General features: G+C 46.0%; 1 protein-coding gene across 1 annotated transcript; it reads left to right on the top strand.

Moving 5' to 3' along the window:
* Nucleotides 1–52,779: 52,779 nt before the first annotated feature.
* LOC138756804 (microtubule-associated serine/threonine-protein kinase 1-like) lies at nt 52,780–132,941 on the top strand. The gene is made up of 27 exons (XM_069923193.1): nt 52,780–52,881; nt 54,293–54,343; nt 54,444–54,591; nt 57,597–57,672; nt 65,375–65,453; nt 66,344–66,504; nt 67,293–67,368; nt 72,252–72,461; nt 77,086–77,187; nt 81,705–81,837; nt 82,942–83,009; nt 86,946–87,031; nt 87,737–87,945; nt 90,800–90,938; nt 96,386–96,518; nt 102,351–102,516; nt 103,102–103,203; nt 109,582–109,704; nt 110,476–110,585; nt 116,419–116,573; nt 118,493–118,755; nt 120,583–120,792; nt 123,283–123,509; nt 125,173–125,295; nt 127,392–127,528; nt 128,823–129,013; nt 130,579–132,941. Exons 1-27 carry the CDS (start codon nt 52,780–52,782, stop codon nt 132,426–132,428), a joined length of 5,430 nt encoding a protein of 1,809 aa, XP_069779294.1. The 3' UTR covers nt 132,429–132,941.
* Nucleotides 132,942–144,179: the final 11,238 nt, after the last annotated feature.

Genomic DNA, 144,179 nt, shown 5'->3' with positions numbered 1-144,179 from the left:
TTCTACCATGTGGTCGCCGCCCTGGACCAGGCCACCACCAAATGTGTGCTGCACCTCGTTCAGCACCCGCCCGCTGAAGACAAATATGGGGCCATCAAGCGAGTGCTCACCGGATCCCTCGGACTATCCCAATGTCAGCGTGCCGCTCAGATGCTGCACCTCGACGCCTTGGGGACAAGTCCCTGGTGGAGCTGATGGACGAGATGCTCGCACTCATGGGTGATCACACCAACTGCCCATTCTTTGAGCAAATTTTCCTTGACCATCTGCCCAACGACATCTGGCCTCTACTGGCCCAAGAGAGCTTTACCGACCCGAGGAAGGTTGCTCAGAAGGCCCGAGTGCTATGGCTCGAGCGATTCCCGGAGGGCTCGGCGGTCCAGCAAGTCACGAGGCACATGCATGACCACGCCAAGCCTCCCCCTAGCACTGCAGTAGAACACCTGGCCCCTGTAGGGGCCACCAAGTGCATAACCAAAGGCACTGTATCCGCTCCGGGCCTCTGCTTCTACCACCAGCGCTGGGGAGCCAAGACTCGGAAGTGTCGTCAGCCCTGCTCGTTCCAGGGAAATGAGCAGGCCGGCCGCTGTTAATGGCTGCAGCAGCTGGCCAAGGACACAGCCTCCTATAACTGAGGACTTACCCAAGATGGCCATCATCACCCCCTTTGGCATGTTCGAATTCCTTCACATGCCTTTCGGGCTAAAGAATGCCGCTCAGACCATCCAGCGCCTCATGGACTCAGTGGGCAGGGACCTGGATTTTGTCTTCATTTATCCTCGTTGCCAGCAAGGATCGGGCGCAACATAAGGCCCACCTGCACGCCCTCTTCTCCCAGCTGGCTGACTTCGCCCTAACCTTCAGCTCAGTCAAGTGCCAGTTCGGGAAAGAGTCCATGCAGTCCATACCATCATGGCCGAAGGAGCCACGCCCACCACTACAAATGTTGCCACTATCAAGGAGTTTCCACACCCAGACAACCTCAAGGGGCTGCAGGAGTTCACGGGTATGGTCAACTTCTATAACCGATTCATCCCAGGGGCTGCACGCATCATGCAGCCGTTATTCACCCTCATCACAGCCAAGCACAAAACACTCACCTGGACCCCAAAGGCCTGCAGTGCATTCGAGGCCACCAAGGACGCCCTTGCGAAGGCTACCATGCTCGCCCACCCGCTCTCCACTGATGTCTCTGTCACAGCCGTCAGCGCTGTCCTGGAGCAGCAGGTGAATGGACAATGGAAGCCGCTGACATTCTTCAGCCGGCCTCTCCGCCCACCAGAGCGCGTGTAGTGCCTTCGACCGTGAGTTACTGGGCATGTAACTGGCAGTGCGGCATTTCTACTATTTCTTGGAGGGGAGGACTTTTACCATCTTCACTGACCATAAACCCCTCACTCAGGCGCTTGCAATGGCAAAGAATCCATTGTCGGCCCACCAGCAGTGTCACCTCTCCTTTGTGTCGGAGTTAACCACTGACATTTGGCACAAGGTGGGGAAGGACAACATGGTTGCCGATGCCCTCTCACGACCGGCCATCTGAGCGCTGACACCCGGCCTCGACTTCGACCAGCTTGCCCAGGACCAGAAGTCTGATGAGGAGATGCGAGCGTTCAGGATTGCCATCACCGACCTGCAGTTCCAAGACCTCCCGACTTCTTGCGGTGAAGGCACCATCCTGTGTGATGTCTCCATGGGCACCCCATGGCCAGTGGTTCCCCAGCAGTGGTGCAGGCGTCTTCCATCACATCCGTGACCTGTCCATCAGGTCCACAGTCCGGATGGTGGCAGAGCGGTTTGTCTGGCATGGGCTGTGGAAGCAGATCGCAAGCTGGGCCAGAACATGCACCCATTGCCAGATGTCCAAGGGGCACAGGCATACCAGGGTGCCCGTGCAAGAGTTCGAACACGTCTGGGAACGGTTTAGCCACATCACGTGGTCATAGTTGGACCCTTACCCATTTCCCGGGGCAACCGTTACCTGTTCACAGTGGTAGACTGCACCACGCATTGGCCCAAGGTGATCCCGATGCCGGTCGCCTCCACGGACTCCTGGTCCCGAGCACTGTTGCACGGTTGGGGCACCCAGTTTGGTGTTCCGAATCACCTCACCAGCGATCGGGGCGCCCAGTTTACCTCTGCTCTCTGGGCACAGCTCGCCAACAGGTTGGAGATAGAGCTACACCGCACCACAGCCTATCACCCGCAGGCCAATGGGCTGGTCGAACGTCTGCATTGCCACCTTAAGTCGGCACGTGGCCCGACTCACTGGTCCCAACTGGGTGGACGAACTGCCTTGGGTCCTCCTGGGCATCCGCTCCACCCCCAAGGAGGATCTGCAGGTGTCATCAGCTGAGCTGGTCTACGGAGCACTGCTGGCACTGCCTGGTGAGTTCATTAACGCGCCTCACAACCCCCAGCAGTTGCCGCACAAGCTACTTCCCACCTCCAGGCCCACTTGGACTCCTTCGCACCCCCACCGCCACCCAGGCACGGCACACGGGCATCTTGCGTCCCCAGCAGGCTGCACTCTACAGAGTACGTTTTTATTTGGCGGGGCCCGCCCGCGGCACCTCTGCAGAGACCTTACGAGGGGCTGCACAGGTTTGCCCAGCATTCAGGGTCTACATTCACGCTGGACTTCGGCAGCAGGCGGGAACAGTATACTGTGGACAGGCTGAAGCCAGCTCACCTTGACCCCACTGAACCAGTGATTGTGGCCCAGCCCAAGAAGTGAGGCCGCCCAGCTTAAAAGGACATTGGTGCCAGTTCTGGGGGGGGGGGGAGGGGGCTGTGTGGCGGTGCACCACTAGGCAGGTGAACCGGCCCCACTTGTAATCCACGCAGCGGGGCAGCCGACCAAATTGGCGCCGTTGGGGGGTTTCCCCTTCTCAGCACTGGGCTCAGAAGCCCGCGCTGGGGGACCACGTGACGCCCGAGTGACGTCAACTCTTCCCCCCCCCAGCGCGGTTCTCAGCCAGGTCCAGGCTGGGAGTATGTCCAGCCCGGCAGCCTGCAATAAACCAGTCTGCTCACTGAGCTCAACCCATCTGGTTGTGTGTTCTTTCAGTAGCAGTGGAGCTGCTACTATACCTAGATCATAAATATAAAAGCAACGCTCAATAATTATTCACCTTGCATGATCTGAAATAAGCACGGAAAATTCTGAAAATGTTCAGAGGTCAGATGCAACTACGGAATTAGATAGCGTTAACATTTCAGACGTGAGACACTATCAAAACTGGAGGAGAGAGATTGTGGTTTAAATGGTAGAGAAGGGGCAAGTGGGTGGCTGAGATAAAGGGAATGTATCTGTGATGGAGGAGATGGGTCAAAGGGGTTCATGAGGACACTCACAGGATAATTAGATTAATTTTGCCTGTGTTGGGTGTTGCACTTTCCCAAAAGACCAGACTGCAATGGACATACATCATTAGCCATGTTATTGCAACACTTCACAAAAAGTTCCCTGTGGCAAAAGTTCACATTTATTTACAATGAGAACTGAACCATATAATTAAATTCAAATATTTTTAAATTTAGATACGCAGCACAGTAACAGGCCTTTCTGGCCCATGAACCCATGCTGCCCAAATACCCCACACATTTAAAATTTAAAATTTAAATTTAGGTAACAGACCACTTCGGCCCACGTATCCATGTGGCTCAATTAACCTACACCCCCAACCCCCCCCTCCCGGTACGTTTTGAACAGCGGGAGGAAACCGGAGACCCCTGGATAAAACCCATGCAGACAACGGGAGAACATGCAAACTCCTGACAGACAGCGTTGGATTCGAACCCCGGTCGCTGGAGGTTCTGCTAATCACCTTGCTGACTGTGACACCTAATTAATTAGGATATCTAATTTATGTAAAAAAAAGGCTTGGTCAAAGAGATTTGGTTTCTCAGGATGTTTTAAACAGTAAAGGATCTTTCAGAGTTCAGAGAATTTTCGACTTGTTGTGTGCAACAGGGCAAAAGCAGAGTTCTCAGCCCGTGTGTCGGCCTGGAGGAGGTTGGGGAGATGGAAAGATTTGAGGCCACGATTTGGGAATTCAATTCATGGCATTTGTAAACTTGGATGAGGGCACGCAGAGGGGTTACTGAGTAAATTCCCCATTAAATCCGCACCTCTCTCTTTCCAACAGCACCACGGAAATCACAACAATTATAGAGCATGGAAAGAGGCCAACTCAGCAAACTAAATTGGACCCATATTCTTATCTCTGTACTTGTCCAAATGTCTTTTACACTCTGTCTAATGTAAAACACAAAAATCTGCAGACACTGTGGCTGAAGTAAAAACACAATGCTGGAGAAACTCAGCAGTTCAAACGGTGTCCTTTATATACCAAAGGTGTATAACTGACATTTCGGGCAAGGTATGGAAATATGTCAGCAGATTTTCGAACAAAAGAGTAGAGGGAGAAGAATGGTCGCAAAGGTGGAAGTGGTGGGAAAAAAAAAAAGTCCCCTCCCTCCCTTCTCCAAAAAAAACCTCGAACTCACCTGGTCCATTTCTGGCAACACTCTCCCTTCCTGGATCTCTCTGTCTCCATCTTGGAAGGCAAGCTCTCCACTGACATATATTACAAACCCACCAACTCCCACGATTACCTTGACTCCACTTACTCGCACCTTGTCCCCCTCAAGGATTCCATCCCTTTCTCTCAATTTCTTCGTCTCCGCTGCTTCTGTTCCCAAGATGAGGTCTTCCAGTCCAGATCTTCTGAAATGCCTGCCTTCTTCAAATGTGGCTTCCTCGCCTCAGCCCTCACCTGAATCTCCTCCATTTCCCACTCATCTGCTCGGGGGCCCCCCCTCTGCCCCCAAATACAAGAAAAATCCCCCCCCCTTATCTTCACCTACTACCCTACCAGCCTCTGCTTCCCATACATTGTGCTCTGGAATTTCTGGCACTTACAGCAGGATCCCACTGCCAGGCACATCTTTCCCTCTCTGCCTTCCATAGATTCCTCCATGTCTCCCTCATGCACTCATCCCTCCCCTCCAATCATCTCCCTCCCCTCCAATCATCTCCCTCCCCTCCAATCATCTCCCCCCCCCCACCCCCCCATGCAACTTCCCCTGTGGCCACAGCCTATGGTCCCAAGCAGGCCTTTCAAGTGAAGCAACACTTGTGTATTCTCAGGGTTGATTTACTGCGACTGGTGGCCTTCTCTACATCAGAGAGACTGGGCACAGACTGCAAGATCGCTTCGCTGAACACCTTTGCTCTGTCTGCACCAGTGACAGAGTCCTCTCGGTGGCCAACATTTCAGTTCTGTGCTGCACTCCCACAACCACATGTCTGACCATGGCCTTGTGTATTATCCTACCAAAACCACATGTAAATTGGAGGAACAACACCTGATTTTCCGTCTGGGCACTCTCCAGCTGGATGACATTAACGTCAACTTCTCCAGTTTCTGCTAACCTACTCTCCATCCCCGAACTCCCCCCTTCCCTTCCCTCTTCCAGCTCTCCTCCCCCTTCCCCCTCTATTCACCCAGCCATCCCTTCTCCCCTTGATCGCTGCTGTCCCCTCCCTCCCTCCTCCACCTTTGCGACCACCCCTACCCCTGCTCTTTTGTTCGGATGCCTGCCGACATTTTTCTATACCTTGATGAAAGGCTCTAGCCCGAAATATCGCTTATGTATTTTTACCTTGGTATATAAAGGACACCGTTGACCTGCCGAGTTTCTCCAGTATTGTGTTTTTACTTGTATTCCAGCTTATGATGAAATAAATGAATATAAAACTGGCAGGTGCACTGGCTAGAGACAGGGTATGTCCTGGCATTGCCCACTCCATTAACAAACACCCAACTCTCTCTGCTTCAGCCAGCAACCTGTTCCTAAACAGGCACGTCTGCTGACACTGTGATTACTGGGCAGCACAGGTGCTGGACAAACTCAGCAGGTTAGAAGGCTGCTGCGTTTCCCTAATCTTTGGCTCAGTTTCACCATACCGAGGCACCAGACAGGACACTCCCAATTGTACTCCTGTTCATTGTTGTCAATTATGGGACCGGGAGTCTCGTGAAACGTGCCAGGCAACATTTGCTTAGCAAACTCCCACAGTGTGATGGTGTCATTCCATTTTATCCGGACTCCAGAGATACATCATCTGCCCTTCAAAATTGCGTAGTGTAAAGAGAATTTAGAGTATTGTCTGCAGTTTTGGTCATCTAACTACAGGAAAGGTATCAAGATTGAAAGAGTCCAGTGAAGGTTTAATAGGACTGAGCAAGGTTTAATTGCCCTGACTTCAGGAACTGAGTTACAGGGCAAGGTTAAACAAGTGAGGACTTTATGCCCTGGAGTGCAGAAGAATGAGGGGAGACTTGATGGAGGTATTTAAAATTATGAGGGGGAAGACAGAGTAAATGCAAGTAGGCAATTTCCACTGAGATATAAACCAGAGGACATGGGTTAATGGTGAAAGGGGAATATTTGGGGGGGGGGGGGTGTGGAAGTGGGGAATGAGCTGAAGTAATGAATACAGGCTCAATTATAACATAAAAGAAAAATTTGGACAGGTACATAGATGGGAAAGATATAAATGGGTGCAGGTAAGTGGGACAAGGCAGAATAATGGTTCAGCACGGTCGAGAAGAGCCGAAGGGCCTGTTTCTGTCCTGTGATCTTCTACAGTTCCACTGAAGTGAAGGAGATTTTGACCAGACTCGTTTAAGGAGAGAGCCTCGCTGATATTTTTTTGTATTTGAGATGGAAACTGAAGTCAGATTGAGGGTAACTTGTTATAACTATCCACAAGGATTTGTAACTGGAATTATTCACTGTGGTCACAGAGGTTTGTTTGAAGCTCTGAGGGAAATGGAGGCTTAAGTAGATTCTACCCTGAAACACGGGCTGTGTGATTAATATTCCAGAGTCCCAGATATGGACTGGAGTCTATTCATTGATCTTGGAGGGCTGGTAGATAGCATCATAATCCATGGGTGAAAAGAGCAGTTTGGATGGTTTGCACGCGGTCTTTATGCAAATTGACGGATATCTGAAAATGAGTTACCAGCAGGAACAAAATTAAAGGGTTTGGTTTTTCTTTGAACTGATGGTAGTTATCTGGAAGGGAATCTAATCAAGGGTCTCAGATGTGGGGTGGATCTTCATGGCTACAAGTATCACTGGGTTTGGGTGATACACTCCAAAAGGCTTGAAATGCAGGATTAAATTACAGCTAGGAGACCACACCTGGAGTCTGTTAGTTTGCAGTGATTTAATGCTACTAGGGAGCTCGTGTTCTGTGCCTGACTGCATCCTGCATTGCCAACAGCTGTCAGTCCAATCAGTGCTCTCTGTGTCCCTGATACAAACTAACACTCACATGTGCAGATTATCCACTGCAGTGCCATTACTGCAGCAATTGGTGTAATTGACACCCTGGGGTCTGGGAAAGGGGTCATGGGGGAGGGGGGGGAAAGAGAGGGTTGGAGGAGGAAGTAGCTGAACGCAGTAATCTTTCGTGAACGCTCGGATGCAGTCATTAAGTGCAAGAGTGGATCGTGGCAGGAGTGCAGTCAGCACCTGAGGTCCCAGCTGTGAAAACACTGAGGTCTGGACTTTTATAGTGTGGTAGGAAATCAGAAACGCATGGCAGTCACGGAGAAAATACACAAAGCCAGCAAACTTCCAGTGGCGCAGTAAGTCGGCAGCACTAATTGCTGCACCACTGGGCCACCCAGAATCCTTGCTTTTGCTCAATTCTTCACCAATATTTTGGTCACTCATTGGAATTTAGGAAATGAGTGGGGGGGGGGGGGGTGGATAGAGGAATTTCATTGAAACTTTTCGAATGTTGAAAGACATGGAAGGAGTAGATCAGTGGTTCTTATCCTTTTTCTTTCCACTCACATCCCACTTAAAGTAATCCCAATGCCATCTCTGATTAATAAGGGATTGTTGAAGGTGGGATGTGGGTGGAATGAAAAAGTTTGAAAACCATTGTTTTAATCATTTCTAATTGACTCGATATGTGCATGGTTTCAGAACTCCAAAAGAAATGATAATTTATCTCAAGCAAAATATTTCAGTCTCAATTGGGTCTGGAGCAGTGATTCTCAACCACTCACTTCTCACTCACATCCCACCTTAAGCAATCCCTGACTAATCACAGAGCACCAATAGCATAGGGATTACTTAAAGGGGATGTGAGTGGAAAAAAAAAAGGTGGAGAACCACGGGTCTATTGGCTTCTGCGGATGTTGCCTGACCTGCTGGGTTCCTTCAGCACCTTTGGGTGGGGCTTCAGTTTTGCAGCACCTTTAGGTGGGGCTTCAGTTTTCCAGCCCTGCAGTCTCTCTTGTTTAAAAGGTTTGGGTTGAGGCCTTGAAGGGGTTTGGCTTATGGATGGAAGGGTTAAAGTTTGAAGGGTTTTGGGTTGGAAGACTTTGGGGATAGGGTTGAAGAGTTTTGGGTTGGAAGGGTTTCACTTAAGGTTTGAAGGGCTAAGGTTTAAAGGGCTTTGGTTAAGAGAGTTTGGGTTAGGGTTTGAAGGGTTTGGGGTTAGAAGGGTTCGGGTTCAACGTTCTTGAAGAGTCTGGGGTGTGAATCAAGGCACTGGGAAGTGTAGAGGTTGGTTCTCAAGATGGTCTGAGGTGCGCCTGTGACTTTTGTTTGCTAACTTCACTGCAATGCAAGTTGGGACATTGGCAACCTGTGCAGATCTGTGTTGAGGGCAGTAAGAGATGCAGAGCATGAGGTGGTGATGAATCAAGTGTAAGAGAAATGGTGGACCTCCAGTCTCCCAAGGACAAACGCTAGGCCAGGAGTCAACCAACCACCCTGCCCACTGTCAGGAGGGTTTTGCCTACAAATTAGTCGATGCAGGGCTCTGGGGAATTTAGAGTTGGAGGGCGACAGAGGACTGCCACGTTTACGCACTCAGGAACTTTTCAGGAATAAATTTGAACGTCATGGATAATGTAGCAATTAGTGCAACACGATTACAGCGCCAGCGACCTGAAGGGTTCAAATCTGGCGCTGCCTATAAGGAATTTGTACGTACTTCCCACGACTTACAGGGCCCTCCATAATGTTTGGGACAAGACCCTTTTTTTCTTTATTTGCCCCTGTGCTCTGCAGTTTTAAATTTGTAACTGAATAATTCAGGTGACTAAAGTGCACAATCCACATTTTATTCAAGGTTATTCGAGCACATTTTGGTTTGACCATGTAGAAATGACAATGCTTTTGTTTCGGGCTTGCGTGCTTTTTATAATCCCTCTGTGGTCTCTTCCCTTCCTAATCCCCTGCCCTACAACCCTCAACACTCCTCCTCTTCCTCTCCCCATTCACCTTTTCTGTTGCTGAAGCACTGTGGCCTAGCCTTCAGCTGTGTTTAAGATGCCTTTTGGAATCCCTTCTCCTTCACCAAACGATTAAGTAAAAACCTTGTTTTCTTTTCACCTCGCGCAGCATAAATATTTTTTATGTTTGGTCAGTGGGAGAGAAGTACGGAAGAAACCAAAACTTGACTGCTTCACAGGGAAGGGGGCCCATAAACTTTGAGCACGGTCCTAAGGGGGCTGGGTGGGGGCAGGGTTGAGAATGGCTGTTCCAGAGAGTGTGGTGACTGTGGCTTCTCTAGGTTAAGAGCTCACACATTTCTGTACATAATCATTTTAGAATCAGATCTTAAATTTTTCATTATTTCTTTCTTATCGTTCTATTTCACTTACATTTTCCTGACTCCATCATGCATGTATATCTGCTCCTGTCTCTCTCTCTCTCTCTCCCTCTCCCTCTTCTCCCTGCCTTCAATTCCTATCTCAGTATCTAACACAATATGTCATTAGCTCCAGATTCTACCGTCACCTCCAGCTCTGCCCCTGACGAGCTTTGAGAAGCTAAACCGTCCCCATTTTGTCTTCCTTTCACAATTTCTGGTTCTCATCTTGGCTTCAAAGCAGCAATAACTACAGATTCTAAAAATCCTCAGGCGACTAAACATTTCAGCTCACTGACTCCGAAAGGTCACAGACCTGACATGTCAGTTGTGCTTTCCCCAGCACAGAGGCTTCTGGATCTGCGGAGTGTTTCAACATTTTCAACCTCTCTCATTCACACACACCTCTTCCACTTCATCTTTTCCTTATCTTTGCCTCTCTTTGGTCCACCCCATACCTTTAATTGGATGTTTTAATTCATCTCAGGAAGCTGACTTTGCCCCATCCCCCACCAATAGGATACCTGAGCACACAGCTGACCACTTGCACTGAATGTTAGCGTCTCCCCATTGGATTGTATGGTTTCTGAACAGTCTGGCGGAGAGTCTTGAAGCAGAAAGACAGGAGAGAAAGAGAGGAAGGGAAGGAGTGAGAGAGGGGGAGAAAGACAGAAAGGAGAGGGAAGAGAGAGAAAGGGGAGCGAGTCAGAGAAAGAGAGAGACGGAGGGAAGGAAGGAGAGAGAAAAAGAGAAGGCAGATAGGGGAGAGAGAGTAAGTGAGTGGGGGGGGGAAGAGAGAGAAAGCAGATAGGGGAGAGAGTAAATGAGTGGGGGGGAGAGAGACAGAGGGGAGAGAGAAAGAGAGGTCAGATAGGGGAGAGAGAAAGAGAGGTCAGATAGGGGAGAGAGAAAGAGAGGTCAGATAGGGGAGAGAGAAAGAGAGGTCAGATAGGGGAGAGAGAAAGAGAGGTCAGATAGGGGAGAGAGAAAGAGAGGTCAGATAGGGGAGAGAGAAAGAGAGGTCAGATAGGGGAGAGAGAAAGAGAGGTCAGATAGGGGAGAGAGAAAGAGAGGTCAGATAGGGGAGAGAGAAAGAGAGGTCAGATAGGGGAGAGAGAAAGAGAGGTCAGATAGGGGAGAGAGAAAGAGAGGTCAGATAGGGGAGAGAGAAAGAGAGGTCAGATAGGGGAGAGAGAAAGAGAGGTCAGATAGGGGAGAGAGAAAGAGAGGTCAGATAGGGGAGAGAGAAAGAGAGGTCAGATAGGGGAGAGAGAAAGAGAGGTCAGATAGGGGAGAGAGAAAGAGAGGTCAGATAGGGGAGAGAGAAAGAGAGGTCAGATAGGGGAGAGAGAAAGAGAGGTCAGATAGGGGAGAGAGAAAGAGAGGTCAGATAGGGGAGAGAGAAAGAGAGGTCAGATAGGGGAGAGAGAAAGAGAGGTCAGATAGGGGAGAGAGAAAGAGAGGTCAGATAGGGGAGAGAGAGAGTGTGAGTGGGGGGAGAGATAGGGGAGAGAGAGAGAGTGTGAGTGGGGGGAGAGATAGGGGAGAGAGAGAGAGTGTGAGTGGGGGGAGAGATAGGGGAGAGAGAGTAAGTGGGGGGGAGAGAGAGAGACAGAAAGGAAGGAGAGAGAGAGAAGGCAGATAGGGGAGAGAGAGGAAGTGAGTGGGGGGGGAAGAGAGAGAAAGCAGATAGGGGAGAGAGTAAATGAGTGGGGGGGAGAGAGTAAATGAGTGGGGGGGAGAGAGACAGAGGGGAGAGAGAAAGAGAGGTCAGATAGGGGAGAGAGAAAGAGAGGTCAGATAGGGGAGAGAGAAAGAGAGGTCAGATAGGGGAGAGAGAAAGAGAGGTCAGATAGGGGAGAGAGAAAGAGAGGTCAGATAGGGGAGAGAGAAAGAGAGGTCAGATAGGGGAGAGAGAAAGAGAGGTCAGATAGGGGAGAGAGAAAGAGAGGTCAGATAGGGGAGAGAGAAAGAGAGGTCAGATAGGGGAGAGAGAAAGAGAGGTCAGATAGGGGAGAGAGAAAGAGAGGTCAGATAGGGGAGAGAGAAAGAGAGGTCAGATAGGGGAGAGAGAAAGAGAGGTCAGATAGGGGAGAGAGAAAGAGAGGTCAGATAGGGGAGAGAGAAAGAGAGGTCAGATAGGGGAGAGAGAAAGAGAGGTCAGATAGGGGAGAGAGAAAGAGAGGTCAGATAGGGGAGAGAGAAAGAGAGGTCAGATAGGGGAGAGAGAAAGAGAGGTCAGATAGGGGAGAGAGAAAGAGAGGTCAGATAGGGGAGAGAGAAAGAGAGGTCAGATAGGGGAGAGAGAAAGAGAGGTCAGATAGGGGAGAGAGAGAGAGTGTGAGTGGGGGGGAGAGATAGGGGAGAGAGAGAGAGACAGAAAGGAAGGAGAGAGAGAGAAGGCAGATAGGGGAGAGAGAGAGAAGGCAGATAGGGGAGAGAGAGGAAGTGAGTGGGGGGCGGGGGCACAGAGAGAGAGAGAGAGATAGAGAGGCTCTTCCAACACCGGACCAGTTGGTGGCAATAGATTCACACACGAGTCGACCCACACTCAGCCCCCCTCACTCACTCCTGGAGCATCCTCCCCTCCCAGGTTGTTGGAATAATCGACCAACCCCGGCCAGGGAATGAACACAGCTTCGCCTGTAGCCGAGACTCCATGTAACGGCCCCATCACAATGTCAGCTCCACCGGACCATGTCGGAGACGCTCTGGACGGTGCTGTCTAATTTTTCCATGCCCTATTTTCTGGAAAGCAACATGTTTCGGCGGTCCAAAAGGTAACGAGCAGCCTTGTGCCATTGAACAAAGCAACGAGCCCGGGCTGGGTGGAGGACGCCGGCTCCCCTTTTGGGGCGGTGGTGCCGGGGTGAGCGCACGGAGAGGGGAGGGGGTCGGGGCCGCTGCAGAGGCTGGGGGAGGGGGGGTGGGTCCGGCCACGGGGTGCTCATTGCGGGGTTCACCTTGGCGAGGCGAAGGAGCGAGGCGAAGGTGCGGGGCGATCGCTGGTTGGGGAGGGAGGTGGCGAGCGCCGCGGGGTCTGAGCACAGGCGCCTGCATCGGTAGTCGCTGGAGGGGGTGACTTACTGTCGGGATGGAGACCGGCTCAGGGTCAGCTGGATGCATTCTATTGTTTCCACTGCCTTCCCCCCTCTCCTGCCCTTGGCCGGTCCCTTCTGTCACTGCAAAACACACACAGGTAGACTCATTCAGTGGGGATATCCACACCCAGACACACACACACTCATACAGTGGGGATATCCAGACCCAGACACACACACATACAGTGGGGATATACACACCCAGACACACACACACTCATAAAGTGGGAATATACACACCCAGACACATACCCATACAGTGGGGATATGCACACCCAGACACACGCTGATACAGTGGGGATATACACACCCAGACACACACACCCATACAGTGGGGATATACACACCCAGACACACACTGATTCAGTGGGGATATACACACACACCCAGACACATACTCATACAGTGGGGATATACAGACCCAGACACACACACCCATACAGTGGGGATATACACACCCAGACACACACACCCAAACAGTGGAGATATACACACCCAGACACACAATGATACATTGGGAATATACACAACCTGACACACACCCATACAGTGGGGATATACACACCCAGACACACACTGATGCAATGGTGATATACACACCCAGACACACACACCCATACAGTGGGGATATACACACCCAGACACACACTGATACAGTGGGGCTATACACATACAGACACACACACCCATACAGTGGGGCTATACACATCCAGACATACACTGGTTCATTGCGGATATACACACCCAGACACACACACACAATCATCCAGTGGGAATATACACACACTGATATAGTGGGGATTACACACCCAGACACACACACACCCATACAGTGGGGATATACACACCCAGAACACACTGATACAGTGGCGATATACACACCCAGACACACACCCATACAGTGGGGATATACACACACAGACACACACTGATACAGTGGGGATATACACACCCAGACACACCCACATACAGTGGGAATATACACTCCCAGACACACACTGATACAGTGGGGATATACACACCCAGACACACACTGATACAGTGGGGATACACAAGCCCAGACACACACACCCATACAGTGGGGATATACACACACTGACACACACTGATACACTGGGGATATACACACCCAGACACACACACCCATACAGAGGGGATATACACACCCAGACACACACCCATACAGTGGGGATATACACACCCAGACACACACACCCATTCATTGGGGCAATACACACCAAGACACGCACACTCATACAGGGGGATATACACTCCCAGACACACACATCCAGACCCACACACTCATACGGTGGGGATATACACACCCAGACACACACCCATACAGTGGGGATATACACACCCAGACACACCCATACAGTGGGGATATCCACACCCAGACACACACCCATACAGTGGGGATATACATACACACCCATACAGTGGGGATATACACACACACCCATACAATGGGTATATACACACCCAGGCACACACTGATACATTGGGGATATACACACCCAGACACACACACACACACCCATTCAGTGGGGATATACACATCCAGACACACAGTGATACAATGGGGATATACATACACACCCATACAGTGGGTATATACACACCCAGACACACACTGATGCAATGGTGATATACACACCCAGACACACACACCCATACAGTGGGGATATACATACCCTGACACACACCCAAACAGTGGGGATATACACACCCAGACACATACCCATACAGTGGGGATATGCACACCCAGACACACGCTGATACAGTGGGGATATACACACCCAGACACACACACACCCATACAGTGGGGATATTCACACCCAGACACACACTGATTCAGTGGGGATATACACACACACACCCAGACACACACTCATACAGTGGGGATATACAGACCCAGACACACACACCCATACAGTGGGGATATACACACCCAGACACACACACCCAAACAGTGGAGATATACACACCCAGACACACAATGATACATTGGGAATATACACAACCTGACACACACCCATACAGTGGGGATATACACACCCATACAGTGGGGATATACACACCCAGACACACACTGATGCAATGGTGATATACACACCCAGACACATACACCCATACAGTGGGGATATACACACCCAGACACACACCCAGACACACACTGATACAGTGGGGATATACACACACACCCATACAGTGGGGATATACACACCCAGACACACACCCATACAGTGTGGGTATACACACCCAGACACACGCTGATACAGTGGGGATACACACACCCAGACACACACACCCATACAGTGGGGATATACACACCCAAACACACACCCATACAGTGGGGATATACACACCCAGACACACACACCCATACAGTGGGTATATACACACCCAGAAACACGCTTATACAGTGGGGATATACACACCCAGTCACACACCCATACAGTGGCGATATACACACCCAGACACACTGATACATTGGGGATATACACACCCAGACACACACCGATACAGTGGGGATATACACACCCAGACACACACTGATACATTGGGGATATACACACCCAGACACACACCGATACAGTGGGGATATACACAGCCAGACACACACTGATACCGTGGGGCTTTACACACACAGACACACACACTCATACAGTGGTGCTATACACACCCAGACATACACTGATACAGTAGGGATATACACTCCCAGACACACACACACACACACTCGTACAGTGGGCATATACACACACAGACACACACTGATACAGTGGGGATATACACACCCAGACACACACACACCCATACAGTGGGGATATACACACCCAGACACACACTGATACAGTGGGGATATACACACACCCTGACACACACACTCATACAGTGGGGTTATACACTCCCAGACACACACTGATACAGTGGGGCTATGCACACACCCTGACACACACACTGATACAGTGGGGATATACACACACCCTGACACACAAACTCATACAGTGGGGTTATACACTCCCAGACACACACACACATACAGGGGGATATACAAACACACACTCATACAAGTGGGTATACACAGTCAGACATGCACACTCATACAGGGGGAGATATACACACAGACACACACTCATACAGTGGGGATATACACACCCAAACACAAAATGTGGGTGATATACACACCCAGACACACACTCATAATGGATGATATACACACCCAGACACACACTCATGCAGTGGGATATAAAAACCCAGACACACCCTCATAAAGGGGGATATACACATCCAGACACACACTGATACAGTGGGGATATACACACCCAGACACATACCGATACAGTTGGGATATACACACCCAGACACACACCGATACAGTTGGGATATACACACCCAGACACACACTGATTAAATGGGGTTATACACACTCACCCATACAGAGGGGATGTACACACCCATACAGTGTAGATATACACACCCAGACACGCACTGATACAGTGGGGATATACACACCCAGACACACACCGATACAGTTGAGATATACACACCTAGACACACACTGATAAAGTGGGGTTATACACACAAAACCATACAGTGGGGATATACACACCCAGACACACACCCATACAGTGGGGATATACACACCCAGACACACCCGGACATACACTGATACAGAGGGGATATACACACCCAGACACACACTGATACAGTGGGGCTATACACATACAGACACACACACCCATACAGTGGGGCTATACACATCCAGACATACACTGGTTCATTGCGGATATACACACCCAGACACACACACACAATCATCCAGTGGGAATATACACACACTGATATAGTGGGGATATACACACCCAGACACACACACACCCATACAGTGGGGATATACACACCCAGAACACACTGATACAGTGGCGATATACACACCCAGACACACACCCATACAGTGGGGATATACACTCCCAGACACACACTGATACAGTGGGGATATACACACCCAGACACACACTGATACAGTGGGGATACACACGCCCAGACACACACACCCATACAGTGGGGATATACACACACTGACACACACTGATACAGTGGGGATATACACACCCAGACACACACACCCATGCAGAGGGGATATACACACCCAGACACACACCCATACAGTGGGGATATACACACCCAGACACACACACCCATTCATTGGGTCAATACACACCAAGACACGCACACTCATACAGGGGGATATACACTCCCAGACACACACATCCAGACCCACACACTCATACGGTGGGGATATACACACCCAGACACACACACTCATACAGTGGGGATATACACACGCAGACACACACTGATACAGTGGGGATGTACACACCCAGACACACACACTCATACAATGGGGATATACACACCAAGACACACACTGATACAGTGGAGATATACACACACAGACACACCCATACAGTGGGGATATACACACCAAGGCACATACTGATACAGTGGGGATATACACACCCAGACACACATTGATACAGTGGGGATATACACACACAGACACACCCATACAGTGGGAATATACACACCCAGACACAAACACTTAAACAGTGGAATATGCACACCCAGACCCACACTCATACAGGGGGATACACATTACCAGACACCCACTCATACAGGTAGCTATACACACCCAGACATGCACACTCATACAGGGAGATATACACTCCCAGACACACACACACTCATACGGTGGGGATATACACTCACTGATACAATGGGGATATACACACCCAAACCCTCACACTCATACAGGGGTATATATACACCCAGACACACACTCATACAGTGGGGATATACAAATCCAGACACACACACACTCATTCTGGGGTATGTACACACACACTCATACAGCGGGGATACACACACACACACACACACACTCATATTGTGGGATATACACACATAGACACACACACACTCATACAAGGGGTTATGCACACCCAGACACAAACACTCATATAGGGGGATATATGGAACCAGATACTTATAAACACTCATATCGTTGAGTACACACACACACACACAGATATACAGCCGAGGTATACACACCCAGACACACACACACTCGTATATTCGGGATTTACACACCCAGACACACATACACACACTCATACAGTGGGGATATACACACACGCAAACTCATACAGTGGGATATACACCCCAGACACACTCTCACTCTCATACAGCGGGGATATACACACCCGGACACACACTCATGCAGGCTTATATACACACACACTCATACAGTGTGGATATACACACCCAGACACAGACACACTCATACAGTGTGATTTACACATCCACACACACATTCATACAGGGGGATATACACACCCAGACACACACACACTCATACAGGGGGATATTCACATCCAGACACACACTCATACAGTGGGGATATTCACATACACTCATACTGGGGGATATACACACTCAGACAAACACATACATGCTTATTTAATGGGAATATACACACCCAGACCCAGCCAAGCACACTTATACAAGGGGATATACACATCCAAACACCCATAAACACTCATTCAGCGGGGGTATACACACCCAGACACACTAACACTCATACAGGGGGATTATACACACTTAGACACACACATACACTCTTATTCAATGGTGATATACACACCCAGACCCACCCAAACACACTTATACAAGGGGATATACACAACCAGACACCAATAAAGACTCATACAGCGTGGGTATACACAACCAGACACACACACACTCATAGAGGGTGATATGTACACACCCAGACACCCATAAACACTCATACAGTGGGGATATACACACAGTCACACATTCATTCCGTGGGGATATACACACCCAGACACACACACTCATACAGGGGGATATACACACCAAGACACACACTCATACAGGGGGATACACACACCCAGACACACACACATACAGGGGGATATACACACCCAGACACACGCACCCAGACACATACACAGGGATGTACACACCCAGACACACACTGATACAGTGGGGATATACACACCCAGACACACACACTCATACAGTGGGGTTATACACTCCCAGACACACACACACATACAGGGGGATATACAAACACACACTCATACAAGGGGGTATACACAGTTAGACATGCACACTCATACAGGGGGATATATACACACAGACACACACTCATACAGTGGGGATATACACACCCAAACACAAAATGTGGGTGATATACATACCCAGACACACACTCATAGTAGGTGATATACACACCCAGTCACACACTCATAGGGGGTGATATACACACCCAGACACACACTCATACAGGGGGATATACACACCCAGACACACACTCATACAGGGGAATATACATACCTAGACACACACTGATACAGTGGGGATATACACACCCAGACACACACTCATACAGAGGGGATATACACACGCATGCACACACACACACACACACACACACACACACACACCTGGGGGATATACACACGTAGACACACACGCTCATACAGGGGGATATACACACACACTCATACAGGGGGATATACACACACACACACACACACACACACACATGGGGATATACACACACACTCATACAGGGGGATATACACACACACACACACTCATACAGGGGGATATACACACCCAGACACACACACTCATACATGGGGATACACACACACACTCACACACACACACACACACACACACACACACACACATACACACACACACTCATACAGGGGGATATACACACCCAGACACACACACCCATACAGAGGGATATACACACCCAGGCACACACACTCATACAGAGGGGATACACACACACACACACACACACTCATACAGGGGGATATTCACACCCAGATACACGGACACACTCATACAGTGGGGATGTTCACACCCAGACACATGCACACACTCATACAGTGGAGATATACATGCCCAGACACACACACATACACACACACACAGAACATTGTCCCACAGAATGCTCAGAGGTAAACACAATGTGTGTATGAATACGCACACATACACACAGAACATAGATGCACAGAGTTAAACTCAATATGTGTATGAATATATACACACACACACACACACACACACACACACACACACACACACACACACACACAATGCACAGAGGTAAACACAATGTGTGTATGAATACATATACACACACCACCCAACACACCTCACTCCCCTCCCCCCCACCATCCAAATAAGCTGGACATAGGTGCACATAAAATTGAGATCGATAAGTTATTCTCATGGTTGGGGGAGACTAGAACAAGGGGACATAGCCTCAAGATCCAGGGGAGTAGATTCAGGATGGAGATGAGGAGGAACTGCTTTTCCCAGCGGGTGGTGAATCTGTGGAATTTGCTGCCCGTTGAAGCAGTACCTCAGTAAATGTATTTAAGGCAAGATTAGATAGATTTTTACATAGCAGGGGAATTAAGGGATATGGGGAAAAGGCAGGTAGGTGGAGATGAGCCCACATCAGATCGGGCATGATCTCACTGAATAACAGAGCGGGTTCGACGGGCTGAATGGCCAACTCCTGCTCCGATTTCTTGTGTCTTGTATGAGAACATTGCACACATTTATAGTCAGATTGAGAGAGAGCACAAGAAAGAAACCATGAGACAAAAGAGCAGATAGAGGCTGTTCAGACCATCTACTCTGCCCCTCCCCCCCCACACATCGCATGTATAGTACACACCAACACACAGATGCATCCATAACAAATCTCAGATCAAACATGAAATTGCAGCATATACTGGTATATATATTTAAATGTGGACACGCACACAGTACGTTACGGTAACAGGCCCTCCTTAAATGAACCATGTATGGATTACATGCACAACAAAAGCAATATTTAGATATACCACTGAACATAAACAGATATAGTACACACACACATGTTGACATACAGCACCTACATGTGTAAATTCATTCACCTCCCAAAAACAAGAATTTCAGACCTGACCTCCTGCTTTCCATTCAGTGATTGCAAGGTGTAACATCACAATGTGATAATATGCCTTTAAGAGTTCAGAAGACAAACTAACTCCAGATTTTACATCACGCTTTGTGATTTGCCACATGACTGGAAATCAAGGTGGAAGTGGAGACTTTGGAAGTGGATCAGCACTTGATTCCAAAGTGAAATTGGATGAGCACTTTAAGTTGGTGGGAAGTGGGGGTTAAAAAAAACAGGAGAGGGCTGACTGGATGTAGAACATGCCCAGTGACAAAATGACGCAAGGGCATCTTCTCAATTCAATGCTTTGTTCGGAGAGGAGATTTCCCTGAAATTAATAATGAGGTGGAGGTTGAGAAAAGGGAGATCAAGGGGGATAAATGTACCAGAGACAAAAGATTACTTAGGTGAGAGTGATCGCAGAGCAAAATATGTATATCGTGGATTCATGCTGAATGCATGGAACAATTAGGGCAGTGTTGAATGGATAATTTAGTCCAGGTGCACTGAGAGCGGGAAGAGAAGTTGAGGCCGAACTCCAGGCAAGTTGGCAAGTACACCACATCCAGTTTGCAGGTGGCGTCCTCGTGAATCTGCAGCGGTCACTTACTGCATCCGGTTCTCTCAATGTGGCCTCCTCTCCATCGGGGAGGCTGGACGCAGACTGGGAGATCTTTTCGCCCTGTCCAACAAAGGACCTCCCAGACATTGATCATTTTGTTTCCACTCGCTATTGCCACACCGATGTGTCTGTTGGAAGTCACCTGCAAATTGGAGGAACAACACCTCATATTCCTTCTCGCCTATCTGCAACCAGATGGCATTAACATTGACTTCCAATTTCCATGAACCCTCCACCATATCTCACTTTTTCTCTATCTCCTTTCCTTCAGCTCTCCTTTCCCTCAATCAGAGAGCTACCCCCATTTTTTTTGTCGTCTGCCTTATCACTTTTCAACTTTCTCTCTTCACCTATATCCCACTGGCATCACTAGGGAGGTGTGGGGGATGTGGTCTGCACCCGGTGACACCATCAGAGGGGGTGACACCAAAATGTCTATATATAAAATTTTTGTGCAGTTTTAGCAGAAATATATTTTTAAATAAAAATCTCCCTGTAGTTAGTTATAACAATAAAAATGTGTTTTCTAAGTCCAGCGTACATGTACTCTAAGCTAATTTACTTTTTAAATCTTTCAATAAGCTCCAGACAGAGCCCCCTCTGCCCCCCCCCCCCCCCGCCAACTCTGCGATAAGTAAGGAATTAATTAAAATGGTATGTGAATGGAAAGAAAAAAGGTTAAAAAACCCTGTTTTAATTGTACCTAATTGACTCGTTATGTGCACGGTTTCATAACTCCAAGGGAAATGGGCCATTGACAATTTTTCTCAAGCAAAATATTTCAGTAACAATTGGGTTTAGAGCAGTGATTCTCAACCTTCCCTTCCCACCCACAAACTACCTTAAGGGAGACATGGTTGGCGTGGTGGTTAGCGCAATACCTTTACAGCGCCAGCCATCGTGACTGAATCTGGGTTATAAACCTGGGTTAGGGTTAGGAGTTTGTATGTTCTCCCTAAGTCTGCGTGGGTTTTTATCTGGGGGCACTGGTTTCCTCACATCCTTCAAAAACGTACCGGGGTGTAGGTTAGTGGGGTGTAATTTGGGCATGGACTCAGGGCTGAACCGTGCTGTACATCTAAATTAATTTTTTTTAAAATAAAATTCAATCCCTTACTAATCACAGATCAGCGATGGCATAGTGATTACTTAAAGTGGTAGATGAGTGGAAAGAAAAATTTTGAAAATCACTGCTCCAAGCAAACCGCATAGAAATATACTTGAATATTTCTAGATTTGGATTGAACGAGTAAATAGACAAGGAAATAAGTGTCTGAATGGACTAACAAAGACATGAGGAGCAAATAAAAACCTTTCTGCTGGGGGAACTCACTGGGTCGAGCCGTATCAATCAGTGGGAGAAAAAGAATGGTCAATATTCTGGGTCAGAACCCTTCATGAGGACGATTCTTTTTCTTCCGCGGATGCTGCTTGACCTATTGGGGTCTCGTGTATCTCCAAAGCTAGAAGGAGATGAGCCTACCCAATTCCACAAGTCAAAGGTGTAAGCGAACGTTCACACACATCCTCGGGAACTGAGGGAATAAAATGAGATTAGCGTAGGGTTTGTGCAAACAGCTGGTTGTTAGTCACACTGTGGCTTGAAAGACCTGTTTTCATGCTTTATAGACCTACCTCACTGTGGATATCCTTATGGTAACCCATCTCAATAAGTGAATCGTACGCCATAAGCATTAAATTATTAAATACACTTACTTGGAGTAGACAGACTTAGATATTTGGAGTTCTTGGTATCCAGTGAACCAGAACGGTCTGCAGCTCCTTTTTTTGTTGGTTAATTTATTTTTTGAGATTTAACGGTTGCTAGACTGACGAGCTCAAGGCAGTGAGACACCTTGAACTACTGCAGTCCTCTTGGTGATGGTTCTTCCATCGCACTACACGGGAGGCAGTTGCAGGGCTTAGACCCAAGTCTGCACCCTCAGGTTATGATTAATCCTGTGACTGAACCTGATTTTCTCAAATGACCCTATATCCCCTTATTCTCTCAGCCTAACTCGCGAAGAAGCATTTTTATTCTAACCTCTGTGAGATAGAATAATAGAGCATGTCGAATAATATTTCATTGTAACATGAAATTTTCTGCAGGCAAGACATTATAACACTTGACATGCAAAATACGAAAAAGCTATCTTCCTATTAATGACCGACACATAAATTACACATTAATATCATGTCATGTACATTCAAGTTCAATTTTATCAATCTGATTGCACAAGTGCAACCCGATAAAACAGTGTTCTCTGGTCCTCAGTGCAAAGCATCCAGACACACAACCAGACATAACACACGTAGAGACAAACAATGCATACACTGGACAAATATTCATTATTAGTAGTGACTAATTCCTTTAGTCACTTGGAATTCTCATCGCCTGTGGGAAGAAGCTGTTCCTCAGCCTGGTGGTATTGGCTCTGGTACTCCCGTATCTCTTTCCCGATGAGAGCCGCTGAAGGATGGTGTGTGCGCGTTGGAATGGATCTGCATTCCAGTAGATCACTTTGAAGGGGGGGGGGGGGAGGGAGAGAGACCCCAGTGATCCTCTCTGCCACTCTAATGGTCCTATGGATCGACGTCTGATCCAATTCTCTACACCAACCGTACCACACTTAAGATCTTTCATTTCTGTAATTTAAGTGTATATACAGTTACACCCCGCTTTAGGAAGACTCGTTTTGCAAAAATTCGCTTTTACGAAGAAACCTGCTTTCACTATCTGAAAGAAATTTGGATGGGTTTTCGCTTTTTTGAAAATAGCCTTCAATAGTAGTGAATGGGTCTTCGCTTTATGCCATTTTGGTTTACGAAAGGTTTCATTGGAACACTAGTTTTGTAAAGTGGGGTATACCTAAATATATAAAACTGATTATACCAGGTGTTAATGTCTTAGCTGTTTTATTCAGAGGACTTTTAATGGGCATGAGATATTAATTCAATGTTTATTACCATTGATAAAAGAAACTTCAATAATGTTAACGTCCGATATATGTGATCTTTTCACACCATGGCTAATACCTTTGTGATGGAGTTCAATTCTGTGATTCTCGCATGTGTGAAATAACCCTGACTGTAAGGTGCGAGTGATTTTAATGCTATGAACGTTTGGCGAATGAGAGACTAAGGCCAAGACTGTCACCTTTTTACACAATCTCTGCACACATGCTGTGACCTATAACGCAGGTGACCTTTAATGCCACTGCCGGTTTGCATTAAATATTTCTTGCAGGTTTAGTCTGCTGTTTCGAAAATCCTATTAATGGGTTAAAGTTGTATATTCCCAGGATCCTTCTTCCACCTGTTCGCCTGCTGTTCCCTGGGCCCTCCAGAGCCTTGCTGCTTTCCCGCATCACACGTTTCTGACATTGTGACTTGTTTTCTTGGCGTGTCCGCAAGCTGAATAACCTGGGGGCTGTGGATCACGGTCAGGAGAGGCACAGGGAATAGACGTGTAATTTATTTTTCCCACCAGATGGTGGAACAGTGGGACGGGCTGGCTGGAGATTCTGGAGACCAGCCCCAAAGAGAGATGACATGACGAGTTCAGGAAATACAATTGTCACTTTGTGGTGACTCCCACCAGGCCACATGTAGGAACCCTGATGGGAGGCAGTGATCTTGCAGGTGGACCAGTGTGGTACCAAGCCCAGCATCTGAGAGTCATAGACCAGCCTGAAAAATTTATTGAAAACATTGTAAATGCTGAAAGAACTCAGTCATTCTTGCAGCATCCATAGGAGGTAAAGATATATTACTGACGTTTCAGGCCAGAGCCCTTCTTCAAGGTATATGCAAAAAAACAGATAAGTGTCTGAATAAAGAGAAAAGAGGGAAACAATGGGAGGGAGAGGGGTCCAGACCAATGTTAATTGGATTTAATAAGAATTGATTTTGACTCTGTGATAGGAAACAGAGATGTGTGTGAGAGAGTGTCAGAACTAGAGGGAAGGAGTCAGGAAACAAAGATGGTGGGTGGAGTGTTTAAACAGAAACCAGAGAAGTCTGTGTCAATGTCATCCGGTTGGTGGGTGATGGAGATAAGGGTGTTCCTCCAATTTGCGGGTGGTCTCATTCTGGCAATGCATGAGACCATGGACAGTCACATCAGCAAGGGAATGGGACGGGGAATTGAAATGGGTGGCCACTGGGAGATCCCTGTATTGTGGTGGACAGAGCCAAGGTGCTCAGTGGTCATATATCTTTGGTCCGGCTGAGTTCCTCCAGCATTTACTATATGTTTTTACAGCATTCATGGTGTCTGCAGACAACCCAGGGAAGCAGTTGAGGCTACTTCATTAAACATATTTAAAGTTCAGTTGGGTAGATTTTTACATAAAAAAAAAAGAAATTAAGGGATATGGGGGAAAAGGTGGGTTGGTGCAGTTGAGTCAATGATCAGATCATCCACAGAGCAGGTTCGACGGGCCGGATGCCCCTATTTCTTATTCTTTGAGCTCCCCCCCACCACCTCCGGCTCTCCGTGACATGCCTTTGCTCACTCAGGGAAATGCTCTCTTTGTCTCCTACCCTGGAACCCTGAGCACAAAGCCCTGGGTTAAATATTCCAGCATCAGTAGACTCAAATGGAATTTGGATTAAGCTCAATAGCGGAAAAGTAAGGGGCGTCAAAAAAAAAAATCAGGGAGTGGCTGGTTGGATATCGGTTGCTTCGCTTATATTGCACATCAAGTGACACATTGATTTAATTTCAAAAGAAGCAATAAATTTATTTTGATTATTTTTAGTAAAATTTATAATACCTGTTAAAAATTGGTATCTTGCATTGTACAGCAAGAGGGAGAGAGAGGCTGTAAATAGAGCTAGCCCTTGGCTATATGCAATTTATAAATTATGTTAACTTTGAAGAAAAGACAGTGTAATTTATCCAGGTTTGGAGGCAATACAAAACCAGACTGGATAGTGAGCTGCACGAAGGACACAAAGGAGCTGGAATTTGTTCCCACAATTGCAACAAGAACATTGGTGGCTTGTTTTTGCAACTCTGATTAACTTGGACAGCATTTCTGGATGCTGTTTTGAAAACCAATCGCCTCAGTCCTCTACAGGACCTTTATTTTCCCCACCAGGATTTTCCCTGAAGTAAAGCTCCCCCAGATCACCTCTAACAGTGGCCCAGCATTTGTCTGCAGAGTCAGAATTTACCGGCAGGAACGCGCGTCACAAAATTTGTTGCTTTGCAGCAATAACACAGGTGCAAAAATGGCCACAAATTGCATTTAAACAGAAATAAATTAGTGCAAAAATAAGTGGAAGCAAGGCAGGGTCTGGGGTCCATTCAGGAATCTGATAGCGAAGGGGAAGACGTTTATTCTGCTGCTGGGTACTCATTTTCAGGCTCCTGTACCTCGTTCCTGATGGTAGCGGTGAGAAGAGGGCATGGCCTCAGTGATGAAGGTCCTTGAGGATAGAAGCTGCCTTCTTAAGACATCCCCACTTGTAAATGTCCTCAAGGGAGCAATGACTGATGCCCGTGATGTCGCAGGCAGAGTTAACAACCCAATTAACATACACCCCCTGGTACATTTTGAACTGGAGGAAACCCACGCAGACATGGGGGTTTCTTTACAGACAGCCCAGGATTTGAACCCCAGTCCTGATCGCTGGCGGTGTAAAGGCATTGCGCTAACTGGTACTCCTACCGAGCCACCCAAATACAGTAAACAATAAATACAGTAAACAATAAAGACCTGGGACATTGGAGTATAAAAAATGAGGAAGGCCATTGAAATGGGAATGTTTGCAAAGCCTTTCACTTCCCCATTCGAGGTCAGGCATGGACCCCGCCTCATTCGTGTGTCACCGGGATATGGGAGCAAGGTCGGTGGGATATTTCTTATTGAACCACCCTTTCAATCCCAGGCACAACAGATTGGAGCAGGTTTGGAACAAAACTCTGGAGGTGCGCACAGGAAATTTATAAGGATGTTGCCTGGATGATGAAGAAAGATGGAAGATTCTGGTTCATTTGAACTAGAACTGGATAGGCTAAGATGGACTTAAAGATAATAAAATGATGCATGGATTGAGTAAATAGGAAGGGCTTATTTTCTATGACAGGTCAGAAACAAAAGGACGTATACTTGTGATAAGAGACAGAAAGAATGTGCAGATCTACTGTCATTAAAATTGAGATAGAAGTTGTGGACTCTAACCCCATGGCTGTTAACTGCCTTCTCCAGTAGGGAGTGGTCTACCTGCTCTCAGCTCTAAACAACCACTAACCTTGTAGTTATGACCGATTCCCGTATATGCACTTACTCCAAGGCATGTAACATGAGTGCGTTCCAATGGGACACTTTTAAAGATCATCCTGAAGTGAGGTGAGTCAAACCTCTGGAGCTTTCTGTGTCCAAGGTCAAAGCAAAATAGCGACAGGAGTAATTACAGGGGGCAGGGTACAGAGCACTAATGGGAAACACTGGAGCTAAAATGTGTTTTCCAGAAGAATTTTCTATGGATTAGATGCTTTAATCATCTTTCACTGCCTCACAATCTCTTCATATGCAGTTTCATTGCTGTTGAGACCCCAAATGATTTTGATAGCCCCCAATGACCATGTAAAACCTACATATCCCTGTGCTCGACATTAGCGAACAGCTTCTAACATATTACTTGGAAATTGCTCAGATTTAATGCCATTTAAAATGGATGGTAACACATTTATGTATTTAAAAGGGGTCGTGCCCTGTATCATGAGAGACTCTGTAGTGACGTCTTGTGCTCTGAACTTTAGCTTCTGCATTGAGACATGTTGATTGATGGTTGCCAGCCCTGTTGAAGGTTAATCTCCAGGAGGCAGCTGCAACTCGCAAGAGGAAAAGGTGTTTTATTTTGTTCTTCGCATTTTCTTTGAGGAAAAATTGGGAATGGGGTGGAAAGTGGCTGCAGGCAAAGAGAGCACAATGGCCCAGGAGGGAGGGGAACAGATTGTTGCCAGACAGTCGCGGCACGTTCCCACCGGGACACGCTGTCGGTTTTTGATTCAGGATCTGCCTAATAGTTACCGACAATTTGTCGCCATTGCTGAAATGGATTTTGTTGCCGCTTTCCGCGATCTTTTCTCGCAGATCCAAAATGGCATCGGAGCAGGGGGAGCTTTCAAGAAGAATTAGTTAAGCACTTAGAGTCAGAGAGCAGTGCAACAAGGCCCTTTGGCTCAACTTGACCATCAGAGCTAGTCCTGTGTACCTACAACTGGTCCGTATCTCCTCCTCTCCAAGTAGGTGCCAAAGTTTCTATCATCATATTTGATGGCTAATAAGACCCACAGGCATATAAGGGCCCCTCCCCATTTCAGTGGGGAACAGTAAGAAAAAATGTTTTAGTTTATTTACGGGTAAACATTTAAAAATGACAAAATATGCAAATCGGACAACAGGAAAAATATTTTTTACAATAATACTGCTGTAATTAACAAATTAACAAAGAGGTACAAGGACTGCCTAAAGAAATCTCTTGGTGCCTGCCACATTGACCACCGCCAGTGGGCTGATCTCGCCTCAAACCGTGCATCTTGGCGCCTCACAGTTCGGCGGGCAGCAACCTCCTTTGAAGAAGACCGCAGAGCCCACCTCACTGACAAAAGACAAAGGAGGAAAAACCCAACACCCAACCCCAACCCACCAATTTTCCCTTGCAACCGCTGCAACCGTGTCTGCCTGTCCCGCCTCGGACTTGTCAGCCACAAACGAGCCTGCAGCTGACGTGGACATTACCCCTCCATAAATCTTCGTCCGCGAAACCAAGCCAAAGAAGAAGAAGAATTAACAACAGAAAACAAAAGCACCTTCACCATTATAAGAGTACAAGCTACCAGTATGGTTATCATAAACAAAAGCACACGAACTGCTAACGCTAACCTTCTGTTCCTGCAAAACCCTGATTCTTTTGCTCTTCTCCTAATGTCCTGGCCTCATTAATTATCATTTTGGTAGGAACGCCATTTCCCTGAATTTCTCTCATTTATCACCCAGTTTTTTAAAAACTCCTCCTCAGGTTCTGGCCAACGTTTACCATTTTTAGCAGTCCGTAGCTGTTGTTCTCGCTTTCTACATTTCTCGTACCATTTTTGCTGTAGGCGGTGCCCCCCAAAAACTCTCGCTGCGGCCTATTACCATGCTTCTTTGCGTGATCCACAACTTTTAGTTTTTAAGCTAATGGTATAGCCTGAGCACTTTCCTCCAAAACCTTCCACTGCTGTCATCATGCGTTTATATTTCGGTGCACAACTGATGGTGGCCATGCTAGGGAACCACACAGCAACAGTGATTACTGACACCGTTACTCTCCATGATCACCCTACTCTCAACTTTGAATGCAAAACCTGGGGGATAGTTTTGAGCCATTTTTTTGGGGGGAAAATATAGTGGGCCTTGCATTCCATCAAATACAGTAAACGTTATAATTTTAATTGTCACTAACGCTTGTTTATAGCCGCATTTCCCCACCTGTTTGAAAAATTTATGCCTCGGGTCCCTTTTAAATCTTTCCCCTCTCACCTTAAACCTGTGCCCTCTAGTTTTGGATTCCTTGCCCCGGTGAATTTATTTTAATGATTAAAACAAAGCATACATGTCTCGTGCAAATCCAATTTGCATAGTAGATCCTTGAGCTTGGGTTCAAAGTTCAGATTTATTGTCAGAGTACATACATGATATCACGTGCATCTCTGAGATTCATTAACTCTACTCAAATGCAGGCATACCCCGCTTTACGAATACTTGTTTTACGCACATTCGCTTACACGAGGAAACCTGTGTTCGGTCTCCAAAATAAATTTGAATGGGTTTTCGCTTTCACAAAAATAGCCTTCAATAGTATTGAATGGATCTTCACTTTACACCATTTTGGTTTACAAAAGATTTCATAGGAACGCTCTAGTTTCGTCAATAGAATGAAATTGAAACCCTGAAAGAAATGTAAACAAACTGACCGTGCAATACAGAAGAAAAAAATATTCAGTAATAAAACATGTGCCAAGTAAGAGTTCTTCAATGAATCTCTGATTGAGCCAGTTGTTACGGTGTCTGACGGTGGAGGGGTAGCAACTGTTACTGAACCTGGTGGTGTGAGTCTTGTGGCACCTCGACCCGTTTCCTTATGGCAGCAGTGAGAATAGAGCATGTGCTGGGTGGTGTGGATCCTTGATGATTGCTGCTGCTCTCTGACGGCAAAGTTCCCTGTAGATTTTCTTGATGGTGGGGAGAGTGTTGCCTGAGATGTACTGGGCTGTATCCAGAGCTTTACGCTCAGAGGTTTTGGTGCCCTCCTGTGAGGCAGTCAGTCATCACACTTTCCATTACATATCTGTCGAAATTTGCGAATGTTTCTGATTTCATACCAAACCCCCCACAAACACCTGAAGAAGTAAAGGCTCTGACGTGCTTTCTTCACTATGGCATCACTATGTTGATTCCAGAGAAGGTCCAGGTTCAAAATTCATTAATTGAACCTGTGTGTTTTTTTTAAATTTATTTTTCACACTATGAACCATATTAATCAAAATACACACAAACATTTCCCTCTTGAATATACACAGAGTCATTTTCTCCCCTTCCCCCCCCCCCCCTTCCCTCCCTCCTTCCCACCCCATTCCCTACGCATTAAATGTTCAACATATACAATACAATAAACCCATTAAACAATGTCATCGCACAATGAAAATAAACAGGAAAATTGTATCATCTACTTTTACACACTGGGTCAGTTCATTTTGTTTTATTCTCATTCTATCTTTTTAGGGGGTGCTCTCTGTTGTGTTCCATGTACGGTTCCCAAATTTGGTCAAATAATGTGACTTTATTTTTTAAATTAGATGTTATTTTTTCCAATGGAATACATTTATTCATTTCTGGGTACCATTGCTGTTCTCTCAGGCTCTCATCTGATTTCCAAGTTGACCTTATACATTTTTTTGCTACAGCTAAGGCTATCATAATAAATCTTTTTTGCGCTTCATCCAATTTGAGGCCTAATTTTTTACTTCTTATATTACTTAGAAGAAAGATCTCTGGATTTTTTGGTATGTTTCTTTTTGTGATTTTATTTAATACCTGATTTAGATCTTCCCAAAACTTTTCCATTTTCTCACATGCCCAAATTGCATGTACTGTTGTTCCCGTTTCCTCCTTACAGCGAAAACATCTATCTGATACGGTTGGGTCCCATTTATTTAACTTTTGGGCCTGTGTAACCAATTATATTGTATCATGCGTAACCTTGTGTTTATTGTATTTCTCATAGTTCCAAAGCATAGTTTTTCCCATATTTCATTTTTTATCTTTATGTTTAGATCTTGTTCCCACTTTTGTTTGGGTTTACAGCTTATTTCATCATTTTCTTTCTCTTGCAGCTTGATGTACATGTTTGTTATAAATCTTTTAATTATCATTGTGTCTGTAATCACATATTCAAAGCTGCTTCCTTCTGGTAATCTCAGTCTGCTTCCCAATTTGTCCTTTAAATAGGTTTTCAGTTGGTGGTATGCAAACATTGTACCATGAGTTATTCCATATTTGTACTTCATTTGTTCAAATTATAATAAATTATTTCCCAAAAAACAATTTCTATTCTTTTAATCCCTTTTCTCTCCCATTCTCTAAAGGAAAAGTTATCTATTGTGAAAGGAATTAGTTGATTTTGTGTGAATAATAATTTTGGTAGTTGGTAATTTGTTTTTTTCCTTTCTACGTGAATCTTCTTCCAAATGTTGAGCAGATGGTGCAGTACTGGTGAACTTCTATGTTGCACCAGTTTTTCATCCCACTTATAAAGTATATGTTCTGGTACCTTCTCCCCTATTTTATCTAGCTCTATCTTGGTCCAATCTGGTTTTTCCCTTGTTTGATAAAAATCTGATAAATATCTTAATTGTGCTGCTCTATAATAATTCTTAAAGTTTGGTAGCTGCAAACCACCTTGTTTGTACCATTCTGTTAATTTATCCAGTGCTATCCTCGGTTTCCCCCCTTTCAATAAGAATTTTCTTTTTATTTTCTTTAGCTCATTGAAGAATTTCTCTGTTAAGAGAATTGGTAAGGATTGAAATAAGTATTGTATCCTTGGGAAGATATTCATTTTAATGCAATTTACCCTTCCTATCAGTGTTAGTGGTAAATCTTTCCAATGTTCTAAGTCATCTTGTAATCTCTTCATTAATGGCTGATAATTTAATTTGTATAGATGGCCTAGATTATTATCTAATCTAATACCTAGGTATCGGATTGCTTGTGTTTGCCATTTTAAATGGTGATTCTTTTTTAAACTTTGTGAAATCCACATTATTCATTGGCATCACTTCACTTTTATTTCCGTTGATCTTGTACCCCGATATTTCTCCATATCCCTTTAATTTCTTATGTAATTCTTTTATTGATAATTCTGGTTCTGTTAAGTATACTATGATGTCATCTGCAAATAGACTTATTTTATATTCCCTCTCTTTTATTTTTACCCCTTTTATTTTATTTTCTGTTCTTATCAGTTTGCTAAAGTGAACAGTGAGGGAGATAGTGGACATCCCTGCCTCGTTGACCTGCTTAATTTAAATTGGTTCGATATATATCCATTTACTGTCACCTTCGCCAATGGACCCTTATATCATGCTTTAATTCAATTTATATATTTCTCTGGTAGGTTGAACTTCTGTAATACTTTGAATAAATAATTCCATTCTACCCTGTCAAAGGCTTTCTCTGCATCTAAAGCGTCTTACTTCCTTGTACTGCATGGATTAAGTTAATGAACTTACAAACATTGTCTGTTGTTCGTCTTTTCTTAATAAATCCAATTTGATTTAGTTTTACTATTTTTCTACACAGTCGGCCAATCTGTTTGCTAATAGTTTTGCTATTATCTTATAATCTGAGTTAAGTAGAGATATTGGTCTATACGATGCTGGCATTAGTGGATCTTTCCCTGTCTTTGGTATTACTGTAATTATTGCTGTTTTACATGTATCTGGCAAGTTTTGTGTTTCTTCTATCTGGTTCATTACTTCCAGGAGAGGAGGAATTAGTAACTCTTTAAATGTTGCATAGAATTCTATTGGGAGTCCGTCCTCCCCATTGAACCTGGGTGTTGAATGCAGTTCCTGGCTTCCTGTGCCTAGAAATAGTCCATTGACACAAGGTTTGACCATCCTTGTGCTGATTCCTGGGATGGAAGAGCTGTCTGGATGGACCAGAGTTATGCACATTAGACTGAGAACAAGGAGAAGGTATCTCATCTAAATATTTAAAATTCTGACAGGACTGGACAAGTGAGATACAGAAAGAATGTTCCAGATATTGGGCAAATTACAAATAAGGGAGAAGCTATTCAGGACTAAGACGAGGAGGGACCTCCTCGTTCAGAGAGTTGTAAACTTGGGCAATACCCTAGCACAGAAAGATGAAGCCAATTTGTTTGATAAAGGGAGCTGGATGTGACCCTCTTGGCTGAATGTGGGGGGCAGGATGGTTAATGTAACGCTATTACAGCGCCAGCAATTGGAACCAGGGTTCAAATCCCGTGCTGTCTGGAAGGAGTTTGCACGTTCTCCTTGCGTCTGCATTGGCTTTTCTGGGGGTGGCTCCAGTTTCCTCCCATCATTTAATGACGTCCAGGGGGGGGGGGGTGGTGGGGTACAGATAAATCGGGTGTAAATGCTGCCATTACATTCACATTTCTTGCAAGATTTCCTTAAAAATCAGATGAACTGGTTGATAATTATTCTGAGATCTTGCTTTGAGCATCTTGGTTTTTGCATGTGATATTATATCTTAAGTTTCCAACGTAATGCCACTGGGAATGAAACATGATGACACTTGCTGTTGGTGCAGACCAGAGATAGTGGGGAACGGAGACCCAGCACTGCACCGAAAGTTTCGACCGCCCAGTCCCTAATGTTGATTGCTCTGCACAGGCGTTAAAGGCCTGGTGAATACCTGCCACTGCAGAGGTCTGTGCCCAAGATGGCAGCGCCTGTGCTCAACGGCGGACTGGAAGGGTGCAGACTCCAGGGGAGCAGCGGATCGGCGCATGGCATCAGAAACGGGAAGAACACCCAACTCCCATTGAGAAGCAGAGGAGACACCCCTACTGGATGGTGACCACCGAGGCGACCTAGTGAGGGGCACAGAGGCTGAGGGCTATGGGCAACGCACGATCAGGGTGGACCCACATGGGGCGTGGGGCTCCTGAGACAGGTTCATGGGAAGCAGGGTCAGAGCCGGGATTCGAGAAGGGCTCACGAAAGGTCTCGAGTGGAGGTCTGGACTTGGAGCTTGAGTTGCCCGGGAGTCTGTGCGGCTGGAGAGGCTGCGGGAGAGCTGGAGACAAATCAACTGACACTCAGTAACTCTTTGGCTTCTCTTTCTCTCAAACTGTAAGGGGCACCGGGCAACCTAATGATGACTCTGTCTGCCTTACTGGAGACAGAAGGCAATTTTGTGTAATTCCACATGTTCAGTACTATTACATGACAATAGAGGAGTCTTGAATCTTGAATTAATGGTTCGTTTCTCAGTACTATGAATTTAATTAAACTATCCTCTCTTTAATTATTAAATTATTCAGGGTAGAAAACCTTTAAAGTATTTTCCAAATGTCATTATAGATTGACACCTTATCTGTCACCTTAAATACCCACTGTCTCTACCACCAGCACGCTGTATTTGCAGCGTGAACTATCCAAAGGTCACATTGCAGTAACTTCATCAAGGCACCTCCAAGGTGGCACGGTCAACATAGCAGTTAGTGTGATGCTATTTTAGCGCCAGCAACAGGGGGGTGTAATTGGGCACCAAAGGTTTTGTGGATCAGATCGTACTGTTAAAATAAAATTCATTTTAATAGGGGGAGGTACGGTTGGCGTAGCCGTTGGTGCAACGCCTTTACAGCGCTAGCAATCGGGACAGGGGTTCAAATCCCGTGCTGTCTTTAAGTTTGTACGTTCTCCCCATGTCTTTGTGGGTTTTCCTCAGGGCCTCCAGTTTCCTCCCACCGTTCGAAACGTACTGAGGGTTGTAGGTTAATGGGGTGTAAATTGGGCGGCGCGAACTCGTGGACCGAAATGGCCTGTAACTGTGCTGTATGTCTACATTTTTTTTTAAATTAGATCCCACAAATTCCTTCACCACTGGGCTTAAATCTTGGAAATTCCTACATTTTGCTCTTTAGAATCCTTAGGTAGGCCCTCTAAAATGGATAATTTGGTCCTGGCTGCACAACAATAGACCCTTCAGCCCATCTCATCCAAGTTGCCAATCCAAGCTCATCCAATGAGGGCCATATTCCATATACCTATCCAAATGCCTTTGAAGTGTTGTGTCTGACCCTACAACCTCAGGCAGCTTAATCCATTTACCCACCACACTTTGGGTGGATAAAGTTTTCCTTCAGGCCCCTTTCATAACATAGGAACATAAAATAGGAGCAGGAGTCGGCCATCTGGCCCATTGAGCCTGCTCCGCCATTCACTGAGATCAGGGCTGATCTGATGATCGGCTCATCTCCACCCACCTGCCTTTTCCTTAATTTCACGACGATGTAAAAAAATATATATCCAACCTTGTCTTAATAAATTTATTGAGGTCGCCTTCAATGGGCAGCGAAATCCCTGGATTCACTCTCTGGGAAAAGCAGTTCCTCCTCAACTCCATCCTAAATCTACTTCCCTGAATCTTGAGGCTAATGTCCCCTTGTTCTAGTCTCCCCCACCAACTTGCCTACCTCTATCTTATCTCTGCCTTTCATAACTTTTATACGTTTCTATCAGAGCCCCTCTCATTCTTCTAAATTCCAGTGAGTACAATCCCAGAAGACTCAATCTCTCCCTCATGCACTAACCCCTCTCAACCTCACCTGGTGGACCTCCTCCAAACTTGGTACACACTCCCTCAAGATCGGCCTCACCAGCGCTTTGCAAAGTTGCGCGATAACCTCCCTGCTCCCAAATTCAATCCCTCTAACAATGAAGGGCAACAATCCATTTGACTTATATATAACCTTTTCAAGCCTCTCTCTTCTCCAAAGTGCTCAGGGTTTTAAATATTTTCTATCATATATGTTCCACTCTTCAAGACTACAGTAGATGCAACTTCTCCAACCATTCCTCCTTTAACGATGAACCCATCAATCAATTTTGATGCAGCTCAGGCAAGAACAGATGATAGCATCGCAATATTACCAAGTGAAATATATTTGACGTTGATTTCAGTGAAGCTGGAATTAAATAGGAGAATGAAACAGGGAGTATGAGATATGAAAGCATCTTTGACAGATTGTATCCAGAGGCAGCTGACATGCGGTGTCCTTTAATTTCCTGTGAGATCAAGATCATTTTATACTCTTCCTTTCATGGTGCAATGTTTTAATATCTTGCTTTGGGGTGAAAAGCAAATGATACTCATGGAAAGCACTTATAGTCACAGCATCTCAACTCCACGTCAAAGGTCTGTAGACCTCCTCCGCCTCCTGTTCTTCATTCACCTGTTCCAAGAGGGCCTGGTTCAAGTTCCAGTTGATTAACTCTTGCACCAAAATGGAATGAAATTAGAAAGTCTGCAGACATTGATTAGTACGCAACAGTAGCAGGCTATTCCGGCCCACAGGCCCATGTTGTCCAATTTCACCCAATTTGGAGGGAGGGAGGAAACTGAAGGTCCCGGAGGAAAACTCATGAGCATTCAAACTCCTTACATACGGTGCCAAAGGATAGAGATATAGCAACATAATTTTGCTCTTTTATTCAGGAATGCGATAGCAGCAGGAGAGGAGCTGTCCTTGAATCTGGCGATCTTATGCTCGTGAATTTTCTCCTTAACGGAAGAGGAGGGGGGGGGTTTGAAAATAGTAGGTAGGGTGAGTCTTTTAACATTTGGGCTGCTCTTCTGAGCCAGCGGTGGTGGGGGGGGGCAGGGGGGTGTGATGGCCACGTGGTCGTGCAATGCCGATCTGTCAGAGATTCAGATATTTTGTCAGAGAACGTACATGACATGACATACGACCCTGAGATTCCTTTTCGTGGGGTTGTGTTTTTCAGTAGTACTGAAAAAAAACTGTGTGCACATGTAAACAAGTAAAGAAATGCAAAAGATAATAAATATCAGCAAACTCTGCAATGCAGAGAGAATTTTTTTTAAATCACAAAGAGTCCTTAAATGAGTCCCTGATGGAGTTTGATGGTGGAGGGGTAGCAGCTGCTCTTGAACTTGGTGGTGTGAGTCTTGTGGAATGATTGAGAAGTTCAGAATCAGGTTCCTTGTCATGAATATGCGTCATGAAATTTGTTGTTTTGCAACAGCAGTGTGGTGCAGAACAGGGTGTAAAAAAAATTTTTTTAATAATTACGTAAATATAATGCAAAAAGAGGATCAAGTGAGGCAGTGTCTGTGGGTTATTGTCCGTTCAGAACTCTGAGGGTAAGACACTGTTTTTTGTACCGTTCAGGGTGTGTCTTCAGATGGTAGCAGAATGAAGAGGGTGGTGAGGGTCCCTGAGGATAGAGCCTGCTTTCTTGAGACACCCCCGCCTGTTCAAGATGTCATTTATGGAGTGGAGACGGGTGCCCATGATGTCGCTGGCCGAGTTTACAACCCTCCGAGTTTACAGCCTTTTTCTGTTCTGTGCATTGGCACCTCCAGCCAGGCAATGGTGCCATATCCACCCACTGGTGTATCACTGACAACATTTATCCTTTACTTGGCACCATTCAGATAGGTGAACTGACTTGGTGTGTGTGTGTTCTCTCCAATGTGTTAATTGATTGGTGACATTTCCAACAAAAGTGGGGGAAATGTAAGTTTTTTTCTTCTATTTAAATATAGATCTTCATCAACAGGAAACAGTGGGGAGGGAGGTGGAGGTGGTGAAGAATGAGAGAAGCACATAAGATGCACACATACCCATGGAAATGCACTCACACAGATATATGCACCTGCACACCCACACACACATACACTCTCTCTATCTTTCTTTCTCTCTCTCTCTCTCTCTCATAAACACACACACAAACAGATCCATATGCATAAACAGCCAACACACATTTGCTCCTACAGTCAATTTGACAGGGGTTCTCGTTTGCTTCATAGTGACTCTGCCTTACAGCAAACAAAAAAATCAAAGTGCATGACATATATTAAATTTTTATGTATTATTGCGTGACAATAAAAGGAAACTTTGATACACACACACACACACTGACAAACACGCACACACTCACAGCATACAGACACCAACACACAGCATGTACATACTCACACACACACACACACACACACACACACACACACACACACACACACACACACACACAGAGGTAAATTAGTTCGGGTATCGATGGAGAATGACATGGGAGTATGATTTGGGAGGCCTTCAATTGCCACGTTTTCAGAATTACTATCAGGCAGCACAGTTGAAATTTATTAGTAGGTTGTTTGATATTGATCAACCTCCGATGTGGGCTTATGTGGAAATGGATCAGCTGCAGGAGAGAGCAATACATCACTTTAGATATAAATGGAATTCTTTGTTGTTACAAACATATAAATTACCTGTATTGAATCATTTGTTGAAAGTTTGGAGTAAATGGAATCAATCTATAGGTTCAAAAGATATATGTCCAATTAAAACTCTATTATATCAGAATCAATTAATTCCTTTTTCTATGTATAATCCCTATCTGAAAGATTGGGACTCTAAAGGTTTGGTATTAGTAGAAGACGGTTTTGAATCAGTTTCATTTCTTTCGTTTGACAGACTTAAGGAGAAGTTTGGTATATCACAGAATACTATATTTGTATATTATCAAGAACATGATTTGTTGAGGGAGTCGTACAGTAGGAAAATAATATTACCAAGCCAATCAAAGTTTGAATTATTACTTATGGATAAGGGAAAGAAGGGGTTTGTTTCAGAAATGTATTTGTTGTTGCAGGCAAAAATGAAGAAGACAGGTGTGTTGAGATTGAGAGATAAATGGGGACAGGAGATATCTACCTCAATTTCTGAGGAAGAAAGGTCAGATTTATGTTTGGAGAATGTGACAAAATTAGTTAACGTGTGTTATAGTCGAGTTAATTATAATTTTTTACATCAGTTATATTTAACTCCTGAAAAATTAGAGATATGGTTTTAGTGATTCAGATAGGTGTTTTAGATGTGGTGATCAGATAGGTACTTTTGTTCATTCAGTGTGGGATTGTGTTAAAGTTAAACCTTTTTGGGAAAAGATCATTAAATTTTTGCGAGATTTATTTCAAATAGAAATATATGTGGATCCATGGTTGTGTTTATTGGGTCATATGAATCCTTTAACAGCACGTTTAGATAAATCTCAAATTGCATTTATTCGATTAAGTTTGGCTGTCGCTAGAAAATGTATAGCAGTAACATGGAAAAATGATGTGGAGTTAAATATACAAAGATGGCATAATGAAATTCAATTAAGTTTGCGCTTAGAGAAAATTACATATAATTTACGAAATAATTACTCTTTCTTTGAGAAAATGTGGACTCAGTATTTGGAATGTATGAATTTAGATGTTAGATAACTTTTGTTAGATTTTGGGGAAGTGGTATATTGTAATTCAACCCACATTGATTTTGTATTTTTTTATATGTAATTTAAGCTCCAAGGAAGGGGAGGGTTGTTAGGGGAGGGATGGGGGGTTATATGGGGGCTGTTAAATTTTGTTTACTTTATGTTTGATACTTGTAGTTTGTAAAATTTTAAATTTCCTTTTAAAGTTTACAAAAAAAAATACATATACTGCACACGCACACATATACCACATAAACCCACACATAAACTTGTTCACCTCACAATCACACACAGATGGGCATGTCCATCATTGCACATACACTCAAGTACATTAGGTCACGCATCCTTTTCCATATGCTTGGAATCTAACGTTCATGCACACGCACGCACACACATGCATCACATGCACACACTGCATACATACACATGCATCCCACACACACGCGCATCATGCACACACACTGACTGGGTCTCTCTCTTGCATGCTGGCATGCGCATATTTAAGTAACTGTGCAGTGTGCCTTCGCCCTAATCTCTTCAGGACTAGAAAGCCCCTGGATTTATCCATTGTGAGCATGAAGTTGACAATGTGCTCAGCAGAAGGAAAGCTAGTCCATGATCCAATGTGTGATTATCATGCAAGAATGCTGCAAACTTACACTTATTTAGTGTCTTTTATGGAAAGAAATTTCCCTCGGAGCTTAAGAAGGGCGATTATCAAATGAAGTTCAACTGAGCCATGTCTGGCTGGATTAGGCAAGTAAAAGCTTGGCCAAAGCCGTAGGTTTTATTAAGCATCTTAAAGGAGGAGAGAGTGGCAGAGATATCAGGGAGAATTCCAGACCTCACAGCATCAGCTGCTGAAGGCATGGCAAGCATTGGAGAAATAATTAAAATTGAGGCACGCAAGAGGCCAGAGTGGGAAGGAGACAAGAGGATTCAGTAACAAGAGATTGAAGCAGCAAAGTGATAGGGTCGAACATTGAATGAGGGCTAAAATGGGCACAGCTGTGAAAGCCTCAGTTGCCATCTGTCTGGCTGAACATCACAGAGCTTCAGACTGTTGATACTCTCCATGGACAGCTGAAAGGCACAGACGCCTTCTTCAGTTCGCACCCTCAGATCACCTCAAACCCTACCAGCACATGCCAACAGGGCAGGGAGATTGAAGACTATGAATAAGAGCATAAGGCTTGGGATCAGAATTGGGCCATTCAGCCCATCATGTCTGCACCACCATTCAAGTCATGGCAGAGCAGGTTCCGGTTTCCTCCCACCATTCGAAATGTACCTGGGATGTAATTGGGTAGCACAGCCTCATGGGCTGAAAGGGCCTGTTACTGTTCAGTATGTCTAAATTAAAAAATAAAAGTATAGAGGTGGAGAGTGGGAAGGCTTCAAGATCTGTCAGCCAAAGATGGACGTGAGACGATGGAAATTAATCAAATTTCCTTTCGACCCCATTTTCCTGCCATCTCCCCATAACCTTTGAGCCCCCTCCTTTTTAATCAAGAGTGAAAACACAATATTATAGAAAATTAACAGATCAAAGTGAATTTTATACAGCAAAGATAAAGATGCAGAGCCGATGTTTCCGGCTCGAGCCTTTCATCGAGGTATTAAAATATTGTCGGCAGGCGTCCGAACAAATGGGCAAGGGATCACAAAGGCAGGAGGCAATAGGTGGAGAAGGGAGGGAGGACACAACAGCGAGCAAGGGAAGGCTGGGTGAATAGAGAGGGATGGGGGTGGAAAGGTGATGAGTGAAGGGAGAACAGGTTAGCAGAAACCGGAAATTACTAATCAAGAACATCAACTTCTAAAAGACTTGGCCTCCACAGCCCCTCCACCACCCCCCCCCCAACCCTGTGGCAACAAATTCCACAGGTTCACAACCCTCTCACTGAAGAAACTTTTCCTCATTTCTGTTCCTTTTATTCTGAGGCTGTGCTGTCTCGTCCTAGATTTTCCCACTTCTGGAAACATGATCTAAGCATCCACCTTGTCAAGCCTTTCAATATTTGCAATGTTTTGATAAGATCTGCCCTCATCCTTCTTAACACCAGTGAGTGCAGGCCTAGGGGCCATCAAACGCACCTATATGTTAACTCTCTCATTGCTTGGATCATTCATGGAAACCCTCTCCAATTGCAACACATCCTTTTCTTAAATAAGGGGCTGAAAACTGCTCACAATACCCCAAATGTGCTCTCCCCGATGCCTTGTAAAGCCTCACCTATCACACCTATGTCTTAAATGAATACAAACATTGCATTTGCCTTCGTTACCACTAACTCAACCTTATCCTCAGGGAATCCTGCACTTGGACTTCAAACTCACTTTGGAGCTCTGCTTTCAAAATTATTACCCCACTTAGAAAATAGTCTTCTTTTTTCTTTCTGCCAAAGTTCACAACACCCTACCCTCCCTTCCATCTGCAACTTATTTACCCTTTCTCTCAACCTCTCCCAAGTCCCTGGCTTTCTCAAAACTACCCTCCACCTACCTTCATTATCATCTGCAAACCTGGCCAAAAGGCCATCCATTTTTCCCCTAAAATCATTTACGCGAAAGGTTAATGGGCCCAACATGGACCCCTGCAGAGCACTTCTGGTCCCCGGCAGCCAGAAGACAGGGTGGACCACATTCCTCTGGCTGACCCCCAGTGCTGACAGAATCCTCACCCTGTCCAGCCTGCTCCGTGTCATCCATCTGAGCGGGCAATGTGCCACGGGGGAGGGAGCTGCGGGTGTGGAGATTGAGAGGTGCAGCTATGGTGGCAGAGGCTGCTGTGGGCAGGGAGTAAACCTCCTCTGGACCCTCTCCAGTGTCAGCACATCCTTCCTTAGATAAGGGGCCCAGAACTGCTGCAATTTGTTAAATATTACATTACATCTTAGCCTTTATCTTCTCGTCCTCTCGAAATGACTATTAATGTTGCATTTGCCTTCCTGACCACTGACTCAACCTGCAAGTTAACCCTTAGGCAATCCTGCACTAAGACTTATCTCTCGTTGGACATCTGCTTTCTAAATAATTACTCAATTTAGAAAATGGTCTTCTTATTTTTCTCGAATCCACGGCAGTTCTGGGTCTGTGACGGGAGCGACAGATGAGCCAGATTTCTAAAGGGAAGTTGCTGCGCTTGTGAATTTAAAACTTAAACTCGATTTGCCTCTTAACGCTAATTATCATGATTCATCTTTGCTACTGCTCTGCAAACTCTTGTGGATCCAAAATGCCACTTTTGGCAAACTGTGCATGTGCCATGAAAACTAAATGTTTTCTCTATACACCTGACAATAAGCATCTCTGTTTCATTCAATTCTAATTTCAGATTATTGAAGGATGACGCTGCTGATATCTGAAGCAGTTCCTCCGTCTGAATCAGAATTTATTGACATGAACGTGTCACAAAATTCATTTGGCAGCACCGCACTGCAAAGATTTATATAAACCACCTGACAAAATAAATAAAAATTAATGCAAGAAAAGGTGAAAGTGACTCTATGGTAGCAGAGTGAAGAGGGCATGGCCTGGGTGGTGGGGGACCTTGAGGATAGAGGCTGCTTTCTTAAGACCACTCCTCATGTAGATGACCTCGAAGGAGTGAAGACTGGTGCCCATGATGTCGCAGGCCAAGTTAATGACTCTCTGAAGTTTTTTCTTGCCTGAGCATTGGCGTCTCTGATGCAACCAGCCAGAATGCGGTCCACCCGTAGAAGTGTTCAAGAGTGGCGAACCAAATCTCCATCACTATTGATAACCGCTGGCAAGCCTTCTTTGTGAGTGAGTCAACATGGAGGCTCCAGAACAAATCCTTGGAGACATTGACATCCAGGAATTTGACGCTCTCGACGACTCACCCCTTCATGATGACATGGTTTGTATTCTCCTGATTTCCTGATTACCTATCAAACCCTTTATGATCTTAAAGGCACCATTAACTCGCCCTCGAGCTGCTCTGTGGAATTAAGGAGCTCCCATTTATTTATCCTTTCCTAAGGAAGATTTCAGTTCTGCTTCAGAATCGTAGATCTTTTCCACTCCTGCCTCCCTGCCCCTTCCCAATTTAAAAATGAACGGGAAGTACTGGAAACATTCAGCGGGTCTGGCGGTACCTGCGGTGAGAGAAACAGTTTAACAGTTCAGGTCGATGGCACTGCATCAGAATTTATTAGGTACTCGGAAGCAGAAACTGCTCACAGCCTCAAGTGGTCCCTTTTCATGTGGACGAACCTATTTGGAATCATGGGCCTTCGATGAGATTAATTTTACTTTTAAAGTGAGGGTGCTGGCCTTCCGCTGAATGCATTCAGCTCTACATTAGTAATCTAATTGTTAGCTTTTGAAATGCGTTGAGGGCGATAATTGTCTCTCCATCCCTCACTGACCCTCCGAATTAACCATATAACCACTTACAGCACAGAACAGGCCAGTTCGGCCCTACTAGTCCATGCCGTAACAAATCCCCACCCTCCTAGTCCCACTGACCAGCACCCGGTCCATACCCCTCCAGTCCTCTCCTCTCCATGTAACTATCCAGTCTATCCTAAATGTAACCAATGATCCCGCCTCAACCACGTCTGCCGGAAGCTCATTCCACATCCCTACCACCCTTTGCGTAAAGAAATTTCCCCTCATGTTCCCCTTATAATTTTCCCCCTTCAATCTTAAACTATGCCCTCTAGTTTGAATCTCCCCTACTCTTAATTGAATTGTAGATGTGGCCTCCCCTGTTCTCCTTCGGTGAAGGCTCCGTCTTTGAGCTGAGTCCGTAGTCGATGTTGAGTTCATGATTACACAAGGGGAAAATACTGACGAGCTTTCCCGTCGCCTTCTTCAGTTGCAGTATCCTTAGTGGACGGGTAAACCCTGGCCATTGATCCGCAGATTCATCTGCCCGGCATTTTTAGTTTTACAACCATAAATTCCAATTTGGAGAATCTGCCTGTAAAAACCATTCACCGTCTGCAATCACGTGACCCTGATTGGGAGGCTAAAGGTACTACACCTTGCCCAAGGTTATCGGACGGAAGGAGCAGCACTGATTCCGATGTCCTATATATAAAAAGGCTGCTGATAGCAATACTGATTGTCGCACTGGCTGTTCTGCTCACATGATTTGGAGTGTCCTGGGTAAACTTGTACCTCTCACTTTGTTCATTGTAGATTGGTCACAGTGTTTGAGCTACCGAAAGAAAACAGAGACACACCCCGAGAGCACTTCAGTTTATACAAATCTTTGTTACTAAATCTAAAGCTGATTTCAAACTACAATATGCAAGCCCTTCCTAATTATACTCATCAACGCCTGGAATGGTCCCGACTGCCGAAGCGAGGCAACAACCGCACACTTGTAGTAGGTGGCCGGGGCGCCGGTAGCAGCTTCTCCACCTCCCCCGACCGGGATGTTGGTTGGACTCTAGAAGTTCTTCTTCTTGCTGAGAGACGTTGCCACCCCTCAGAGAGTCTGACACTTCAGCGGCAGGACCATGGCTTATATTACTCAAAAATTGCTTATTCAAGCACCTATTCCTTGCACACAAAAAAAGGTAACCAAGCACGCCTAGGCTTCTATCACGTTGAATACAATGGTTTACTTAGCTTCAAGGTCTCGCCTGACAGTGTGCGACCAACAATCCCATCAATCTCAAACAGCAACTGGCTAACAAGCAGGAAGATTAAACGTTCTTGGTACCAGATGTCTTTTTGTCAGATAACTGCATTTCTGGGCCCCATGGTGGAATTTAGCTTATGCCTGCTGATTCCTATATTATTCTCAAAGTAGGTTACTGATACTCAGCCTTGCATAAGCAAAAACATGGTCTAAATCCTCCATTACAGGGAGGGAGGGGACTGAGTGGGCTGTTTGAGGGAGGGGTGTGGATTAACTGAGGAAATTGCCCGAGTGCTGACGGAGAGTATTGGCTCGAAGCGTCAACCATCCTGTTTCTCCCAGCGATGCCCGCTGCGTTCCTCCAGCGCACTCCCAGAGTACTTTCCAAAGGGATCGGTAGTTCAAGCCAATCATTGGATAAGGGGTAAGTCCAGGGGAATGAAGCTGTCTGCCAGAGCTATGTAGGAATTTGAATACTTTATAGTTTAAAGAAACTTCCTTTTACAATATGGTCTAAACTGTTTCCGGCTATTTAAACCCGTGCCACCCAATTGACCTACAACCCCCATACGTTTTTGGAGGGTAGGAAGAAATCATTGTGTCTGGAGGAAACCCAGACAGGCATGGGGAAAACAAACAAACTCCTTACAGACCCATGCCAGTTTCGAACCCACGTCACTGGTGCTGTAATAGAGCTGCACTAACCGTGCTGGCCTTTGTTTTGCCAATCTCTTGGGAGCACTAGTTGCGAAGAGCAGAGTGGATCCAATTTCCTCGGGGGATAATAGTTGAACGGAGGGACACATGGACTGAAGGTGGTGTGTTTGTGGCATTGCACACATTTCCTGGTGATTCCTCTGTCCGTCTTTGATATCGGCTCAGTTTCTACCCTCCGGGAGTGAAGGATGTTCCTAGCTGGATCTGCCAGGCGTTTTTCTAACTCCACATCTTGAAAGATCAAGAGTCAAGATTCCTTTATTATCAAGTAATATTGCACATTGCCTTCTGCCTCCATATGGCAGAGTCGCCGTTAGTGTCACCTGGTGCCCCTTACAGTGCGTGAGAAGGAGAGTTCCTTCTGAGTCACCGAGTGTCCGTGGATTCGCTTCCAGCGCACAAACAGCCTCTGCAGCTGCATGGACTCCAGTTTAAAGAATCGACAACCCGAACTCCAGGTCCAAACCTCCAATACGACCAGGAAGCCTTGGGAGCCCTTCTTGCCCTCAGCACCCTCTCAAATCCAGGTTCTGATTCCTGATTGATATGAGCCGGACTCCTACCAGCTCGCAGCCCGAGCAGGTCATCCTCAGCCCATGTGGGTCCCTCAGCCACTGAGCTCCACCCCCCCCCCGCCAGCTGGTCAGCCGCTGTGATCACTGACCTGTTGGGTCATCTCCTCAACAGGGGGCGGTTCTTCCTGTTTCTGGTGCCCTGCTCCCCTGGAGTCTGATTTGGGTAAACTTTCGATAGAGGCACATGGCCTTGTGCATTGCTTTCTATGTTCTCAACTTCGAGCTGCTTCCATTGACCAGATAACCTTGTTTACAGATTATCCCCATGGTCACCCCATTTCTACCCAATTAGACTCATCGCCTCCCCTTGTCCCGCTTAACCTCTTTTTCCCTCGTCTTCAACCTGGAATGTACCTTCTGTTTCTTATCCCAGTGGTATTGCCTGATCTGCTGAGTATTTCCTGAATTTCTGGGGTTTTTAAAAAAAAAATTGAATTTCCAGCCCATATTTAGCCAAGCAGCCTTCCCCCATCGTTAACCTGAATCCAGCATCATTTTGCACATTTAATGTCAGCATCCTCAATGTCTGTCATGGACTTAATCCGAGAAGTTGGATTAAAAGTTGCTGAATGATCACCTGTGTCACTTACATTTAGTTTGACACGGAGTGCATCACTGCGAAAGCAGAACAATCTGTGCGAATTAAAGTGTTGCATTTCCCCATCATCCTCCAATCTCTGCCCACATAACTTTGAGGTGGACATTAAAAAAATACCGTGCAGATGTGTTAGATATTAAAAAATACTGTAAAAAGTTCAGAATGTCAGGCAGCATCTGTGGAGAGTGGAAAATAGGGTGACATGCTGGGTTTACAACCCTGCTGTAAGGTCTCAGATCTGAAATCTTGATTGTTTCTCTTTTTAAATTTTTAAAAAAAATTTAGACATACAGCGCGGTAACAGGTCGTTTCAGCCCACGAGTCCGTGCCGCCCAATTGACCTACACCCAAATGGTGGGACGAAACTTGAGCCCCCAGAGAAACCCACGCAGACACAGGGAAAACATTTGTACATCCTCCTTACAGACAGGGCAGGATTGGAACCCCAGTCCTGATCGCTGGCGCTGTAAAGACGTTGCACTAACCACTATGCCAACTGACAGAGAATGCTGGGACTGCTGTCTTTTCCCACCATTTCTTATTTTAATTTCATCATTATTTTACATGATAAAAATCATCCACTATAATTTTAAATTGGCAAATTCTGTGGTCCTTGAAGCTACTTAAACTAGGTTAAATCTTTCTAGAAAGTCCTGATTCTGCAATGCTTCTGGTGATTTCCAATTTGATGTGAGACTAGACGTCGAAAATGGGTCAGGCTGGGTCTATCTCCCCTTCACTGACCAATGACCCTGTGTTTAGAGAGGTTATTTTTTTAAATTAGCACGGCAACATTAGTGTAGCAGTTGGGGCAATGCTGCCACTGCTCCAGCGACCTGGGTTCAAATCCGGTGCTGTCTGGAAAGAGTTTGAACATTCTCCCTGTGTCTACATGGGCTCCGGTTTCCTTCAAAACATACCAGGGGTTGTAGGTCAATTGGATGTAATTGGGCAGCATGGGCTTGTAGACTGAAAGGCCTGTTACTGTGCTATATGTATATCTAATAGTAGAACACAGGAACTGGCCCTTCAGCCCTCAGTATCTATACCAAAAATGATGTCAATTTACATTGAGATTCTGTCTACACATGATTCATTATCTTCCATTCATGTCTCTATCTAGAAGCCTCTTAAATGCCACCATTAAATTTGCTTCCACCAATATCCCTGTTAGCCCATTCCAAGCACGCACCACTCTCTGTAAAAAAAAGCTTGCCCCACACATCTTCTTTAAACTTGCCTCACCCCACCTTAAATGCCTGTCCTCCAGTATCTGACATCTTTACACTGTTCGTCCTATTGAGTTCAAGTCTGCAGACGCTGTGGTGGTAGTTTACGCAAAAATGCTGGAGAAACTCAGCAGGTCACGCAACAAAGATACAGATGCGTGACCTGAGTCCACATCAAAGTATGAGGAGATGGTAGACAGGTGTCTGTATAAAATGGTGGGGGGGGGGGGGGTGAGTGGCAAGGGCCCACTGGTCTGAGGTGGCTATGGGACAGCAGAAGAAGTGATGGGGGAGGGGGTTTAGCTCTCTGAATGGAGAGGGAAGGGGGTGGAGAGCTGAAGGAAAGGAGACAAGGGAAAGGGAAGCGGGGGAGACAGAGGAGTGGCCTAACTGTCTATCCTATTTATGCTTTACATAACTTTATAACCTTACATCTAGTCTCCCCTCAGCTTACATCTTTCTGGAGAAAACAACCCAAATTTGTCCAACGTTTCCTCATAGGGCAGCACGGTTGGCGTAACGGTTAATGCAGCGCCAGCGATCGGGAGGGGGGTTCGAATCCTGCACTGTCTGTAAGGAGTTTGTACATTCTCCCCGTGTCTGTGTGGGTTTTCTCTGGGGGGGGGGCTCCGGTTTCCTCCCCCCTTTTGAAACAGTTGTAGGTTAGTTGGGTGCTCATTGGGCGGCACGGATTCATGGGCCAAACTGGCCTGTTACCATGCTGTACGTCTAAATCTAAAAAAAAAATTCAAATATCCTCTGATCCAGGCCTACCTAATGTCTTCTGTACCTTTTCCAAACCCTCCACATCCTCCTTCCTGTGATATGGGCTGACCAGAATTATGCACAGATGTCACAGCTGTTCCTCCAAGGGCCTTAGTTCTGAATTCTTTACCTGGGAGATGGACTGAGCAACAAACTAGGCTCTGGAGGCCGCTCAGTCCATCCAAGTCGTTCCCCACATCACCTCCATGGCTTGATCACCAACCTGCTTTCAGATTTATTGTCTGAGTGCATACATGACATCACATACAATCCTGAGATTCTTTTTCCTGCAGGCCATTTATTGATACTGCACACAAAAAACTGTACTCAATGTACACATGTAAGCAAATAAAGAACTCTAAACTGTGAAACACAGAGAGAAGAAAATCAATAAAGTGCAAAAGTAAGAGGCCTTAAATGAGTCCCTGATTGAGTTTGTCGTTGAGGAGTCTGATGGTGGAGGGGGAGCAGCTGTTCCTGAACCTGGTGGTGTGAGTCTTGTGGCGCCGATTCCTCTTTCCTGATGGCAGCAGTGAGAACGGAGCGTGCACTGGGTGGTGTGGATCCTTGATGATTGCTGCTACCCTCCATCCTATAGATGATCTCGATGGTGGGGAAGGTTTTGCCTGTGATGTCCCAGGCTGCCTTTTGCAGGGCTTTACGCTCAGGGGTATTAGTGTCCCTGTGCCAGGCCATGATGCAGCTAGACAGCACACTTCCCACCACACATCTGTAGAAATTTGCCAGGGTTTCTGATGTCATACCAAACCTCCTGAGGAAGTAGAGGTGCTGACATGGTTTCTTTACAATGCCATTAGTGGGTCCAGGAAAGATCCTCTGAGAGAGTGACTCCCAAGAACTTAAATTTTCTCACCCTCTCCACCTCTGATTCTTCCAATGACTTCTGGATTGTATAACCCCTGGCTTTCTTTTCCTGAAGTCAACAGTCAGCTCCTTGATTTTGGTGATATTGAGTGCAAGGTTTTGTTGTTGCACTATTGTTCAGTCCGCCCGGCTGGTGGTCCCACTTTTCCTATAACAGCCAAAACGCACCGACTCCGTAGTTTGATCACCAACCTGCCCAGTGTGCAATGAGTTGCCCTGTATAGACAGGCCCCATGAAATCTCGCCAATTGCTGGGACTAGCTTGCCAAGCTCCCTTCCCAGAAGTTAACGCCCCTCTCCGTTGAAGCGATGAATTGGACTTCTCGAGGTTAGCAACCAACATTTGCCAATAAACACAAGCTTGGGAGGCCAAATTAAATAAACTCTCCTGAGGGCAGCAGTGGATTGGTGGGCTCGTAGCTGACATCAGATGGAGGAGGATTACATCCGAAGTTTAATGAGCTGCTTTCTGAGTTAATTCTCTTTTATAAACACATCCAGCTCAAAGGTGTTCATGACACAGCACTGAGATAATCATTATCCGCTAGGTATTAATTTGTCTCCTTGAAGAAAGAGACTGGCAGAGGTTATTATTTGTTCCGTGCGGGGGAGGCTTGTTTGCCTTCTTGCATGGTCTTCAGTCTTGCTTGGGTAGTTGGCAGTGTTCGCCGAGATTATAATTATCTGAGGCGAGATGAAAGAAGAAAAGCTAAGGGTTAGGTGATATATGATTAAGATGACAGCTATGTCTGGCCAAAGAGGCAATCCTAATTACTCTGTTTTTTATCCCTATTCCAGGACTGCAGTGTGATTGTACAGCATAGACACACTGGATTGATTCCTGGGATGAGAGGGTTGTCCTGCGAGGAAAGATTGAGTAGGATGAGCTAATGGAGTTTAGCGTGTTGAAAGGTCTCATTGTGACATCAGCTTTTCTGAGAGGAGTTTGGCAGCGTAGATGCTGAAAGGTTGTTTTTTCAAGCAGGAGGGACTACAACCCCATGACATTGGCTCAGGATGAGAGATTGACCATTTAGAAGCGGAGGCATTTCAAGGCAAGTTTGTTAACATCTGATTGGACAAGTGCAACCTGACGAAAGACCATCCTCTGGTCCTCGGTGCAAAAACATGCAGACGCACCGCCAGACATAACACTTTTACAGACAAGCATTACATATGCAGGACAAGTATTTTATCTATACACATAAATTAAATATTGTTTTGTACCAATGAGGGTTGGTTAGAGTGAGCAGTTCCTTTGGTTGTTCAACCCGTGAGAAGAAGTTGTTCCTCAGACTGGTGGTACTAGCTCTGATGGTCACAGTTCGAATTTTCAAAAGCAAGTGAATGCTCAGTTGTTGAATATATTGAACAATGGGATTGTTCGACTTTAGATTAGTGGTTCTCCACCTTTTTTCCCCCCCACTCACATGCCACCTTAGAGAGCCCATATGGCATGAGTATGGCTTGGTAAGGGACTACTTAAGGTGGTATGTGAGTGGGAAAAAAGGTGGGGAGCCACTGCTTTAGACATTGTAGAGACTCATCAGTGACTTCAACACAAAAAATTCACAGGTAAAGTAGAATGGGCTGATACTATGATAGAGTGACCTAGATGAGTTTTGTAACCAGGTAACAAAGAGAGTTCATCAGTTATAGTGCAAAAAGTTTGAGGAACTTTTTTTCTTGTTCCCGTTCCTTTTGGTCAGCAATGGGGAATTTATAATGGGGAATGAGAAATTGGCAGAACATTTAAATGAATGCTTTGGTTCTGCCACACTAATAATCTTCCAGAAATATTGGGAAACCAACGGTCTATTGAAGAGGAGAATCAAATTTAGTTGAAAATAGTGTTTGGGAAATCATCAGGAGCGAAGCATGTTAACTCCCCAGGGTTAAACAATCTACATTCCAGAGCACTTTAGAAAGTGGACAGAGAAATAATTAGATGCGTTGCTGGTTATCTAAAATGCCATAAATCCAGGGGGTTGGAGTGTTACTAATATCAGCCCTCAATTTAATATAAGGAGGGAATTAATGAACAGAAAATTTTGTTAGCTTAATGGAGAAAATGCTGGAGTCCATTAAAGATGTAATAGCAGGGAACTTGGTAAATGGACAGGATTGGACCTTGGAAATGCTGATCATCTATTTGCCTGCAGAACTTCTCTTTGACCCACTGAGTGTCTCCCCCACCCCTGCACTTTTTCACTTGAGGCAAATTACATTTATGTTTCATTTTAAATTTATTTGTCACGTTTCACCTCGTGTAGCGAGAAGGGCTCTTCTGCAATCAGCTTAATGGGTCGACTCTTAACATTCACCTGATGAGGGGTTCCAGGCCTGACGATGACGATTCCTTTTCCTCCCGCTGATGCTGCTCGACCTTCTCAGTTCCCCGATCAGACGGCGCGGTGTTCCGTATTCCAGCATCTCTCGTGTTACTCTAACGTACGACCAGATACAGTAAAAAAAAATCCCTATTATCCGGAATTCAAGCAACCAGCAACCCCCAAACAACTGGCCAAAAAAAAAGGAAGAGGAGAAATTGACTAAATGTTTCAATAGAGTGAACTTCACAAAATTAAGGATGACAATTCTGATTGGATTTTTTAAAATTACATTTTGCAGACTCTTTTGTCTTTCTTTCATTTGATTTTTAATTGAAAGTGAAATTCCACATTGAAATTAGAGTACATAATAATACTAATTAAAAGCCAAAAAAAAGTACATTGCACTTAGATCATACTAGTTCATCCATGGTACCCCGCATTCTCAATTAAACAAATTAAATTACAGTAACATTTTACTATATAGGTAATTCTTGACTTCCGACCTATGCGTCCACCCACACATATGGCCGAAATTTTTTTTAAAGTATTTATTAAAATGACTGTACAAGTACATATTTTGTATTTAAACCTCTGTATACAGTGGTCCCCGCTACCCGCAGCAGCCCAAGATCCCTGCTCCCTGCTGCAGCCCAATGCCCAAGTCCAATGACTTTACTAGAAGTTCATAGGTTGAGTACGTTTACTATGTACATATTTTGAGATTCTTCATTAAAGGTTCATTTGTTGAAAATATTTTTTTAAAAATTGATTTAGGTCTTCGTTAAGCCATGCGCAGTGGAGTGAATCCGACTTGTGTCCAATCCAAGATACGATCAATCCTTCAGTCCCAATTACGGTCGTAAGTTGGGGTCTACTTGTAAAAAGAAAATCTAAGCCCTTAACCAAAAACGAAGCTGTTTGGCAAAGAGAAGAGAAAAAAAATTCCTTATCAGAGTAATAAATTAAACCTTATTAGTCAACACCTCTGCATTAATACCAAGTCTTTTGTCTTTTAAACTTTATTCTTAATGCAGGTGAATTAGTGAGGCATTGTAAGAATGAGTCTCAGGCAACTGGAAAATTTGTATATTCGGCATCCGCATTTCCCGTAGGTGAGGGATAGCAGGGTGTTTTACTGTATCTGAGAAGACAAGGGGCATAGTTAAATTGAAAAAATAGTTTGCAAAGGGCAGTATGATAGCACTGTTGTGGGGTTCATTCAAGATCCCGATGGTTGCAGGGAAGTTCAAGCACCCCTCGACGAAACAGTGTTCCCCAGTCCTCGGTGCGAAAGATGTGACACACAGCCGGACATAACCCATGTACAGACAAACAATACATGCCCCGGACAAATATACATATACAGAAATAAATAAATAAACAGATTTTGTTCCTTGAATATTAACGTCTCGGAGGGTGAGTGCGAGCCGTGCCTCTGGTCGTTCAGCGTCTTCACTGCCCTGTGGGAAGAAGCTGTTCCTCAGCCCAGTGGGCCTGGCTCTGGAACTCCTGGATCTCTTCCCCGACAGGAGCAGCTGAAAGATGCCGTATGCGGGGTGGAAGGGGCCCTCAACGATTTTGTACTCCCTCTTCAGACATTGATGCCAGTAGATCACATCAATTGGAGGGGTGGGGGGGAAACGACTCCTATTTTCAAGAATTCTGCTCTAATATATTCAGCCAACATTGTCTGCATGCTATTATCAATGCTCTGATTCCTCTGTGTTTATTCTTTGCAGTTGCCGAACTAGTAACAGAAAAAGCTTGATTCTGACCAGCACGTCACCAACGCTTCCTCGACCCCATTCACCTCTCCCAGGTCACCTAGGTAAGGCACCAGGTTCCTTGGCTCTTATGCAGTGATATCCAGGATTTGTCATGGAAAGCTGTAGTCACACAAGACCTTCTGTGTCCCCGGTTCCCGATAGAGTTGCCATTCATTAAAAATTAATCTCTTGTCTGGTCAAGTTTCTAAACTGTCAGCCAGAGGCATGTTTGAGTTCCATCATGGCAACTAGCTATTTCATATTACAGGTATACCCCATTTTACGAATATTCAAATTACGAAAATTTGCTTTTAACAAAGAAGGCCGTGTTTGCTTTCAGGAAAGGATTTGAATAGGCTTTCACTTTTATGAAAATAGCCTCCAATAGTAGCAAATGGTTCTTCACTTTATGCCCATTTTGGCTTACGAAAAGTTTCATAGGAATGCTCTAGTTTCCTGTAATTAAATATTTGCAGAGAAATAACCCGCTCTCTGCAATAGTAACTGCAAAAATGCTAGGTTATCATAAAACCCATTTGGTTCACTGAGCAGAAAAGAAAATAATCCACTCCCACCAAGTCTTGCTTCTACGTCACTCCTAATCGTCCAGTGTAGTCAATTCAACTGCAGGTTTAAGGACCGTGGAGTCACAGAGCCGTACAGCACGAGAACAAGCCACTCGGCCCAACCTGGTTTTGCTGTCCAAGGTCCCTTTGAGCTAGACCCATTTACCTGCATGGCACCTAAGCCATGTACCTGTCCAAATTTCTTTTAAGTGTCATTTAAGCTTCTTCCGACTGTTCGTTCCATATTCCCACCATCCTCTGTTTGAGTAAATTACCTCTCAGTCTCTGTTCAAGGTTCTTTTCGTTGCCATGTAATAAAACAGGTGTAATATTACACATTACATTTTGTAGAGCAGACGAGTCGCCGTCAGCAGAGATTTCCCGACGCCCCTTACAATCAGAGATAGAGAAGCAAAAGGGAGTCCTTTCAGAATCTATACCTGACATCGAGAGAGATTTTTTAAAAAACTACAGGATATGGGGAAGAGTTTAAAGGGAACATTAGTGGGAACTTCTTCACACAGAGAGTGGTGGGAGTGTGGAACGAGCTGCCGGCTGAATTGCTTAATTTTGAGATTTAAGAATAATTTGAACAGGTACATGTTTGGGATGGGTATGGAGGGATATGGTCTGGGTGCTGGTTGATGGGACGAGGCAGAAATAATAGTTCAGCACAGACTAGAAGGGCCGATGGGCCTGTTTCTGTGCCATTATGTTCCTCTTCAAATCTTTCCCCTCTCACCTTAAACCGCTGAGTTTTAGACTCCCCTACCACGGGGAAGGTCTATGACTCTGACCTTAGTCATTGAGCATGAAGTACAAGCTTTTCCCACAGAGAAGTAAAACACCCAGCAGCAAATTCATCACATTAGGAGAAAAAATAAATTGTATGTCAGCCAGAGTGGGAACTGAAGCTTTGACTTTCTTGCCTGCTGTGCAGAAGAGCATCATCACAGCTCTGCAGATAAAAGATTTGAGGTGCGAAGCCCACGCCGGTGTAAATGAAATAAATTAATTATCATCCATATTTAGAAAGTGTGAAAAAAGAGCCCTGTTTCAAACCTGTACCATGCGGCAGCCAGTTGATTCATCAGTGCTCATTGATGTATTCTCATTGTAATAAGGAGACAGTGCTTGGGTTGGGATGCTGATTGAACCCATCCCCTGCTGATTGAACCCATCCCCTGCCGATTGAACCCATCCCCTGCAGTTGCCTGTGTAATTTTCACATTCTTGCTGCTAATCAGACTCCCGACTCCAGCAGAAGCCACCCTACGTGACGTGAACTCTGGCCTTCCATCATTGTCCTCCCTGACCCTGCAAAGCAAAACGTGTCAATATGCCGAAGTGAGATGTTCGAGACAAATCCTCTTGTATCATCATGATACATTTGGATAAAACACGAAAGTATACAGACACCATGAATGCACTAAAAACACCATGCTGGAGAAACCCAGCAGGTCAAACAGCGCACTTTTATTAATTTTAAATTTAGATCTATATCCCGGTAACAGGCCCTTACGGCCCATGAGCCTGTGACGCCCAGTTACACCCAATTGACTTATAATCCACGGTACATTTTTTTAAATGGTTGGAGCAATCCAGAGCACCTGGAGGAAACCCACACAGACATGGAGAGAACATACAGACTCTCTACAGGCAGCACGGCATTCGATACAGTGTCAGCCGGTTGCTGACGCCGTAACAGTGTCGTGCTAACCGCCTCAACACTAACCGTATAGCAAAGATAAAGATTACATGGGCAACATTTCGGGCTTGAGCCCTTCATCAAAGTATGAGCAAAATATAGGCAGGGGTCTGAAGAAAATGATGGTGGGGGAGGAGCACCACAGGCAGGAGGTAATTGGTGGATAAGGAGTTGCTCAGCAAAGCAATCTCTCAGACTGCGTCCAATGTACTCCCATTGTGGCTTTCTCTACATCATCTCTAAGAAATATATTCTGGCAATTAATGATTTGTAAAACAAAGAACAACAACAGTTGCTGGATATCTGAATCTGTCAAGGAAGAACCAGAGACAACCTTGCTTTGATATTAAGTACTATATGTGTGTAATAGTTGATATCATGTAAAAGTTGACACCCTATTTTCACTCCAGCCACCCACCCATCCAAGTTCCCGATGCCCCGACTGCTGACTCTCACCTAGGCCCCTGCTGCCCACTCATCCGAGCTACCGGCTCCCTGACCGCAGGCTTACCACCCAGTCACTGCTGCCCACCCATCTGAGCTCCCCACACCCCAGCCACGGACCCTTGCCTAAACCACCCGCTTCCCTGAGCTCCCAATGCCTCGACTGCAGACTTACCTGGTCCGTCTGTGCTTGGAATGACGCAAGTATTTACTGCGGTCAAAAGTATCCTAAAAATTGATCCACAAAATTCAACTATTACACACGTATATACAGTAATATTTGATTGGTTGGATGTTTAACTTATAGAAGCCCCAGCTGACTTGCCCTCTGCTTTATTCCCTTGTTCAGGCAGCAGTCCCTTGGACAGTCCTCGAAACTTCTCTCCCAATGCCCCAGCGCACTTCTCCTTTGTGACCTCTCGAAGGTAAGGCTGCTTTACACCACAAAAATCAAAAGTTCACGTAGAGTCGCAAGGACACAGCAATAACCAAGAGACTGCAGGAGCAGATAAAGAGCAGGTTAGGCAGCATCCGTGGCAGCAGAAGGATGGCTTATGTTTCACTCTGCAATAGTCTCACCCAAAGTGTTAACAAGGTTGATTCCAGGGATGAGGGAGTTTAGTCCATGAGGAGAGATTGTCTGGGACTGTACTCGCTGGAATTTAGAAGAATGAGAGGAGATCTTATAGAAACATATAAAATTATGAAAGGCATAGATAAGATCGAGATAGGTAAGTTGTTCTCATGGGTGGGGGGAGACCAGAACAAGGGCACATAGCCTCAAGATTCAGGGTATTACATTTAAGATGGAGATGAGGAGGAGGGTGGTGAATTTTTGGAATTTGCTGCCCTCCAGTCGTGGCATGACCTCAGTAAATATATTTAAAGTGGGATAGATTTTTACAAAATGGGGGATTAAGGGGAGAAAAAGGCATGTTAGTGGAGATGAGTCGATCATCAGATCAGCCATAATCTTACTGGATGGCAGAGCAGGCTCGACGGACCAGATGGTTAATTCCTTCTCCTATTTCTTATGTTCTTATCCACACAGATGCTGCCTGGCCAGCAATAAACACGCTTTTTCATAGTGTGTTTAGTGTCGTAAAATCCCTAAAGCTCCTCTCAGGAACATTATCAAACAAAGCAAGAGCAAATAAAAAGCTGTTCCTGGAAAAACTCAGGAGGTCAGGCAGTATCTATGGAGAGAGATAACATTTCAGGCCAAGAAACCCTTGTCAGGACAAAATTGGAAACCAAGCCACGAGAGATGAGATTAGGACAGCAGAGAGTGTCGGGTTGCAGATATGGGGGTTTTTGCATCTCTTAAAGGACACTTGCACCTCAGTATATGTGACAATAAATTAGAACTTGGAAAAAGAGGTAAGGGAAACATAAAGGAGGTGATTCCAGTCTCATCAGTATGGCAGCTGAAGGGCTGACCACCAACTTGGAACTGCTCCATTCATAGATGAGCAAGAGCCTTGGCAGATATCTGAGAGAGTATCAGGGCCAGAGATGGTTACAGAGCAAGTTAGAAGCCCAAAATTCAGGACTGCCCTCGGGTCGAACTGGAATTATAGATTTTCCGGACTCTCGGGCAGAACATTTAAAAGTCAAATTTAAGGAGGAATAAAGAAGAGATGAACAGGTAAATTTTGATTCATGCTTCACGTATCAAAACGAGGAGTTTTAAAGAAAAATAAAGTGGCCGCTTGTTGCTGCTGTGCATCTGTCGCGCTAACACACGCACACCAAAACCCGCTAAATTTCAAACGTTTGAGAGTTTTCAAAAAGTCTGAATTCTTGGGTGGTCCAGATCCCTGGCAAGCGGATTTTTGAATTTTTAAAGATCAGCTCAAAACCTCAGCTTGGTTTTCTCTTTCCGCTGATACTGCCTGATTTGTTGCACTTTCTGCTTCATTTCAGATTTCCAGCGTCTGCTGTGTTTATCTGAACCTGTTGTCCTCTGTTGTTTTCAGTCTAACCACAGGGTTGGAGTTGGAGGGGTTGGCAAAGAGGGAAGGGACAGAACCCGGCTTCTGTTAGCTTTTTCGGAGATTAGCAAGAGGACAGCTTGCCCACTGATCCTCGATGACTACAGAGATTAGTTACATCCTTCTGCAGGGATTCAGGGTGTCACAACGGCTATTGCCTCATGATGACAGTATCCCCAGTACAATTGGGTTCAATGCCAGATTCATTCCTAGCCTCCAGTGCTGCCTGTGTAAAGTTTGCACATTGCCCTGGCATAAATTTCCTCCAGTTTTCTCCCCTATCCATCTAGGACATCTACAAGAGGTGATGTCTTAAGAAAGCAGCCTCTGTCCTCAGGACCGCTCACCACCTAGGACATGTCTGTTACCATCAGGCAGGAGGTATATGAGCCTGAAGACTAGCTCTCAGCGGCACAAGGACAGCTTCTTCCCCGCTGCCATCAGATTCCTGAATGAACCACAGACACTGCCTCACTTTCTCCTATTTCCTTGCAATGAAATGTAATTTAAAGAAATGTTCACACTGTACTGCTGCCACAAATCATTAATCCCATCCATTGTGTAGCTGAGTGGTAAAATCTGGAGACGATGGGAACATGGGGGAGAATAAAGGAAATGGGATTGGCATAGCATTAGTGCTAATGGTTGCTGGAAATGGTCGGAATGGACACAGTGAAGCATAGGGGCTTCTACCCATACTGTTCAACTGACTCTGATATCAATCAGAATTTATTGTCATGAACAAATCACAAAATTACTTGCTTTGCAGCAGCTATAAATTACATTTCCAAAATAAATAAATAATGCAAGAAAGTAGGAGAGAGCGAGGGAGTGTCTGTGGTTCATTGTCCGCTAAGAAATCAGATGGCGGAGGGGAAGAAGCTGAGTGCATGTTTTCAGGCTCCTCCTGTCCCTCCTTCCAGTGTGAAGAGGGCATGGCCTGGGTGGTGAGGGTCCTTGAGGTGGGAGGCAGTGCCTCTTGTAGATCTCCTCGCTGGTGGCCCTGGCCGAGTTAACAACCCACTGCAGATCACTTCCTGTGCATTGTCTCTGTAGTTTTCAAGTGTTTTTGGTGACATATCAAACCTCCTCTGTATGTTCATGTACATATCTGTAGGTACTTAGAAAGTCACTGTGAGATGCAGCATAGTATCACTGGGATGGGTTGGAAGAGGTTGGAGGAACCAGACAATGTGGCTACCGTTTCATTACTGTGCAGACTCACTTATCCAGAGATGCAGGTACCAAATGAAGCTTCAGTCCACACTGATCCTCGACCACCCATTTACCCTAATCACACATGAATTTTTTAAAAATTCTCTTCAACGGGTTAGCATCACGCAGGAGCCTTTACAAAGCTAGTGATCAGGACTGGACCTGAGTTCGAGTCCCACGCTGTGTGTAAGGAATTTGTACGTTCTCCCCGTGTCTGCATGGGTTTTTTCCAGGGACTCCAGTTTCCTCCCACCCTTCAAAAATGTACCAGGGGTAAGGGTTAATGGGCTGTAGTTTTGGCAGCACCGACTTGTAGGGCCGAATCGGCCTGTTACAGTGCAATCTGTCTAATTTTAAATTTAAAAACTCTTCCCAAATCCCACCATCTAGGGGCAATTTCCAACAACCTGTATGTGTTTGGATTTAGGGAAGAGGCCATATCTCCTGGAGGAAAACCCATGCCATCGTAGGCAAACTCCACAAAGCTAGCTCCTGAAGTCAGGATCATGCTTGGGTCTCGCTGTACCACTGTGCCTACTCCGAGACAGTTACGTAGAAATGAGGCACTTGAATTCCATTAGTGTGTGATTGGAAAGTGTCTGTGGAGCAAGGGGCTTGCAGTTAAAATTGCTAACTTAAATTTTAGAGCCTCATAGCAGTGAACAGATTGATCCCCATGGGATAAGAGGTGTACTGTGAACAGGTTTTTCTGTGCTCGTGTGGGGAGAGTAAGTGGGAATAGGTGATGGAAATGTGTTTATGTGCAATTGTGAGGGTGGTGTGGTTGAGATTGAACTGCATGGTTTAATCATTCAGCTAAATTTGGCGTTTAACTCTTCGATGATAATCAAGAAACGTAGAATGAGGCTTTGCGTTTACCTCTAAGGTTTGGGGGTCATCTATTATACTATTTTTGAGGTGTAGCCTTTATTTTAATGTCATGGCAACCCATCTGTGTATATCAAAGCCCCAGGAACAGCAACATGTGATATTGCCCCTGTGAGCTATTTGATTATTGAAGGATAAATAGTTTTAAATTAAATTTAGACAGACAGCACTGTAACATGCCAATTTGGCCCTACGAGTCCGTGCCACCCAAATTATAACCCATTAACTCTTACCCCGGTATGTTTTGGAACAGTGGGAGAAAACTCGAGGCCCCGGAGAAAACCCACGCAGACACGGGGAGAACATACAACCTCCTTACATACAGCCCATGCAACCCAAATACCCCAATGAACCTATAACCCCTGTATGTTTTAAAAGGTGGGAGCAGTCCAGAGGACATGCATGTAGACACGGGAAGAAGGTGAAAACGCCTTACAGACAGCGCTGGAACCGAACGCGGGTCGCCGGTGCTGTAATAGCATGGCACCCTGCCCAATGTCTCGGACACTGCCTTTGTAATTATCACAGGGGCTGTTTCTGGGAGCTTCTTCCATTCCGCTGCATTTCAACAGTGGCCCTTCCTGAAAGAAGGCACCACTTTCTGCCACGCCATTCAGGATTTTCAGCCACAAGCACTCAAAATGCAAGCTCCACGTTGGAGGTGAAAGAGGCCACTGTCCAAAAAAAAACCAAACTGCCGGAGGAACTCAGCAGGACTGGCAGAGGAATGGTTGACTTTTGGGCTCAAGACCACCTGAAAGATGAAGTCTAATTACTAAAACACAGAGTTTCTGATGATCAAAGAGCCCCTTCAATACTGCCGGCCTCAGTACATAAATGTCTTTACAGGTTTACCTGCCTGGATTTTGGTCAAAGTTCAGATTTATTGTCAGAGAACATCACCTATATCCCTGAGGTTGTAGGACAGGCAAAATTTCTACTTATTCTTACTGTACTCAAGAAAAGATAGGAGAGAAATGTAAACAAACTGACTGCAATACAGAAAAAAAATCAGTAATAAATAATGTACAAAATAAGAATCCTTAAATGAGTCTGTGGTGCTCAATTCTGCACAATCTTGTTCTGCGGGATTGTAGCAGCTTTCATTTAAATTTGCATTACGGGGAGGTACTCCTAGCGAGCTGTTTCCTCTGCACTCTGTCAACAGCTTCTTAGTCCTCTCTGCTGCCGCACTTGTGAGTAAAGCTACTTATCACTGCAGACGACATCCTCCCTCCTATCTCGACGCAAGCCACCCGGGTTGGAATCCCGCACTGCCTGGGAAGGAGCTTGTACTTTCTGCCCGTGTCTGCGTGGTCTCCCCTCCCCGAGGGTGGGGGGGGGGGGGGCTCTGGTTTCCTCCTACCCTCCAAAACGACTGGGGGGGGTGGTTGTGGGTTAATTTGGGCAACCCGGGTTTGAATGGCCAAAATCGGTTTCTACTGTGCTGTAGATATATTTTTTTACTTAAAAATTTAATTTAACATGCTTGGTAATTCTGTGTGTGTGTTTTTCCGAATGTGGGTGCAGATTATCAATCTGCAGGTTGATCATATTCAAGTCTCATATGGCATTTGTATTATCGAGCCTTACACTTAAAGCAATTTATCTGATTCCTCCAACCCCCCCCTGCCCACCCATCCCAGTGCAACTACCTTGGTTGAGTTTTGTAAAACTGTCTGACTTTGTTATAATCCTGATGTTTCATTCCCCCCGCCCCCCGCCCCCAGCGTTAAACCAATCAGCAATCTACTATGCTGTAGAATCGTAGCCATAATTCTGTTGGGACTTGGGAGTCATTGACATTTCTCAACTTGTTGTTACTGTAACCTATTTTCTCCCCTTGCAGCCATGGTCATCGTAGTGACAGGTAACTGTTTATCGGGTCTGATGCTGTATTCAGGTTGTGATTTGGTTCAAGGTGGTTGCCGTCTTGGTCAGTTGGTGGTGTCATGTGACCAGGCCTCCCTTACTTTCTGCTGTGTGTGAGATGCATGTTCATTTTCAGTGTGCTTTTGACATGAACCAAACTGCAACTAAACCAGTACAAATCCACAGCCTGGCACCAACAGGTAAAGCATTAGCCCTGCCTCGTAGTTCCAGGACAGACAGTTAGCAACCAACCAGGGATCGCTGAAAGCATTGGGAACAATTTCTGCGCAACAACCTTTCATGAGCTTCATTGAGATCATCGGCTGATCTGTTGTCATAATGAGCAATTTTGGACAGGAGGTTGGAAGTAGCAGAGAGAGTCAACAGATTAGGCAACAACGCCCAATCTTCTGGAGGAACTCGGTGGGTCGATCAGAATCCGTGGGAGAGAAAGCGAGAACTGCCAATGTGGCGGACCAGAACCCTTCATTCAGTGGTGCCTCCAGGTCAGGCAACGTCTGCGGAAAGAGGCGAAAGGTTCGAAAAGAGAGAAATTAGAAAGATCAGGGGCTTGGGAAGTGGGCAACGAAATCAGATCTCCGGTGGAATCCATGTTTTTATAGTGACTGGGTTGCGTTGCTGATTTGGTTTGTTCCCCTGTGTTGAGTGATATGGGTAAGAATTCCTCCTCCCCACACTGTGCCTCTGTGAAGAGCCTTTCAGTCCAAGCGAAGTTGCCAAATGTGCTCGTCCCAAACGACCCACACGTTTGGGTTGGAAGTTGGGTGGCACAGGCTCATGGCCGGAAGGGCCGGCTACAGCGCTGTATGTCTAAATTTTTATCAAATTTAAATTGAATCTCGCTGGAAAACTGAAGGGAATGCACAGACAGCGACCAGAGGAATCCTTACCCCATGGAACTCTCTGTCTGTTCATTAGGGTGGTGTCTTTCTAACATTGGATTTGAATGTAAACATTTTCATCTTCCTTTGCAGTTGGACTGATGATTACTTGTGAAATTAGGATAAATTATTGCAATTTACTGCATTAATATGTCAAGATCCTTCAATTTAAAGCTCATTTCATGAAAAAACAATTACAAGGACCAATGATCTACTTGTGGAAATTTTCAGAACAGCAGGGCAGCGTTTAACTCATCCAGTCAATGGTAAAGAAAAATAGACTTCAGGTTAAGGGCTTGATGCACCATCAATTATTCACAAAAGGCTGAGTAGTGAAACAATCGGCCCTTTAATAACTAAAGACCGGAACACTATCAAACAACCATCCACCTCCTTGACTGATCAGAGCAAAAGGAAGGGGACTATGGGTAGGATTGGTCTTGGGAGGCATGTCCAGTCAGTAGAGTGGTTTACCACGATGTTACTGCACACTATTGGAGCACAGTCTTGTAGGTTATAATTTCTCATAAAGTCATTCTTTATTTTTGTGGATGAGACAAAGTGTGTTCATCACAAGATAATTTCGGAAAATTCCATCTATCATTCCAAGCTTTGTTCTGCCTTCATTTTGCATAGAACAGTTGGAGATCAAAAATGTTTTCCTCCTACCTCAATATCAGTTCAAGATTCCTTCATTGTGTATAAATACACAAAATTCGTTAACCTTTGTTTGCCATAAAGACTCACTGAGGTGCCACGATCCTGATACTCCCATCGGTAAGTGAAAGAGGAAGCGAAAGAGAATGCCTTCAGAGACACCGAGTGTCCACGCATTTACCTCCTGCAACCTCTGCAGCATCTTGTCCATGCCAGTGGCGACCCTGAGCTCCCAGTTCCAAACCTCCGATATGATCAGGAAGCTGTTACGTCCCGAGGCCCCTTCTCCAATGCCATGCTCAGGAATCCTAGTCCCGATACCCGGCTCCCTCGAGCCAGTTCTTGAACTTGGGTTTGGGAAAAGAAATTTAGAGCATCTCAAGCCGAACAAAGGATTCAAAGTTAGCTGCGTTTCAAGGAAGACCTGGGACTAAGTGATCGTCTTCCCCGAGGTTTGTTGATCCCTGAAAATTGTGCCTGCTTGGTGATTGATTGGCCATCAATATGGCTTATTGGCCAAGAGGGTTCAAGACCCCTGTCACTTTCAGACTGTAGATGTGCATACCGTTGCCTGAAGTGTTTCCTTTTGTGTTTCCCAGGGCAGACGGCCGTCGATGGTCTCTCGCCTCTCTCCCATCCTCAGGATATGGAACCAACACGCCCAGTTCCACGGTGTCCGTAAGTGCTACCTCTTACACTTCAACTATTCAACGTTCAAAGGAAAACCACGCATTAAGAACCAGTGCTGGTTGTTCTCAGTAGTGCAGCCCCCGTAACACATTTCCAATTTCATCAACAAGAACCAACATTTAGGTATTGAATTAGCTTGTTCTGGATCACCATCAACAAAGGATGTGAATACTTTGGAGATGGTATAGAAACCCACTTCTCGGGTTGTGACAGAAAGACAGGAGAAGGTTAGGCCAATGGTTCTCAACCGTGCACATAACAAGTCCATTAGTTACGATTAAAATAGTGGTTTTCAGCCTTTTTCTCTCCACTCACATATCACTTCAAGTATTCCCTAGGCCATCAGTGTTCTGTGATTAGTAAGGGGTGTGGGTGGAAAACCACTGTTTTAATCGTCCTTAATGGATTTGTTATGTGCACGGTTTCATAACTCCAAAGGACAATCCTTCTCAAGCCAAATATTTCAATAACAAATTGGGTCTAGAACAGTGATTCTCAACCTTCCCTGCCCACCCACATCCCTCCTTAAGCAATCTCTTACTAATCACAGTGCACTGATGACATAGGGATTACCTACAGTGGGGAAAGAAAAAGGTTGAGAATCACCGATGTAATTGAATGACAGAACAGACTCCTGCTCCTAATTCTTGTTTTCTTAGGTGTTGGTGAAATGTTTAATGGCCCTTGTGCATTCACTTCAGAATAATGTATTTAAGAAGCAGTCGTTCGAATTATTTAGCATCCACGTGTAGGGTGGGCAGTCCTGGAACGGGAGACCATCTGGAGAGGGGAGAGGAAGGGAGCTTCATCGGTCATGTTGTCTGGACCTTGGGAGCAGCTCTTAACCCGGACCTTGTTTCACTTTGAATCCCTTGTAGTCTTCGTGCTCGTCGCAGGAGAAGCTTCACCAGTTGCCCTTCCAGCCCACCGTGGACGAGCTGCACTTCCTGTCCAAGCATTTCGGGAGCACGGAGAGCATCACCGATGACGATGGAGGGCGCCGCTCGCCAGCTGTCCGCCCGCGCTCTCGAAGCCTCAGGTAAGTGCCCCGTTCCACCTGGGATCCTCCCTTCTGAATCCTCCAGGGCGATGAAGTCACAATGAGCAGGCATGAATTGAATGGGTCAAAAGGCCACTTTCTGTATCATTGAAGCACCAACATTGAAACCTTTGATGCCTCAGGGCATCAGGAGCTTGGATGGGTGGGCGGGGCGAAGGTCCACGGTCGGGGCATCGGGAGCTCGGATGGGTGAGAGGCCGAGGCGAGGGTTCGCAGTCGGGGCGTCGGGAGCTTGGATGGGTGGGCAGGGCAAAGATCCGTGGTCAGGGCATCGTGAGCTCGGATGGGTAAGCGGCTGAGGCGAAGATTCGTAGTCAGGGCATCAGGAGCTCAGATGGGTGGGCGGGGCGAAGATCCGCAGTCAGGGCATTGGGAGCTCGGATGTGCTGGTGGGCGGGCGAAAAATGGGAGGGAGGGGTCGACTTTTACACGAGCCATGCCAACGCCGCCACTCTTATGTTTACAAGTCATGCCTCTTTTGCTTCTGGAATGCCAGCACACTGTGTAAAATGACACAATGGGGCAGCATTATGCCGGCATTGTTTGGTTCAAGCAAAGCCGGCTTAATGGGTCTTCTTTGCGGCAGTATTTTGGGGATCCCTGAGTAAAAAGGGCTACAGTTATTACTTGTTCCCCCCCATCCCATCCCGGCTTCCCCACATCCCTTCTTCTAGCATTGCACAGCAGGCTGTCTTAACTCAGAACAGGGAGATATTCTCAATGTGTTTGTTGACCTCAGCTGACCTGTGCCTTTTGCTCTGTTGCAGCCCTGGAAGATCTCCTTCCTGCTACGACAATGAAATAGTGATGATGAACCATGTCTACAAAGAGAGATTCCCAAAGGTAGTGGGGGGGGTGGGGGCAGAGTGTGTTTAGGTCCGTTCAATCTGTTATGTTAATTGAACTGAAGCTGCCATATTTACTAAAAGCATCATGTCAGGGACTGGGTGGCCATGAGCCTGAGGGATTGATGTGTCGGGTAAGTTCTGTGCCATTGATCTGGAGCTTGAAGCATTTTCAAGTTTATTTCAGTTAATTTATCATCTGATTGTACAAGTACAACCTGACGAAACAGCGTTCTCCGGTCCTCGGTGCAACACACTACAAACACACATACAGACATAACACACCTACAGACAAGCGACACGTATGCCCAGTACTTCTATATAATGTTGAAATAAATAAATATTACTGTTAAATAAATGGTTGAGTCACAGAGGGTTTGTATGAGCAGTTCATCAGTGGTTCAGCAGTCTCACTGCCCGTGGGAAGAAACTGTTTCTCAACCTGGTTGTTCTGAGATCACAGAACATTACGGCACACTACAGGCCCTTTGGCCCTCGATGTTGTGCCAACCTATATATTCCTACAAAAAAAAACTAAACCCTCCCTACCTCGTAACCCTCTTATTTTTCCTCCATCCATTTTCTTAAGAGTCTCTTAAATCCCCCCAATGTTTCAGCTTCCAATACCATCCCTGGCAAGGTGTACCAGGTGCCCACAACTCTCTGGGTGAAAAACTTACCCCTGATCTCTCCCCTAAACTTTGTTACAGATGTCATATAAGAACATAAGAAATAGGAGCAGGAGTCAGCCATCCGGCCCGTCGAGCCTGCTGCACCATTCAATAAGATCGTGGCTGATCTGATCATTGTCTCAACTCCACCGACCTGCCTTTTCCTCGTATCCCTTAATTCCTTTTTTACATAAAAATCTATCTAACTGAACCTTAAATCTGTTTAATAAAGTAGCCTGAACTGTTTCCCTGGGCAGAAAATCCCATAGATTCGCAACTCTCTAGGAAAAACAGTTTCTCCTCATCTCCAGCTTAAATCTACTCCCCTGAATCTTGAGACCATGTCCCCTGGTTCTGGTCTCACCTACCAGTGAAAACAATTTTCCTACCTCTACTTTTTCATAATTTTATATGTTTCTACAATATCTCCTCTCATTCTTTGGAATTCGAGTATTATCCCAGGTGTTTGCTACTCGCGCCATGGGAAAAAGATGCTGGCTGTCTGTGCCTTTCAGAATCCAGTAGACCTCCATTAAATCACCTGTCATACTTCTTCAATATTCTGGTGATGATACTCCTGTATCTCCTTCCTGGCGGGAGTAGCTGTGTGCAGGAGTGATAGGGGTCCTTACTGATTTTGCGAGCCCTTGTTAGACAATGATTCCTGGTAAATCCCATTGGTGTTGAGGTGGGGGGGGAAACAGTAGTGTCTCCATGAGCCCTTACTTGGTTGGTCCTTCCAAAATGCAAAAGTCTCACACTTGTCTGCTTGTTTACTTCTACATCCTGAAGGTGAATGGGTTACCAGGTTAGTTAATAGGATGTTGTCCCTAGTGTGGAGATGAGTGACGGAATCAAAGATGGGGTTAGATTGAGGATTAAATAGTCGTTTGTGTTCCTGATCTTCGATGGCATTAACCCCAGTGGAATAATGATTGAGAGAGGAAATAAAAGAGAATGCTAAATGAGACAGGAGTCAGGATGGAGATAAAACAAGGACTGCACTTCCTGGGATGGGCAAGGCTACCGGCCACCATCCTGGCATCTTCTATCCAGAGCTTCCTGGCCGGCTGCCTCAATGTGGGTATGGTTGCTGCAGAGAAATGGATCGGAGGTCAATCCACAGGACCATAAGAGCGGGGTCTCTCGCCCTCCCATCAACGTGGTCTACCGGGAGGGCTCACAAAATTATTGAGGGCGCCTTCCTCCCTGCACACAGCATCTTTCAACTATTCCCATTGGGAAAGAGGTACAGGAGTATCAGAGCCAGCTCTACCAGGCTGCGAAGCAGGCAGTGAGATTGCAGAACGACTACTCATGCAAACCCTCTGTGACTTAATTTTTTAACAATAATATTTATTTACTTTAATATTGTATGCATGGTAAATGATAGGCATCTGAGGCGTGCAGTAGAACAGAGGGATCTGGGAATACAGATACATAATTTCATGAAAGGTAGATCAGGTTATAAAGAGAGCTTTTGGCATATTGACCTTCATAAATCAAAGTATTGAGCACAGAAGTTGGGATGTTATGTTAATGTTGTACAAGACATTGGTGAGGCCAAATTTGGAGAAATGTGTGCAGTTATGGTCGCCAAACTACAGGAAAGATATCAGTAAGATAGAAAGAGTGCAGAGAAGATTTACTGGGATGTTGTTGGGACTTCAGGAACTAAGTTCCAGGTAAAGGTTAAATGGGTTAGGACTTTATTCCTTAGAGCATAGAAGAATGAGAGGAGATTTGAACGAGATATTTAAAATCATGAGGGGGACAGACAGAGTAAATGTAGGTTGGCTTTTTCCACTGAGGGTAGGTGAGATTCAAACCACAGGATATGGGTTAAGGGTGAAAGGGGAAAAGTTTAGTCAAGTTTATTGTCAACTGATTGTACAAGTACAACCCGATGAAAGAGTGTTCTCGGTCCCTGGTGCAAAAACATGCAGGCACACAACCAGACATAACACACATACAGACAAATAATACATATGCAGTCTTCTATCTATCTAAATAAATAAATAAATAGATTTTGTTTTGTACAAATGAGGGAACATAGGCAAAATTTGTTCACACAGAGAGAGTGGTGGGAGTGTGGAACGAGCTGCCAGCTGAAGTGGAGAATGCAGGCTCAATTTTGACACTTAAGAAGAATTTGGGCAGGTGTATGGAGGGCTATGGACTCGGTGCAGATCAGTGGGACTAGGCAGAAAAATGGTTCAGCACAGACTAGAAGGGCCAAAGGTCCTGTTTCTATGCTGTAATGTTCTATGTTTCTATGACTGGGGGGACGTGCAGCTACATGATCACAAGGAGAACATGCAAACTCCACGCAGGCAGCAAAACCAAAAATGAACACCGCTGCTGGAAAGCTGATATAAAAACACTGAGCTTGTCAGTCAGCGTCTGTGGAAAGAGAAGCAGAATCAGATCTTCCGCATCTGGAGACCAGGCATGTTTGAGGACTTCAGAACATTTTACACAGGGATGCACACCAAGCACACTGCTTTGTCTGGATGATGTCAAGCTTCCTGAAGTGTTTACCGTGCCAACAGGAGAGTGCAGGTACTCCCCGACTCATGACCAGAATTCGGACCAAAGGATCAAATGTATGTACGTTTGTTGGAATTTTGCATTTGTGTTAAAAGAATGTAAAGAAAAAATATAAAATTTACACAATTGATGTTGTATTTGACAAACTATAACAGGGATACAGGGTGTGTAAGAGCCAGAATGTACTTACCTTGTTAGTCGGTCTCCCCACATCCGTAAGCCGGGTACAACAATCTTGATTTCTGTGCGCGTGCGCAAGTTTTCAGTTGGCACACACGTGGTGGGTTCGCGTATCGGAATCTGATTGGCTCATGCATGAGAGTCAAGTGCCCTAATGATAATCGAATTCATGCCTTTGAGTCTCGTGCAAGTGCCAAGCAAATTCCAATACGCGAGCCACGCATGCGCCAACCTAAGACTCGCGCATGCACACAGGATTCAAGATGGCCGCGCCCAGCATACAGACACTGGGACACCGACTAACAAGGTCAGTACACACATTTTGGCTCTTACAGGCCCTGAATCCCTGTTACAGTTTGTTAAATACAACATAAACCGCGTAAATTTTATATTTTTTCTTTTTTTTAACAAATTTTCGGTCATATGTGCAGACGGGTGTAAGTCGCGTAGGTCACAAGTCAGAGAGTACCTGTATTCCTTTAACTCCTTTTTCTTCCCAACGTGATGAGTAGCACTGAGGGGAGGGCACTTATTGTGGGCTCCGCTGAGCTCTTCTCAATGGTATTAGTGTGGTTGGACCAATAGAAATTCTGGGCTTTGATGACACCCCCCTCACCCCTCAAGGGATGTTCATGGCAGGGAAATTCTACGAGTAGAATTTAGATTGTTTACCTTGAAGGAGATGACAGTAACCCAGCATTGTTGGGAACTAAATGTTACTGCCACTTATCAGACCATGCTTGAAGTTTGTCTAGCCCTTGCTGAATGCAGACAAACACTGCTTCAATTGCTGAACATTACTGCACGGACACTTTGGAGTGTCTAAAACCAGGGCCATAGTGAGCAGCAAAATGAGGGCAAGCGTGTGTCCACAGAGGCTTAAAGAAGTTTAAATTCTCTCCTGCAAATGTCAAAATTTGCTGAGCAAGTTCTTTATTTTAACTCGAAGGTTTCAAGGGAATTTGGAAAAGGTCAGTGTGTGGACTTGAGTTGTAGATGATGTCATTGAATGCCAGAATTAAAAGCACACAGAAATGCTGGAGGAGCTCCCCCAGTCTCGCACCGTCCATAGGAGGTAAAGATATATTACCCACGTTTCGGGGCTGAACCCAACCTTGAAGAAGGGTTCAGGCCTGAAACTTCGGTAATATATCTTTACCTCCTATGGACGCTGCGAGACCGGATGAGCTCCTCCAGCATTTCTGTGTTTTTACTCCAACCACAGCATCTGCAGACTTTCGTGTTTCTCTCCACTGTATGGCAGAACCTACTGGAGGGGCAGAATGGCCTCTTCTGTTCCTATAAACCTCAAAAGGTGGAAGGCCTTTTGAGAGGAGCAGTTAAATATTTCTGTTTGGCTGTAGGGAACTGACAACTTTGAATGTAAGTCTAAATCTCAACATTTGACTTATATTTTTGGATCATCAAATTAATTTTTCTCTCAATGGGAGTTCATCGTTCAATGTCATTCCTGCTGCAGGCCACGGCACAGATGGAGGAGAGGCTGCAGGAGTTCATCACGGTCAATGCGCCGGAAAACGTGCTCCCATTGGCTGACGGGGTCCTCAGCTTCATCCACCACCAGATCATCGAGATGTCCAGGGACTGCCTGGACAAGTCGCAAGAGGGGCTCATCACCTCACGGTACTTCTATGAGCTGCAGGAGAACCTGGAGAAGCTGCTACAGGATGTGAGTCAATTTGCACCCCCAACACTCCACCCCTCCCCACCTCCTCAAACATGTGGGGATCTGCAGCCCAGCCTCCGCCTGCAAGCATACAGGTAGACCCTGACTTACAATGTTCCGACTTACGATGTTCCGAAGTTATGATCAGAATCTGCTTTGAATAAAGGTGCATTGGGGTCAACCTGTATCAACGTGGTTGCTTTTCCTCCTCTGAAGGAAATGCTTCTGTCCAATCACCACCCCCACACACCCCAAAGTAATCCTCTGGGCGGTTCGACCCTGAGGGGGAGCGCTGGGTTTCCGGCCCCCCCTCAGGTCCGCACCAGCAACAGCGCTACTGTTACTGCAGCTCAAGTCCGCCATGAGCTGCCATTTTATTTTTGCTCTGCCATAATCCTACTGATAAGCATTACAGCTAAACAAGTAACTGAAGCAAGTGTCACGGTCTTAAAATGAAAAGGAGTTAGTTGTTAGAACATCCTGTCCTTACATGTACATAAAACACACAGGCACATACACCTCTCCAAATATTTCCAGAAGGTTACAGCATAAAACCTTGATGCTCAAGAGTTCAAAGTACTAGGGAAAGTGCTCTAGGTTCTTAAATATATATTTATTTAAAATTTCAAGAGGTCCTATTCCAGCTCATTATTTCTTGTTATCCGAGAAAAATGTGCAGGAATATGATCATAACTTGGTTCAATTTAACTTAGGAGGAAGAAATGGGTAAAGGACAGATAGAAGTTATCACTGTGGAGACCTTTGGGATTGGATAAATCAAGTTTGTTGGAGATAAATTAGAATTGCATGTAATTTGATGTACTTTAATCTGAGAATATTTACCTGGTGACGGTGAAGTGGAGAATGCAGTAAAATCCTTAATTTTCATATTTTGAAAAATTATATGCCGTCAAGGGGGAAAAAAAGTTGCCAACAACACTTTAGAAATGGTGTTAATTAACTGAGTGAAATTTTTTTTTTGGCAATGTATGTAATTGCAGGTTTTTAAAAAATCTGAATTGATGCTTCACAATAGAAATTGATAGTTTTTGATTATCTGTTATATTTCTGACACTATTAATAAATTCCTTTGTAGATGGAAAAAACTGCCACTTGTCCCATTAAATTAGAAAGTAATTGGAAAAAGAAAAATATTTAAATTTAGACATACAGCCCAGTAACAGGCCCTTTCAGCTTTTGCCACCCAATTACACCCAATTGACCTACAATCCCCATACGTCTTGAAGGGTGGGAGGAAACTGGAACCCCCGACGAAACCCACACAGACACGGGGAGAATGTACAAACACCTTAGAGCAGTGGTTCTCAACCTTTTTCTTTCCACTGACATACCACTATTCCCTGTGCCATTGGTGCTTTGAGATTAGTAAGGTGGTATGTCAGTGGAAAGAAAAAATTTGAAAACCAGTGTTTTAATCGTCCCTAATGGACTTGTTATGTGCACGGTTTCATAACTCCAAAGAAAATGAGCCAATTACCATTTTTCTCAAGCCAAATATTTCAGTAACAATTGGGTCTAGAGCAGTGATTCTCAACCTTCCCTCCCCACCCACACCCCACTTTAAGTAATCTCTTACTAATCACAGAGCACAGATGGCATAAGGATTACTTACAGTGGGATGTGAGTGGAAAGAAAAACTGGGTTAGAGACAGCGGCAGATTTGAACCCCGGTCCGCTGGCGCTGTAACCGCGTTGCGATATCCGCCATGCTAACTGTGCCGCCCGTCCAAGAACCTACTCAATATGCTTTAGCTTTTTTCTGCTGTAAAGGCATGCAAAGAGGCATCGTGAGCATTCCCGAAGCCCCCAATAATAAGAGAAAGAGAAGCCAAAGCGAGTCCCTTCAGAGTCACTGAGGGTCTGTGGATTGCAGGAGGGATGCAAGACAGAAAGACCAAATGGGTCTGCGTGAAATTGCAGAGGCTGGTTTTGATGAAGGGTTTTGACCCAAAAACATCGACAGTTCTTTTTCTCCCGCTGATGCTGCTCAACCCTGCTGAGTTTCCCCCAGTGGATGTTTTTATTTTGTTGCAGAACAAATGGGCTTTGCCTCAGGTTAGAAAGATGTAGTCACTGGAGTGCCCCAAGAATCAGTTCTTGTCCCCCGATGATTTTCAATTTGAAAAAAATATTTTGACCTACAGGACGGTAACAGCCCATAACCCTGTGGCACCCAATTACCCTAAACAACCTACATCCCCAGTACACTTTGAAGGGTGGGAGGAATCCAGAGGAAACCTGCGCAGTCTGGGCGGTGGGGGGGAAACATACTAACTCCTTGGATTCGAACCCGGGTGCTCAGGCACTGTAATAGCGTTGCACTGGCTGCTTCGCCAACCATGCTGCCCAAATGAATTTATATTAATGAACTGGAGAAAGGGGCAGAGTGTATAGTATTCAAGTTAATCAAGGAGGATATTTAGACTGCAACAGGATATAGATGAGTGATTTGGGTTACATGCTTAATGTGGGAAAGTGTGAGTCATACAATTGAGTAAGAGAATTCCAAAGCAGATTGTTGCCTAAATGCAGGGAGTTTGGAAATAAGTGGAGTACAGAGGAATCCAGGTGATCCTGGATCAGAATAGGTGAGCCTTTATAGGTCAACCTTCATATTTCTATTCACAAACCGCCATAAGTAATCCCTTACTAACCACAGAGCACCTCTTATGTCGATGCTCTGTGGTTAGTAGGTGATTGTTTAAGGTGGTATGTGAGTGGAAAGAAAACAGGTTGAGAGCCAGTGGTTGAGGGGGTTGTGGGCCAGGAGCAGGTAACTGGGGGTAGCCCAGATAGGTAACTTAGCTGGCATGAACAAGTTGCACTATATAGCCTATCATCATGCTGTGTAACCCTGTGACTTGTTACAAGCTTCTCAGCCCAGCGATGGGCATGAATGCTGACCTCCAAGTGCGAGAAATTAAGAAACAAGTCCAGAAAATAACCTCTCAATTTCATGCCAATTTGATGTGTGTTTCTTGTGCACTTTCATTCAGACTTTTAACAGCATTAAATCGCCTAATTGCCCAAACTATCTTTGTCAGCTACAGCTATTTTACGAGCCATAAGTTGCATAATGGTCTTGTTAGTGCATTGGCAACCACTGGTATAAACTGATGAGTCAAGTGTTGTGAGTTCCCCTCACAGTAGCAGAGGATATTAAATGCAGTCAATTAGGTAAGCCTGAAATAGCAACTTATTTTTGATAAAATGAGGCCCATTTTTTCCCAGTCTGATCTCAGTGTAAATATAGATCCTCAGCATTGCTACAGGCCCTGAGCATTGCTACAGGCCATTAGCATTACTGTAGGCCTCAGCGTTACTGCAGGACCTCAATGTTACCACCGGCCATCAGCGTTACCACCGACGCTCAGTGTTACCACAGGCCTTCAGTGTTACTACAGGCCCTCAGTGTTATCACAGGCCCTCAGTGTTACTACTGGCCCTGAGCATTGCTACAGGCCATTAGTATTACTGTAGGCCTCAGCGTTACTGCAGGACCTCAATGTTACCATCGGCCCTCAGCGTTTCCACCAGCCGTCAGCATTACCACAGGCCTTCAGAGTTACTACAGGCCCTCAGTGTTACCACAGTTCCTCAGTGTTACCACAGGCCCTCACCGTTACCACAGGCCCTCAGTGTTACTACAGGCTCTCTACAATACCACAGGCCCTCAGCGTTACCACAGGCCCTCAGTGTTACTACAGTCCCTCAGTGTTACCACAGGTCCTCAGCGTTACCACAGGCCCTCAGCGTTACCACAGGCCGTCAGTGTTACTACAGACTCTCTGCAATACCACAGGCCCTCAGCGTTACCACAGGCCCTCAGTGTTACTACAAGCTCTGCATTACCACAGGCCCTCAGCGTTACCACAGGCCCTCAGTGTTACCACAGGCCCTCAACATTACTACAGGCCCTCAGTGTTACTACAGGACCTCAGCATTACCACAGGCCCTCAGAGACACTGAGTGTCCATGGATTCGCCCCCAGCGCTCCCTCAGCCCCATCAGCTCCTGTTCGATTTATCAGCAAACCGAGCTCCAGATCCAAACCTTCCTGGTTCTTGTGGTTAAATTCATAAAGCATTTCTTGATATTTACTACTGCTTTTCCAAATCTTACAATATTTCCTTATTTTTGTATCTGATACTGTCTAAATCCAAAGCACAGAGTGTATTTTAGGAAATGCTAACAAAGTAATCATGAAGCCCTCAGCACTCAAGGCCCTTTGGGATCCCCTTATGCCCTCATCACCCTCTCAAATCACAAATCTGATACCTGGTTATCTTGAGCAAGGCTCCAGCAGACCGCAGTCCATGAGGGTCCCCCAACCGCACGTCGCCCACAGCCTGCGTGGGTCCTTCAGCCGCTGAGCCCCACCCCTGACTGGTCCGCTGCCGTGGTCACCGTCCCATAGGGTTGTTTCCTCTAGATGGCGCTAATGCTATTTTTGGGTGAACTGACCGGGGGGTGGGTCCTCCTGACAGAGGAGGAGAATTAAGTCCAGCCAACATCCTGGGAAATTTCTATTTGGCTCCCTCATGCAACCATCAGTGTTTGGCAGGACCGTTCCAAGGTGACCGATATCTCTCACCACCTCCTGTAGGCTCATGAGCGGTCGGAGAGTGCGGAAGTCGCCTTTGTGACTCAGCTGGTGAAGAAACTGCTGATCATAATCGCACGACCTGCACGCCTGCTGGAGTGCCTGGTGAGTACACTTAGTTTTGTGGAAGTGCAGTACTAATGGTACATTCTGTGATGCATTACTCGTTGATACCAGCCTGATCAAGGGGAAGCACTTGACAAGATTAATATTTTGCTCAGAGCCATAACAGACTGGTAATAGCGTGGATCTCCCAGTGGCCACCCATTTCAATTTCCCACCCCATTCTCTTCCTGACATATCTCTCCAGGGTCTCACGCACTGAGACCACCTGCAAATTGGAGGAATAACATCTCATCTTCTGACTGGGCACCCTCCAAATGTTGACTTCTTTGGCTTTTGATTTAAAAAAACCCAACCCCTCCCCCCCACCCACTTCTTCCCCCTGCACCTTCCCCCCAGCTCTATCTCTCCCTTCCCTGTCTTCTCTTGCACAGACATGATAAATTCTCCCCTAATGTTGGTCTGGATTCCTCCTCCAGCTGCACTCTCTGAATTCAGAGATTTCCTGTTTTTGGGTCACTCTGCTTCTTCCTTGAAGAAGGGCTCAGGCCCGAAATGTTGGCGATATATCTTTGCTTTTTAGGGACGCTGGAAAGACTGGCTGAGTTCCACCAGCATTTTGATGTGTTTATGCAAGACCAAGCTGTGATATTTATTTTATTGCAATAATAAAAACTTTTAGAACAACTATACTTTAGTGGCCAAAGTACACATGACTCGTGGAGGCATCCATTTTGAATCTACTCCTAGCTGCAACAACTTGTCTCTGAATCCCTCTAGTGGTCAGGATTATCACTAGCACTCTACCAAAGCAACACTTGGGAAGAGCGCAGGCAGGTCACATTGTTGCCCATAAGGGTGGTAGAGAGTAGGCAGCTAAACAGAGCTGGCCAGATCAGCCACAATCTTATTGAATGCTGTATCCGACTCGACGGGCCACGTATCTTCACACGTGCAGAAGGCCTCAGGCCCGAAGTGTCGTCCCTTCTGCTTTCCATGGATGCTGCATGACCTGCTGAGTTCTGCCAACTCCTGCACCTATTTCTTTTTTTTTAATCACAGAAGTTAAAAGGTTGCGTTTTCAATTTAGCTGTTTTTTTCTTTCACAACGACTTGCAACTTCTGATGGAGGTGCACAAGATCATAGGAAACAGGCAGGATTTGGCCATCTGGCCCGTTGAGACTGCTCTGCCATGCAATAAGGTCATGGCTGATCTGGCCTTGGACTCAGCTCGTTCCCCTAAACCTTTAATTCCACTTATTATTCATAAATCTGTCTGTGTCTTGTATATTTGATGAGACAGCCTCTACTGCTTCATTGGGCAGAGAATTCCACAGATTCACTGAAAGTCAAAGTTCAAGTTTTTTGGAGTACATACCTATGAACACTGAGATTCCTTCTCTTACAGGACAGCATCAGTGCCAGGGCAGGGGAGGGGGGCATTTACGGGCATTTCCCTCCCAAAACGAGGTATTGTGATCCCCCCTCCAGGGTGGCCAGATGCCCGGTTTTAGGCCAGACAGCCCGGCTTTTGAGTAATCTGTCCTGCGTCCTTGTGATGTCGTTGATTGTCCTCCATTTGGGGGTGTAGGGGCAGAAAAGGGGCATTTATCCTGTTAAACGCGGCGTCCCGGGGTCCGTAGGCCGTGTGCGGCCATGTTTCTTCTTGGGCGCATGCGCTTGTCCCCGCTGGCGCATGCACAATGGATTGGAGTACTGGGGTCACTAGCATCGCTTCCATCGGAGGGAAGGGGAAGTGACGCTAATGGACCTCCATTGCGCATGCGCCAAGAAGAAATATGGCCATGCACAGCCTTCAGACCCTGGGATGCTGCATTTAACATGGTAAGAGCCCACTTTCTGCACCCCCGAGTGAAATTGTGCTCTCCCCCCCGCTCACCATGGTCACCCTAATGCCCCCTGCTGAGATTTGTTCTGGCACCGACCCTGCACTAGTGTTTGGGAGGTCTTCCTCACCTTGCTCTTAAAATTCAAGATTCCTTTATTGTCATGAGCAGGTAATATTATATGAAATTGCCTTCTACCTGCTGTACGTCAGAAAAAGAGTCACCACTAGTGTTGCCCGGCACCCCTTAGAGAGAGAAGTAAAAGAGAGTCCCTACAGAGCCACAGTGTCCACGGAATTCACCGCCAGTGCTCCAGCAGCCAACCCGAGCTCCAGATCTGAACCTCCAACACGATCAGGAAGCCTTCAGAGTCTGAGGCCTTTTGGAAGCCCTTCTTGCCCTCTCAAACCCTGATTCCGATACCTGGATTCCATGAGCCAGTCCCCAGCAGCCCGGAGAATGTGCGGGCCCACCCCTCCCCCCCCCCCGTCCGCAAGCCGCTCGCTGCCTGTGTTGATCCCTAGGCAAGTGAGGCCCTTGCTAGTCCGCTACCGCGATCAACTCCCCCCGCCCCCCCCCCCCCCCGTAGGGTCATCTCGTCTGCTTTACCTTCTCAACAGGTGGGGGGGATGTTCTCCCCGTTTTCGGAAATCTACTCAGAAACCTCAGACCAAAGCCAGCCCAACCCAATGGGACAACAGCTTGGCCAAACCTGGCCCAAGACTGAGGAGTCATAGTTTAAGTTTATGGTCATCTGATTGCAGAAGTACAACCTGACGAAACAGCATCCTCCAGTCCTCAGTACAAAACACGCAGACACACAACCAGACATAAAACACACACACAGACAAACAATGGATATACAGGACAAGTATTCACATATACAAATAAATAAATGTTGTTTCATGAATATGAGAGTCTCGGAGGTTGGTGTGAGCAGTTCCTTTGGTCGTTCACCATTCTCACTGCCTGTGAGAATCCCATAGTTAACATGACCACATTATAACAATGTCAAAAAAAATTTCTGACACAGAACACATGAAGTAAAAACTGTTCAGTCATCTTGATCTCATACACCCAATCTGATCTTCAACAGTAGTATTAGACTTGGGTCAGTCAGTCAGACTGTAATCAATGTCCTTACACACTGTAGCCCCACTTCACACCTGAACGATTGGCATTTGATTCAAGGAACATTATCAATCGAGATACCTGAATGTAAACTCAGCAAGTACCTCTCGGGTGATCGATATAATGATCCTGAAATCATGTTGTATCGAGCGTGAAACTGATTCTGACCATTGAGGGAAATATTCCAATAATCCTTACTCAACCAATTAAACCCACCTTTTTTTTAAACAAAGCATTTTTACTTCATTCTGTTGGTGAACAATGAGAAGCTGGTGAGAAACAGAAGGTCAAGAGAGTGAGAGAGAGAAAAACTGTCAGTCGGGAGGTAGGGTCTCTCCAAGGACCCTCCGACTCGCTGAGTTCCACCACCTCCTCTCTGTTCACTCAGGATTCCAACATCTGTTTCACCCATTTTCAATCTATTCTCCTCAAGTCCAGTTTATTGTCATCTGATTGCAATACAACCCGATGAAACAGCGTTCTCCAGTCCTCGGTGCAAAACACGCAGACACACAACCAGACATAACGCACAGACAGTCAAACAGTACATCTGCAGGACAAATATTTCATCTATGCCAGTGGTTTTCAAACATTTTCTTTTTATTCACCCACCACCTGAAGTATTCCCTATGCCATTGGTGCTCTGTGATTAGTAACGGATTACTTCAGGTGGTATGTGAGTGGAAAGAAAATGTTTGAAAACCACTGTTTTAATCATCCATAATTGACTCGTCATGTGTACGGTTTCATAACTCCAAAGGAAATGGGCCAATGACAATTTTTCTCAATCAAAATATTTCAGTAACAATTGGGTCCGGAGCAGTGATTCTCAGCTTTCCCTTGACACCCACATATCACCTTAAGCAATCCCTTACTAATCACAGAGCACCTCTGGCATAGGGAGTACTTAAAGTGGGGTGTGAGTGGAAAGAAAAAGGTTCTAAACAACTGAATAAATAAAAATTGTTTCATGAATATGGGGGTCTCAGAGGGTGAGTGTGAGCTGCTCCTTTGGTCATTCGGCATTCTCACTACCCATGGGAAGAAGCTGTTCCTCAGCCTGGTGGTGCTGGCTCTGATCCTCCTGGATCTCTTCCCCGACGGGAGCAGCTGGAAGATGCTGTGTAGACGGGTTTGAAAAGGTCCTCAACGATTTTGCTTGCCTTCTTCAGACCAAGATCACCCAGTCAATGGTGGGGGGAGGTAGGGAGGAAGATTCCACTGATCCTCTCCGCCACTCTTACGATCCTGTGGATGTACTGACCCCCATTATCGTCTCATCCCAGCTATTCTTGAGGTCACTCTTGAATGGTTGGTCCTGCTAATAAGATTCACAAATCCTGGGAGTGAAACTGGAGGCACATATAGCCTCAGACAAGGGTAAAGATGTCTAGTACTTCCATACAGGGAATTAATTAATTCATTGGATTATTAGCTATTTTTATTAGAGCTGTTCAGACAATGAGCAGGGAAAATGGGGTGAACACGTCTTACACAGAACTGGCTCCAGTGCGATCGAGTTTGATGACGGGGTGTGAAAGTCCCTCAGAAATTATCTTGACTCCACCTCCATCCTGCAGGAGTTCAATCCAGAGGAATTTTACCATCTACTCGAAGCAGCTGAAGACTACGCAAAGGAGGGCCATGGAGTTAAAATCGACATCCCTCGTTACATCATCAGCCAGCTGGGGCTGACCCGAGACCCACTGGAGGGTAGGAACGCTCCGCTTTACTTCCACACACATCACTCACCTTGCAGTACTTCCGGCCTCCAGGTCTTGGCCAGCGTCCTGCACCGCAGCAAGAGGCCCATCGTCCCGCGCCGACCTTTGAGCTCAGTTACCCATTCCCTTCATTAAATTTTTGAAATGTTTAAATTTAGACTGACAGTAGAGTAACAGGCCCATGAGCTCATGCTGCCCAAACGCTCCAATGATCCTATAACCCCCCCCCCCCCCGCCCCCATGCGTTTTGAAAAGGTGAGCGGTTGGAGTAGCGGCCAGCGATCGGGACCGGACCGGGGTCCGAATCCCACATTGTCTGTGAGGAGTTTGTGCGTTCTCCCTGGGTCTGCGTGGGCTTCCCCCATTTCCTCCCACCGTTCAAAAGTGGAGAGGGGGGTGGGTTGTAGGTTAATAGGATGTAAAATGGGTGGTGTGGACTTGTGGGCCGAAATGGCCTGTTACCGTGCTGTATGACTAAATTTATAAATTTAAAGAAACCAGAGCACCCAGAGGAAACCCACAGGGAGAATGTGCAAACTCCTTTTAGACAGCGCTGGATTTGAACCCGGGTCACTGGCGTTGCAATAGCGTTGGCGCTAACAGATACATTATACGAGCTGCATCACTCAATGCTTTTCTGATTTGAATGCCTGTAAATGCCACTTCAATGTGATGATTCTGTCTTATTCTGGAGTGCGTTTAAAACCACCAGTCAGCACAGTCAAGGGAAATGCATTATTTATAACTCAGAAGGAATAATAAAAAGCTGGTCTGTTTTTATAACTTGGTTTGGAAGAAACTGATTGGAGGACGAGGGTGGAAGATCATTTGCAAAGGGGAGAGGAGAAATATTTTCAAGTATTGACTGATAGAAAGTCAGCCCGTAACTGACTTTCCAAAGACGTGAATAAATCAGAAGCAGGCCAATTAATCCGCTCAACTCTCACCTTGATCTTGCCTGCTTCCTGCACTCTCTTCGCCTTTAAGAGCTCCTAGCCTAGGCTGGGCACTAAAGGTGTCCAGCTCCTGTCCGTGTGTGATGCCCTTTGGGACTGACATGCCAAGTGACTTGTCTTTGTGTTCTTGAAAGCAGAAATGGCCCACCTGGATACCTTTGACAATGCAAACCTCAACACCCAAGAGTTGGGCGACCTGATTGATGTGAGTCACTTCAGACACATTTGCATTTGTACTCCATTTTGTCTTTAATCAGTGTTGAAGCTTTTTTTTAGACCTACAGCACAGTAACAGGCCCTTAGGGTCCATGAGCCTGTGCCGCCCAAATGACCCACAACCCCCATACATTTTGAAGAGTGGGAGGAAACCAGAGCACCCGAAGGGAACGCACGCAGATGCAGGGAGAATTCAAACCCGGGTTGCTGGTGTCGAAGCAGTGTGGAGCTAACCACTACACTCTCCGTGCCCCTAACTGTATCAACCTTCATCTAAAACTTGACTTGCTTGACCTCATGTCCCAGTCCCAATAAGCTGACTGCCTTGGTTTTCTATGGGCCATCCAATCCCATCTTGTCTCAGTCTTGAGTCTCCGTAACCCCCGACCCTGAATGCAGATCCCAGTTCTTTAAAACCCCTGGTAATTGGCACTTATGGGGATTGGTAGATTCCAGATAAGTGAACTTCCCAGTTGCTTGAGATTGTGTGTGGCATAATTGGAGACGTAACGGCAAGGCGCGCCAATTTAAACTTCCTTATTTCTTACCTATTTATTTTCTGCAATTAATTTGCCAGTTGCTTGAGGCTGTCAGGTGCTTGAATTCCAGTTAACAGGGGTTTTACTTTAACTCTAACACTGCCCTGTGAGAAGCTGGGGAGAGAGAAACAACAGTTTTATTTCAACGATACCAATGTGTTAGTTCACAGCTTTCTTTTGAGTTCAGCTCACATCTAACACAGGTGAGCTGAAGATTCCTTCTTTCTAATGACTTCAAACAAATAGTTTGCTGGAAATTCTTTCAATCATCTGGGCCTGTGATTCCGACTCCATGTCAGAGAAGGCAACAGACAAGTGTGGGAGAGTCAAGCAGCAGCAGGGCTCAGGCCCTTTGGCATACTGGGCCAGTAACATTTGCCTGCATTTGGCCCTGCTAAGTCCTTAAATCTGCCCAGTTATCTTTTGAATGTCAAACTTGTCTCCAGATTTCCAGTTTTCTCTGGGAGCTAGTTCCAGATACAGACCAAAGTCTGAGTGAAAAAGTTGCCCGTTGGGTCCTTCTTAAATCTCTCCCCCTTCACCTTAAATCCAGTACCCTCTAGTTCATAAACTCTGAAGACCCTGGGGAAGAAGGCAAATGCAATGTTGGCATTCATTTCTAGAGGAATAGCATGCAAGGGCAGGGATATAATGTTGAGACTCTATAAAGCACTAGTCAGACCTCACTGTACAGTTTGGGGTGCCTTGTTTGAGAAAAGACTTTGGAGAGGGTTCATTTACTGGAATGAAGGGTTAGCATATGACGAATGTTTGTTGGCTCTTGGACTGCACTCGTCGGTGTACAGAAGGATGAGTGGGGACTTCGTAGAGGCATTTTGAATGATGAAAGGCCTGGGCAGAGTAGAAGTTTCCCATGATTGGGGGAGGCTCGGACAAGAGGGCACAACCTCAGGTCAATTTAAAACGGAGAAGTGGAAATTTTTTTTTAATCAGAAGGCTGCAAATCTGTGGGAACTTGTTGCCAGGGGGCTGTGGAAGCGAGGTGGTTAGGTATATTTAAGGCAAAGATCGACAGGTATTTGATTAGTCAGGAATTATTTTTAAGTTAGACATACAGCACGGTAACAGACCATTTCAGCCCAATTTACCCCAAATTAACCTACACCCTACAGTAAGTTTCGAAGGGTGGGAGGAAACCGGAGCCCCCGGAGGAAACCCATGCAGACACGGGGAGGACGTACAAACTCCTAACAGTCAATGCCGGATTGGAACCCTGGTCCCGATCGCTGGGGCTGTAAAGGCATTGCACTAACCGCCACGCCAACCATGCCGCCCACGAGGAGAAAGCTAGAGAGTGGGGCTGAGTGGGTGGACGGATTGGCTCATGATTAGAATGGCAGAGCAGACTCAATGGGCCGACTCTTTCTCCTATAATCTTGTGACCAAAGGCTTTGTCCCTCATAATTTTATACATCACATTAAGATCACTCCTCATGAATTCAAAACACACTTGGCGATAAAAGGATTGCCAGATAATCTGAAGTAAATGTAGACAGAGGTGAAGCAGCACATATTTCTCACTCTTTGTATAACGCTGTTCTCTGTGAATCTTTAGTGCACCTACTTTCCTGTCATTTGCTCCGAGTCTCTCATGCTATTTTGTGTCACATTTCCCTCTTGTCAATTGTCCGTCTCATCCAAAATAGAATAATTTATCAACGCAAAACTGTCTCAAGTCAGTTAAAGATGATCCACAGCAGAAAGTAGGCATCTGGGCAGAGTAGCAGCAAGTGGTTACCTTTCACGAATTTAATAGAAGCGTAGCTCTAAATTTAGCTCAGACTTGAGCCAGATCAGTCTCCAGAGAGTGTTGAAATAAGCGTTGCCCTGAGCAATGGAGAAAGCCTCTCTACTAAGGTGGCTCTGTCAGCATAGCGGTTAGCGCAACCCTATTACAGCGCCAGCATCCGGGCTCGAATCCGCTACCGCCTATAATGAATTTGTGTGCTCTCCCCGTGACCTGCAAGGGTCTCCTCTGGGTGCTCGGGTTTCCAACCACGTTCCAAAGACATACGGGGTGAGTGGCTTCAGCGGTCAATTGGGAGGCGTGGGCTCATGTGCCAGAAGGGCCTATTACCGTGCTGTATCTCAGGTTGAATTTTTCATTTAAATTTAGACAGTAACAGGCCATTTTCACCCATGAGCCCAATTGCACCACATTAACCTACAGTTTCAAACAGTGGGAGGAAACTGAATCCCCTGGGTAAAACCCACGCAGACACGGGGAGAACGTACCAACCCTTTACAGACAGTGTGGGATTCGAACGCTGGTCCTGACTGTAACAGCTTTGCGCTAACTGGCTATGCCAACTGTGCTTCCAAATTTAAATTTAAAAAAATATGATGTTAGCATATCAAACTTAAAGTTTTATTTAAAAAGCTCGCTCTATCTTTTCCAGAAGATTCAAGCTTCCAGTGCAATTTAATTCCATTTTGTGTTGAGATATCTAACAGCATAGGGCGGTAGGGACCCTGTCAATGAACTTGTAAATGCCTGTCTATGTGCAATGCATGTCTATGCAAGGTCTTCAGAAGTGATCAGATTTATATTCCTGTGCTCACCCTGTGGTGACATCAAGGTGAAATGAGAAAGCAGATGAAAACAGAAGCACAAAGACAAGTCACACGAGGTTATAGAAGATCCATTTCAGCTTCCTTCTTCAAGGTCTCCCTCCCTTTGCATTCTGCGAACTTTACCTAAAGCCTGCCGCTGGTGCTGTGCCCTTTAACGATCCCGCTTCTGTTTAGTAATTCCTCACCTTCGAACCTCTCCATAGGTTCGCCGCTGCTCTGTAACTTTAACAAACTCTCCAGTGCTTGTCATTATGCTGGCGCCCTAAGGTAGCGGCAGAGCCTTCAGGGGCCTGGGTGTCCCAACCCATTCTCCCACCCCACACCATTATTAAAACCGCCCGTGTCATCAGAACCAGAACTAAGATCAGGTTTCATTGTCATGAACGCGTCATGAAATTTGTTGATTTGCAGCAGCGTTATTGTGCAAAATTGCTATAAATTACAATTCCATAAATACAGTAAAACCCCTAATATCTGGAATTCAAGCAACTGGCAAAAAAAATTGAAGAAAATAAATTTTAAAAGTTAAAACAAATAAGGATAAAATAATAGATAAAAAATACGTGCATTTAAAATTGCAAAATTAATGTTCTCTGAAGTAACACATAAACCTTTGGTGAAGATGGGAGCAAATATTCGGCCAGTGGAGCGACTTGGTCAGGCTTTGCTCGTAGCAGTTGTTTAGAATGGCAATGGCACCACCCAGGATGAAGAACTGGTTGATGCTGCTCTTAAAGTGGCTCCTTATCCTGCACTGTACACTTCGGTGCTCTATGTTTGATTTACCACAGGGTCGTGGATCCACTGGTAAACCCACAAAGGCTCCGTCTGAAGAAGACTTTGACACCATCAAGCTGATAAGTAATGGGGCATATGGGTAAGTAGTGGAGCTATTGATGTCTCGAGGGTGAGCCACTATTCTGGGGGGCCGAACATACCTGCAATGATAGCCGGGCAGTTTAATCGGGGGTCTGCTATGAGACATCACCTGGACATTAGGAACCTATTCTCCTTTGCTCACCTGGTTGCATTGCCTCTTGGCTATGTTGATAAAACCTGTGTTTTATCTGGAACCTTTGAATTTAATGAATTATTTCCATTTCCAACTGAGGATGAACTTCTGTGTCACATCATTATCAGCAAAAGTAAAATCAAGATCAATACCACAGTGATGACAATTTCTGTTATTTCTCCTTTGGAGAACAATTTGAAAATTTCCTGAACTGGCCAGGCGATTTATTTTTAGAGTTACAGCAGGCTTACAGGCCCTTCCCACCCTCGAGCCCGGGCCACCCAAATGCACCAATTAACCTGCAAACTCCATACTTTTGTTTTTTGGCGGGTTAGAGGAAACAAGCACCCAGAGGAAAACCACTGGGTCAAGGGGGGGAAATTTGCAGACAGCGCCGGGTTTGATCTTGGGGCACTGAACCGTGCCACCACTAGTTCTGGGCCTCATTGGCGCTGACCAAAGAGAAAGACTAGCAGCACTTTAGATCCATAAGAATTGAAATAGATATCTTTTGTACTTGCTCAAGAGGCTGGTTACTTTTGAATGAGTGGGTTCTTCTTCTGCTTTCAGTGCTGTGTATTTGGTGAGGCACAGAGAGACCAGGCAACGCTTCGCCATGAAGAAGATAAATAAACAGAACCTGATTCTCCGAAACCAGATTCAGCAGGCGTTTGTGGAGCGCGACATCCTTACCTTTGCGGAGAACCCGTTTGTTGTCAGTATGTTTTGCTCCTTTGAGACCAGGCGTCACCTCTGCATGGTAATGGAATATGTAGAAGGTGAGTCATGAGAATGTCACACACTTTTGTAAGTTCCATGAATGAACAAATTCTGAAATGCCTTTCTAATGTTGATAAAGTTGCATATTTCCCTGTTAGAATAATCTTTGGCTTGGCTTCGCGGACGAAGATTTATGGAGGGGTAAATGTCCACGTCAGCTGCAGGTTCGTTTGTGGCTGACAAGTCCGATGCGGGACAGGCAGACATGGTTGCAGCGGTTGCAGGGGAAAATTGGTTGGTTGGGGTTGGGTGTTGGGTTTTTTCCTCCTTTGTCTTTTGTCAGTGAGGTGCTTGGTTAATTCCCCAGGAGCTGCTCCACTGTGAATGATGGAGGTATATTTTATTCCCCTAGTTTGTAGCCATCGTCCACTCACCCTGATTATATTGGGAAACACTTCTTTGGTTTAAAGTGAAGCATGAACGTCTGCAGATGCTGTGATTGTAGTAAAAACACAGAAGTGCTGGAGGAGCTCAGCAGGTCTTGCAGGATTCATAGATACAATAAAATCTCTGGTATCCAGCACCTATGGGGATTGGTGGATCCTGGACAAGTGAGTTTTGAGTTGCTTGAGACTTACAATGCCTGACTAATACACCTGCATTAAGAATAAACTGTTTAAAAGACAAAAATGCTACACTGTACTTACACTTGCATGAATATATAAACCTTAAGGAATTTAACTTTATTTTTGTCACATTCTTTGAAAGCAGGTTCCTCCCCCTCCACGGAGCCGCCAGAAAGACGAACAATAACATTATAGATAATTAACCCCCCCACCCCAAGTTTATAGATAAAGCTTTTATGAATATAATTAAAGATAAAGACTCTTACGAAGCAGGGATAAGGAGACACTTTAAGAGAGTCGTCGGCATCAACCAGCTTTTCATCCCGGGCGACGCTATTGCTGTTTCACATAACTTTAAGAGCAAAGCCTGACTAAGGCACTCCGCTGGCTGAATATTTGCTCCCACCTTCACCAAAGGTTTATGTGTTACTTCAGAGAACTTTTACTTTTACAATTTTAAACATTTTTTTTAAAATTTATTTTAATTCTATTTCTTTTTTCCTCACGCCTTTTTTTCTCCTGATTGCTTGAGGTTGCCTGTTGCTCGAGTTCCGAATAACAGGGGTTTTACTGTAGATAACCTTGAAGAAAAATTCAGTCCAAAACATCGGTTATGTATCTTTACCCCCTTTGAGCGCCATGAGACCTGCCGAGTTCCTCTAGCATTTCTTAGTTTTCACTAGTTCTTTGGCTTGCATTGGTCAGCAAGAAGCCTGCTGGTGTCCAGTGCAGTCCACAAAAGTGCTGGAGAAACTCAGCCGGTCCCAGAGCGTCCATGGAGAGTAATAGCAAGTCAAAGTTTTAGGCCTGCCTGGTTTTTTTTTGTCCATAACCTTCTAGGCCAAATGTCAAAGTGTCTTTTCAATGACAAATCCTGCCCACTTCTGGCAGCCCGTTCCAGACACAGACCACCTTCTGAGTAAAGATGTTGCCCTCGGGATCCCCTTAAATTTCTCCCCATTCACCTTAAACCTATGCCCCATAGTTCCAGAACTGGAGACGAAGGACACGAGCATTCACTTTATGCATGTCTGCGCGTTAAATGTCAGTGCAAGAAAATTGCATACTGCACAAGTTCACAATCAGCATTAGTTCACTGAGTGCCCATCATGTACAATCTAATTCAGCAATGAACTTGTCACTGTTACACAGAGATGGGAAAAGTTTTCCCCTGCCAGGATCAGTCTTAAAATTTTCTGATGATCTCCAGCTTTGACAACATTTAACTGGAAGAGTTTGATTTTCATCGAACCAGAGAGCATAACACCACGGAAAACAGGCTGTTTGGCTCTTTAGCCATTCTGTCCAATCCCACTGACCTGCACCAAGTACAGAACCCTCACTCCCCTTCCATCCATGTAAAAACACAAAATGCTGGAGAAACTCAGCTGGTCAAACACTCCCACACTCATATGTCTACCCATGCCCTTACGTACTATCCCACCCTGACCATCCACAGATTGGAGGAAGGACACCTTATTTTCCAGCTGGGCACCCTCCAGCCAGATGGCCTTAACATTGACTTCTCTGCTAACCTTGCTCACCTTTTCGTTCCCCTCCCCTTTTCCAGTTCCGCCTCTACCCACCCAGACATCACTCCACCCCCTGATCACTGCTGTCCCCTCCGCCTCTTCTCCACCTATCATCTCTTGCCTTTGCTACCCTCGCCCCCACCCCATCTTTTTGTTTGGATGCCTGCCAACATTCTCTCATACCTTGATGAAGGGCTCAAGTCCGAAACATCAGTCGGGTATTTCTACCTTTGCTATATAAAGGACACTTCCAAGTTTCTCCAGCATTTTGTGTTTTTACTTCAGCCAGGGTGTCCACAGTTTCTCGTGATTTACTTTTCTCTTCCATCCATGCACTGACCTAATCTTTTCTTAAAAGAGTTGGTGTAGCGGAGAAGCTGTTTCGTCAGGTTGTACTTGTGCAATCAATAAACTTGACTTAATCTTTGCTGCCTTGTACAACAAATTTGCATGTTTTCACTGTGACTGTGGGCCACATGGTTGGCGCAACAGTTAGCGCAACGCCTTTACAGCGCCAGCGATTGGAACCTGGGTTCGAATCCCACGCTGTCTGTAAGGAGTTTGGACTTTCACCCCATGTCTGCATGGGGATTCCTCTCACTATTTGAAACGTTCTGGGGGGTGTAAGTTAATCGGGATCGTGTGCCAAAATGGCCTGTTACCGTGCTGTATGTCTACATTTTTTTTTATTAGTTCTCTCCCTAATCTAGTCTAGCAGAGCATACTTTCCTCACCTCTTGCCCCTCCCTTTGCAGGAGGTGACTGCGCCACACTGTTAAAGAACATTGGAGCATTACCGGTGGACCTGGCTCAGATGTATTTTGCGGAGACTGTCCTGGCCCTGGAATACCTCCATAATTATGGTATCGTTCATCGAGATCTAAAGCCAGACAAGTAAGTTGAAGGCTGGAAGCTGTAAATAAAGTGAATGAACACTCATCAGACCAGGGCAGGTCTGCAGGGAAACAAGAGTTAGCATGAGGACCGCTCTGATGAAAAGTCATGGGACTAAAGCGTTAACTCTTTCTCTCATCATAGATGTTACCTAACCTGCTGAGCATTTCAACATTTTCAAATGGAATATTAGCCTTCATGACTGAAGGGATTGAATTTAAGAGCAGGGAGGTTCTGCTGCAATTGTACGAGGTACCGGTGAGGCTACATCTGGAGTACTGCGTGCAGCTCTGGTCTCCTTACTTGAGGAAGGATGTGCTGGCTTTGGAAATGGTCCAGAGGATGTTCACCGAGTTGATTCCAGAGATGATGGTGGTTTAGACTATGAGGAGAGATTGAGTTGTCTGGGACTGTACTCGCTGGAATTTAGAAGAATGAGAGGGGATCTTCTAGAAACATAAAAAATTATGAAAGGTGTAGATAAGATAGAGGTAGATAAGTTATTCCCATTGATGGGGGAGACCAAAACTAGGGGACATCGCCTCATGATCCAGGGGAGTAGATTTAGGATGGAGATGAGGAGGAACTGCTTTTCCCAGAGGGTGGTGGATCTGTGGAATTGGCTGTCCGTTGAGGCAGTGGAGGCCACCTCAGTAAATATATTAAAGACAGATTATTTTTTACAAAGCAGTTGAATTATGGGATATGGAAAAAAGGCAGATCAGTGGAGACAAGCCCATCATCAGATCAGCCATGATCACATTGAATGGCAGAATAGGCTCGATAAGCCGAATGGCCAACTCCTGCTCCGATTTCTTATATTTTTATGTTTTCTACATGCAGAATAGAAGCAGTTCATTAGAATCCAGCTGTTGTTCCTTTCAGTTCATTTCGCCATCTTGTTGCTACATCTGTCTCTCTCTCTCTCAGCTATTCACCCAACTTAGCCTAGAATGAGAGAGTTCTACAGCAGGTCTTTTAGCCCATCTTACCCATGCTGTTCAAGCTAGGTCCATTTGCCTGCATTCAGCCCATATCCCTCTGAACACTTCCTACCCCTATGTGCCAGTGCCCCTTACAGTCAGAGAAAGAGGAGTAAAAGAGTCCCCCAGGGTCACTGAGCGTCTGTTCTTTTGCCTCCCGCACACTGTTCCCTCTAAGCTGTGCGTGCACACTCGCATTTTGAAACCAGCACGCAAACGAAAATAATGAGTGCCCAAAAGGTTAGTTAATTAATTTATTTAATAGAACAACAAACTGAACAAAGTAGAATAAAATCTTAACTAAATACGTTACTTCATAGAATGCAGTCATACTTGTGTTATGCATGCCAATACAGTTTTATTAGCCATGAGAGATCGGCTGGGCCAAAATTATCTTGAAACAATTTCAAGTTTATATTTGCACAAGCATTCAGTGTGCACATACTTTTGTCACAGGGAAAAAAAATTTCACAACGTAAGATTTTTGCACGCACTGACTACAAAAAAATTTGAGGGGAGCCGCACAGACTAGTCCAATCCATTGGCCTCCAGATCCAAACATCCGACAGGCTCAGGAAGCCTTCAAGACCCATTCTGGACCTGGCACCCACTCAAATCCCGGTTCTGATACCTGGTACCCCTTCAGCCAGTCTCCCACAGTCCGCAGCCTGAAGTGGGTCCTTTGACTGTAAGTCACCAGCAGCCCTCAGTCCGAGTGGGTTCCTCATCTGAGTCGGAAACACCCCCACTGCCCATCTGTTCTTCAGCCGCAGAGCCCCTCACTGGGCCGCTGCCATGGTCACTGTCCTGTAGGGTCATATCCTGTGCTTCTCCTTCTCTTTTTGTTTGTAATTCTTTATTTATTGCACTATGAACCATATCAACCAATATATTTACAGATGCATCTCTTTAAATATTCACAGTGACATTTTCTCTTCTTTTCCCCCATCCCTCCCTTCCCCCTTCCCACCCCCCTCCAAAAACAGTAAATATTGAACATAGAAAATACAATAAAACAATATCTTTATCCAGAAGGAATACAAACAAAAAAGACATATCGTCTATTTACTCACATTAAATCTGATCGTGTTTATCTTCTCATCATTTTAGGTGGTGGTGGTCCGAGGCCTGCTCTTTCTGTTATGTTCCAGGTTTTTTCAAACATTGTAACTTTGTCTTTTAAATTATATGTGATTTTTTTTCCCCAATGAGATACACTTAAACTTGGTTATATATTCAATTAATGTTTATATCATATAGTCAACGTGGCCATCTTATATCTTTATTTTCACTTATTTTCCGCCTCTTCATCACCTCCATCCCTTTTTTCCATTACTGTTTTTTAAGTTTTCCTTTTTTAATCTCAATATATAACAATGCATTTAAGACCTGAAATACCCCAACAATCCCCACAAGCAATAACCCTTTAACCCCAAATGAACCTCCCCTCCTTGGATGGCCCCTTGTCCCTTGACGGCAACCACAACTCCCCTTTCCATTCGGTTTGCAAACTTACTCGCAAGCGTCAACCGATTTCGCAGTGACCATTATTCTCCCACCCCCAGAGAACACTATTTTCCTGTACTTATAACAAAGCTCTCTCTTTTTTTTCCCCTTCTCTTATCCATCTTTAAATCTTTATATATACATTATCTTTACTTTATATTTTTACATTTTTGATTATTTTCTTGCCAGTCATCCTTCTTATCACTCCTCCTCCTCTCTTCTGTCCTGCAAATGTTCAGCAAATTCTTTGGGTCCGAGAACAGTCTATTTCATTCCCCAGGAATAAATACTTTGAGTACTGCTGGATGTCTTAATATAAAGTTATAACCTTTCTTCCATAAGATTGTTTTTGCCGTTTTGAATTCCTTCCTCTTCTTTAAAAGGTCGAAGCTTATGTCTGGGTAAAAAAATATTTTTTGTCCCTTATATTCCAACGGCTTATTGTCTTCTCTAACCTTCTTTCTTGCCTGCTCCAGTATGGTTTCTCTTGTCATATATCTTAGAAATTTTACCAATACGGATCTTGGTTTTTGATGTGGTGGCAGTTTTGGTACTAGTGCTCTATGAGCCCTTTTGATTTCTGTTTCTTCATGTGAGTCTGTCGTTCCCAGCACATTCGGGATCCATCCTTTTATAAATTCCTTCACATCTGACCCTTCTTTGCCTTCTTTCAGGCCCACTATTTTTATGTTGTTTCGCCTACGTAGTTTTCCAATATGTCAATTTTTTGTGATAATAAATCTTGTCTCTTTAATTTTTTTTCACTCTCTTCCAACTTCCCTCTTAAATCATTTATCTCCATTTCTACAGCAGCTTCTCATTCCTCCACATTTTCTCCTCTTTTCCCTATTTCAGTCTTCAGCTCTTTTCATTTTTCTTTTGATTGGCTATCATTAGAACTTAGTTCATTCTTTTAATGACCTCATTTGTTCTTCGAAAAAAGCTTCATCTAAATTTTGTCCTTCTATTTTACCTTCTTCTTTCCTTTGAAATTCTTGGTCTTCCTCCTCCTCTTCTGTGTCTGTATTTATGTCTGTGTCATCTTCTTCTCTACTCTGTATCTGTGTATCTTCATCCTTCTCTGGTGAGCTGCTTCTGTATCCTTGCTAGGCCTCCAGCTGCTGTGTCTCCTGGTGTTGGGCCTCCTGATGCAGGTCGACCCGTTGTTGGGCCTCCCACTGCAGGTCGTCCCCCTGCCGGTCGCCCCATTGCCATTCACCCTCTTCCAGCCCTTCATTCTCTTTCTCACCACTCTTCTTCCTTCTTGCTTACTTCCCCCAGCCGAACGCCCCGATACTGGTCGTCTCTCAGCTGGCCACTCTGCAGCTGGCCGTTCCTCAGCTGAGTCCCCCTCCTGCCGGCGTTAACCTTTTCTTTTACTTGCGCACTGTGCATGCTCAACTCTTCGCGCATGTGCAGTTGCTCACCTCTTCTTGGCTCTGAGAGCCATTTTTGAAGTCCACTGGTTGAGAGGACACCGCTCCTCTGGGGATTCACCAACACCGGAGATCGGCCGCTCCTCTCCACGGTGGCTCTCTTCTCCGACGTGCAGGTAAGGCCTTCTTTCTTCTCCAGTGATTTTCCTTCTTTCCTTTTCTCTGTTATTCTTACTTTTTCTCTTTTGGGTGCCATCTTCTGTCTCTTCTCTGTAACTTTATCTTTCTCTTCCTGTATTTTATGTTTATTGAGCTCTGTTTTTTCAAACTTTTTTTTATTTTCTCTGGAGAGGGCTGGTTCCATTCAACCAGCCACTACTCCATCACGAGAGTCCCCCTCTGCTTCTCTTCTCGAAGGGGTTGCTCTCTACCCTGTTTTCTGGTGCCCTGCTTCCTCGGAGTCTGCAACCCATTGAGGCCTCTGCCAGCACAGGCCCCACCATCTTGGGCACCGTCCTCCGCGGTTTCAGGATTTTAAAATAAAACACCGTCAGCTCCTTTAACAGCCCGTTTAAAGCCTGCACTGAGCCGTTGCTAGTTGGACGGCCGGTAGGACCCTGCGGAGGGAGTGCACTGTCCCCACTCCTTGCTCTCAGTGGGACAGCACCAGCAGTAGCGGCAACTGTCCACTTTCACCCCTTCCTCTGGCAGCTCATCCCATATACCTACCACCCTATGTATGAAGAAACTTCCCCTCAGTTCCCTGGTAAATCATTCTCCTCTCAATCAATGCTCTGTAGATTCTATTACCCTGGGAAAAAGTCTATGAATATTTAACTTATCTATGCCCCTCATACATCAGGGCTCAGGGAATTTTATCAGCTAGTTTGTCATGGCCAGGGAACACACGTCCTGGGTCCCCACTGTCCTGGGTATCTGTAACTGCCCCAGCGTAAGCATTAATCAAGTTGCATGATGTATTAATATTTTAATTATTTAATATGTTAATGTATTATGGGCAGCACATTTGGTGTAGCGGTTAGCACAATGTCTTTACAGCACCAGCGATCGGGAACTTGGGTTCGAATCCCGCGATGTCTATAAGGAGTAGGTACATTCTCCCCGTTTCTGCATGGGTTTTCCCCGGGGGGGGGGGGGGTGGGTGGTGTCCAGTTCAATAACATACTGGGTGGGGGTGGAAGGTCAATCGGGTGCAATTGGGCGGCACGGGCTCGTGGGCCGAAATGGCCTGTAACCGTGCTGTATGTCTAAATTCAACATTTTTAAATAAAAAAAATTTCAATTTCAAAAATTTAAGATTTAAACATCAATCTGAACTAGAAAGGACCATACTTCCACAGTTGCTGAAGGATATTTCAAGGCATGGAACTCCTTCCCATCAATATCTTGGTGGGAGATATTAGGAAGATGCTAGTTGGCCCCACAATGTGAAAATCCTCCTGACCTCTCAATTATTTAGCAGACCTGAAGGCTGTAGGGACCCCTGTTGGTTTACTTCGCCAATCTACACCAGGCATTGTGCTCTGCTGGGTTGTGACCCACAATATTTCTTCCATTGCAGCCTCTTGATCACATCGATGGGCCACATCAAGCTCACAGACTTTGGCCTCTCAAAAATCGGACTGATGAACCTCACCACCAACCTCTATGAGGGTCACATTGAAAAAGATGCCAGAGAATTCTTGGATAAACAGGTCTGGACATTAAATGTTTGCTTCAACTTCTTTGCCTGAATCAGTGCGTTACCGTTATTTTTATGTAGTGGGTGGTGCAGAACGAAAGGAATGTTCCTCTGTCCCCAGCTCTGTTGAGATTGCATATGGTGTGTTGGCCTTCATTAACTTTGGAATCGAGTTCAAGCATCGTGAGATAATGTAACAGCTGAATAAGATGTTGGCTGGACTTCAGTTGGAATATTGTGCCCAGTTCCAGTCCACCCCGCACTAAGAAGGATGTGGATGCTATCGATAAGGTGCAGAAGAGATTCACAAGGATGTTGCCTGGATTGGAGAGCAGGCCTTATTGAGGATAGATTGACTGATCTTGATCCTGGAGTGGTGAAGGATACTTGGTGACAAGATGAGGAGAGGCGATTATCGGGTGGAGGCCCAGGGCTTAAATGGCTCACATGAGAGGGCATAGTTGTAAAGTGCTTGGGAGTAAATACAGGGGGGGATGTAAGAGGTAGGTTTTTCACGAAGAGTGGTGGGGGCATGGAATGGTGGAAGAGGCAGGTGCAGTAGGATCTTTTAAGAGACCATTAGGATGGGGGACATGGAACTGAGGAAAATGGAGGGTTATGCAAGAGGGAAATTTTAGGCAGTTGTTCGGGTAGGTTATTAGGTCAGCACTCCTCTGTATACATTTTGCAATCAGCACACAAAGGAAATTAATGCGCACACCAAAGGTTCGTTACCTAAGATAATATATAATACTAACATTGTAGAATGCAATCATACTTGTGTTATATTAAAAAGTGCCAGTACAGTTTTATTAGCCATGAGACATAGGCTGTGCCAAAATCATCTTGAAACAATTTCGAGTTTACATTTGTACAAGCATTCAGTGCACACGTACTTTTGTCACAGGAAAAAAAAGTTGCACAATGTAAGATTTTTTTGCGCATACTACTAAAAATTAGAGGTCGGCACAACACTGTGGGCCGAAGGGCCTGTGCTGTAGTGTTTCCTGTTGCAGCTAGCATTCATGTCCCCCAGGAATTTCCCCTGAGCAGGATGCCCGTGTAAAGTGTCTGGATCCCGTTTTGATCAAGCCTTGCTTTGCAAGCAGCTGACGATTCTCTGCAGACTGGGCTCGAACTGTGAGAGGCCTTGGGATGTTCCTCACATTTTCTTAGCCATAGAAAGAAGCGATTTAGCCCAAAACTGTGAGGGTATTCTATCAACCCCACCTTGTTCCCAATCACCTGGAGTACTAACAAGGGGCGTAGGCCTGAAACCTTGGCTACCTTTTATGTCCTCTGGATGCCTCTCATCCTTCCAAGTCTCTCCTTTTATATATTCTACTTATTTCCCAATAGTCCCCGACTTACGACCGAGTTTCGTTTTGACCGACCGGTCGTATCACAAAGTGGACGTACGTCAGAAATTCACTGTATCCATCTTATCGTTCGTCAAATATAACCTGGCCGCTGCCAAGGCCAGGTCTCAAAAGAGGTTGGCCACCCCTGCCATAGGTGCTATTTTCCATAGATAGGCCCCTACTTTCACCCCAAGGGCGTAATTGTGATATTTACATATATTTTTTTAAATTTATACAGTATTTTTTCCGTCGTTTGTACAGATGGTTACAAACCACATAGGTCATGAGTCAGGGACTATCTGTAACATATTCCCCGTCAGATGCAGCATTAATGTTGAGATTTAAGTTTCATATTGTTCCAGCTACCAGCTCTGACCTGACTACAGGTTCACGCTTATATTTACACTGCAATTCACCCTCCACCCATCTAGAGCTCTCTCCAGCACAGAAACATACAACATGTTTTACTGAAATAGATCCGTCCTTACAACCTACTTAAGCAATGATTGATCCAATGGAAAGTTGTCCACTTTTATTTCCTCCCAAGTGATACAGAAACAGCTATTTCTTCTCTAGCATCAGATTTAAATTCAGACATACAGCCATTTCGGCCCTCGACCCCATGCCGCCCAATTTACACCCAATTGACCTACAACCCCAAAACGTTTCAAATAATGGGAGGAAACCGGAGCCCCAGGGAAAACCCACACAGTCACGGGGGTAAACTTACTATAGAGAGCACAGGATTCGAACCCTGGTCCCAATCACTGGCGCTGAAAAGGCACTGCACTAACTGCTATGCTGCCCTTCTGAATGAACAATGAATTGCATTGAGTGGAAGGTTGCTGTTGTTACACCACTTGACTAGCTAGATCCACCCTCACTCCTGTGCCCTTCCTCATTGTGATTCTGCCGATGACCATGGGGTAAATTTGTAGGTAGGATTTGAATTGTGCCTGGTGCAGGACGAGTAGAGCAAGGGCCTAACACACATCTTTGAGTTGAGCCTGTGTTATTTGTCATTGAGGAGGAGACGTTGTTTCCAATTTGTACTGACTGTGGTCGTCGAATGAGGAAGTCAAGGATCCTGTGGCGGGCGGTGGGGGGGGTTGGGGGAGTTTACAGAGGCCCAGGTTTTGGAGCTTGTTGGCCAGCATTGAGGGTATGATGGTACTGAAAGCTTTGCTGTAGTCGATGAAGAGTAGCCTGATGTTGCTGTTGTCTATGTGATCCAGAGTTGGGTGGAGAGCCAGTGAGATTGCATCTGCGCAGAGCAATTCTAATAGGCGAATTGCAGTGAGTCTAGATTTTTACTTAGGTATGAGTTAATTCAGACCACGACCAACCGACGTGAGTGCTACTGGGCAATATTGAGGCAGCTCACTCTTCATGGACACCGGGAAGGTTGATGCCCCTTTGAAGCAGGTGGGAACCTCCGGCTGCAGCAATGAGAGATTGAAAATGTACGTTAACACTCCAGCTAGTTGATTGGCTCAGGTTTTCAGTCCCCTGCCAGGTACACAGTCAGGGCCTGATGCCTTGTGAGGTTTCACCCTCTTGAAGGCTGTTCTGACATGGGCCCTGGAGATATATCCCAGGGTCTTCACTTCTGCAGGGATTCCTATCCTGACTAGCTCCCTACCAATACCCCCTTCCCCCAAACCTCTCCTCACGACATGCTCATCGCTGAGAAAAGTTCCTGAAGTTTGCAACGAGGGAGACGATGAGCTTTTTGAAACCCTCTGTGGAAACAGTCTTTGAATATTTATAAGGCGCGGGTAGAGTGTTACTTGAAAGGCCATGAATGAAATGTTAGCCCGAGGTAAACGGGAAAGCGGAGTTGACACTACAATCAGATTAGCTGTGGGTCTTATTAAATAGCAAAGCAGCCTCAGGAGAAATTGGCTGTTTCTCTTGCTGTTAGTTTGTGTGTTCCAAGTCTAACACACCTCGTGGACCACTATTTGCTATTTACGAAAGCTTATTGACACGTTTCCTGCATTAACCATGACCGCACCTTAGAAACAAATGGTACACATTTCGATAGAGGTGTGGTGGAAACTGTGCTGACTGGCTGCTTCACAGTCTGGTATGGGGACACCAATACCCCTGAGTGTAAAGCCCTGCAAAAGCTAGTGGCCACAGCTCAGGACATCACAGGCAAATCTCTCCCCACCATCGAGACCATCTACAGGGAACGCTGCTGTTGGAGAGCAGCAGCAATCATCAAGGATCCGCGCCGCACAACGCACATTCTGTCGCAAGACTCACACCACCAGGTTCAGGAACAGCCGCTCCCCCTCCATCTTCAGACTCCTCAATGACAAACTCAATCAGGGTCTCATTTAAGGACTCTTACTTGTGCACTTTATTGATTTTCTTTTTTATTCTCTCTGCATTACACAGTCGGTTGGTTTACATTTCTTTATTTGTTTACATGTGTACAGAGGGTACAGTTTTTTTTGCACTACCAGTAGGAGAAAGGAATCTCAGGGTTGTATGTGATGTTATGTATGTACTCTGACAATAAATCTGAAATCTGAGTGATTACTGCATCAGACTGAAATGCCAAAATTCATCGGAGCAAATATAAAAGATGTGCAGAAGCGTGGATAATCCACTGCCAGCCCGGTGCTCTAATTAATTATCCAACTGCACTGTGACGGCTGTTTCCATTACCTCAACTGCTAAACTTAACCTCTCAATAACAAACAATCACCACCATCGCAACGGCCTTCGTTTTCCAAACAGCACAATCAAAACTGCTTTGGGAGATTTACTCAAGTGGCTGAAGATGTTTAGAAGAATTGGTATTTCTATGGAATCGAGGTTGTAACCAAAATGCACGTCAGACGAGGAGAAGACCTGAAGATTTAAGTGGGCAGGTGCAGAAATCAGGAGTTTGCATTTATGTAGTGCCTTCTACAGCCACATAATGTCCAAACTTGCTGCAGGTACCATTTCAGATTTATCGTCAGAGAACACATCACATACAACCCTGAGATCCTTTTTCCTGCGGGCGAGGCAGAATTACCACTAATTGGTGGTGCAAAAAATAAACTGTACACAGCGTAAACATGTAAACAAATAAAAGAAATGTAAACCAACTGACTGAACAATACAGAGAGAATAAAAAAGAAAATCAATAAAGTGCACAAGTCAGAGACCCTGATTTAGTCTGTTGTTGAGGGGTCTGATGGTGGAGGGGGAGCAGCTGTTCATGAACTTGATGGTGTGAGTCTTGTGGCATCTAGACCTATTTCCTGATGGCAGCAGCGAGAACAGAGCATGGGTGGTGAGGGTCTTTGATGATTGCTGTTGCCCTCCGACGGCAGCGTTCCCCTTAGATGTACTCAATAGTCGGGAGAGTTTTGCCTGTGTTGTCCTGGACTGTGTCCACTACATTTTGGAGGGCTTTACACTCAGGGGTATTGGTGTCCCCAGACCAGACTATGATGCAGCCGGTCAGCACACTTTCCACCACAAATCTGTAGAAATTTGCCAGGGTTTCTGGTGTCGTACCAAACCTCCTGAGGAATTAGAAGTGCTGACGTGCTTTCTTCATGATGCCTAAGAATCTAAATTTGTTCACCCTCTCTACCTCTGATCCCCCAATCAGCTCCTTGGTTTTGGTGACATTGAGGGCAAGGTTGTTGTTGGTGTACCATTCAGCCAAGTTTTCAATCTCCCTCCTGTATACTGACTCATCCCCTTCCTTTATACAACCCACTACCGTGGTATCGTCGGAAAATTTGTAGATGGTGTTATTGTCGTACCGAGCCACACAGTCATGTTCCAAAGCTTAAGCAGGTTTGGATTTTATTCCCTGGAGTGTAGCAGAATACATTAGGGTATCCAAGCTAGCTTTTCCCACTGGGAAGTGAGGCAAGAACTGGAGGGCATGGGTTAAGGGTGAAAGGTGAGGTGTTTTAGGGAGAACATGATGACTCAAAGGGAGTTGAGAGTGTGATGCTGAAGTCCTAAAACCCAGACTGTTTGGGGAACAGGTCAGTCCAGATTGTCCGATTTTCCGGATTCTTGGCCGGTACGTCGAGGGCGCTTATGCAATGCATGCATTCTGCTTGGTACCTCTCGATTGTACAACTTTCCCACCACTCCCTGTCTCAGGAATCACGTGCCCTCCCTCTTTCTCTGGCCTCTCTTTCCTTGGGCAAAGAGCCCAAGCCTGCACACCGTACTCACTGTGTAACTGCAATGAGGCTCTTTTCCCATTGTACTCTGTGCCTCTTGCACTGTGTAACATGCCATTTGCCTTTATTTGATTGGGTGGTTACATTGTCTGTGTTGGGGGTACAGGGGTGCAGGAGTGGACCAAAACCCGGCTCATTAAAGATTGTCTGAACAGTGTAGAGCGGCATGTGAGTTTAGAGGACGAATTCTGGGGGGTGACACTAAAGGATGGGGTGGTCACGGAATCTAGAGCAGTTTTCTTTGGACCTACTAACATCATCTGTACATTTCAGGTGTGTGGAACCCCTGAGTACATTGCCCCCGAGGTCATCCTTCGGCAGGGCTACGGGAAGCCAGTCGACTGGTGGGCGATGGGTATTATCCTGTATGAATTCTTGGTGGGGTGTGTTCCCTTCTTTGGTGACACCCCCGAGGAACTGTTTGGCCAAGTCATTAGCGGTGAGTTTGCAACCCAGACAAGCGTGATGTTTGAGTGTCTGCAACAGTGAAAGCTCTGGGACACTGGACTGTGATCCCAGCTTCTCCATTTTAATGCCCTTCATTTCCATGTTCGTGCGCTGCATATGGACAGGGATTATTGTATTGATGCCTCATTGACTGACAAATCCCAATTTTAAATAATTTAGGCATATAGCATGGTAACAGACTCTTCCAGCCCATGAGCCTGTGTCGCCCAAATACCCCAATTAACCTACAAAAATTTTTCTTTTGGAAGGTGGGAGGAAGCCTGAGCACCTGGCACAAACCCATGCAGGTCACGGGGGGGGTAACAGGCAGCACCGGATTCGATCCCGGGTCACTGGCACTGCAATAGCCTTGCGCTAACCACTACACTAACCATGCCGCCCATAAAATTTCCTTATGTGCAACACTGTGTAAATCAGGAATGCTTCATGGGACAGGAAATGGAGTGAGGTTTGGCCAAAAGAGTCAACAAAGTTTTAATGGAATAACAACTGACAGTGAGGGACAGAGCCGATCCAATCGCAGCTTCTCCTGTTGAACTCTTTGTTTTGTTTCCAGATGACATTGTGTGGCCTGACGGGGACGAGGCTCTCCCTGCTGACGCGCAGCACCTGATCTCCAGTCTCCTACAACCAAACCCACTGGACCGGCTGGGAACAGGTAGGCTCGCTCCACCACTAAATCACAATGTTGGAGAAATTCAGCAGGTCAAACAGCGAACCTTATGTAACAGAGATAAAGATACACAACTATCCTTTCGAGCTTGAGCCCTTCATCAAGGTATGGACACAGACGTCCCAAAAAAAATGATGGAAGGGTGGGAAGGGGCAGGGGGAGGAGCAGTCCCACAGGCAGGAGGTCGTAGGTGGTTAAGGAAGGGAAGGCACAACAGCAAACAAGGGGAGGGGGTTGGCTGTGTGAATGGAGAGGGAAGGGGGTGGAGAGCTGGAGGACAGAGGGATGGGGGAGAACGGGGAGTGGACAAGCAGGAACTGGAGAAGTTGAAGTTAAGGCTGACTGGTTGAAGAGGGCCCAGATGGAAAATTAGGTGTTGCTTCTCCAATTTCCAGAAAGTCTTGGTTTGATAGAGCATGAGACCATGGGTGGACATATCCATGGTCTCGTGCTCATGTTGTAAGATGGTTACAATATATATGCTTGCTCTATGATGTTGCCGCCCAACACTGGATTTCATGACTTGTTCATGACAATAAATCCTGATTCTGATTCTGTCAGCGCAGGAGTGGGGCACAGAATTGAAATGCCACATCTGCCAACATGGGGCTCAATACAAAATGAATGAAAGAATGTCCAGTGATGGAAATGTATGGATACGACATGAAAGGTGGAAAGAAACTTTGAACAGTTATCAGTTTGTAAATAATTTATCGTGAACAAAGCCTGTTATTGGGGAATAAAAGAGTTATCCCACTCAATCCCACTATCCAGAACTTTGTCAATCAGAAGATTAGGCAGTGGTTCTTGCAATTTTTTTAGTTCAGATTTCCACTTTTTTTTACTTACAGTAAAACCCCTGTTCTCCGGAATTCAATCAACCGGCAAAAAAAAATTGCAGAAAGTAAAGGTCGGTGCATCTCACCATTAGTTCGCCAATCGTGCAACACACAATCTCAAGCAACCAGAAAATTCACATGCGGCATCTGCCAATCTCCATAGATGCCGGATCCCTCTGCTCGTATTTTGTTCCAGATGGGTAAATCCATTGCTTCGATTCGCTGTGTTGCAAGGCTGTTTCTTGTTGCTGCACATTTTCATTTCATAAAACACGCTTGGGCCCAAACATGACGCACTTGGCAATTGCCAGCTGATCACATTAAATAATGTTCATCCACTGCCAAGTTTCACGGATAGGAATCAGCAGAATTTTAAAATCTAATCACTCTTGTTGCAGTGCAGACTATGTTAAGTGGGTCTGTTCAGACTGAATCACTGGGATGATCTTAAATAAGCTGGAACAAACTGAGGTGCCAATTGGTAATTATTATGATAAGATCATTTAAGATGGAAATATTATCCTGACGAGCAATTCAGAGTTTTAATAAAATAAGTGGCCCATTTATCTGGCAATGGCTGTTTATTTCATTCAGAGAGCTACAGGCTGTGAAATGGTTGATAGTGACAGAACTGTATCTGTGGAGATGAGCCAAGTCATAAAGTCGCAGGGCCTTTGGCCTATCATGCCCATGCTAACCTTCCAAGTATCCATCTATATTAATAACACTTGGTCTGCAATCTTCCATACCTTGGTGATTTAACTGATGTTCTGGATCAGGGGTGGGCAGGCTTTTAATTTTTAAATTAAGACCTACAGCAAGGTAACAGGTCATTTCGGCCCCTCACCACGTACCGGGGGTGTAGGTTAACTGGGCAGCACAGACTCGTGGGCTGTTACCGTGCTGTATGGCTAAGTTAAAATTTAAAAGGTTGCCCACCCCTGGGCTAGATACATTGTAGCAGGTCCTTCAGCCGATGCTGTTGTGCTGACCTATATAAATCTACTCAACAATCTAAACCTTCCCTACCTCACATTCATAATCCTCAATTTTTCTTGCAGCTTGTCTAAGAGTCTTTTAAATGTCCCTATAGTACCAGCCTAACGAACCCAGCTCAGCGCGGACATTGGCGACTTCAGGGGTTTCTACGAGGCTCTAAAGGCTGTGTACGGCCCCTCACCCCAAGTCCAAAGCCCGCTGCGCAGCTCAGACGGCAAAGTCCTCCTCAGCGACAAGATCTCCATCCTCAACCGATGGTCAGAACACTTCCAATCTCTTTTCAGTGCCAACCGCTCAGTCCAAGATTCCGCCCTGCTCCAGCTCCCTCAACAGCCCCTAAGGCTAGAGCTGGATGAGGTTCCCACCCTGGATGAGACATATAAGGCAATCGAACAACTGAAAAGTGGCAAAGCAGCAGGTATGGATGGAATCCCCCCAGAAGTCTGGAAGGCTGGCGGCAAAACTCTGCATGCCAAACTGCATGAGTTTTTCAAGCTTTGTTGGGACCAAGGTAAACTGCCTCAGGATCTTCGTGATGCCACCATCATCACCCTGTACAAAAACAAAGGCGAGAAATCAGACTGCTCAAACTACAGGGGAATCACGTTGCTCTCCATTGCAGGCAAAATCTTCGCTAGGATTCTACTAAATAGAATAATACCTAGTGTCGCCGAGAATATTCTCCCAGAATCGCAGTGCGGCTTTCGCGCAAACAGAGGAACTACTGACATGGTCTTTGCCCTCAGACAGCTCCAAGAAAAATGCAGAGAACAAAACAAAGGACTCTACATCACCTTTGTTGACCTCACCAAAGCCTTCGACACCGTGAGCAGGAAAGGGCTTTGGCAAATACTAGAGCGCATCGGATGTCCCCCAAAGTTCCTCAACATGATTATCCAACTGCACGAAAACCAACAAGGTCGGGTCAGATACAGCAATGAGCTCTCTGAACCCTTCTCCATTAACAATGGCGTGAAGCAAGGCTGTGTTCTGGCACCAACCCTCTTTTCAATCTTCTTCAGCATGATGCTGAACCAAGCCATGAAAGACCACAACAATGAAGACGCTGTTTACATCCGGTACCGCACGGATGGCAGTCTCTTCAATCTGAGGCGCTTGCAAGCTCACACCAAGACACAAGAGAAACTTGTCCGTGAACTACTCTTTGCAGACGATGCCGCTTTAGTTGCCCATTCAGAGCCAGCTCTTCAGCGCTTGACGTCCTGCTTTGCGGAAACTGCCAAAATGTTTGGCCTGGAAGTCAGCCTGAAGAAAACTGAGGTCCTCCATCAGCCAGCTCCCCACCATGATTACCAGCCCTCCCACATCTCCATCGGGCACACAAAACTCAAAACGGTCAACCAGTTTACCTATCTCGGCTGCACCATTTCATCAGATGCAAGGATCGACAATGAGATAGACAACAGACTCGCCAAGGCAAATAGCGCCTTTGGAAGACTACACAAAAGAGTCTGGAAAAACAACCAACTGAAAAACCTCACAAAGATAAGCGTATACAGAGCCGTTGTCATACCCACACTCCTGTTCGGCTCCGAATCATGGGTCCTCTACCGGCACCACCTACGGCTCCTAGAACGCTTCCACCAGCGTTGTCTCCGCTCCATCCTCAACATCCATTGGAGCGCTTACATCCCTAACGTCTAAGTACTCGAGATGGCAGAGGTCGACAGCATCGAGTCCACGCTGCTGAAGATCCAGCTGCGCTGGATGGGTCACGTCTCCAGAATGGAGGACCATCGCCTTCCCAAGATCGTGTTATATGGCGAGCTCTCCACTGGCCACCGTGACAGAGGTGCACCAAAGAAAAGGTACAAGGACTGCCTAAAGAAATCTCTTGGTGCCTGCCACATTGACCACCGCCAGTGGGCTGATATCGCCTCAAACCGTGCATCTTGGCGCCTCACAGTTTGGCGGGCAGCAACCTCCTTTGAAGAAGACCACAGAGCCTACCTCACTGACAAAAGGCAAAGGAGGAAAAACCCAACACCCATCCCCAACCAACCAATTTTCCCCTGCAACCGCTGCAATCGTGTCTGCCTGTCCCGCATCGGACTTGTCAGCCACAAACGAGTCTGCAGCTGACGTGGACTTTTTACCCCCTCCATAAATCTTCGTCCGCGAAGCCAAGCCAAAGATAGTACCAGCCTCCACCACCATCCCCGCCAATGCATTCCAGGCACCCACCACTCAATGGGTAAAAAATCCTGAACTTCCCTCCCCTCCCTTTATACAGATGTCCTCTGGTGTTTGCTACTGTCACCTCGGGACAAAGGTGCTGGCTGTCCACCCGATCTACACCTCCCATAATCTTGTAGATCTCCATTAAGCCATCTCTTATCTTTATCCCAAAGAGAAAACCCCAAGTTCTACAAACCTTGTCTCACAAGAGGCATTCACCCAATCAGTATTGTAGTCCTTAATTATGTCATTCACTTTAATCAGGTGATTCCCTTAACTTACAAAATTTATATTTGAACCCTGTTCCTCATAGTGAAAACTGCTACACTAACCATGCTGCCATCATAATTAACCCCCCCCCCCCCACCACCCTAAGTTTACAGATAAATTCTTACTGCACCTAAAGGCTGATACCTTTATACCTGATCTCAGAAGCTAAGCAGGAGGGAGACCACCTAGGATAGTGGTTCTCAACCGTTTTCTTTCCACTCTAAGTAATTCCATCAGTGCTCTGTGATTAGTCGGGAATTGCTTAAGGTGGGATGTGGGTGGAAAGAAAAAGTTTGAAAACCACTGTTTTAATTGTACCTCATGGACTTGTTATGTGCACGGTTTCAGATCTCCAAAGGAAATGGCCCAATGGCAATTTTTCTCAAGCCAAATATTTCAGTAGCAATCAGGTCTAGAGCAGTGGTTCTCAACCTTCCCTTCCCACTCACATCCCACTTTAAGCAATCCCTTATTAATCACTGATGGCATAGGGATTACTTAAAGGGGTATGTGAGTGGAAAGAAAAAGGATGAGAACCACTGGCCTAGGAACACCAGATGCTGGGGTGGAGTGGGGGGTGGGGTGGGGTGCTGGACAAAGTGGCAACTCTCTGTCTGCCATATGGTAGACCAAAGTTAAAGAATTTACACGTATGTTACATTCTAAATATAATATTACATGACAATAATGGAACCTTAACCTTTATATAATAATATACTAATAAACATAAAGACTCTTACGAAGCAGGAATAAGGAGACCCTTTAAGAGAGTCACCCCAACAGCGAGTGACATCAACCAGCTCTTTATCCTGGACGACTCCATTTTATTCAAACAAGCAAAGCACGACCAAGGGTGAATATTTGCTCACGTCTTCACTAAAACTGCTGTTACTTCAGAGAACATTTACTTTTATCATTTAAAATTTTTTTATTTATTCTTATTTATTTTAATCATTGATTTATTTACTTTCCTCGATTTTTTTTTTCTTGCCGGTTGCCTGAATTTCGGATAACAGGGGTTTTACTGCACTCACAACCCAAGTCTACTACCTTTCTTCTGGATTTGCTCACAGTTTGTCCCTGAGATTAATTTTCAATGGCAGGAACAAGCGGGGCAAGCCCAGAGAGTTGGCAACACCACGGTAACCCCAGTATAACAGCAAGTGGAACCAACTAAAGAAAGCCGCCAGGCAGCCCTGGAAATACTGTGTCTAAGGAGAGAGAAGGGGCTGGGGTCCGAGGAGAAGGTGGTGGGTGGCAAGCAAATACTTGAAGAAAAGCACTGAAGAAAAATAAATTTTCTTTAAACATTTTTCAAAAATAGCAATTTTTCTCATTATAATAAGATATTTATTAAGTATTAAATATATTTTAAGTAAATGTATATTGGAGGAATAGACCATTACAGGCAACACAGTTGACATAGAAGTTAGCGCAACGCTGTTAGAGCGCCAGTGATCGGGCCCGGGGTTCAAATCCCGCACTGTCTGTAAGGAGTTCGTACCTTCTCCCCGTGTCTTTGTGGGTTTCCTCCGGGTGCTCCAGTTTCCTCCCACTGTTCAATAGCATACCAGGGGTCAAGTGGATGTAATTGGCGGCATGGGCTCATTGCTGAGCTGTATGTCTAGATTTTAAAATTACAGCACAGTACAGGCCATTCAGCCCACTCTGACCCCCTATAAGAATAGCATGCAGAAGTGCTTACTACATTTTAGCAATAGGATAAGGTAACTTACAAAAATCCCTCCAGTCCCAGCTCATACCGCACCTACATCCCTGCTCCCAGGTGTGGCAGTGTTGCACTGATGACTGGAGAGTGTAACTGGAAGATGCAACAGGACCGTTCCAATCCGTCTCAGCATCTCAGCATGCCTTCAGCAGTAATCAGTGTTAGCCAGCTCCTGAGTTGGAGTTCAGAAGCGTTGCTCCTCCTAGGAAAGGCACTTCTAAACCTAGTTGTGTGTACGATTACACACAACTAGGTTTCAGCGATCAGGAGCCCCGGGCGCATGTTGAATGATGGATTGTCCTAATAACTGCTATGGCCTCTCTCCAGGAGGTACTTACGAAGTGAAGCAGCACAACTTCTTCAAAGATCTGGACTGGAATAGCTTGCTGCGGCAGAAGGCAGAGTTCATCCCACACCTGGAGTCAGAGGAAGACACCAGTTACTTTGACAGCAAGTACCTTTTCTATATGGAGAGGGGAGGGAAGGAGGGGAGGCCGTTATGGAGCCACTTTTGATCCTTTCGACATGTTGAGATTGGTTAGTGCCGGCTGCTGCCCACTTGGTCCACTCGGAGAGATATGGAGCGCAGGGGTGGGGAGGGAAAGAAGGTCCATGTAAACCCACTCTCAGCAAACCCCCTCGTGTCCTCTCGGCACCTGGAGAGATGGGGGAGGGGACCATGACCGGATGAAATTGGGGGGAAATTGGACAGGGTGAGATGGGTGCGAGAATGATGGAATTTCACCCCGACTGTAAGCTGCTCTCTCCTTCCACCCCCCCCCCCCCATTTCTCTCCTCATTTCTTAGTCTTTTTTGCCCTTTCCATCTTAGATCCATTGCTTTCTCTCTCCCCACCTCTCCATTCCCTGCCTGCACTCTCCCACACCCCAGCTCTTCCCATCTTCTCCCTCTCTCCTTTTTATTTCCTCTGTATCTCTCTCCCTCACGCTCTCTCCTCCCCCTCTATTAATTTCTCTCTAACCTCTAACATCCCTCCTTCCTCTCTTTGTCTTTCCCTCTCCCGCTCTCTTGCCCCCCCTCTTTCTCTCTCTCCCCTTCCCCCCTTTCTCTCTTATTTCCTCTGTACCTCTCACTCTCTCCTCCCCCTCTATTCATTTCTCTCTAACCTCTACCACTCCTCCTTTCTCTGCTTTCCCTCTCTCGCCCCCCCCTCTAACCTCTCTCTTTCTCTCTCTCTCCCTCTCACTGCTATCTGCGCAGCCCGCTCTGATCGATACCACCACGTGAACTCCTACGACGAAGACGACACCAATGAAGACGATCCAGTAGAAATCCGCCAGTTTTCCTCCTGCTCCCCCCGATTTATTAAGGTATTTCACACAGATCAGATCCCCCTGCTCCCTTCACTGAACCCCCACCCCCCAGCAGGTGTGACCAGGATTGTGCAATGGGAGGGGAGAGGGGCTTCCATTCTTGTGACAGAGAAAAAAGCTATCATCCAATAATTTCCCTTTATAATCTATCCTCCCCGCATTCCCATAATCTCCATGAACCACATGCTCTGGAGCTGGGGTTCCCAACCTGGGGTACATGTACCCCCAGTGGTACATTTGCACTTTTCAGGGGATACATTGGGTCTGAGAGAATAGCCACTGCTGTACAATACATGGTGGTGTAATCTGCAGTCAGATTGCACAATGTCGTGTTTTTTTTATCCTTAATTTTTAGGGGTACACGGAACCTATAAAAATGCCCAAGGGGTACAAAGGAACAAAAAGGTTGGGAACCCCTGCTCTGGAGAGTAAGAGCCAAACACAAGTGGTTCAGGAAGGGACTTAGGTCAGCACAGACGAGCTGATTCTGAGCTCTATGACACCACCAGGGATAATTTACAGCAGGTAACAAAACCTCAGCAAAATCTCACTTGTATAAATGAAAGGGGGAGATTACGTGAACATGCACCTCTGATGTAAACGTTAGCAGAAAATCAGAATCCAGTTCATGAGCAGGTGACATGAAAGTTGTTGTGTTTTAGAGCAGCAGAATTAATTACTATAAATTACAATTCCGTAAACACAAGATTTTTTTTAAAAATTGATTAGTGTGGTTAGGGGGGGAGAGCGAGGTGGTGTCTGTGGTTCATTATCCATTCGGAAATCTGATGACGGAGGGGAAGTTGTTGTTTCTGTAATGTTGAGAGTGCGCCTTCAGGCTCCTGTACCTCCTTCCTGATGAAGGAGCCTTGACCTGGGTGGTAGGGGGTCTTTGATGATAGAAGCTGCTTTCTTGAGGCACCGCCTCTTTAAGATTCCCTTAATGGAGTGGGCAGATGCCCATGATGGCGCTGACGGTTTACAACCCTCTGTAGCCTGCTTCTGTCCTGTGCATTGGCACCTCCATTCCAGACAGTGATGTGGCCAGTCAAAATGCTCTGCACGGTCACCCTGTAGAAATTTGCAAGAGTTTTTGGTAACATACCAACTCTCCCCAAACTCCTAACAAAATATAGCCACTGGCGACCCTTCTTCCTGATGGCATCGACATGATGGCCACAGGACAGATCTTCAAAGATGTTGACACCCAGAAATTTGAAGTTCTTCACTGTCTCCACTTCTGACCGCCCCCCCCCCCTCAACGAGGACTCGTTCATGTTCCCCCTCCTGAAGTCCACAATCAATCTCTCAGTTTTGTTAACGCTGTTGTTGGTGTGACACCACTCAACCAGCTGATCTCCCTCCTGTATACTTCCTCATTGCCATCTGTGATTCAGTGAAAGGACGTGAGGGAAGGAGATAAAATGAGGAAGTCGGTCGCAATCACGTCAGCACAATTTGTGCACGTGCCCGCCTCTGGAACGTGAGGACAGGGAGTAGTTTGCCTGGGTTCATTCATGGGGTTTCTGTCATCGCTGGCATTCAGTGCCCATCCAACCCAGGGTTGAATTCGAGCGACTTGCTGGATTACTTGTGAAGGTTGTTACAAGTCAACCGTGTGACTGTGGGTCTAATGCAGTGGTTTTCAAACTTTTTCTTTCCACTCACCTACCACCTTAAGCATCCTTTACTAATCACAGTGGTTTTCAAAATGCCCCTCGAAACTCACATCCCACTTTAAGTAATCCCTATGCCATCAGAGCTCTGTGATTAGTAAGGGGTTGCTTAAGGTGGTAGGTGAATGGGAAGGAAAGATTGAGAATCACTGCTCTAGACCTGACTATTACAGAAATATTTTGCTTGAGAAAAATGGTCATTAGCCCATTTTCTTTGGAGTTTTGAAACCGTGCACGAGTCAATTAGGGATGATTAAATCAGTGGTTTTCAACCTTTTTCTTCCCACCCACCTACCACCTTAAGCAATCCCTACTAATCACAGAGCATCTATGGCATAGGGATTACTTAAAATGACATGTGAGTGGAAAAAGAAAAGTTTGAAAACCACGGCAGCAGAGCCGTGACAAGGTAAGACTGGCAGATATTCTTCAAACAGCCTTGGTGCATTATTTGGGTTCCAACAGACCGGTGGTTTCACAATTCCTTGATTGTAATGTAATAGTACATCACATGTAATACTGCACAAAAGTGCCTTCTGCCTGCCTTAAAGCAGACAAGGAGTTGACATTAGCGTTGCCCCACACCTGTTACAGAAACAGAGAAACGGTCCCCAGCTATTTCCTTTAAATTTATGCAAATTTTAAAAATATTATTTAACTTCCAAATTTCCATCTGCTAGGGTGCTTAGCCCAGGGCTTTGATGCAACCACTATGATTAACATCCAACACTGTACTCATTAAACAGTTGGCGCAACGCTGTAACAGCAGCGTTTTGGGTTCGAATGCAGTGCTGTCTATAAGGTGTTTGTATGTTCTCCTCGTGTCTGTGTGGGTTTGCTCTGAGTGCTCCGGTTTCCTCCCGTCCTTCAAAACATACAGGGAGGGTGGGAGGGTTGTAAGGTGTAATTGGGCTTATGAGCTAGAAAGGCCTGTTACTGTGCTGATGTCTACATTTACACAGCCACTCTGCTCAGCTGGAGTTTGATCGTGCACTGACATCTACAGGCCTCTGGATGTACTGCAGCTCCTGCCACATGCCCAGTGAAACCATCAGGGTGGGGCTGCAGCCCTCCGTAAACCTTTGCTGTCTATACCCCATCACCTGCCAAGTGCTATTCGCCAACCCTGCCCTCCAATCAACATCATCCTCCTATCCTGCATTGGGATTTGAAAGGTCCCCTTGTTATTCCGCTTTCAGATTCTTTCGTGGCCTCGATTCACCCCAAGCAAGAAAAGAGTGCTCTGCTGGAGGAACTGTGCAGCGTCCATGGGAGAAAAGAGTGGTCACTGTTTCGGATTTGATCCCTTCATTCTCCCGCTCAACCCCACTGAGTTCATCCAGCAGATTGTTTTTTTTTCCAGTATGAGATTATATTTAAATTTATTTACGACACAGTAAAAGCCAATTCTGGCCATTGAAATCTATGCCACCAAATTACCCTATGAATCCTGTATGCTTTTGGGAGACTGACAGTATTCGGAAGAAACCCACACGGGTCATGGGGAGAATGTGCAAACTTTACGGACAGTGTCTGATTCGAACCCACGTTGATGGCGCTGTAACAGCATCACGCTAACCCCCATCTACAGACTACCCTGTGATTCTTGTCTATACCCAGCATGGCTAAAGAACGCTGCACTCTCACCTCCTGAACCAGTTTCTATCATTCCACCACTGACCTCCAAGCGATTGGTATCTGAGACACCTTCCTGAACCACCTCTCCTTGATTTCCCTTCCTTTCCCCTCACCGTCTATCTCGATGGCCCTCGCTTCTGTTCATTTGCTCCTCTGTGTCAGACTACACCAGCTTTTTGTGCGCTCCAAGTGCCTCACATTTTTGCGGTCGCATCCCAGCCATGGGTCGGAAGGCCCACGAAGCAGTGTAACACAATTTCCCACAAATGCTCTGTTGCATTAGGAATGGAACGGTGCGGTTAGCGCGACGCTATTACAGCACCAGCGACTGGGATTTGAATCCAGCACTTTCTGCAAGGAGTCTGTGCATTCTCCATGTGTCTGCATGGGTGTTCTAATTTCCTTCTACTGTTCAAAATGTATAAGGGTTGTAATTGGGCGGCATGGGCTCGTGGGCCGAAAGGGCCCATGACTCTGCTATGTGTCTAAATTTAAATTTGGAATGTCAGAGAAATGTTCCCTTTCGAAGGGGAGAGTTGCATTTGCTTATCAACTTTCCCAACCTCCGGGCCTTCCTTGACACACCCACTGAAACGCAGCCGATTTATGCCCAGCAAGTTGCCAAAACCGTTTTATTCCTTCGTTCGTGGGAAGTAGGCGCCACCAGAAAGCGGGCGTTCAGTTTAAATTGTGTATCCCTGATGGGCCCTTGAACGGAGGAGGCTGCGAAGCGTCACTCACATTATTGGGCCTGGAGTCACGTAGATCAGGGTGGCAGATTGGGGTTTTGCAGGGGTCAGTGCAGACATTGGAATCTGCAGCAAAGGCTGGAACAGCTCAGCAGGTTGAACAGTGTTTTTGGGAGAAAAATAATCCAAAATTTAGATTTATTGTCAGAATACCCACATGACATCACATCCAATTACTGTAGGTAATTGTAGGTGTAGGTGTGGATATGCGTGAGATTACTTTCCCTGAGGCAGAATTTCTACTTATGCGTGGTGCAAAAAACTGTACTCAAAAAAAGATTTATCGGCAAAAGAGAGAGAAATGTAAACAAACAGACTGCAATAAATATTCAATAATAAATAAAGTGCAAAGTAAGAGTCCTTAAACGAGTCCCTGATTGAGTTTGTGGTTGAGGAGTCTGACGGTGGAGGGGGAGCAGCTGTCCTGTACCTGGTGGTGCGAGTCTCGTGGCACCGATACCTCTTTCCTGACGGCAGCAGCGAGAAAAGTGCATGTACTGGGTAGTGTGGGTCCTTGATGATCGGTGCTGCTGCTCTGACAACAGCGATCCCTCTCGACGATGGCGAGAGTTTTGCCTGGGATGTACTGGGCCGTGACCACTAGCTTTTGCAGAGCTTTCCACTCATGGATATCGGTGTCCCCGTACCAGACCGTGATGCAGCCGGTCAGCACACTCTCCACCACACATCTGTGGAGGTTTGCCAGGGTTTCCGATGTCAAACCAAACCTGTCCAAACTCCTGAGAAAGTAGAGGCGCTGACGTGCTTTTCTCACGATGAAATTTGTGTGTTGGATCCAGGAAAGATCCTCCAAGATAGCAGCTCCCAGGAATTTAAATTTGGTGTTACTGTCGTACCGAGCCGCACAGTCGTAGGTGTAAAGTGAGTAGAGCAGGGGGCTAAGAACACAGCTGTGGTGCTCCAGTACTGACGGAGATAGTGGAGATGTTCTGATCAATCCTCACTGATTGTGGACTGGAAATCCAGGATCCAGTGGGGTACTGAGGCCCAAGTCTTGGAGTTTGCTGATCAGTTTTGAGGGGATGATGGTGTTAAAATGCTGTAATCGATAAAGAGCACCTTTGCTGACCAGGGCTTGATGTACAGCCAGTGAGATGGCATTTTCTGTAGATCTGTTGCTGGTCAACATTTCGGGAAGGAACCCGTCATCAAAGAGTTTTACAATAATTTCATGACTGTTATTGATGAGAATAGATTTTAATTTTTAATACCTGATTTATTTAATTACTTAAACTTAAACTCTCCAACTGCCATGGTGGGATTTGAGTCCATGTAGGACGCTGCACAGAAACATCCCCCTTTGGCCCACTGAGTGTATGCTAGCCATGGTTCCACTTATTGTATTCTCATTGTATTCTCTCCACAATCCCACCAGCTCCTCTTTCCCATCCAACTCGACCGCACACTTGCGCGGCCAATTAGCTCACCCTTCTGTGTCTTTCTGAGAGTTGGGAGGACGCCCGGGCACAGGGCCTACGTGAAAACTCCACAAAAGCAGCACCAGAGGCCAGGATACAACCCTGGAGCTGGGAGGCAGCGATTGTGCCGGCTGTTCCTCATCTCCGGGACAATGGTCCAGCTTGACCAAGCACAGCCTTTGGATTTTCCTCTCTCCTGCTAACATTGCCAGTTTCCCGCCTGTAAGTGCGATCCCCACCCCTCCACCCTCCCTGGATATGTGGGCAGAGGCAGCGAGAAGGGGCCATCCTGCAGGGCCTGCACTAACACCGGTTCCAATGTGTCCAGGTGTACAGCAGCATGGAGCGTCTCGCGCAGCATGAGGAGCAGAAGGCCCCAGTAGTCACCAGACGCAACCTGAACAAGCACAAGGAGGAAAAGAGTGAGGGTCTGAACACCCTCGGCTCCCGCGACAAGAGCTGGAGAACAAGCTCGCCAGAGATGTGAGTGGCCCAGACTCGTACACAGCCTTATACCTCTGCCTCACCATTCTGTCACCTTGTCCATGCTTTCTCGATCTGTCACGCCCTTCATAAATATACATCCAGATCACTCTATTCTCTGGAGCGTAGAAGAATAAGGGAAGATTTGATATATATAGTTATCATGGAAATAGATGGAGTAGGTGAAAGAGTAAATCACGAACATCTGCAGACTCCGGAATTGAAGTAAAAACACAACGCTGGAGCAACTCAGCAGGTCACACAGTGTCCTTTATGTAGCAAAGATCAAGATGAGGGGATCAAGCCTGAAATGCTAGTTATGTACCTTGATGTTTGCTATATAAGGTACACGGTTTGACCTGCTGAGTTTCTCCAGCGTCGGGTTTTTACAAAAAATTAAAGTCAGCTTTTTTTTTCCCACTGAGGGTGGGTGAGATAAAAACCAGAGGACTCGGGTTAAGGGTGAAAGGGGAAAAGTTTAGTGAGAATATTGGGGGGAAATTTCTTCACACAGAGTGGTGGGGGTATGGAACGAGCTGCCAGCTGAAGTAGTGAACACGGGCTCAATTTCAGCACTTAAAAATTTGGACAGGTCCATGGATGGGACGGGTATGGAGGGCTATGGAATGGTGCAGGCCAATGGGACAAGGCAGAATAATAGTTTGGCACAGACTAGAAGGGCTGGAGGGCCTATTTCTGAGCTGTTGTTTTCTATGGTACCTGTACAATCACTGGACCCTCTGTATAGTTAAACACAAATGTCTGCAGATGCTGGGGCCAAGTGCAATCCATAAACGCAATGGAGAAACTCAGCAGGTCAAGTCAGCAGTTCCGAGTGTCTCCAGCATGTTTGTATATTCCCCTACCTTATTCATCTCATCAAAATGTAGCACATTGTTCAAAATTTTACCTCATTGAGACCCTCCTGCATAATTCAACCCCCTGTCTCCACCCCCTACTTCTCCACAACCTTCTGGTCATCCACAATCTCTGTTGCTCCGTGCCTATGAATGCATGAGCTTTAACCTCTAGAAACATTTACTGTATTCACCTCTTCTTCAATGTTCAATGTCCCTCAATGCATTGTGGTCATTTATACTGTTGTTGGCGTGTCTTGTGCATCTGTATGACTACAGCACATAGACATCTCCGTCCATCTTTAGATTGTACTTGTGCTCGTGACCATACACTGTCATATCATAAATCCCTCCTCTAAGTTCTTCCTGTCCTCCCCATCTCCTTCCCCCTCCCTTTCCTCCTCTTCCCCCTTACTCTCCAGTCTGCTCCCTCTCTCCCCACCCTGCCCCTCCATCATTCTTCATCTCTCCCCTTCCATCTACCTGTCCACATTCCTCCACCTTCTCACCTTCCCCCCCCTCACCACTATCTCCCCGTTACTTTCCTCTCCCCCTCTCCTCTCTCCCCCTCCCCTTCCCACTCTCATCCCTCACTCTCCCCCTCACTCCCTCTCTTCACCACTCCCGTTCCCCTCTCTTGTCTCCTCCCCTCCTCAGTATCTCCCCTCCCCCTCACTTACCCCTCTTTCCCTCCCCTTCCCACACTCTCCCCTCGCTCTTCTTCCCTCCTTCTCTTCCCTCACCCCACTCCCACTCCTCTCTCTCGCCTCCTCCCCTCCCCAGTTTCTTCCCCCTCTCCTCTCCATTCCCCCTCTCTTCCCTCACCCAACTCTCTTGCCTCCTCCCCATCTCCCTCTCCATTCCCTTGTAACTTCCCCCTCCCCTCCCTTCGCTCTCTCCTCCCCACACTGCCCCTCACTCTCCCCTCCCTCCTTCCCTCCCCATTATCTCCCCCTCCCACTCATTCTCCCCTCCATGCTTCCCTCTCCTCCCTCCCATTCCTCCCTCTCTCCACACCTCTCTCTGCTGCTGTCACCTACCTCTCCCCTTCCTCATTTCCAGGAAGCGCCTCTCGGCGTCCGAGTCCTCCTACGGCGAGATGGACTCCAGCCCTCCGCTCACAGTCCGCCGCCGCTTCTCTGCCCTCATGGACACTCACAAGTTTGCTGCTCCCCTCGAGGATGATACGGAGGTTACACACAAAAGCGTGGAGGTGCAGACGGTGGGACCTGCGCCCGATCAAGGGAGCCAGCCGGAGCTGCGGCAGAGGGATGGGGAAGGCCAGGGATTGGTCGACAATGCCGTGAGCAGTCCCACGTTCCCAGGTAAGTCCTTGTACTGTCCAAGACTACAACATGGGAACAGGCCCCTTGGCCCATCTAGTCTGTGCCGAACTATTATTCTGCCTAGTTCCACTGACCTGCACCCAGTCTATAGCCCGCCAATCACCTCCCATCCACGTACCTGTCCAAGGTTTTCTTAAATGTCAAAATTTAGCCGGACGTCACCTATTCAGGCTGGTAGCTCCCACCACTCTCCATGCGAAGAAGTTCTCCTTAATGTTCCCTTCAAACATTTCACCTTCCAACTGCCCACCTTATTGATGCTTCTCACAATTCAATAAACTTCTATCAGCCTCCAACATCCCAGAGAAAATGGCCCAAGGGTTAGCCTAATGGTTATCCCATTGCTATTCCAGTGCCAGTGACCCAGGTTCTAATTGGGTGTGTGTTCCCCGTGACTTGCTTGGGTTTCCTCCGCATGCTCCAGTAATGTACGATAAAGTAGGGGGATTTGTAGATTGATCGGACTGCACGGGTTTCTTGGACTGAAGTAACCTTCTACCATGTTGTATCCTTAAAATGATATCCAACCTCTTCTCATACCTCGCATGCTCTATTCCAGGTAACATCCTGGTAAATCTCTTCTGGACGTACCCCAAAGCCTCCACATCCTTCCCTCCATTGGACAACCAGAATTGCACACGTTAGTCCAAATGCAGCTGAACCAACATGTTGTAATGTGGCTCATCCACTCCAAGCCCTGCCCAATGAAGGCTAGTCACCACTCAGTATGGAAGGGCATTGCGTGGAATGTATCGGACTGAATCCCTCCTTCTCCTCACACCCTGTCAGCAGATCAGAGATTACATGCAATCAATTTAAATTTTTTTTAAGTTAGACATACAGCTCGGTAAGAGGCCATTTGGGCCCACAAATCCGTGCCCACCAATTTACACCCACTCTCGGAACGTTTTGAAGGGTGGGAGGAAACCGGAGCCCCTGGGGGGGATGCCCATGCAGACACTGGGAGAACGTACAAACTCCTTACAGACAGTGCGGGATTCGAACCCCAGTCCCAATCACTGTAAAGGCATTGCGCTAACCACTACGCCAACCATGCCTAGGGCAAGGGAATATTTGGCAATTGAATGTGTTCATAGCCAGGGCATTAATATTTGGGGCACTGGGGGAATCAGGACATATGGAATTGGGCTGGAAAGCAAACAAGATGCCTTTGCCCATGATCTTGTTGAGTGATAAACACAGACTCAAGGGACTGAAGTTTTGATAAAGGTAACTACTGGAATAAGGTTGAAAGGGCACAGAGGAGATTTACAAGGATGTGGCCTGGACTTGAACTGAGGGAAAGGTTGAAACAGGTTAGAAATATCCAGAAGTATGATGAATCGAGTAAATGAAAGCAGGCTTTTTCCACTGAGGTTAAGAGAGATAAAAACTAAAGGGCATGAATTAAGAGTGAAAAGTTTGAAGTGAGCATTAGGGGGAAATTCTTCACTCAGAGAATGGTGGGAGTGTGGAATGAGCTGCCAGTTGAACTGATAAATGAGGGCTCAATTTGACATATAAGAAAAGTTTGGACAGATACATTGATGGGAGGGGTACGGGCTGGATGCAGGTCAGTGGGACTAGGCATGGACTAGAAAGGCCTGTTTTTATGGTGTGATGTTCTATGATCCTACGGTTCTGGCTTGAAAGAGTGACTGGCCATTTCACCCATGGACTGCTTACCCATGGACCACTTCCGCACTGCCTGACCTGCTGGGTTCCTCCAGCAATTGTTCGTCCGCCCACCTTCCCTGGATCCGGGCACTGCGCTCATGCTAAACTGACTCAGTCTTGTTCCTCCAGCTGATAGGCCGGTGAAGTTAAGTGAATCTTTGCCCAGCGTTATCAAGGAACCGGATACCTCCTCCACCAAGGCAACGAGCGACCTGGCTGTGCGGCGAGCCCGGCACCAACAGCTGTCCGGGGACTCGGCGGAGAAGCGCCCCTCTCGGCCTGTAAACAAGGTCATCAAATCGGCGTCAGCTACTGCCCTGTCAGTCATGATCCCCGCAGGTATGGAATAGCGAAGCACAAGGCACGTACCCTCAGAAGGCTTCAGCTTGTCTTGGGGTCTTGCTGACCACAATACATACTGAGATACTAGACAGCAATCGGTCCTTTCAGTCCACGAGTCTGTGGTGCCCAATTACACCCAATTAACCTACTAACCCCATGCATTTTTGGAACATGGGAGGAAACCGGAGCACCCAGAGGAAACCCCCGCAAGTCACAGGAAGTACGTGCAAACTCGTTACAGACAACGGCAGATTCAAATCTGGGTCGCTGGCGCTGTAATTGCGTTGCGCAAACCGCTACATTAACAGTGTGCCATTTTATTCCTTCTACCAAAGTGCCGCCTCACAGAGAACTAGGAAAGGTTCTTGGATATTTCAGGGGTTTCACTGGGCTTTTTTTTAAAAAAATATTGAATTAAATTGTAAATTTAGACATACAGCGCAGTAACAGGCCCTTCCAGCCCATTAGCCCATGCCACCCAATTACACCCAATTGACTCCAGTTCATTTTGAAGGGTGGCAGGAAACTGGAGCCCCTGTTGAAAACCCACACAGATATTGGAGAGAACATACAAACACCTTACACTATAGAGAGCGTGGGAACCAATCTCTGGGCCCAATCGCTGGCACTGTGACAGTGTGGCGTTAACCACTACGCTATCCATGCCATCTTAACGGACATAAAATCTTTGTAGTCTAATGTCCATCCAAAATCCAAAGATATCCTAACAGTTTCATCCAAGCCCATTCCTTATCCTAAATTTATTCTAGGATATTTTAGGGATCTCAGTGTGTGAAGGCTGTGTTGAATTACACTGGACAACGGAGATTTTCCTTCCTGAACACTTTTGGGTGTATTTTCTGGATTTTGAACTTCTGATCACAAAAATCTCCTTAAAATTGTCCTATCATGTTTTGTTTTTTCCAAATGTAACCTATTTCCTGTCATATTTTAAGTCTACCACAAACCAACCTGTTTCAGTCCAAGCCTGCCTGGACATGCACTCATTGTAGGTGCTATGTAAATGTTGTCTTAGCCCTGGGCATGCTTGGTCAGGATAGATGCAGTCAGACTAGAAAAGCAGCTCACGTATTGCATACAGGGCACCAAACTACATCCAGCTCATTAACCACATGCTTCAAGCAGACCAAACCAAGAAGTGTAACATGTCTTTGAAAGTTCATTTTCTGCATTTGCATTTGGACGCTGATCTTGGTTCATTCAGTGACGAACACGGTGAAAGGTTTCACCAGGACATTGCGACCATGGAAAAGTGATATCAGGGCAACTGAGGTCCATCAATATGCTGGCCGACTATTGTTGGACACTGACACAAAAGGGATCAGATGCTGAATACAAACGAAAACCAGGAACAAAACATATTTAGGTCAGATGAACTGACACAACGTGTCAGCATCATTACGCGATTAAACATGCTAAATTCAACCAAAGTTAATTTAATGTTTCTCCAACTTCCTACGTGATACAGAAAATCTGAAATTGTCTTCAGGAAGCAAACATTTTGAAAACATTTGTTGTCCAGTGTCATCAATGGCCAGTGGATGTTATTTTGTCAGTGAACATTTGTTTCCCACGCGCCCCCCCCCCCCATGTTTACAAATTCCAGGGCTGTAGGTCAATTGCGAGTAATTGGCCAACATGGGCTCGTGGGCCGACAGGGCCTGTTACCATGACGTATGTCTAAATTTAAATGCTGCTGTGACTTGTGGTTAGGATTAAAAAGTGCGACAGTGGATGTCGCTCGAGTCAAGCTGTGTATATAAAAGGTCCCTGCCTGACCCACTGAACTCCTCCAGTAAACCTGCTAGCCTCGCTGCTCCAGTTTGGACCCCTGGTGCTGTCTCTGTGGAGTTTTCCTGCCTGAGCTCAACTGGGTTTCCTCCCACGTCTGAAAGGTGCGAACGAGTGCGTTAACTGACTGCTTCAATTTGCTCTCACTGTACAGGTGAGGGGTGGAGTGACAGAAAGATGAGGAAAATATGAATGGGGAATAGTTAATTAACGCTGTTTGTTTGTTGACCTGCTCTCCTCCCTCTCCCATTCTTCCCCCTTCTCTCCCAGTCTTTAATTCAGATGTCTGCCTGCTTTTTGCTCATACCTCAAAGAAGAGCTCAGGCCTGAAACATCGGGAATACAAATTTACCTCCTCTGGATGCTGCGAGACCTGCTGAGTTCCTCCAGTGTTTACTGTGTGTATTAACCACAATCTCATTGTCTACAGAGTTCTATGTTTTAATCCAATGGTTTGAATGGAAACTTGTTAGCCAGATGGATTTAATGGGCTGAAGAGCCTGTTTCCATGCTGTGTGGCTATGAACTATACGCAAGTCCAAGTGTTTGTTATTGAAAGACAGAACATCCCTTGCATTTTTAGTCTCCTGTCTCCATGGCCCTCTGTGAATGAGCATTGATGTTCTGTGCCTCTCAGCCAATCTCACAGTGTCTCTCTTTTACATTGTCCAGTAGAGCAACACAGCGGCTCACCCCTCGCAAGCCCCATGTCACCGCGATCTCTGTCGTCCAACCCATCCTCGCGCGATTCCTCACCCAGCCGGGACTTTTCTCCGGCAGTCACCAGCCTGAGGTCCCCCATCACCATCCACCGGTCCGGGAAGAAGTACGGGTTTACACTCCGTGCCATCCGGGTATACATGGGAGACACTGATGTCTACAGTGTCCATCATATGGTGTGGGTGAGTATCGTTGGGCAGAGTGGTCTCCATTGAATCACACCGGGAATCGCATGCTAACTATGCGAGCCCGTGAAGCCATTGCCTGTTTCTGCACTGTTTCTTTTCTAATTTCCGGCGGGAAATTGTTTGGTTTTTTTAAAAAATACAATAGTGCAGATAGGTTAAATCTGGAAAAAAAGCAAAACACATGCCGAAATTACGTAACCAGTCCATCTTTGGGTGGGTTGGAGGGGTGGGGGGGGGGGGGGGGGGGGGGGGAAGAACTGGTTTCAGGCTGATGGAAGGTATCAACCTGAAATGCACACTCAGTTCTTTTCTCCACGGTCGCTGCCTGGCCAGCTGAAGAATATTTTATGGGAAAGTAGCTATTGGGATGGGCTCAATATAGCTCTAGTTTTAGATTTAATATTCTGCCTTCATTGTTTCGTATATTTTTTTTCCAGTCCACTTGAAGGAGGTTTCTGATTTTATTTTGTCTTCAAGTTCAAGTTGATTATCATCCGATGAAACAGTTTTTTTGGACCACAGTGCACCATGTGCGCGCACACACCACACACACACACACACACACACACACACACACACACACGCATGCATGCACACACACACACACATAATAGTCACATATACATACTCTGTTTTACAAAAGTAGAGCATTCCTACGAAACTTTTCGTAAGCTGAAATGGCATAAAGTGATGACCCATTCACTACTATTGAAGGCCATCTTTGTAAAAGCGAAAGCCCATTCAAATTTCCTTCAGATAGCGAACGCAGGTTTCTTCATAAAAGCTAATTTGTGTGGAGCAAGTATTCATAAAGTGGGGTACACCTGTATATAGAAAGATGTAATTTAAAATGAACATATATGAATATTTTGGGATGATTTACTCAATTACAGGACACTGTTCATCAATCTCGCGGCCTGAGGGAAGAAGCTGTTTCCCAGCCTGGCCAGTCCTGGTTTTGATGCTCCTGTTCCTCTTTCTTGATAGTAGTGGATCAAAGATACTGTGTGCTGGATGGAATGGGTCTATAATTCTTTGAGACCTATTTAAGCAATACTCCCATTAAATGTCATCAGTAGCAGAAAGGGATACCTCAGGAGTCTTCTCAGCTGTTTTGATGATACATGTTTGAAAAGAACCAGTATTTCTGTCCTGTGTAACTGCTGCTGAGGCATCATGACTGCATTAGTGTCGGTGGGGGGGCGGGGGGGGGGGGGGGTGGAGAGAATGGGACACCCTTCCCTTGCAAACTGTTGCCACATTTTTCTTTGGAAACTGTTTTTCCAATTTCCATCCTGAATCCAGTTCATGTCAAATCAACTGAGGTATCTGAATGCAGAAACCAGATGCTTAAACGCCACAAGGCGGAGAAGCACTCTCAATGTCCCTCTTGCAGAAGCTGAAATTTGCAGGAATGTTGGACCGTGTATCAGAGAAAAATCCACTGGGCTCCGCTAGCTCTCAGGAGATTGATTTTATTGGCCCCAGACCCTTCTTCCACAGGAACCCACACTCAGCGAAGCAATGCACAGTGAAGTCTGCCTGTGTAATGAGTGGATAGTTTCACAATTCAAAGCCAGCTGGAGAGTTTGATTTGGTGGGACATTGTCCGAAAGGAGTGGTGATTTCTCTTTTTAATTTTATTTCTCCATTGCAGCACGTAGAAGATGGAGGGCCATCGCATGATGCAGGGCTTTGTGCTGGCGATCTTATAACCCACGTCAATGGGGAACCTGTCCATGGACTCGTCCACACTGAAGTTGTGGAACTGATACTGAAGGTACTAGGTCTCTCCTTGTTACGTCATCCTTGTCCAATCTCTCGTCCATATCGTGTCAGACTCTGTTTGGCCACTGTTCCCAGGATGTTCCTCGAAAGCCAGATGTTAAAAATCTATTCCAAAGACTATATAAGTTATCTGTCAGAATGCCTCATAGACAAGCGATGAATGGAGCCCTCCCAGTCAGATCCTTTCTGTACAACCAGAACATCACCCATCACTCACGTCCACGAGTTGACAGACCATCGCCCACCTCTTTGCTGTATGCAGTTTACAAAGGTTGTGTGGAGAAAGATGCAACAATCACTGTTCATCCCCGGCAACAGTGTTCTGGTCTTCGGGATGTTCCTGGGGGGGACACACAGAGTCAGACATCCAGAACTGCTGGAAGTCCATCAACTCAGTGAAAGGCGCACTTTGGTCTGCCCAAAACCTGTTGGTCTTTCAGCACACGGAGATGTCTGGCACATTCCAGGGATACGTGCTGAGATTTGGTGCAGCCAATGGTAGAGCACCGCGGGGAAGGACTACAGTCTAGAGCCCTCCATTACCGGGCATTGGGGGGAGGGGCTGAGATGGAGGGAAGTCCCTCCACCAATTGAGAGGGGGAGAAATGACAAGGTGTCACAATGGTGGAATTCACTGCCCATCGAAGCAGTGGAGGCGACCTCAGTAAATATGTTTAAGACAAGGTTGGTTAGATCTTTACAAAGTAGGGGAATTTATGGATTTGGGGAAAAGGCAGGGAGGTGGAGATGAGCCTCTCATCAGATCGGCCATGATCACATTGAATGGCGGAACAGGCTTGATGGGCCAGACAGCCGACTTCTGCTCCTATTTCTTATGTCCTTATGCTGCGTTACCTCCTGATCTTCTCCAGCATGTTTGTGTTGCACAGAAGGCAAAGGGGATTTGGTTTCCATACCAAGAATGACCTCCAGATATGATTTTAATTTTTTTAATTAAAAAAAAATGTAATCATCCAGCACGGTATCAGGCCCTTCCGGCCCACGAGCCCGTGGTGCCCAATTTTGGCCTATAACCACTGGTACATATTGAAGGGTGGGAGGAAACCGGAACCCCCAGGGAAAGCCCACACAGACATGGGGAGAACGTACAAACTCCTTACAGACAGCACGGGATTCGAACCCCGGTCCATGATTGCAAGCTCTATAAAGGTGTGGCACTAACCATTACACCAACCGTGCCGATGTTGTGGACCCCTTCTGGGATCAGGAGAGATTCAAGGTGCGGAATAACAAAACCTGAAATGGCTTGATTCCTTTCTTGGTGTGAATGGAGCTCGTTGGAGACACTTCACCTTAATCGGACTGCGGCCAGGGCAAGAGAGTTACAATCATGAGAAGAGTCTGTCCCAGCTTGGTTTCATTTCATCCCAACAAGGAGATGAAGAGAGTTTAAGAAAGGCAGGGTAAATAGAGAAGACCTACTTCCCTTAGCAGAATAGCTAGGTGGGTGCATTTAAGTGAATTGAGAGAAAGATCAGTTGAATAAAATTATGTCACTGAATGAGTGATGGGGGTATGGAACTCCCTGGTTGAAGGAACTCTCCCCACATTTAAATAATGCCTTGCAGATCATTAACCTGTCGGGTCAGGGATTGAGAGCTGAGAAGTGGGATTGATCTGGTCCCTTTTTGTCATATCTGGCTGACTAATATCCTTTGCTACACTGAACATACGTGCAGACATACGGCATTGTAAAAGGTCATTTCGGCCCACAAGTCCGTGCCGCCCAATTTACACCCTCGTACGTTTCGAATGGTGGGAGGAAACCAAGGCCCTCGGGGGAAAACCCATACAGACGCGGGGAGAGCATACACTCTCCTTACAGCCAGCACAGGATTTGAACACCAGGCCCGATCGCTGGCGCTGTAAAGGCATTGCGCTAACCGCTACGCCAGCCGTGCCGTCCACTGTACTGTAAACTCAATGAGCTAGAAATTGTTTTCAATAATGGCCGTGCCCAATCAACCTCTGGCCCCAAGGGGCATGGTGGAGAAGGTGTGGGTGATACCACTGCCTCTTGCACCTTATTCGATCCTTAGCTTGACCTTGGCCCTTTCCTCTTTGCAGAGCGGGAGTCGAGTGACAGTCACCACCACGCCTTTCGAGAACACTTCCATCAAGATTGGGCCAGCCAGGAGATCCAGCTACAAGGCTAAGATGGCAAGAAGGAACAAGAAAAGTTCAGGAAAGGAAGGACAGGAAAGGTAAGGAGTGGGGGAGTGCAAACTAATGCTTGTCTATCACACACGTACTCTTCATGTATGCCTTCTTGCTGCATCCAATGGTGACATTTGGAAGCAGTTTTGCCATTCAGCCTGGAGATTTACTGCAGCTGTATAACGCACACTTGGAACAAGTCATCACTGACATTTATTGGCCATGCCTGGACCAGATACCCTTTGGGTGATTTCAGAGGGCAGTTAACATGGTGGTGTATAAGATGACCCTAGATTTTCCACTCACGATGATCTATACTTGCTGTACAAGACTGCCCCCAGTTTGGCCCTTGGCACTGACAAATGGAGTGATGCCGTCACAAAATTTTAAAAGCAAATTACTCAGTAAAGGTTTAAATTTTATCAGCACATTTTAAAATAAACCACTGTCGGTTCCTTTAACGGGCTGTACAGAGCCGGCGGCAGTCGGACTGGACCCCGCAGGGGAGCGCTGAGGTTTCGCCGTCATGGTTCGTACTGGATACCTGCCACGGGGGAAACGCTGAGATTTTCGGACTTCCTCCTTGGCGAATAAGACAACCTCTGGTTTTGGGGTGGCATTTTTAAGTTTTGCCTCATCTTATATGCCAGCATATATGGTAGTTAGCAGCTCTGGAACCAAGTATGGGCAGGGCTGGTTGGAAACAGTAGATTTCTCATCAATGGCATAGAGCTACCGGCCAAAACCTAGGTGTCCCCATTGCCTTCCAGTTTAATTGGCTTAATTACGCTTGTCGAAATTCCTGTGGCCGGAGCCCGAAAAAATTGTGAGGGGAGAGTTAGGGGGAGGAAAATGGGCTGGCAGGTGAGTACAGGGTGGGGAGTGGAAGAAATAGGAAAAATCTGTCTCGGAGACAGAGGACTTTGTATCGAGATAGTGTATCGAGTCTTTGTATCGAGAAAGGAAGGAAGGTGTGAGAGGAGAGGACCGGGGAGGGTCGCTGTTAGCGTGAGGGTTAGCGTGACTCCAACAGCGCCAGTCACTCAGGTTCAAGTGCGGCACTGTGTAAGGAGTTTGTACGTCCTCCCCATGACCTGTGTGGACTTTCCCCCGGAGGCTCTGATTTCCTACCAGCCTTCAAAACATACGGGGTCATAGGTTAATTGGGTGTACTGGGCAATACGAGTTTCAATGGCTGGAATTGGCTTCTACTATGCTGGATCACATAGACTGCTCCAGGGGGGAGGGGTGCTTGTCAATTGATGGTGTTTCCTATTAACTTGTGATGATCCAGACTGCCTCTTCTGTCCCCCTACTCTCTCTCCCCACCTCCCTCCGCAGTGGGAAGAAGCGCAGCTCCTTGTTCCGGAAGATCACAAAGCAATCCAACCTCCTGCACACCAGCCGCAGTCTCTCGTCCCTGAACCGCTCGCTCTCCTCCAGCGACAGTCTGCCCGCCTCGCCCACTCACAGTCTCTCGGCTCGCTCGCCTACACAGAGCTACCGGCCAACGCCCGACTCTGGCTATTTAGGTATTGCTACTCAAAGAAACTGGGCAAGTTCAAGGGGAGAGTGGGGTGGGAATGAGTGCAAAGATCTCTTAGTAGGTTAAGGTCGGGCACGCGAAGCAAAGGGATTTTATTGATTGAGTACAAGGCCATTCAGCCCATTGATCCTGTGCCAACTCCATGAAGAGCCATCCCATTTCCATGCTGGTATTTCCCCACTAATCCTGCAGAAAGCCTAAAGTGTCCTGCTCATTGTGAAAAGAAGAGGGTCCTGCGTGTTTTTTTTTGGATGGGACGTGGTTGGGGGTATTGTTCACCAGTGGCCTGATGCCTAGAACCTGACTGCAAATCGGCTGATCTTCCAGTGCCGGCCTCCTGGGCGTCCCAACAGTGTGTAGAAACTCGAAAATCTGTGGACACTGGGCAAGTTCAAGGTGGGAGTTGGGTGTTTTGTAAAAATGGCTCTACAAATTTATTGTTTTGTAAAAATGGCTCTACAAATCTGGAATTGACCACATACCGCAAGTCAGACGATGTTTTAGCCTGAGGCACAAATTTTGACCTCATCAGCAACAACATTGAGTCTCACTACAGAGAAGAGGTCGAGAATCTCGTGATGTGGAGTGAGAGGAACAACCTGACTCTCAACTGGACAAGATGAAGGAGATGATTGTGGTCTTTAGGAGGACCAGGACGACCACCCTCCACTACACATCAACAACTCTGTAGTAGAGAGAGTGGAAAGCATCAAGTTCCTTGGAGTTCACTTAACTAGTGACCTTTCATGGACACCCAACATCTTCTCGCGCAACAGCGACTGCACTTCCTGAGAAGACTGAAGCGGGCAAGGCCACCGGCCACCATCCCGTCAACCTTCTACAGGAGCTCTATCGAGATCGTCTTGGCCGGCTGCATCACAGTGTGGGTATGGTTGCTGTAGAGAAATGGATCGGAGGTCAATCTACAGGACCATAGGAGTGGCAGAGAGGATCACTGGGGTCTCCCTCCCACCCATCAACATGATCATTGTCTGAAGAGGGCATGTAAAAATCATTGAGGACCCCTTCTATTCCGCACGCAGCATCTTTCAACTTCTCCCATCGGGAAAGAGATACAGGAGGATCAGAGCCAGTACCACCAGGCTGAGGAACAGCTTCTTCTCACGGGCATTGAGAACGCTGAACGACCAAAGGAACTGCTCACACTGACCCTCCAAGACTCTCATATTCATGAAACAATATTTAATTATTTGTATATATGAATACTCGTCCTGCATATGCATTATTTGCCTGTATGTGTTATGACTGGTTGTGTGTCTGGGTTTTGCACTGAGGACCGGAGAACACTGTTTTGTCAGGTTGTACTTCTATGATCAGATGGCAATAAACTTGATTTGACTTGGCAAATATTTTCTATCTCTTACAGAGGCTGTCTGACTCTCCAAGTGTACAAATAGTTTGGCACAGACTAGATGGGCTGAAGGGCCTGTTGCTATGCTGTAGTGTTCTATGGTTTTACAAGCGGTTTAAGAGGGGAAACAATGTGAAATATCTTGTTTATGAGGACTTTGTGTTTGCCTTCTTCTGCAGGAGGTGGAGGGAACTCATCTCAGAGCAGCTCACCAGGTTCCAGTGTACCTAACTCCCCAGCGACCCCCCACCACATCAGGCCCAGCAGTCTCCACGGCCTGTCACCAAAGCTACAACGCCAGTACAGATCAGCACGCTGCAAGTCGGCTGGCAACATTCCCCTGTCCCCTCTCGCTCACACGCCGTCGCCCACCCACCCTTCCCCTCAACACCCTCCCTTCCCTCTGCCCTCCCACACCGTGGGCAGCTCCAACACCACCCAGACCTTCCATGTCAAGCTCCACTCGTCGCCCCCGGTGGTCCGGCCCCGCCCCAAGAGCGCTGAGCCCCCCCGCTCCCCGCTGCTCAAGCGGGTGCAGTCTGCCGAGAAGCTCTCTGTGCCCCTGGCGTCCGAGAAGAAGCTGGCAATACGCAAGCACAGCCTGGAAGCTTCCCATTCGGAATTCCGGAAGGATGGGCTGCACAGCGACATGAGCCTGCAGAGCCTGGCGGAATCAGAAGGGGAGATCCTGGGGTCCAAGGTGGAAGGCAGTGAAGTCGGAGCTTTCAGGCAGATGGCCGTGAGAAAGCTGGGAAGGCAAGAGTCTCCATTGATTGATCGGGATATATTCTCCACTATCAGGCAAGAGAGGGGAGAAGGCTTGGACCCAGTGCAAGAGCTGGAGGTTAAAGCAAGCGATCATGAAGAAGGCATCAAAATTGGCCAAGAGGACCAAAAGAGTCCCTGGTCTATTGTACCCTCTGTTATTGGTGGGCCCAATGGCATGGTGAAGATTGGGGCTGAACTCCCTGGAAGGAATTGCACTGGATCTCCTTCGTTGAAGAGTTCTGGAGTATCAAAGCCCCTGATTTCAGAGCCCTGTCCAGAAAGCACAATGTCATTGCCTTCGGACAAAGGCCAAAACAAGGCTATGTCATGCGGTTCCCCGAATGGATGGAATGGTGTGCCTTCATGCTCCGTCCCAGCCATGGGGGCGGACAAACATTCCGGGCCCTCGCAGGTCTTGCGGCCCGACACGTTGGTGGCATGTCCTGACATGCGGGCGTCTCCGGGTCCCGTCACAGCCTGCCTTAGTGTCAGTGCGACTCCCTCCGTGCGAGTGGATGGTGTCAGCAAGTCTCCCGAGAAAGCTCACCCCCGACAGACCAAGAAGGACTCGCCGAGCAAGAGGCACCAGGCAGTGCAGACCGAATTGGTGGGATCTGCCTACCAGAGCTGGGACGGACGGATTGGCTCCACATCGGGACCAGATGATGCAGCTCCCACTCATCCAAAGGAAAAGGAGGAAACCGTTCAAATCCCCTCCGTTCTGGATCCGGCCGCAGCTTCCGGGGATAAGAGGAGCTCAGCAAGCGAGACCAAAGATCTGTGCAGATCGGAAGGGAAGACTGATTTACTTCAGGAATCCCTTCCTCATCCAACCAAGCAGCAAGACCCTGTGGATAAAAGTGCCCCAGTCAACTGTTGCAAAGGGGCCCTTGAAACCTCCAGGGAGGGTCACACAGTCCCAGAGAATAAAATCAAGAAGCCACCAGACTCCACCTCATGCGGGCATGGCCAAAGCTCGCCAGCAGCGGGGTCATCGAGTGGGGACAAGCCAAGTTTTGTTAATCAATTGGCCACAGTGGCAAAGAGTGTACTTGGTCCGGTGAAGATAGCCATCCCCATGACACCAACAGCCGTGGAGAGATGGAAAGCAGGGGATAACGTAAAGACGCTTGCTGAACCACAAGGGACCTCCACGAGCCTCTCAGCGGTGGTTCCTAAACCGGTATCTCCTGCGCCATCACAGGACACAGACACTCTGGCTCCCCTGGAAAAGAAACCGATAAACCGTCAAAAGTTTTAGTAAGGGCTGTGTATTCGTGGGTGTTAATGTGGGCATGTGTCTGACTGCACGTGTGAGATTATGTGCTGCGTGTGTGTATGGCCGTGTGGGGGAGTGCATTTTATGTATGCGTGGGCCTGCGACTGCGTGCACATGCAAGATTGTGTGCTGCGTGTACGTATGGCCGTGCACGGGGAGTGGCCGTTTTATGTGTGTGTGGGCTTGCGCGTAGTGTCAGTGCACACGCACCAGACTGTGCGCTGGGTGTATGTAGGGGTGGCCGTGCGAGTGTGTTTTACGTACGTGTCAGAATGTGTGCGCGCGCGTTTCAAAAAAAGAAGACCTGCAAATAACCGGGCGTTTATACAAAATCAAACACTTCCTGAGGTGAACAACGCAACTGGGGGGATTTTAAAAAAACTTAAGAATCTCAGATTCTGATCTGCCAAGGTGCCCATTCAGTTGAAAAAAAAATTGCAAATATTTCAAAAGAATGTGAAAGGTTTCAAAAAATATTCGTGTTTCAGCATCATGTGACTGCATGTTTGTGTATAAAATATGCTTAAACAGCTTTTACATGTCATGAACTTAAATATTCTGAAGTGCTCTTGTATAAAGGGGTTAGTAATTTATTGAAGTTATGTAAATTGGCTGCAGATTAGCATTTAACCCTAACCAACACCTCTCAATCCGACGAAGTATTCAGAATCAGCATTGCAAATGTTCTCAAAGGGGCCCAGCCTTCTGTGAACTTTAGTGTCGGAAAGCTAAGGGGCTTGAAGCAGCTCTCAACACCCCCCCCCCCCCCCACTCTTTTCCTATAGAGAATCATTATGGGGAATGATCCACTATCAATTACTCCAAAAGACTGAAGTCGTGCAAGCTGATAGGCGTTTATTAGCTATAGAACAAAGGCTCGTCCATGCTGCTCGACTGCCCTGCACTGAGGAGGGGGTTGTGGAACAGTCACCGTTAATCAGGAGCCTGTGGGTACAGCCGGCCAATGGCAGAGTCCAAACAGATACAGTGGTTTACTACAGGGAGGAAGAGGAGGAACTCATTCTCAAGGTGTGGGGCTTCTTTTGCTTGGCCAACACTTTATTGGCCATCTCCATTGAACAATGACTGGGAAGGCACCTTGCATCTATGGGCCTTTTTATGGGGAAACCCCGCATTGTAGCCGGCTCATATTTTAAAAAAAAAGGTGATTTTACCTTTGATGGTGACGGCCTGTAAGGTGGCGCGCACATTCCCTTTATCCCATGTAGATCTGACCAGATAGAGACAACAGATTTCCTTCACTAATCAACTCCTTAAAACCTCCTCAGAGGCTCCCGCAGTGCTAGAGGATGAAGTTTGTGTTCACGCGCATTACTGCTGGCCCTTCTGTGGGCTGACTTTGATGGCTATTTCTGACGTTGACTGTTAAACCAAATGATTAATGCAACTGGTGACTGGAGAGCAGACAGAAACCCACATTGTGGCACATTTTGTCATGGTGAAATGGCATGCCATCACATTAGTGCTGAAAGAACCCCTAGACTCAGCTGGAGCTCGGATCCTGATAAAAATCAGTGCTAATGGTTGAACAAAGGTGACCCACTCCCTCTGCATCAGAAGGTTACTCTTGAAGTAGATTTTAGCTGGACTTTGTCCATAAAGTCATCAGATTGCCAAAATTCTGTGTGTGAGGAAATGGAGCCAAGATTGGGGGTGCCATTGACTCTCTAAGTAACACCATTGCCATTTTCCGCCCCCAACTGCAACACCCTACCCCCCCCCCCCCCGCGCCACCAATTTATTTCTCGGCCCTAATGTTACTGCCGCCACTCCACCCCAAGTTCAATCATGACGTCCACACATTCTCGTTTAGTTGTGCAATTGTGCAAAAGTGCGTAAGATGCCCCTTAGTGTAGGGAAGTGACAAGAGAAACAAAAGTAACAAGTCAGAGGGCATGATAACATTGACAAATGTCTGGGAAATTGAGCGTTGAAATGGTTCTGCTAAGCCTTGTGGTCTTCTTCTTTGTAATAAGAATGCAAGAAGTGGGAAGCCCTTGGATTCCTGGTGTTGATGGCCAGCTATTGGAAGGATGGCTAGTTGTCAGACTACAACCAGCCTGCTGAATTATTGTATCTTGTTAACACTCACCCGTGTCGTCTCTTAAGTCTGGCTCAATTGGACGTAGCATCCAGAGAATCACAGGTTCTGAGGTAAAGTACTGACCTTCTGTACATTTTAGTCACACGTAGCTGATGAGTTGTTCCATTAAATGTATCCCCATCACTTGATCTTCATTGAACTTGTGAATGAATGGCAGTGGGTACAGAAATGAACCACGAGGCAGAAGGTGATGGTCGAATTTCACGTGCCTTTCAGATGAGACGAGCAATTTATTTATTGTGCACTGTTCAATGGTGACTTTGAAGACGGAATTGGATATAGAGATGAAATGTGCGCAGCTGTGGGATATGAACAGGGGACTAGAGCTAATTTTTCTGGAGCCATCATATAAATGAATGTTCCGACTGTTCAATGAACTTAGATGGCCACTGCAGTTTTGTTGACAACACCTGCTCAGATGAAGTGATTTCTCGATATGCTTCCAAATTTCACTTGAACTGTGTCTGGATGCTGTGGAAGAGTAGGTCGCTGGATGAGTGCCAAACTGAATTGCGCCCTGCAGATAGTGAGATTCAAGATTCCTTTATTGTTAAGTAATAAAGACCGGGCAATAGTACACAGGCTTTGTTTTTGTCTGCCTGAAACACCTCTGACAGAAAGAAGCAAAAGAAAGTCACCTAGGGCGCGTGGATTTGCCTCCAGCCTGGGACTGGGCAGAATGTTGTCATTCCTGCTTGAACTTTTTACTGACAGGTTGGCATATGAGGAACGTTTGTTGGCACTTGGACTGTCCTCATTGGAGTACAGAAGGGTGGGGGGGGGAGAATACACCTCATTTCGAATGCTGAAATGCCTTGTCAGGGTATCAAGGGTGGAGGGAAATAAAGGTGGTGGAGGGGGGAGAAACTGGGGGATGTTGAGGTGATAGGGGCTTGGTGGGAGAGATGGGTTGAGGGAGAGACCACTGGGAGGGGGAGGAAAGATTAAACAGTAAGAACAGGGTAAAAAAAAAAGGGGATGGAAGCAATGGACGCAGATGGAGTGGATTACATAAAATTAGAAAAATTGATGTTCGTTAGGTTTAATTTCTTTTTTTTTTAATTTAGAGTTACAACACGGGAACAGGCCCTTCTGGTCCACAATCCCGCACCGCCCAAATACCCCAATTAACCTACAAACCCCTGTATGATTTTAGAGGGTGGATTAGGATGAAGCTCTGCCTCACCCGGAAAGCCGTGGATTTTGATGAGGTGAGGGTGTGTGAGGAAGATGTAGGGACAAGACTTCCAACCCCATTGCTTTGCTTTTCCAGTGAACTCAACGTCATTTCAAGGTACCTGCACAGCTGCCCAGTCAACGGTCGGCCTAACAGTTACCGCAACGCCGTTACAGCGCCAGCAACCGGGGTTTGAATCCAGTGCTGTCTGTAAGGAGTTTGTGCATTTTATCCAGGTTTCCTCCGGGAGCTCTGGCTTCCTCCCACCCTTCAAAACGCACCAGGGGTTGTAGGTCAACTGGGTCCAATTGGGCGGCACGGGCTCGTGGGCCAAAAGGGCCTGTTGGTATGCTATAAATCTATTTTTTTTTAAAAAGGTAGGACCTTCAGGTTCCTGTGTTGTGCCTGTAAAATGGTTGCCCCTCCATCGTATTTCCAATCCTGCGCTTTAGTTGATACAACACACTTAATTTCAGACCTCAGGACATGGACATTTATTGTCTGTGTCAAATTGCCCTCCGTAAAGGAAATAGTGAGCTGTCTTCTGGAACCAATGCAGTCCTTCTCATGAACGGAGTGTAAGTGAATGAAAGCAAATGCAATCAACAAGTTTCTTTTTTACAAAAAAAAGGAAACTATAGAAGGTGTGTTCTTAGTCTCGGGAATATTTTTGGCATTCTGAGATAAACAGTTTTAGAGTTTGACGTGGTTAGCTTAATCAGTAAGAAGTGGTTGGAAGTGCATGCACAAATCTGTTGTGCACTGTTTGTTAGGATTGGCATGCCTTGGCTGCAATAGCTGAAGGTTTAAAGTCCGTTAATCTTGTCACGATTGGGCTGACGTTTGAGGCACTTTTGCCTTTGCTAAGTTCTTCGTCATCAGTTTGTGAAGTGGCTCTGCATTGCAGCTTCTGTTCAGGGTGTGAAAGCACCCGTATCTGAAGGGAGGGGGCTGTTGGAATAATAAAGCAGCCATTCATGTCACACCCTGCCAGGGTTTGCTTTCCATTGCCCATTCTGTGCAAGGAATCAGGTGGAGGGGAAAGCAGCCAGTCAGTTTGGCATCACCTGTCAGGGAATTGCACATCCACTGGCATTTGGAGATGAACTAATGTGTGAATTCGCTGTGTACTTTATCCAGAAGCCAATATGGGTAAAACACCACAGAATTTGGCCCACACCAAACCTTTCATTTCATCCAATCTAGGAAAAAATTCAAGATTCCTTTATTGTCATGTAATAAAACAGATGTAATATTCCACAAATTGCATTTAGCCCACTGTAAGATGGAGAAAGGTTTGCTATCAGCAGAAATTGCCCGACGCCCCTTACAGTCAGAGAAGCAAAAGAATGTCCCTTCAGACACTCTGGGCATCTGTGGATTCGCCTCCAGTGCTCCCATAACTTCTGCAGCCACAGACTTCAGTCCAAGCCATCGGCGACCCGAGATCCAGATCCAAGCCTCCAACACGATCAAGAAGTCATGAGCACCCGAGGCTGGAGATGGTAGTCCAAAAGAAAGCAGCTGGTCCTTCAAACCTGTCTCACATTGGTACTTACACTGTCCTGTGAACCCTCCTCCCTTAGTCCTGGCTTTATGCAACCTCCTGAAAGAAATTGCCCCAAGTCAAATGGGGAAAACAAATCTGCCAAGTTCCTCTCCAATCTCCACTAAGACAGGAGACATGGAATCCTTGCTTTATGAATGCAGAATGGGCTTAGCCAGAGAAGGGTGGATGTAGATGGAGGTCGGTGACCAGCAGTGTTCCGCAGGGAGCTGTTCTGGGACCCCCTCCCCCCCCCCCCCCCCCATTTGGTGATTTTTTTATAAATGACCTGGATGAGGAAGTGGAAGAGTGGGCTAGTAAGTTTGCGGATGACACGATGTTATGGAGGGTTGCTGGAGATAACAAAGGGACCTCAATAGAATGCAGAGCTTGGCTGAGAAGTAGCAGATGGAATTTGAAAAAGAAAGATAGGAAGTTGTTCATTTTGTTAGGATACTATGTTAATGGGCGGACTCTGAGCAGTGAGATCAAACTGAGAGATCTTGAGGGCTGTATCCATAGGGCACTCAGAACCTGCTGCACAGGTCAAGAGCATTGTTAAGAAGGTCTGTGGTGTGTTGGCCTTCATTAACTGTGAGATCGAGCTCAAGAGCCATGAGGTACTGTTACCCCCCCATGTAGACCCCACTTAGAATATTGTGTTCATTTCTGGTCACCTCATTACAGGAAAGATGTGGATGCTATAGAGAGTGCGCAGAGGAGATTCACAGGGATACCGCCTGGATTGGAGAGCAGGCCTTAAGACAGTGGTTCTCAACTTTTTTCTTTCCACTCACATACCACTTTAAGTATTCCCTATGCAATCGGTGCTTAGTAGTTTACTTAAGGTGTTACGTGAGTGGAAAGAAAAAGTTTGAAAACCACTGTTTTAATCGTACCTCATTAACTCGTTATGTGCACGGTTTCATAACTCCAAAGGAAATGGGCCAATGACCATTTTTCTCAACCAGAATAGTTCAGAATAGAACAATTGGGTCTAGAGCAGTGATTCTCAACCTTCCCTTCCCACTCACATACCACCTTAAGCAACCCCTTACTGATGGCATAGGGATTGCTTAAAGAGGTATGTGAGTGGAAAGAAAAAGTTGGAGAAGCACTACCTTAAGAGGATGGGATGAGTGAATGTGGTCTTTTCTCCTTGGAGGGTGACCTGATAGAGGTATACAAGATGATGAGGCATTGATTGTGCAGATGGTTAGATACATGTTTTCCCCAGGGTTGAAAAGTTTGAAGGTGCATGGGGGTAAGTACCATGGGAGGAGATGTAAGGAAAATTAATCACACAGAGAGTAGAGAATGCATGGAATGCAGTGTCGGCAACGGTGGTGGAGGCCGGTACAATAGGATCTTTTAAAAGACTGTTCGAGAGGTACATGGAGCAGGGTCTTGCAGTAGGGAAATAGTTGGTATAAAGGGTTATTATGTCGCCACAACACTGTGGGCCGAATGGCCTGTAGTGTGCTGTAGATTTCTGTGTTCACTGTTCTAAGTGCAAGGGAGCACTCTATGCACATCTGTGATGCAGATACATGCAAATACATTGAGGCGAAAACTGAGACACAATCGAGAGAAAGGGAAAGCTGGTTCGGCATGAGAAGTCGGCCTGTGGAGATAGATGCTTGGCTACTTTCCCTGCTGTCAGTGCCGTCCGGCTAATTCCTGGCACTTCCCTTGTCCTTGAATTCAAGGAGATTGCGACCCACCAAAATGGGATCCACCTTCCTGTTTGTGGCCTGTGACTGTTAAATGCACTGATGTTCATGGCTTGCTGGGACATTTCAGAGAGTATTTACATTATACTGGATTTGGAATGAAATGTCAGCCAGAGCAAGGTGGGATGGCAGATTCCCCTCCTTAAATGATAAGCTGGATATTTAGTTTAAGGGTCATCACTACTGCTGCCCACTTATTTAATCCGGAATATTTTATTAACTAAATTTAACTTCCTCCTCTGCCCTGCATGACCAAACTCCAGACTCCAAATTAATATTCAAGCCTATGGATCGCTATTCTCCTAACCTTGCCGCTATTCCCACTGCTCAGGATGGAAAGAGAAAACTCAGAATCAGTATTTATTGTCTTGAACATGTCACAAAATTCCTTGTTTTGCGGCAGCGTCACAGTCCAAATGCAGTAAAAGTCCAAAGATCCGAATGCCAGAAATCAGGACCACCCGAGAATCCAGACTTCTCGACAACTCTCGCCTTTTGTGTGCATCGCCTGTGTGCATTGCATAAGATGGTGATTGTACTGCTGAGTACTCATCTTTCGGCTCTTGTATCTCCTTCCTGATGGTAGCAGATTGAAGAGGGTATGGCCTGGGGGGGGTCCTTGAGGATGTAGGCTGCTTTCTTAAGACACCGTCTCCTTTAGACATCCTCGATGGGGTGAAGGCTGTGATGTCGCAGGCCAAATTCACAACTCTTTAGGTTTTCCTGTCCCGTACATTGGCACCTCCGTACCAGATAGTGATGCAACCTGTCAGAATGCTCTCCACGTTACTCCTGTAGAAATTTGCAAGAGTCTTTGCTGACGCACCAAATTGCCTCACCAAGTGCAGCCGCGAGTCTTCCTTGTGACCGACATGGAAGCCCAAAGGAAACACTGGTCCTTTCAGATTTGACCCAGTTATCGGCAGCAGGCAATTTGGGTTTGGAATATTTATGCATCCGTTTGGATTATATCGGTAGTCATTAGGGAAATGGCCACTCTCAGCGGTGGCCGTACTGCTCCCCCTGGGAGCCTCAGCACATTTAAGGGGTGCCCACGGACTGAAATCATAAAATATTTTTATGTAGTGGATAGAAGAGTACAGAAGAAACCTGCTACACGGGGAAGGGGGCTTGTAAACTTTGAACAGAGTCCTAATGGGAGACATAAGTTGAGAATGCCTGCTCTAATGTGTTATAAATGGGTGCAGACTATGTCCTATTGATTGAGAGTAGGAAGGACATTGGCACAAGAGCTGCATTCAATGGAGGGTGAGTGGGCGGGGGAGGGAAAGAACAGAAAAGTTCTAAATTAGTTTGTAAGCCAGGCAGCTTCTGTGGAGACTGAAATAGCCATGGCTCAGGTCAATCAAGCCCAGGGGGGAAAAAATTGTAAACTCTCTATATCTTCCTCGATGCTGCCTGGCCTAAGAAGTGTTTTCTGCTCTTGAATAGTTTCAGTATCTGTAATGCTCTCTGTGGCAGTATTTCTGAAGATTGTCGGAGGTGCTGGTTTGCTTGTGGATTCTGGGTGAAGATTTGGACGCACCACAGGGCCTTTCTATTTTCTGTTGAACACTTTCATCGAGTATAGCACTGATCACCATCTCCGCCATTCAAAGCAGTGAGTCCACTGCGTCCCGCAGCACTGCTGTCTGTGTGTGAGCTCAATCCTCCACGTTGCTCGATAACTTCAGCTGTATCATGTGCTTTGTCGAGTCCCTATGCAAAGCTGAACATTTCTCGCTTGGTGCTCTTGTTTTCATTCTCTTCCCCCTTCTCCCACCTCTCCTATGCATTATTTCATGAACTGACAATAATTATGCATTGAAAAACTAATGTTGGTGTCTGTAATGACATTCCTGGATGTGTTAGGTGCAACATATCTGCACTGTTAATATTGTAATTCTGTAGGTTTGAAAAAAAAGGTACTGTTTCTTAAACAAAAATGTGAATTATTACTATTTAATATATACAGTTGTTCTAAAGTTCTGTGAAAGATAAATTATTGATAACCTCAAATGGAAGATCTTAAAACCTTTTTGTTGGCAGTAAGGCATTGAATCAGTCAGCACTGAACTGTACCTGCCGTCTACCTGCCCATCCCTGCTGAATGACACGGATTGAAAAGAAGACCAAGACAAACTCGGAGGGGCTCAGCTGGTCGAGGAATATTTGTGGAGGCCAAGGGATGGTCAACATTTCAGGTGGGCACCCTACATCAGAACTCGACCGAAAATGCTGACAAAACCTTTACCGCCACAAAACTCCTCAACCCGCTGAGTTCATCCCACAGTTGGTTTCTTGCTCCAGATTCCATCTTATGCAATCTCCCTCATGTCTCCGATTGAAAAGAGTTGAGGTTTGCTTGTGCGTTCTGGACAAAAATCGAACTCATCAATTGCCACATGACACAAAGCCTTTCCAACCAATTTGACACTAAGAATCTCTTCCTTCCAGCTCCATAAATGTGGTTCGTTGTACCTAGTGCTGTGGCTCTTAGTAATCTCAATCCCAAACTTCATTCAATAATGAATCTGATCATTCTTCTCAAACCTTATTCATCCACACCTCAAAAACCATCAACAGAGGATCTGCTCTCGATTTTGATTGGGATCTGTTCAAATGGACAGGATCGACCACTGAACTCAACATACATTTTGACATGAAAGCAAAACGCAGCAGATGCAGAAATCTGGAATAAAAACTGAAGGTCAAGACGCAACAGAGGTGAAAAATGTAACCTTTTCTTCTCCCCACTCCATAGATTCTATCTGGCCTGAAGCAAACGTGCAGCTTTTTACTTCAAGTAATAAACATTAGATCTGGGTGAACAGGCTCCTAATGCAACATTGCTGAATTCATTGTCAAGTCCAGAGGTTGCTAAGTGCTGAGCCAGGATCTGTTCCTCAAAAACTCCTGTGGAGTTTTGTTTGAACAGAGTACGAGGTGAGAGACAGAGGGGTTAGTGGGAATGAGATTAAAGGTATTCTTTCACATCAAAGCCAGGGCTTCCACTTGTAGCCTACACAAAAGTCTGCAGATGCTGTGATTGTAGCTAAAACACAGAAAAGCTGGAGGAACCCAGAGGCCAGAGGAGAGAAAGATCTATTACCAATGTTTCAGGCCTGAGCCCCTCTTCAAGGTGTGAGCAAAAGAAAGGAAGGTGCAAGAATTAAGACAGGAAAGTTTCTGTTAACCCCTCTTTTCCCTCTCTCTCATTCCCTCCCCCCCCCCCCCCACTTTTCCTTTTGTTTTGTTTTACAGAGCCAAAATCAATTCTCATGTCTTATAATATCCAATTAACACCATTTTGTCTGTCGGTCTGGACTCCCCCCTCCCATTCTTCTCCCTATCTCTCCCCAGTCTTTATTCAGACACCTTCCTGTTGGTTGCTTACACCTTGAAGAAGGGCTCCAGCCTGAAACATTGGTAATATATCTTTACCTCCCATGGGGACTGCGAGCCCAGCTAAGTTCCTCTGCCATTTCTCTGTGTTTTGCCACTCGCAGCTGTTGGCTTTACCCGTGCAATCGGGTGGAGGTTCAAAACTCCCGAGAGGAGGCATTAGTAGGATGGCGGTGGTTGCCCAGCAGGCTGAATTTGGGCTCGAGACATTTTGTGAAGATCTTGGCAAGATGAGGAAGTACTCAGAAAGTCAGGAACCATCTGAGAAAATAGAGAGAGAAAGAGGGTGATTGGTTGGATCCCGTTGAATCAGCTCTAAACCTCGCACTAACTCTCCAGTAACTCTCCATCTTCATGTGGAAAAAAGTAGATCGGCCACATGAGTGGGAATTAAAAAGCCTGCATTCGTCATTTCTAAATGTCTTCGATAATTATGGAAATGTTGAAATTTTGCAGAACCAGGCAAATCATTTCAGAAAATTTAAAGACGACTCCTTTTACAGCCACGTTTTACTTCTCTAAATTAATTAAACGTTAATATTATTTAAAGTTAAAAATTTCATTTTATTGAAGTGAGAGCCAGCTAGACATATCAGGTGTGATTGGTGTTCAACTGAGGGACAGATGTGAGGTTCATCCAGCTTCTTGCCTCAAGAATATTATGGAACACTAGTGACTCCAGGAGCAGAGACAGAGGACAGGTGCATCCACCCTGGCACTGGATGAGGCCCAGGACAGACACCTCACAGTAGGAATGGTTGAATGCAGGACCAAGTGTGGCTTTGGTGTTCATCTTTCTCACAGACAATTATCACCCATTGTCATGGAGCTAAAGGAGGCATAAAATCATACTTGCACTGCTACAGACAAGCTACATTTAGTGAGAGTAAAAACACACTGCTGGAGAAACTCAGCAGGTCAAATAGTGTCCTTTATATAGCAAAGGTAACCAACGTTTCAGGCTTGAGCCCTTCAAGGGCTAAAGATGAAGGCCTCAAGCCTCAAATGTTGGTTATGTATCTTTGCTATATAAAGGACATCGTTTGACCAGCTGAGTTTCTCCAAATTTGTGTGTTTTACTTCAACCAGGGTGCCTGCAGACTTTAGTGTTTTACTTTTTACATTTAAAACTCCAAACTCCCTGATCAACAGCTTCGCAAACTACCCAGAATCTCCTTTGAGTGGAAAACCCAACTGATGCTGATGAATCAGCACAAAAATATGTTGATCACTGCAAACTGAATGATTAGTCAACTTCTCTCACACAGTGGAAGAAATCAATGGAGCTTCCAGAGGCCTTCGAAACAATAATCGCAGATGAAGGGGAGGAAAGATGTGCGGAACCAGTTTTCAATAGAATTGATCCTTCTAACTTAATCACGTGTGTGTATGTAAAATTCCCCGTTATCTGGAATTCAAGCAACCAGCAGCCTCAAGCGAGCGGCAAAAAAAATTTGCAGAAGATAAATAGGTAAAAAATATGGAGGTTTATAATTGGTGCCCCCTAGTGGTCAGTTCACCAATCACGCACCATGCAAACTCAAGCAAATGCCATATGCACTTATCTCGCTTTGACCCACCTCTATAGGTTCCGGATACTAGGGGGTTCTACTGTTGGCGTATAAATACGTGTGCATGTGTATATTAACAGCGCAGTGATGTGCAGATGGATGAATGCTGGATAGGGCTCTCTGAGGGAAGGGTAGGAAATTCCCAATGGGATTTTTTTTGGTTGTTTGCTAATTTT

The sequence above is a fragment of the Narcine bancroftii genome, chromosome 3 (assembly GCF_036971445.1).
Source record: "Narcine bancroftii isolate sNarBan1 chromosome 3, sNarBan1.hap1, whole genome shotgun sequence".
NCBI classification, from domain to species: domain Eukaryota; kingdom Metazoa; phylum Chordata; class Chondrichthyes; order Torpediniformes; family Narcinidae; genus Narcine; species Narcine bancroftii.
The sequence above is the reverse complement of the archived record's forward strand: the minus strand, read 5'-3'. Positions and strand labels throughout refer to the sequence as shown.

What these genes read in the sequence shown, in the direction of transcription:
- LOC138756804 (XM_069923193.1), top strand. Translation starts at nt 52,780, where the DNA reads ATGACGATTCCTTTTCCTCCCGCTGATGCTGCTCGACCTTCTCAGTTC. An exon ending in ATAAGTAATGGGGCATATGG is followed by an intron (nt 87,032 to 87,736) that starts GTAAGTAGTGGA and finishes TTCTGCTTTCAG; the next exon opens with TGCTGTGTATTTGGTGAGGC. An exon ending in GCTCCCCCCGATTTATTAAG is followed by an intron (nt 110,586 to 116,418) that starts GTATTTCACACA and finishes CAATGTGTCCAG; the next exon opens with GTGTACAGCAGCATGGAGCG.